The sequence below is a fragment of the Mus caroli genome, unplaced genomic scaffold (genome assembly GCF_978045245.1).
Source record: "Mus caroli unplaced genomic scaffold, Mus_caroli_1 scaffold_7, whole genome shotgun sequence".
Taxonomy (NCBI): Eukaryota; Metazoa; Chordata; class Mammalia; order Rodentia; family Muridae; genus Mus; species Mus caroli.
The window spans coordinates 28,430,760-28,547,500 of NW_028227262.1; the positions used below are offsets into that span (position 1 = coordinate 28,430,760).

Genomic DNA, 116,741 nt, shown 5'->3' on the forward strand with positions numbered 1-116,741 from the left:
AGTAACCACACAGGCCCTCCGCTCCACCCCAAGCTGGGGGTGGGGGTGGGGTCTGCCTAAAAACCAGCTGGGTGTGGCACACCTGTCATCTTTAGTTACACAGGAAGCTTAAGTCTAGCATGGGTTACAAGAAACACTGCCTGAAAGCAAACAGCAAAAGAAATGAAGGAGGCCGGGCGGTGGTGGCGCACGCCTTTAATCCCAGCACTTGGGAGGCAGAGGCAGGCGGATTTCTGAGTTCGAGGCCAGCCTGGTCTACAAAGTGAGTTCTAGGACAGCCAGAGCTATACAGAGAAACCCTGTCTCGAAAAACCAAAAAAAAAAAAAAAAAAAAAAAAAAGAAAAAGAAAAGAAATGAAGGATAGTCACCCCTTCTGAGCAAAGGTCTCAGGGACAGGTTTCACTAAGTCCCCCTCGTGGTATGTGTACTGACTGTGGGAGGCTTGTTCCTGTAACCCAGCCCTTATGCTGCACAGAGTGAGGAAGGCCGACTCCTGTATCCCTCATGATGTATTTGCCGTGGCAGGCCCATTCCTTCACACCAGAGCTTGTGGATATACGGTGGGAAGCTCATGCTTGTAACACATCGCTCATGGTGCATGTCCTGTGTGAGGCCCGTGCTTTAAACCAGCACTCTGAATGTCCTGATTGGAGTCTGAAACCAGCTTGCCAGCAGCCCTCGTGGTGCGTGTACTTGAGGGTTGGGGGAGGCATGCTTATAAACAAGCACCAACTGTGAAGATTCTGTTGGAGGCTGACATTTGTATACCAACAGTCAGTGTGCATGTATAGGCTCGAACCTACAACCTAGCATTCAAGGTGCAGATACATCCATGACTCATGCATGCAACACAGCATCCATGGTACATGCATTGTGGGAGATTTACACATGTATCCCATCCCCCATCGTGTGTGTACTTCGGGAGGCCTGTCAGCTCTTCAAGGACTCCCTTGCCTATGGGCCTATAGACCTTCCCTCTTGGTGTGTGTGTGGTGGTGGGAGGACGGAAAGAGAGCCCTCTTTCTGTATGAGGGTACTCTGACCTCCAGAGACCGAGAAAGTCAGTGGTGAGCCCTTGGATCTGAGGTCCTCTGGGCCTCTGCCTCATTCACCTGGGACCTACGTAGTCATCAAATAGGATTGCTGGAGGTCCTGGCAGCCATGGAGCCTGCATTGTGTGCTCCGAAAGCAGTGATAAAAATATTGATGACCACAGTTATGAAGACCAAGATGGTGGCAGCATTGTTGAGCTTATTTAAATGCCTCTGGTTCTCTACCTCATTCAGGTTCAGCATGGCTGTAGAGACAAGGAGATCGGGGTGAGTGGTGGTGGATGGTGGGTGGGTAAGGGTCAATCTAGCACGGCCAAAGCCTGGAGCTTCCCTCTCCCCACCCATGAATTTGGAGACAACCTGGCTTTGGAAACCTATCAGGAAGAAATGAAGTCACTGGACTGAAGTGTGTTCGAGTCTTCTAGCACATGAAACATCTACAGGATGATTCATAGAATGGACATTGGGATGCAAAAACATCGTCTACGAGGGAAGGTGTGCTTCCAATACAACGGACACAAGAAATTGTCACTAGCTAGTAGAGTCAGTCATTTATCAGCTGCTGAGAAGTGCCCACCCATGGGATATGAGGAGATAGGACTGGGGGTGCCCTTAGTGTAGGATCTGTTACTAGACGTAGAGGTTAGCAGGTGGCTGGGACCTTTCCTACCACCAGGGGGCGCCAAGGCAGAAAGCCTGACTCCAGGCTGGGCTCCTTACGGATGAACACAAGGAGGAGGCTAATGACCACTTGCAAGAACAGAGAGACAATGATGAGGGTGACGAGGGTGGTGTAGTACTGCGCGAATGGCCCTTGCTGCAGCACTGATTTCAGCCGCATGGCATTGGACATAAAGAGCGCCACTTCCAGTATGCTCTCTGCCAAACTCTTCTTGGTGGCATAAAAGTTCAGGTCGATACGCTGGTTCCCTCCGCGCATGGAGTGCCTGTGCTAGAAGAGAAGAGAATCTGTTAAAGGGGCTGGGAAGAAGACAGGGGTCTTAATACCCTCCCCAAAGGCGATGAAATGTCCTCTTGGGTGACAGTGACAGCCTCCCTGCTCAGCTAAAGACCTGAAACCAATGAAAGGTTGGGAGGATGCGGAGGTGAGTAGTGGGTGGACTGTTGGTTGAATGGATTGGTGGATGGAACCTCTGTGGATCGTGGACCGCTAAGCTCTGAGTTAACTAACGCAACGTGACGGAATCTGTTTCGCTATTGCCGTACACCTTCATGTTGTCAGATGAAGGCAGATAACAGAAGGAGATCTGAGACCTGGCTGAAATGGAAAACACACTTCCTCCAGAATGGCCAGCCCCACCTTAGCGAGTACCTGGGTCAGGAGTCCTAGAGCTTCCTTCCCACTCCCGCATATAAAGGACCATGGGCTATTAGAAAACACGTCTACACAGCCATGCATAGTAGTTGAAAGGTCTTAACTTGAAAACTTGTTTGGGAAGACTAGAGATGTATCTCGGTGTATAGTGCTTCCCAGCATGCCCTGGGCGATGGTTTCAATTCCTGCCATTGCTGAAACAAATTAATATTTTAAATTATTTTAAAATAATTTGGTTTGTTTTTGTTCTCCAGGGCAGAGTTTCTCTGTATAGCCTTGGCTATCCTAGATCTCTCTTTGTAGATGAGGCTGGCCTTGAACTCAGAGATTCACCTGCCTCACCCTAACCCTATGTGATGGGATTAAAGGCATGCACCCCCACTGCCCTGCTAAATAAAATTACTTTTTTTGAGATATAAAAGCAAGTTCTTGTTCTCACTAATTCTAATATCCCAGAGGGGGCGCTGCAAGACCTCTGTAGTCGCTCAAGAGTGCTTGGGGCAGATGGAACTAGAAGAGGCAGAAGCGGGGGCTGGTGAGATGGCTCAGTGGTTAAGAGCACCCGACTGCTCTTCCGAAGGTCCAGAGTTCTAATCCCAGCAACCACATGGTGGCTCACAACCATCCGTAATGAGATCTGGCGCCCTCTTCTGGAGTGTCTGAAGACAGCTACAGTGTACTTACATGTAATAAATAAATAAATCTTTAAAAAAAAAAAAAAGAAAAGAAAAAAGAAGAGGCAGAAGCAGGAAGACTCTACACGTGCTGTGGTCTCACAGCGCATGGTGGTGGCCACCTGTAACCCTAGAATAGGAAGGCAAAGAAGGCAGAGGTGAGAGAGGAGCAGGTATTTGAGGCCAGCCTGAGCTACACAAGACCCTGTCTCAAAGCAGAAGGGCCTGTGAGGTGGCTCAGTGAGTAAAAGTGCTTGCTGTAAAGTCTAACAGCCTAAAGTCAGTGGTGGGTGGGGTGGGTGGGCTGTGGATGGAGAGATCACTGAGTGGGTGGATGAAGAGATATAGGTAAACTGTGGGCGGGTAGGTCTATAGACTGGGATGGATGGATGAATGGATCACCTATCCATTGGTGGGTGGATGAGAGAAATAAGTTTCAGGGAGTTTGGGTGTCTCTTTTACTCAGCATGACTCTAGTAAGTTCTCCACATCCCTTCACATCTTCACAAGGCTCAGGTAGTTAATTATACCTAGGCCTTTTGAGACGGAGAGGCCTGTTTAATCAGAATCAGGGCTTTAAAGGAAGCCAGTTGTGGTTGTAACATCTGAAATCACAGTACTGGAAAAACAGAGCCAGGGCAATCACCACAAATATAAGGCCAGCCTGGGCTACATCAGGTCTCAGAATAGATGGGACTGGCTAGATGGTTCAACAGGCACTCATGCTTGCTGCCCAAACCTGAGGACCTGAGCTTGATGCGTGGAACTGGGGGTGAAAGGAAGAACCCACTTCTCAAAACTGTCGTGACACCCACACATGCGTCATCCCGACACCTACATGTGTGCCGTGCCATGTGTGATGGACACACGAGGGTGGTAAGTGAAAAATTTTAAATAGACACTAATAAGTATACCCAAGATAGCCTAACAGTCGTTTTGGAGTTTGAACGTGGTGGCTCATGTGTAGGCTCTCTTGAAATTATTTGTTTTGTTTTTTTTCTGCTTTGGTACATGCACACACACGCACATATATATATACATACACACATATATTTAAAGACAGGGTCTCATGTATAGTCCAGGCACAGTTCAAATTTGCCATCTTCTGGCCTCAGCCTCTGAGCTGAAGTGTGCACTCCAGCTTTAGGTAGGATAGGAATGCAGAGGAGATGGGGAAGTCAGGTGTAACCTTGGCTAGGGGATGAGACTGGAGATTCACAGGGACTCCTTATTAAATGTAGATGGAGCATGCCCACCAGGAAGAAGTGAGGCTGGGTGAGTTAGAAGAGACAGTCACCACTCACCCCTGTTCTCCACCCACTGGGATACAAGCTGCTCACATCGGGCCCTGGTCACCAGTTATTGTTCATGACCATCAAAATCAGACTGGAGGCTCTACTGTGGTCCTCTTGGTAGGATGCTTAGCATAGAGCCCTAGATTTGATCCCCCAGGACAACACAAGTGGCTGCTGGTGACACACACTTGTAATCCTAATAATCTACAGACAGGGTCTTGACTGTTGTGCCTTCTCAGCCAGTTAAAGAATTGAAAGGCAGGACAAAGCCTGAGCACAACGGGGAGCAGAGGAGAAGTCTCAGCCACCACAGACAGCAGCAGACAGAATCTGCAGTTGAAGAAAGTCATTTCTTTTTTTTTTTTTTAAATATATATTTATTTATTTATTATATGTAAGTACACTGTAGCTGTCTTCAGACACACCAGAAGAGGGAGTCAGATCTTGTTACGGATAGTTGTGAGCCACCATGTGGTTGCTGGGATTTGAACTCTGGACCTTTGGAAGAGCAGTCGGGTGCTCTTACCTGCTGAGCCATCTCACCAGCCCGAAAGTCATTTCTTGAAGGCAAAGAAACACACACAAAGCAGACACGGGAGAAAGAGATGTCCCACCCCCAAAAGCAAACTGGGGCTAAAAGGAAAAGAAAAAAAAATAAATCCAATCTCTTCTTGAGAGCTGCAGGTTTTAGATTCGCTAAAAAGTTTTCCTCCTCCAATTTAGGATTGGCCAGTTTAAAGAAGGAGGGCTTGAATTGCCGGGGACTGTTGAGTCGCCGGTGCCAATCTGGTCTGGAACTGGTTGGGCCAGTCCATCAGCAGGTGGCCTGTTGGAGGAGTTAGAGTCCCTGGTAGGCAGGCAGCCAGGAAGAAGGGCCATCCCAGGGACTCCTAGTCTCCCACTGGCCTTCTCCAGCGATAGAGAGAGACAGGAGGATCAGTCAAGCTTGGGGAGCTGCAAGAGTGAAGACCTGAGTTCAGACTGTTTGTTATGCTCGCCAGGCACTGGGGAGCAGAGATGGGTGGATTCTGGAGTCTGCAGCCAATCTCAGTCAGTCTGGGAACACCGGGTTTGGTGAGAGACGGTCTCAAAATGAAGAGTGATTGTGGAAAACACCCGGCTTTGAACTCTGACCTCCACAAGAATGCACTTTCCCCTAGCCACACAATTTCAATTAATCTATACAAGGTTCAAATGTGTTTTAATTGAACACATTTGGGTGGCCCTAGCTGAAAATAACATTTATCCTTTCCCTGAGCTATATGAGAACAGAGAGAGTGGCATTGTTTGAAGTCATCGCCTCGGGGTTAAAATAGCACCCTACACACAACTGTTAGAAAACAAGGTAAGGAAGGCCTTTCAGAAGCCCTGAGCTAGAACAGCGACCACCCCACCGCCTTGGATTGCTGGCTTCTTGGGATGAGGAGGGAAGCCTTTGTTTCTGCCTGACAGCATGCTCCTCTCTCCCTTCCTGTGCTGTGATCTCATGAGGAGATTAGCTTTGTAGGCCGCAGACAAAATTGTATCAATAACTAAAACCGCTAGAAGCTGACTGGGGAAGGATGGGGAAACTCCAAGGCTGTAAGGCTGTGCCCAGAGCTGTTTGAAAGCTAGAAATCCTTGACAAATGGAGGTCTTAATTGTAAACTACTTTACAAAATTCATGTTTATAGAACGATAAAGTCGAGTCCCCAGAACTAAAAAATGAAAATGAAAACACTGAACTCCAGAGGAGGAGATACGCTTCTGTTAAGAGCACTTGCTGCTCTTACCGAAGACACAGCCGACACAGGTGGCTCTCAGTCACCTCTAACTTCAGATCTAGGGGGATCTAGTACCCTCTTCCAGACTCCATGGGGAGGCCAATGGTTACATCGGACCCAAGGCTGTAGGCCAAGGCCCTGGCTCATTTGATTAAGGCCTGTTCTGAATCACTCTGAGAACACCAACAGATGGCTCACATATCAACATTTTCCAATGGGCTGCCCCCCCATCCCCACTTCCCAACCCCCCACCTTTGAGCTGTTTCCCATCCCCTCTCAAGCCCTTCCTTACCATCCTTCAGGACTTTGCCCCTCCTACCAAAAGCAGCTCACACCTGATTCAAGAGTTGATAGACTGGCTGTCTCTAAAAACTTTCAGGGGCAGAGCCTTAACTCAAACCTCTAGCCAGGTGTTTAACATTGGCTGTAGGTGGGGCTTGGGGGATTAAGGAGTCCTGAAAGAGCAGGAGATGCTGGGAAACGTCATTCCAAGTCTCTACAAAAAAGTGTTATAATCTCAACTTTAATCCCCCCTCTCTCATGCTTGCGTGTGCGTGTGCGTGCGTGCGTGCGTGTGTGTGTGTGTGTGTGTGTGTGTGTGTGTGTGTTACCAGGCCTTCACACATGCACACCATTCATTCTGCTACCGAGTCCCACCTCCAGCTTCTCTACCTTTTGTTGCTGTTGCTTTAAGAGCCTGTTTCGCAGAGGATGTGGGATAACTGTGGGTTTAGAAGGTGTAGACCTCTCAGAATTCAGGTCTCGCTTTCATTTTGCTTGAAGCTGTGCTACTCTCCCGAAGGCCAGTTCTCCTGTGTCCACAGGGTGGCATGCGAGGTTCAAAGAAGCTGCTTGGGAACTAGGTGTCAGAGTGATATTTCAGTCCCAAGGAAGTGCCCCACCACATGACAGGACAGAATTGTGGAACCTGAAGACCCGAGCCTGAATACACACAAGTGGATAGCCTAGAACCCACCAGACACAGCTGGCAAGGAACAGTTTAAGAAAGCCAGTGCTGGCTGAACCTGGTGGTATTGCCCATAATGTCAACATATGGGAGGCAGAGGCAGGAGGCTTTTGAGTTTAAGGCCATCCTGGGCCAAACAGAAAGATAGCAAACCAAAACAAAGGAACAGGAAGCTGGGTCTGAGGGGGATGAGGGAGGGATCCCCAGGTGGGAACAGCACAGACCTGCAGCCTGGGAGGAAGGTGTGCTCAGAGGGAGGGGCTGTGAGACTCTGGAGGAAATTGCTTTGATCTCTTTGGATCTTTGCAAGTGAGGAAAAAATTCGCTACGCCCTACAGTCTCTATCTCTCCAACCCCCGCCCCACCCCCGCGCCCCTCCCCCGACCTGCTGGGTCTGAGAATGGAATCTGCTGTCCTAAACCAGTGTTTCCCAGCCTTCCTAATGCTTTGGCCCTTTAATACAAGTTCCTCATGTTGTGATGACCCCCAACCATAAAATTATTTTCATTGCTACTTATAACTGCAATTTTTGTTATTGCTTTGAATCATAATGTAAATGTATGGTTTCCAATACAGGGGGTCTCGACCCACAGGTTGCTGCCCTAAATCCTGCATCCTTCTCCTTAGCCCACTAGAAACTCCATCAGGGATCTGGCTAAGCGAGGGTCATGGGGTTGCAACAGGGTGGTGCTTTGGAAGATCTGGCCCTTTAAGGCCGGAGCCCCGGCGGGTCAGAACAAAGGCCCGGGAATGTGGGCTGGATCAGGGAGCAGAGACATTCAGCATGAATCATTCTCGTTTCATGGAGTCAGAATCCCTGGCTCCTACTTGCCTTGGCCTCTCCCATGGGCCGAGGGACAGCATCCAGGGCCCGTCTGCAGAGCTTGGACCAGGAGGCTGGAAGTTCCAGCCCAGCTCAAACCCTGCTAAGGAGGCGGTTCATGATCTTGGGTTCCTGGCTTTGGGGTTCAGTTTTCCCCAGAGCATGGGTGCTCAGTTTCATATCTATACAACGTGAGGAAAAACCAGGCCTCTGGAGGAGATGGGCTGTGGGGAGGCGGAGTGAGCCTTCTTCCCTGGAAGTTAAGGCAGAATCCAAGATTGTGAGCTCTGTCTCACAATGGTCATCTCTCAGAATCTTTTTTTTTTTTTTTTTTTTTTTGGTTTTTCGAGACAGGGTTTCTCTGTGTAGCCCTGGCTGTCCTGGCACTCACTTTGTAGACCAGGCTGGCCTCGAACTCAGAAATCCGCCTGCCTCTGCCTCCCGAGTGCTGGGATTAAAGGCGTGCGCCACCACGCCCAGCTCATCTCTCAGAATCTTACTCAGGGCCTGCTCTCCTTCATTCTATACACTCACTTAGTAACAGAGGGACAGAGTCCGAGGCCAGGGTCCAGGAGACCCTGTTCAAGATGTAACAGCCCCTCCCACCCCCCCACCCCCGAGAATCCTGCCAGCCAGGGATGCCTGGGAACCTGAAGGCAGCTGTAGTAGGTGTGAGTCGAGGGGCAGGGGTTATGCTGAGGGAATCCTAGAGGTCCATTCTGGGACCCAGAGTACCTTCAGGACTAAAGTATGTGGGTTTTGTGATTGGGGTGGGTAGGTAGGGGGTGAGCACATCAAAGACCTAATTCCCCCCCCACTCCCCCCCCACCCCTGCTCTTGCCTCACCTCCCCCATTCCAGTTTGCAATCCCTTTAGCCCTCTTGCCAGGCCCCACCCAACCCCAAGCCTGGGGATCCTATCCCTTCAAGTCAGCTCCTTAATTCAGCCCTTCATCTTTGTTGTTGTGTATTTTTGCTTCTTTACTCAATTCAGGCAAACAGGAAGGGACTGGCTCTAACAGAAAAGTAAACACATTGTCACATTGTCTATTGACATTCTAGTTATCAGGGACCTTGATGTCCACCATCTCATCCTGCTTTTTCTTAGAAATGAGATTACATGGATGCTGTCTCATGGTGTGTGTGTGTGTGTGTGTGTGTGTGTGTGTGTGTGATGGAATTTGGATAAAATTGTTCTACCAAGAGGCTACAAAAGACCCAGAACCCAGCTGAAGGTAGAGACCTGGTCCCTTCTCTGATCCATCAAGCTGGTGTGTGAGCAGGCCAGCTCTCCCAACCCTGTCCCTGTCTGTGCAAGTACAGAGCTGAGTTCTTTTTAGCAGAGCCATCGAGGAAGGAGGAGGCTCCCTCCTCTGGGTGGAGAGTCTCAGGCTTGAGACTATCCGCTGAGAGGAATTAAGGCCAGGCAGCTGTGGGGCCAGGCCAGGCTAGAGACAGTGAATCACTTTGCTTCTTGCAGCCCCAGGCACTGGTGACCTTTGGATGATTCACTCCTGTCAGTTTTGAGAAAAGCCATGCAGGCAGTCCTTCTGTGTGTCAGCTCAAACCCAGGCAGGCTACACAGAGAGTAGGTCAAATGATGACCTTTCGGTAGGCCACCTAGAGATTCTAAGAGCACCTGGAAAGTTGGCCATGAGTCCCCGGCTTCCAGAGGCTGTTTTCCCACCCCAGGAAAGGGTGGGTCCAGCCTAGAGTGCTTGTTTAAATGTTAACCCCAGGAAAATTATTCTACTCATGGGTTTAAAATAGGTGTTGGGATGTTCTGCTGCCTTATCAGAGTCCAGCTTGGGAAGGTGATGGACCTGCCCCACTGTGTTGCACATACGCTGGAGCCCATGTAGGCTCAATATACTCTGTGGCTGTGTAGCTCCAACACCCTGGAACCATGTAGCTCATGGTTATGGAGGACATATCTGGCATCTGGCACAGAGTTAAATACAGGACATGAGTCAGCTTAGTCCTCGCTCAGCCCTGCAAAGATGAGAGCATCACCATGTAGTGGGCAGAATGCAAAGAGTCCAAGGAACTCACGGAAAACCACACAGTAGAGTGCCCTTCCCTCTGTACTGGAGTCAGCATCTTAACCCCTCCCCCACAATATTCCAGAAGCTAAAACATGCTTAGGGTCTAATGACAAGCATATGAACAATGCAGGATGGCACGTGTCTGTAATCCCAGCACTCAGGAGACTGAGATAGGAGGAAAGCAAGGACAACCTGAGAAAGAAACAAAACAAAGAACCCTAAAGATGAACTCCATGGTGGTAGTGAGATGAAGGGAACTAATCCTATAGTCTGGTCAGGGCACACTGCTCAATGGAAGTCTAGCCCTTAGTCCCAGGGAAGCTTGCTCCAGACTTGCCTGAGTCTTCCAGGCTTGTGTCTCCAACCCCTGCACTGCTATGGGCAAAGAAGACAGATGTTTGCCTTGGATTGAAAATGTTAAAACATTTAACAGAAGCATCTGGGAGAACTGGTCGACCTCGGCTACTTCTGCTGTGAGAAGGGAACGTCTGTCCTGTTTGCTGTGCGCAGCTGGGGCTTAAGCTCCCTTGTAGAATGTTTGTCTTGTAGTATTCCTGAGGCCTTGGGTTTGATCATCAGCATCCAAGTGGAGGGAGGAAGGATGGGAAGCAGGCCCTTGAGAAATCCTGAACATATGTAAGACCAACCCCCAACTCAGGATTATACGCCCATATGTGGCCCTACAGGCATTTTAAATAATCTCTTCTGACTCAGAGCCTGTCCCAGCCCAACTTTTGGTGTAGGCACCATTTAGCTTTTCCACTAGCCCCAGAGACTTGAAAAGCCTCGCCACTCCTTGGGCAGCCTCTGTCCACACCCAAGGCATGCCATACCACAACAATCTCTCAAGAAAAGGAAATATTCGCCCAAGCCTGATGACACTGTGTATCCAGGGCCCCTGCTCCTGCCCTTGGCCTGCAGACTTCTGCCTTCTGGGCTGCTCATCTCTCCAGCCTGTCTCTTACTCTTCTCCCCACCCTTCCCCATGGGGCGGGCTAACAGCTAACCGTTTTTGAAGGCTCTGCCTGTGCCTGGAGCAGGATGCTGAGAAGCAATGGTACACATTAGTCACCGTTCCCTAAACATACTCCACCCTTCTTGCCTGTTCTGGAGGCCTGTCTGCTCTATGCCCCTGGAGGAAGTGTCCTCTTTCTACTAGACCCCTTCCCTGGGTACAGGCTCTGTTCCCCTGTCTGTGTTGGCCTTTGGCCTTCTTTAGGCCTCTAGATGGCTCCCTCTTCTGCTGTCTTCCCTGCCCTTTTAGACACCGTCTCACTGCATAGCCCAGCTGGCCTTGAACTTAGGTTGTCCCACCATGCCCAACCACTGTCTCCACCCTTTAGATCCTCTCTTGCATATTCTTGGGTTGCACAGTCCCCGAGCTCAGTCCCTTGCTTGTGTTTGGTGCTAGGATGCTGGAGAAGAAACTTAAGTGTCTCAAATACACAGTGCTTTCCCACAAATTTATTAAAGAAAAGAGCTTTAGGGTGTGGCATCACTTCCGGGACAGGGGAGTGGCTTGGGACGTCTGTGGAAAACCTGCTCCACCCCCAAGGACTGTCTTTTTCTCTCCTGGACTGTAATCCTCACGTAGGGCTGACAGGCCCGGTGCTGTCACTGTCTTCAGGCCAAAACCCACAAAAGGGCAGACTCCTGCGGCTCTCTGTTTGGGGCAGGCCCCATGCCGCCACTGTGCCGCCCTTGGCCTTCCATGCCAAGAGCAGCGGTCTTGCCCTTAAAAATCTACAGCCTCTAATCCGCGGTAGGGCGGGGTGTCTTTTGCGTGTTATTCTGGTGATAATCCCTGACTGGCCCTGAAAGCTCCTCCAGCCTTGGATCCAGCCTCCCTGGGAGGCTCCAGCTCTTGCCCAAGGCCCCAGGACTGGGCCTGGACCGTACAACATTAAAGACGAGGGGCGTGGCCTGGGGGGGGGGGCTACGAGACTGCGGTTGTCCCGCAGGGGAGGCCAGGAAACAGCTCAGAGAGGCTCAGGTTAGCTCAGCCCCTCCCCGGCAGGAATCTGAGTCTTCCTTCGGAAACCCAAGTGAGAATTACAGGCGTCAATAAGGGTTGGTCCTCCACTAGAGGAGGCAGAATATGCAGGAAGGCTGCGAGGGAGGACCTGCGTGGGAGAGCGCGGCGGGGCCTGCTTACTCTTTGCGGGGAGCTCGCCCATCTCCCCAGCAAACAGAACTTGGCCAGTGGCCTTTAGGAAAGACTACTCAGAGTGCAGTTAACCATGGATTTACCACACACAAACTGCCCAAGGATCTATCTGTCCCCCCTCCCCCTCCCCGTGCTCACCCCAGACTAGAGCACTTTCTGGGTTAGAACTTTGCTTGGAGGTTTCCAGCCCCATTTGGCACTTAGCTCTAGAGTCCACTTTGGCTCTAGAGTTTCCCCCAAAGCAATATTGTCCAGGTCCAGCCAGCCCACCTCCGCTGCTCCGCTGCCGCGTGGATCCTACTTTTAAGAGCCAAGTAAAAGAGTTAACACGGAAAGAGCAACAGTCAAAGACAATGCTGCCTGCCGGGCACAGCTCTGAAAATGGAACTAGTTCCAAATTTTAAGTGAAGGAACCGAAGTTCCAAGAAATTGGCTGCCCAAAGCCGTCAGATCTGAAGGGCTGTGTGCCCATATGGAAGTCCTTAGGCCGGTGCTCTTTCTTGAATATGGTTCTCAACGCGTGTGGATTTGATGTGGAAGCAGAAGCAGCGGGGAGCACACGGTAATGAAGGTGCTGGGTCAGAGGCGTGGCTTGGTGACAGACCACTTCCCTTTCACTGGAACCCCAACAGGGGCGGGGGATGGGCAGGCAGGTTCTCTGGTTTCATGACTGAATCAGACACTCAGGAGAGATGGGCGGGCATGAGGCCACTGCCCTATCCATGGCTGCCCTGGAAGTCTCTTTCTGAGCGCCTCTGCTGGCCAGTTTCATATTGATTTTGCCTTTTAATTCATTTAATAGCACCTCCCCCCTCTGCTCCCCGGAAACCAAGGGTCAGAACAGTTCGGTGAAGTTGCTAGGATCACCCAGCTTTTAAGTATTAGAGTTCCTGGGATCTGGGACCTGGGTCGCTAAGCCACTACACCCAGCTTTCACAAGCCTCAAAAGGCCCACCCAGAATTATGGCTCGAACCTTCAAGCCCAGTACTTAGGAAGCTGGGGTAAAAGGATTGTTTAAGGCTAGCCTGGGCTACGCAGGATGTTCCAGGTCAACCTGGACTTCAAGAGTGAGAGACCTTGCCTCAAAAAAGAACCAAACAGACCCTCAAAGGACCAGTCTAAAGAATTTTAATGTAGTATTTCTAGGTTTTCCCACAGGAAAACCAATGAAACGAAGCCCAGATTTCATTTTATCCTGGCAGCCAGGATGGGTGGCAGCATCTCTCCCCTATATCCATTATAGGCACACCATTGCCTTGTCTCCGAGAGCCCGAGGCCCCTTTCCTCTAGGCCACACCAGAGCTGAGGCGTCATGGGTGCTGAAGGGTTCTGCCACCTCAGAACATCTGAGCCACGGGATTTCTCCAAGCTGTAATGGAGAACCTGAATCCAGAGAGAAGTCTAAATGTAGAATAAAAAATAAACAAAGAAAGAAGGAAGGAAAGCCGGGCGTGGTGGCGCACGCCTTTAATCCCAGCACTCGGGAGGCAGAGGCAGGCGGATTTCTGAGTTCGAGTACAGCCTGGTCTACAAAGTGAGCTCCAGGACAGCCAGAGCTATAAAGAGAAACCCTGTCTCGAAAAACCAAAAAAAAAAAAAAAAAGAAAAAAGAAAAAAGGAAGGAAAGAAAGAAGAGAGAGAGAGATGCCTTTGTCTCCAAACAAAGACAAGCAAACCCAGAAGTTAGTTCTGAAGTTGAAAGTCAACATTGCACACCACAACTAGAGTGAGTTTGGTGTCCCCACTAGAGCATACATTTCAAAAGGCAAGAATTCTTGTTTGGCATGTAATGCAATTAGAACAAGAAGTACTGACAGTTCCTGGCTGGAGTCCAGGTGAGAAGACCCCCAGCAGGCCATGGTATCTGTCAGCTGGATGGGAAAAGGGGAAGGTGATGAATTTTCCACCCCATCCAGCCCAGAGAGAGCCTGCCAAGATGCCTGCCTATTCAGTCCAGCTCCTCCTATCAGACGCAGACATCTAGGATGCAGTGAAGATCCCTGCCTGCAGTACAGTCCTGCCCTCCTAATCTCCTAAAACGGCAAGGGTTAGCAGGGAATAAATTGTCTAAAGTGGGGAAGCCAGGAGATAAAATGACCCTTCCTGCCACCCCAATGGCTGCTGTGGAGACTTGTAGACTTTGACTCCCTCAGTGCTGCAGCACCTCACCTGACAGGGCAAATGAACAAGTAAATGAACTCTGCATTCATTCAGAAAGGGCCTAACAGACGGAAGAGGAATTGTGTTCCAGACCCCCTTCAATGTAGCATCTTGCTTGCTGTACTGCAGTATCCTTGGTACTGGCCATAGATGAAATAGACTATAGAGGGAATAAACAAGAGAGGATGCAGGGAGCACAGAGTCCCCAGTGCTGGGGTGACGACAGTCCTGAGGGGCCACCTTTGACTGGCTTGCCAGCATGAGTCAGCAGGACTGTGCCCACACAGTCACTGAGCCCACCCTGCACTCGGCAGCTCCTCTGATGCAGACAAAGCTGAAGGAAACCGAGGGGGAGCGAGCAAGCCAGCAATGGCAGAGTTCTGTGTGGAGCCAGGGGGGTCTGACTGGAGCCTGCTCTCCCTGTCTCTGCTGGGTGACCTTGGAGCCCCCACGAAGCCTTGCTGCTTCTCTGCTTCTGATGTCTGGAAGGACCTTCATCTGAAAGATTTCCTTCTCACCAGAAACCAGTGTAGGCCTACTCTGGATTGAGCAAACCCCCAACAAAATAGCTAAAATAGCTTCTTAACTAAGGGTCAAGGGATTGCACTGGAAACAGCCCAGCATCAGGCCCTGGCAAACTGGCAGATTCTCTGTCTTTCTCCAGTCATGGGGACCAAGATAAAAACTTGTACGTAAACCGGGCATGGCGCAAGCCTTTAACCCCAGTACTTGGGAGGCAGAGGCAGGCGGATTTCTGAGTTCGAGGCCAGCCTGGTCTACAAAGTGAGTTCCAGGACAGCCAGGACTATACAGAGAAACCCTGTCTCAAAAAACAAACAAACAAACAAAAACAAAAAAACCTTGTTCTTAGGAGGAAGCAACCCCTCCCGCCCTCTGAACTGAGCTCCATCCCCAGCCCAGTCCTAGAGCTGCACTTTTTTTTTTTTTTTTGAGACTGTCTCATGTGGCCTTTCAGTAGCTGAGGATGACCTTGAACTCCTAATCCTCCTGCCTCCACCTTGCAAGTGCTGGGTGCACTCACCATGAGTGTTACATAGGTGGCCTTGAATTCTTTCTTCCTCCTCCTGGGGAACTGGAGTTATAGGCATGTACTTCCATGTCTGACCTGACCATGACCTCTTTAAAAAAAAAAAACAAAACTATGTGTGTGTGTGTGTGTGTGTGTGTATGTATATGAATTTGCATTCATGTATGTCTATGTACCAAGTTCATGCTTGGTGTCCTCAGAAGCCAGAAGGGGGCATCAGATCCCCTGGAACTAGAGTTACAGATGGTTATGAATCAACATGTGGATGCTAGGAAACGAACCTGAGTCCTCTGGAAGGGGCATGGAATGTGGGTCACAGGATTGAACTCAGATCAGCTGGCTCAAGTGGCAAGAGCTTTTACCTGCTGATCTGTCTTGTCCCTCTTCAAGACCCTTGCTGACTTGGTGCTATTGTGTTTATTTGTTTCTTTTTTCTTTGTTTCTTTCCTTCTCCTCCCCCCCACCCCCAAGACAGGGTTTCTCTGTGTAGCCCTGGCTGTCCTGGAACTTGCTCTGTAGACCAGGCTGGCCTTGAACACAGAGATTCTCCTGCCTCTGCCTCTCAGGTCATGCACCACCTCACCTGGTGCGTTATGTTCTTTCAAATTCTTCACATGCACCCACCCATTCATCTTTCATCAAAACCCTCTGAGGGGATCTTTGAGAGGTTAGCTTGCCCAAGGTCGCACAGCTGAGAGGCATAAGAGTCAAGACTTGAATCCAGGTCTGCCCTAGGTCAGAGTTCCAACCCCCTAACCTTTGTGCTATTCTGTCTGCCACTCACAGCTCTTGGTCTTTTGCCCTGGTCCTGGAAGACTGGAGCTCTGGGGAAGTCAGTCCTCTAGTGCCCAGAGCAGTGTCTGCCTACACTACGAGTAGACGGGTGGATGGGTGGGTGGGTGGGTGGGTGGATGGATGGGTGGGTGGGTGGATGGATGGGTGGGTGGGTGGATGGATGGGTGGGTGGGTGGATGGATGGGTGGGTGGGTGGATGGATGGATGGAGGGTCACCTGTGCATGCTCATCTCCCCTTCACTGACATTGTCCTGGCCACAAGCTTTTCTGAAGCCCAAGGCAGTGCCCCAGGGTAAGGAGTCAGATGTCAACCTTGCTTGCCCTCACCTTCTAAAAATACTAAGGAAGCATGAGCCCTGCTTGTCACCACACAGCTATCCAGTTGCTCCCAGTACGGTCCCTGTCTGCCACCTAGCACCTGCTCCCTCAAGCCTTCTGCTTGACAGCTGCCTCCATCATTGCACGGCTTTGCTGTAAGACCAAGGCCAGCTTTGCCCGAGAGAACTCAGGAGCACTGGGGCAAGCCCTGCTCCTAGGCTGGACTTGACACCAAGGCAAGTTTAGGCTTGCATGTGAGAGCCAGCCCTTCTTTGGCCAGGGTTCTGGTTTCATGTGTATGTACTGCTAGCTTATTTGGCGTTTGAACCTTAGCCCATTTAAAGGCAGTGAACATTCAGGACATGAGTTGGGACTCAGCACCACCCCACCCTTAGTTGCTGGGTGACTTGGGACCTCTATTAGTTACTTGCTAAAAAGGGGGGTACTACTATTACAAAGAGTGATGGTGTCATCCTATTTACAAACACATATTTATATACATATGTAAGTTTGATAGGATAAGAATTGAACTATAACAGTCTCATCTCTAGGTTGTACCTAGGATAAATTCTTTTTTAAAATTTTATTATTTTTTAAAAAATTTTTTTTAAAGATTTGTTTATTTTATGTATATGAGTACACCATTGCTCTCATCAGACACACCAGAAGAGGGCAACAGATCCCATTACAAATGGTTGTGAGCCACCATGTGGTTGTTGGAAACTGGACTCAGGACCTCTGGAAGAGCAGTCAGTGCTCCTAACCCCTGAGCCATCTCTCCAGCCCCTTTTGTTTTCTCTCTTTTTTTTTAAAGATTTGTTTATTTATTATATATAAGTACACTGTAGCTCTCTTCAGACACACCAGAAGAGGGCATCAGATCTCATTACGGATGGTTGTGAGCCACCATGTGGTTGCTGGAATTCAAACTCAGGACCTTCAGAAGAGCAGTCAGTGCTCTTAACCTCTAAGCCATCTTTCCAGCCCAATATTATTATTTCATGTGTATAAGTGTTTGCCTCAATGCACATCTATGCACCACATGTGTATCTGGTGCCTTCAGAGACCAGAAGGGGCACTGGATGCTCTGGAACTTAAGTTTCAGACCGCTGTGAGGCACCATGTGACCCCAGGGTCCTGTGAAAGAGTGGTTAAGAGTTCTTAACCACTGAGCTACCTCCCCAGCCCCCACTGACAGATTCCTTTATTCCTTTTCTTTCTTTGTTTGTTGGTTTGCTTATTGACTGGTATTGAGAATTGTACCTTGTGTGTACTGGACACATGCTTTTCCAAGCTCCCATATTGTATTACATGGTTACTGTTCTTGTTGACCAAATATCCGATAAGGAGCAACTTAAAGGAGGAGGGCTGTGTTCTGGCTAACAGTTTGAGGGCGTGGCCCATCATGGCAGGGAAAGCTTGGCATCGGGACAACGAGACAGCTGACTACATTGTGTTCACACTCAGAAAGGAGATGAATGCTGGTACCCGGCTTTCATCAGAGACCCAAGTCAGCTGTCAAGTAAGAGGCCCAAGGGAGCAGGTGCTAGGTGGCAGACAGGGACCATACTGGGAGCAACTGGATAGCTGTGTGGTGACAAGCAGGGCTCATGCTTCCTCTATATTTTTAGAAGGTGAGGGCAAGCAAGGTTGACATCTGCCTCCTTACCCTGGGGCACTACTCTGTGCTGCTGGACCTAAGGTGGCACTGCTGGCATTTGAGGTGGGCTGGACCTAAGGTGGTACTGCTGGCATTTGAGGTGGGCTGGACCTAAGGTGGCACTGCTGGCATTTGAGGTGGGCCTCTTCTACTCCGTTAAACCTTTCCAGGTAACACGGTCACAGCTGTGGTAGCGGGTTTCCATGACAATTGTTTGTTTGTTATGTATACAGCAGTCTACCTGCATATACTCTGCCTACAGGCCAGAAGAGATCTGATTATAGATGGTTATAAGCCACCATGTGGTTACTGGGAATTGAACTCAGGACCTCTGGAGGTGCACCCAGTGCTCTTAACCACTGAGCCATCTCTCCAGCTCCCATGACAATTCTATATCCAGTTAAGGTGACAGTTAAGACTATCATCATATATATTTTTTCCTTTTTCCTCAGAGTTATTATTTATTTATCTTTGGATGGGGCAATTACAAGTCAGCTCTCCGGAGGTGGTGACTTTCTTCTTCCTACCACGTGGGTTTCAGGTGACTAGGTGTGACTGTGTGTACCTTTCCTCACTGAGCCATCTTGCTAGCCTGATGATTTGTTTTGTTCTTAAGTGTTTTAAAAAAAAAAAAAAAGCCTTGGGGTCTGGAAAGATGGCTCAGAGGTCAAGAGCATTGGCTTCTCTACCAGAGAACCCTGGTTCGGTTCCCAGCAACCACATGGCAGCTCACAACTGTCTTTAACTCAAGTTCCATCGGATCTGACACCCTCACAAAGACATACATGGAAGCAAAACAAAAGGTGCCAGATCTGGGCCTGCTCCTATAGCTCCTGGGCGATCACTTATCTAGTTTCTTTGAGACCAGGAATAAAGCACACACATGAAATATTCTGCTTTAGGAGGCAGAGACAGGAGGATCGTGAGTTTGAGAATAGCCTGGGTTACAACGTGAAACCTTGTCCCCAAAAAGGGGAGGAGGGGGAGAAAGGGCACTAAACCAAGTGTGAGCTCTGTTTTGGGGCTGCCTGTCTGAGCAGGTCCAGAGAAGCCAAGTACAGGAGAGAAGGGTTAGGGGGTCTCTGACACAGAGGATCACGGCCCCTGGGGAAAATAGAGTCCACTTTGTTGTTCCTGAACTGGCCTAAAGTTGTTCTCTAAACAGTGAGGACCCCAGCTTAGCCTAGGTGTTCATTTTTGGGTGTGTGGAGATTCCCTCCTCTCAGTCCATGGTGCCAGCAAGGATCATTTCTCAAGAGCCAGGATTAGGGAGCAATAAAAGGCACAACAAATTCAGACACCTTCAGAGGTGGAAGGAGGAGGGGAAATCTCTCCTTTTCACCAGAAAGGACTAACCCCACTTCAAGGCATTCACTTTCAAACTGTGGGCACTTTCCCACAAACTGGATACAACTGCGGAGTAGGGCTGTGTCCAACCTTGTTATTCTATAAACAAGGAACCAGCTACACAGCAAGGAAACCTTCCACTGTCACGTAGCAGGTGTGCTGAAACCAGAGCTCAGGTTTCCATAGCATCCACCAAATATCCCACCCCCACCCCCAGGGCAGGCCTGTAAGGCTTGGCCAGAGACAGCCCTCTGAAGGAATCTTTCACCTCCATGACTGTGTTCTCAGTAAGGAGTCACTTTGGGCCTCTGTGGGACTCCATTCCTTGACTCTAGAGGTGTGGAGAGGCATTCAGATCTGCATGGAAGGGACCTAAATGTCCCACTTCTAAGCCCTTACTTACATTGCATGCAGATGGTAGAACTGCCTGCAAAGGAGGGGCCCATAGCAAAGGAAAACTGTTATCATAACCTGTCCCAGGGGCGGAGCCCCCCTGGGGACTCTGTGTCAGGGTACAATGGTAGTGGAATAAGTTCTGGCCTGGATCAAGAGCAAAACCAGAGTGGGTCAGGGGGCAGAGTTGGATAACCAGGTGAGGCTGCATGCCCTGACATCTGGATTTCTGTGTGTGTGTGTGTGTGTGTGTGTGTGTGTGTGTATGGTGGTGGGGGTGTCATGTGGCAGTGGCTGGTTGCAGACCCCTGGGAATGCAGACCCACCGAAGCCACCGCAAAGCCCCCAGAGACAGAACAATTCCAGTTAAATTAGCAACAGAAGGTGTACAGAGTGTCAAACGTGTGAACTACTCAGAAAAGGGTATTTGCACATGAGTAATCTTACGGACCCACAGTCACCTGGGAACTGGAGCCAGAATGCATTGAAGGATAAGCAAAGCCCGCGACCATTGTAAAATGAAGTCATGCGTAGGGCTATCTGGCCAGTCATATCTGGAACCAAAAGGAGAAGCCTCTATTTTGAGAACTGGTCTCTCATGGTTGCTTTCCGTCTCCTTATCCTTCTTCTTCCTCTCTGGGAGCAACCCAGCCAGCTCCCCAACCTTGGGCCTCTGTAGCTAAGGGCTTAACATGTCACAGGCATGGAATACATATTTGTAGGCTACAAATTGCTGCCCCCTTCCTACTGTTTGGGATGCTTTCAACGCCCTTTGGACTACCACCAAGTAGGTGCTTCCTTCCTCAAAAAAGGCCTCTCCCACAGGGAAGCTTCTGAAGACACGTGTCTTGTGCACTGGTCAGCCCCCCACACTGTAGCTTCCAGGCCAGTCAGTACATTGCTGCAGTGCCACCTGCCACTCGGTGGCAGGTAAAACCTTATGAGGCATGGGAGGGACAGCTCACCATTCTGGGTTTTGTTGGTTTGGTTGGTTTTGTTTCTTTCTGAGAGTTTCAATATGGAACCCAGTCTGGCCCCAAACTCTCCATCCCATGTCTCAACGTCCGACGCTTAGAGGCTTGAAAACTGCTCTGCCCACTCTTTAGACCTGAGACTGAGACTCTGAGGGACCAGTTCACTCAGAGAGCCTTAGAGATGCTTTTCCTATGCTTCCACATGATGCGTGTGTGGGCTGGCCTCTCAGGGACTGGGCCGGGGCTGGTGTGTGTGTGGGGTGTTGGTCCTAGCCTGTGAAAAGTCAAACTTACATATAAGATAGTAAAATAAGAAAGGAAGGGAAGCCCCCGTGGGCCAGGTGCTGATGGAGTACCCTTTAATCCCAGCACTCAGGAGTCAGAGGCAGGCAGATCTCTGTGAGTTCGAGGCCAGTTACACAGAGACACCACGTCCCAAAAAACAGACAAACAAATAAAAACAAAAAAACCCCAAAATGGCCATTGTCTTTATTAATAGTCCTTGCTCTCTTTTAGGTGTTGAGTCTCAAAAATCTCCCCCCAGCAGATTCTTAAAAGTACCAGTGCACTCTGGGAATATTTTTTTAAATCTTAGAATGAAGAAAACTTTGTAAGTGTGGCATAAAAACCATAAGCCTTAAATGATCTTGTTTGTTTCTTTGTTTGTTTTTGAAACAGGATCATACTTTGTAGCCCAGGCTGGCCAAAAGCTCAGTATGTAGCCCAGGTTGGCCTCAGCTCAGTAGTAGGATTATAAGATATACTGCCACACTTGCCTTCAACAGCAACAACAACAATTTTTTGTTGTTTCTTTTGAAAGGAGGCCTCACTATATCGCTTAGGAGGTTCTTGAATTCCTGGATTTGAATGACCCTCCTGGCTCAGCCTCTTAAGTAGCTTGGGCTACAGGAATAAGTGTCAGACCAATAAGTGTCACTGGAAAAAAATTAAAACTATTTGAACACAGTTGTTGCATGGCAAACACTGTGGAGACCATGAGCTCATTTTGTTCCACAATAATCCCATAAGGCTCCAAGAAGATAGCTCAGTAACAAGGGCTCATCTCATAAAGCACGAGGACTCAAGTTTGAATCCCTAGCCCCCACCTAAGAAAAACCCCAGCATGGTTTCATGTGCCTGAACACTAGCTCTGGGAGGTGGAGAGTGGGCAGAAACGGGCAGATTCCCAGAGTTCACCGGCCAGCCAGAGAGTGAGCTTCAGGTTTGTGGGGATACTCTATCCTAAGTCAATATGGTGGAAAGCCATGATGGAAGACATCTGGTGTTCTCTCCTAGCCTCTGTACCCACATATACACACACACAGACACACAGACAGACAGACACACACAGATACACACACACACACACATACACCCACACGAACTTCCATGAGGTATGTATTGCCTTCACTCTCAGTTTGTAGACAAAGGACCTAAAGTGGTAATTTCGCTGGCAAGTTATCAAGTAGTTAGCCCTCTGATCTGTTCGGGCTGTGCCTCATGAAGACGGGCTGGAGTGCTGCTCAGGGCCCTAGCACAGTTCTGCTTGCAGTATGCCATGGTTCTGTACCCAGCTGCAGTTCCCCACCCTAAAGTCTGAAGACAGTGACAAATGGGAGACAATACAGCACACAGGTTAAATGTGGGTGTGTGGCAGGCACAACTTGGCTGATTTCCCTGCTGTGTACTGAGGTCTTAAAGAGAGTCTAATAAAGAAAATCAGGAAAGGGCTGAGGTGATTGCTCACTGGTAAAGCACTTACTGCTCTTCCAGTGGTCCCAAGTTCCCTTCCCACCACCTATGTCCGGTAGCTTATATCACTTGTAATTCCAGCTCCGGGGAATCCACGGAGCTGGCCTCTGTCAGCATCCACACTCACCGGGACATACACACACACATACATAATTTAAAAGAATATATAAATAAATTGTTTTTTTAAAAAAAAACTAGAGACTACGAAGCAAAAAAAAAAGCATTATGGATGTCTCATGTAAGTGCTCATGTATGGGTCTGCGTGTGTTCTAGTCTGCATGTAACTGCTCATGTCTGCATGTGTTCTAGTCTGCTTGAAGAGAGTTCAAGAGATGCCAATCGTGTGGGTGAGTCTGGGGCTGAACAAGAATCCTTTGCAGGAATGTTCCAAAATTACCACATGCCTTTTATGGGCAGGCAATTTGACAATGATCTATTAAAATGTAAAAATTTGGGCCAGTGAGATGGCTTAGCCGGTAGGGGTGCTTGCTACCAAGCCCGATGACCTGAATTTAATTTCATGCGGTAGAAGAAGAGAGCCAACTCCTAAAAGTTGTCCTCTGACCTTCGTAGGTGCACCAGGGCACGTACTCCCCCCAATCCCCTGCAACACACACACACACACACACACACACACACACACGCACACACAAGCCTTAGCCTCATGAGTGCTGGACTTGTGGGTGTGAGTCACTACATCTGGTGAGGATCTGCTTTAAAAAAAGTATAGAGTTGGGAGTGGTGGTGCACGCCTTTAATCCCAGCACTCGGGAGACAGAGGCAGGCGGATTTCTGAGTTCGAGGCCAGATGGTCTACAAAGTGAGTTCCAGGACAGCCAGGGCTATACAGAGAAACCCTGTCTCAAAAAACAAAAAAAACAACAAAAAAAAACCAAAAAAACAAAAACAAAACAAAACAAAAAGTATAGAAAGACCCCCTAGGAATGGTGCGTAGATATGGGAAGATATCAAAAATATACTTAGTTGAAAGAGTCCTTAGAAGTATGATGCTATGCTCCTATACTGGTAATAGTAAGTGACACAGAGGCTGGAGAGATAGGTTGGCAGCTAAGAGTACTTGATGCTCTGAGTTTGAGGCCAGCCTGGTCTACAGCCTGAGTTCAGGACAGTCAGGACTACACAGAGAAACTGTGTCTTAAAACAAACAAACAAGCAAGCAACAACAAAAAGAGCAATGATAATCTTGGGAAGGACCCACACTTGGTTCCTGGCCATCCAAATATTTTCTGTAATATCTTGTTTGAATCCATGAGTGTGGAAGGAGCCTGCACATTAAGGAAAGTGAGGATGCATAGCCCATAACAGACAGACATGGAAGACTAAAGCAAGCTTGGTGGCAAGCCGTGAGAAGCACTCCATGTGAGAGACATGCACTGTATTTTATTCCAGAAGAACTGTATTTCCAGAGACACTATAGTTCCCCCAACATTGTGGAGTGAACCTAGAGTCTCTCACACACTGTTACTGTATCCCCATCCTCTTATTACACACACACATGCACACACACACACACACACACACACACACACACACACACCTTCTTATTTTAAGACAAGGTTGCACTAAGTCACTCAATCTGGCCTTGCACTTACCCTGTGCCCAGTGGGCCTTGAAATTGTGATCCTCCTGCCTCAGCCTCCTCAGTGGCTATTATCAGTCTATCTGATCACACTCTGGTTCTCTACAAGGAACTGCACAGAGGCAGCACTGACATCAGCCTGGAGAGTTAGAGCCATGTGGTAAGTATGGAGATGAGGCTGTCCATAGTGGGGTCCAGAAAGCAGGAATGGAAGACAGTGGGTCACTGGATGCCAGGGCTGCACAGAGGGAGGGTAGAGAGAACCTCTTCTGACTGGGAGACAACCTCGGTGTTTCAGGGTAGAATCCGGCCCCATCCTGCTCTGCAGCCCAAAAGGACGCCATTTGGGAACAACTTTCCAGGAGAGTGGCCTTCAGGTGAAGAAGGCACCTTTAGTAATCGGTGTGGACACACTTGCTAGGTGCTGATTCTGACAACCTGCTGGCCCTGTGCCAGGCCGTCAGGAAGTTCACCAGGGCCATAGTCCCTTCCGTCTAACACACATTCCTGAACAGAGCCCAGGACAAAGCCATTTAGCATAGAGACAGAAGAAAGACAGTGAGTGGGAAGGGATTTCATTTTATTTTAAATCTTTTTTTTTTTTAAAAGATTTATTGCCGGGCGGTGGTGGCGCACGCCTTTAATCCCAGCACTTGGGAGGCAGAGGCAGGCGGATTTCTGAGTTCGAGGCCAGCCTGGTCTACAAAGTGAGTTCCAGGACAGCCAGGGCTATACAGAGAAACCCTGTCTCGAAAAACCAAAAAAAAAAAAAAAATAATAATAATAAAAAAGATTTATTTATTTAATGTATATGAGTACACTGTAGCTGTACTGATGGTTGTGAGCCACCATGTGGTTGCTGGGAATTTGAACTCAGGACCTCTGCTCGCTCCAGCCCAAAGATTTATTTATTATTATATCTAAGTACACTGTAGCTGTCTTCAGACACACCAGAAGAGGGCGTCAGAACTCATTACAGAGGGTGGTGAGCCACCATGTGGTTGCTGGGACTTGAACTCAGGACCTTCGGAAGAGCAGTCAGTGCTCTTAACTGCTGAGCCATCTCTCCAGCCTGGGGATTTCATTTTATAAAGTGGATGATGGGCCCTATGGCCCTCTGCTCCAGTCTCTGGATCCAGAGCTACGATGCCCCCTCTCCACTGTCTTTGTGAACAATGAGGGCAGCTGTGGGTCCTGCGGGCTGTGGGGCCCTGCAGTCCTGTACCTGATGTCAGGGCTCCCTGTAGCATCTGCCTCCTGCCTGCTGACAGCCCCTTGATAGGGCAAAAATAGCCCTGTCACCCTCACTTTCCTGCGTCACACACATCAACAACTCGCCTTGGCATTGGGTCCATCCTTTTTCTTTGCCATAACAGCGAAGCCCCCACTGTCTGTGCCAAATACGGACTCATGTGTCACCTTGACCAGCAGATTAGGAGCAACTCTGACTGTAGAAGTTGTAACACTTAGGAGCTCAATAGAGCTAGTCATAAAACCAGAGGCCTTTTGGCTGAGCCCCGGGTATCTGGAGGGACAGTGTCTACTGTGGATAGACGTCACTGAGGGAATGAATGTCAGGGCGTCATGGGCCTGGCTTCTCTCCCTCAGCTCAGCTTATCTTAACCTGCAGCTGGCCTCGGGCTCTTTGGGAAGTAGCCTGAGAGGGGTTTCTGCTGGTCCCATTCTGGTAGGAAACCCTCTGAACAGAGTGAACTGGCAAGTGGTAGGTGGGGCCTGAGAAATAACTGGTCGGCTAAGAGCAAAGCACTCCCCTGTTCTCACCAGCTCTTCCTTTCCCCCTTGCCTACTCAGCCTTCCGGGACTCTTCAAACCTAAAGACTCAGAGCCTCTAGTACCAGCCAAAACACTGCCCCATTTACATTAGTGATGAACTTCGGTTAATCTGTAACAAATCAAAGATGTGGACTTTGAAATCAAAGCCGGGTCAAATTCAGCTTTACCACTTATCAGGCAAGTGAAGTTGTGTGAGCTTCGGTAGCCGTCAGGTTCTCTGTCACTGGGATGCTCTGACCATACAGATACTGTGTTGTCATGAAGCCACACTAGTGTCCTCGGTTATTGGGAGGAAGTGGCACCGGAGCTCAGGGGATTCACTGCTGATCTGCCTCTCCAGTCCTGAGGATGGAAGCCAGGGCTGTGGGATGTCAGGAAAACGCTCTACCCCTGAGCTACACAACCCCAGTCCTGTTTTGGATTTGAGACAGTTTTACTGAGTTACCCAGGCTAGCTTCAAACTTGAAATCCTTAGCCTCCCTAACGGAGGGGATTCCATGCTACATTGTCACGCCCAGTTACTCTGACTCACCTCAGGAATATCCAACAAAATGGTCCTGAACAACAGGACAACACTATCAGGCATTCTGGCTCCTGGGTCCAGATCCTTAGGGAGACAGTACTTTGCTGAAGCACAGCGATTCACTCCTGGATTCATGATCGATTATATCTGTCTGTTCTGTTTAAGATGGGATCAGTCGCACCGTGTCGGTGTCGTTTCGCTCAGGCTTGCCTCACACTCCTTGCTCCCTGACCCTGTCTCTCCGGCAGCTCAGATTAGAGGCCTGCAGCTAGGTTCTTGACTTGGAGCTCTTAAAGAAAAATTAATTTTGAGGCAGATGTGGAGGTGCACGTCTACAGTGCCAGCACTTGGGAGGCTGAGGCAGAAGGAGTATGAACTTGACATCAGCCTGCACTTTAAAACAAAACCCTTTCTCAATAAATAACTCAATAGATAAATAAGCTGGAGAGACAACTCGTTATGAAAGAGCAAGCCTGGCTTGTCTCGCTCCCTTCCGCTCTCACTGTGTGACACTTTTTCTTTTCCCTCCTGTCTTGTGTGCTTTCTTGCCACATGGTGCTACCTACCTACCATGAGTCCCTCAGCAGAAGCCAAGTCAATGCCGTGCCTTTACATATTTACAGATAGAGTTAAACTCCTTTCTCTCTTTCTTTCTTTCTTTCTTTCTTTCTTTCTTTCTTTCTTTCTTTCTTTCTTTCTTTCTTTCTTTCTTTCTTTCTTTCCTTCCTTCCTTCCTTCCTTCCTTCTTTCTTTCTTTCTTTCTTACTTTCTTTTTCTTTCTTCCTTCCTTCCTCCCTCCCTCCTTCCCTCCTTCCTTTCTTCCTTTCTCTCTGTCTCTCTCTCTTCCTTTCTTCCTTTCTTTCTCTCTCTCTCTCTTTCTTTCTTTCTTTCTTTCTTTCCTTTCTTTCTTTTTCAAGACAGGATTTCATGTAGCTCAGGTAGGCTTCAGACTCACTGAGTAGCCAGGCTGACTTTGAACCCTGATTCTGCTACCTCTACTGCCAAAGTTCTAGGATTAGAGGCATGTACCATCATTCTAGGCAACCACTCTTCTTTATCAAGTACCCAGCACAGGACATTTTGTGACAGCAACACAAGCCAGGCCACGATGTCATGCCTCTCCACTGTAAAATTACTTCCCTATATTTACACTCTACTTTGGGGGGAATAAATTCAGCCCACACTAAAGAAGAATAACTCCTAAAAATGTTCATGATGGCTTTCTCACATGAACATTTGCATCACGTCTCATGTAATCGTGCTCTATCCCGTTCACCCACACTACAGTTGGTGAATATGTCTCAATTCCTCCTAGCCTACCTTGCAATTTATGTGTTACACAAGTCAAGCCACTTGTCCTGTAGAGCCACTCATGGTGAGGTATTTAGCCTGCAAAATGACCTCCTGGTGTTCACACCCTATTCTGTCCCTTCCCACACTGGGTCTGGCTCATCTGCTCAACCAACAGGAATGCTGTATTTCTGGTGCTGTGCAGTTTTCAGGGCAGCGTCATAGAAGGCATTGTTCCCGTTTTGCTGTCTTTTGAATTCCTTGCCCTGGGAACCAGCTGCCACGTCATCAGTCTAGCATCCTATGGAAATGGCAAGAGACTGAACCTTGAACAGGAAGCAGCAATCCCTGGCCAACCTGCCAGCTTTCTGCATGGGCCTTCCTTTTCTCTTTTTGGAAACAGAGTTTAGCTTTGTTGGCCAAGCTGCCTCAAACTCCTGAGAAGCAATCCTCCTGCCTCAGGAGTGAGAGGGACTGCAGGTATGTAGCACTGCTTCAGGCTTGAGTGAGCAACCAGAAAAGTGGCCCCTATATGCGCAGTCAAGCCTTTTGAGGGTCTGGGCCTGGCTGACATCCTGAATACAATCCTGTGGGCTTCAAAGGCAGAACCACTCCTGAATCCCAACCCACAGAAGCTCACTGCTTCTCTGCTTGCTGTGTTGCCTGTGCCCACCGGCTAGATCTAGACTGGCATTCAGACTTAGGATTCATTTCGGGGAGGAGTTACTTTACCAGCACATAGGGCAGTGCCACACTGAACACACAATTCTCCAGTACAGGTATGTTCCTCTCAGCGTAGTGAAATGTCATGGTGTACTATCAGTCTATATCTTTGCTTCATCATGCTCCATCTCCTTTTGACATCCCCAGCTTTACCACATTGTGCTTAGGTATGGGTTTCAGCGCCTCCTTTCCCTTTCTTTGTGTGCATGGTATATGGATGTGTCCGTGTGGGGCTGCGTGGGTGCCGGCGGGTGCACATGCCTCTCTGAGGATGCACACGGAGAGCACAGGGTTGCATGTCTTCCTTAACTGCTTCGTGGAAAACAGGCCGCACTTCCTCAAAGGGATTCACATGGGTGACCACTCCTGGGTATCCACTCAAGGAAGGAAAACGTGTCCAGTGAGCCACTTGTTATCCCAGCAATCTGGGAGGCTGAGGCAGGAGGAGCACTCTGAGTTTGAGGAGAGCTTGACTTCATAATGATTTTGAAGAAGATTCTGGAATAGATTTTGTTTGTTTTGTTTTGTTTTATTTTATTTTATTTTGTTTTGTTTTGTTTTGTTTTGTTTTGAGACAGGGTTTCTCTGTATAGCCCTGGCTGTCCTGGAGCTCACTCTGTAGACCAGGCTGGCCTCGAACTCAGAAATCCACCTACCGCTGCCTCCCAAGTGCTGGGATTAAAGGCATGCGCCACCACGCCCGCCTGGAATAGATTTTTTTTTTAAAGAAAAAAAAAAATAAAACAATCCTTGTTCTTATAGACATAATCAAGGAGAAGAAGGATCCAGCAAGATGGCTCAGCGGGTAAAAGTTGAGCTCATTCCACCAAATCTGCTGACCTGAGTCTGCTTCCCAGAACCTTTCTGGGGAGAGAGATCAACCACTTTACCCTCTGCACGCACAATCATGTACCTCTGACGCCCACCAAACAAAATAAATACCTACATAAATAAACGTAACAGTTATTTTCCAATTTAAAAAAAGGGGGGTGGGGAGAAACAGGCTGGGATGTAGCTCCAATGGTACGTACTTGTCTAGCACACACTAGGTACTGGGTTCAACCCTCTGCCTTGCATCAGGTGAACATGGTGGCAACGCCTGTAATCCCAACACTTGGGTGGAAAAAAAAAAGGAAGGATGGTAAATTCAAGGTCATCCTCCACGCTGTAGCCCTTCCAGTTAGCCTTACACCTTAGAGAAAGAACCTAGACACTTCCTGGTGCCATGAGGAGTAAGACATGACATTCTCCCTGCTTCTCTTGAAATGCACTGCTCCTCAAGCTGCCAGCCATGGGGCTTCAAAACACTGTGCTAAGCGAGTAGCTGGACACAGAAGGCCGGAAGTACTGCCCAGAAGGGGAAAAGCTGCAGAGACAAGAGACAGGTTAGCAGATGCCTAGGACTAGAAGCAAGAAGAGCATGAGAGTAAGATTTCTTCTGCCCGCCCGCCCGCCCGCCTGCCCACCCGCCTGCCTGCCTGCTGCCTGCCTGCCTGCCTGCCTGCCTGCCTTCCTCCCTTCCTTTTTCTGCCTTTGGAAACAGCCTTACACTGTCGCCCAAACCTGCTTGAAACTCACTAAGTAGCCCAGGAGAGCCTCAACCTGTGGCAATCCTCCTGTCCCCAGGCGTCCGGTGAGGGCCCTTCCCTTATGCATGGTGGTCTGCTGATAGCCCAGTCTTGTGCCTGAGCCACAGCTGCAGTGAGTCTGTTGTGACCCTGTCCAGAAGATCCTGTTTTGGAACACTCTGCCCCAGCTTTTCACATTGGTTTTGTCCCCTTGTCCATGATTTTCTCTGAGGAGACACTTGGAGCAGCTGTGAGTCTCTGCCCAAACTGATGGCCAGTGGCGACATTGACCACAGAGACCATGAGCAAAAATAAATCCCTCCTGGTTTAAGTTATTGCCCACCCCCTTTTCAGGAAGAATAATTAATCCACACACTGCAAGGAAGCAACAGACTGGGGAGCAATTGTACCGCCTGCCCCTTAAGTTATTTCTGTCAGGTATTTCTGTCACTATGATGAGAAGTCTAACACAGTAATCTACATGTGATCTTAGCCAAAGGCTGAAAAGTGATTGAAAAGCTTTCATCACAAATCTTTTTTAAAAATTGCTCCGAATAAAGTGGCATGTGTAACACCAGCTGTGTGTATTTATGACTTTAATTTTTCTCTTTTAGGTAATCCCTCACTCTGTAGCTCAGGCTGGCCTGAGACTCACTTGGTAGGCCAGGCTGGCCTTGATATTGTGATCCTCTGGCTCCAGGCTCCCCAGTGCTGGGGTTACAGACAGATGGCAGGGCTAAGAATCTCAGTGCTCTGGAATAAATCAAAGCCCTGCCATAGATGAAGTAGGTTGCTTTCTAGGGTGTTCTAGGTTGTGGGCTCCTGGGTGATGTCCATGTTCTGGCATCTGTGTGACCTTAGGAGAGTCAGTTACCCTGCCTGTGCCTCCATGTCTTGTGTATAGAAGGAGAACAATTACAATGTCTTCCTATGAAAGCTGGAAGTGTGTGCAGGGCTTGTGGGAAGTACCGCTGTTATCCTCTGCCGTCTCATGGCTGAGCTGTTGGAGTATCTGTTATGTCTCCCATTACATACTCTCCCACTGAGAACACAGTGATGTAGAAGAACTCTAACCTGACCCTGACAGACTTACAGGTAATGAGGAGCCAGTGGGGGAAAGTAGACCAGAGAAACAGAGCATAAAGGCCAAGAGGGATCACATACATAAAGCAAGGAGATATTTTATACAATGGGTTCCTGACTTCAAGTGACTCAACTTTGATTTAATTTTTAAAAAGTCTTTCTTTTTTTAATAAAGATTTATTTATTCATTTTAATGTATATGAGTACACTGTTGCTGTCTTCAAACACATCAGAAGAGGGTGTCAGATATCATTACAGATGGTGGTGAGCCACCATGTGGTTGTTGGGATTTGAACTCAGGACCTCTGGAAGAGCAGTCAGTACCCTTAACCGCTGAGCCATCTCTCCAGCACCAAAAAGTGTTTCTTATTATTGTTTGTGAGCCTGGCATGTGTGTGTGGGCAGAGTTAAGATGACAGGTTTCAGGGACTGGTCTTCTCCTTCCAACCAGGGGATCAAGAGACAGCAAGTGTCTCCCACCCCTTCTCTGCTAAGCCATCTTGCGGGCCCCAGCTTACGATTTTTTTACTTCCCCTTAGAGCAAACAGTCATAAGTATTCAGTAGAAAACACCTGGCACTCATTACTCTGCTGTGCCACCTCTATACAATCCACAAATTCTGACAGTGCTGGGCCACAGCCAAGGGTAACCTGCAGAGCTGGGATGGGCAGGTGTTTGTTACTGAAGGCACACTTTTATGTCATGAAATTTCCCATTCAATGGCAGGCTTTGGGGCTGTATCTTCCTGGTAAGTAGAGGTTGAATCAGAACATAGGATGGAGTAAAGAGATTTTACTGGAAACTGGGCACAGTAGCACACATCTGTAATCCCAGCACTTGGGATCATGGTGGGGTCGAGGGCAGTCTACACTGCATAGTGCAACTCGGTCTTAAACAGCTATGGACGTGTAGATGGGGGTGGTTGAGATAATGCAGGGCAACTGAAGTTCTTTCCTCTTGCCATTGACCAAAATTCCATTAAAGCTAGGTCTCTTAGGGGTCAAAGAAAAGAAAGTATTTTGGAATTGATCATAGTGTTCGGGGATTTATAATAGAGTTTCTGTCTGTTACCGCTATATACTTCTCTCTTTTGATTTAATTTTGACTTTTGACAGAGCTGAGGATAGAACCTAGAGCCTCACAAAGATGATACTTCCCCTCTGAGCCACAGTCCAGCCCCTAACGAGTCAGGTAGACTCTTGCAGGCCATTGCATCTCTGAAGATGAAGCTAACAACACTAGGAGTGTGAATCAACATGGCGCCATGGGGTGTGTGTGTGTGTGTGTGTGTGTGTGTGTGTGGTATGGTGTGGGGAGGACCACTGGATTTGAGAGGTGAGGTCTGAAAGCGTAGTGGGGAAGCCCTCTATGTACTGCTGCTCTGCCCCTGTGAAGCGCCTTTCAGGATCCCAGCAGGATTTGTCTTTGGAACTGTTTTATTGGTGTGAGTGGGAGATGCCCTCCTGAGACAACTTAACTGTCCATGTATGAAAACAGTTCACAGGCATCTGCAGATAAGCTTCCTGTCAAGAGATGAGCTTGTTAATCAATGGGGAGATAAAGAGCTGCTCACGGGCAGAGTCCATGCTCCGCTGCAGTGTGCAAGCCTGTAGCTGTCATTCTCTCTGTGTGTAGATATGTACAGATAGGGCTTTGCCAATGACCTGTCTTTGGAGTGCTTATATTTCCCTACTTGACTGTAGCTCATGGATCCTCCTCGTGCACTTCCCTTGGGTCATGGGTGAGAGTGCCAGATCCTCTGTTTATTAGGGAGCAGTGTCTACAACTATTACCCCCATTCTCCCTTTCTCTAACTCTACCAAGGATTGACTGGGATAGTCAGTGGTGCCAGCCTGTATGTATATACAGACAGTATGAATGGTATGAACCTAGCCACTGGCCACTTCAAAGAAAGAGTTCACTAGTGACTCAGCCTAGACTGGTGAGGAGAAAGGGAGGGAGATGCTCACACCTCTCCAGAAATTTTAGTCCGTGGTCACGGATTCTATTGCTTGTGAGTCTGTGGGGAGGCAATGAGAGATAGCAGGCAGCCTGAGTACAGTGTAGCGGCCAAGAAGTAAAGAGAGAAAGATGTTAAAGACAAGACAGACAAGACAGTCCCTGAGGACACACTGTTCAATTGTGTCCTAAGTTTCTATTGTCTCCCAAATGCCTGTCAAACTAAGGGTTCATCAACAAAGGCGTCCACTGATGGGTCAGACCTGCTCGGTATGGCTGCAACAGGGAGTAAGCATTCACATTCAGGTCTGGGGGACACTTTTGGTCTACCCCATAACAGCACCCCGAATACACTCTACTACTGGGTCATCACCTCTAGTGATGGACACCACTGCCCTAACAGAAAGTTTAATCATCTATAGGTTCATAATTAAAAAAAATACTTTGGACAAGAATTTTTTTTTTTAAGATTTTATTATTTATTTATTACATGTAAGTACACTGTAGCTGTCTTCAGCCACACTAGAAGAGGACGTCAGGTCTCATTATGGATGGATGGTTGTGAGCCACCATGTGGTTGCTGGGAATTGAACTCAGGACCTTCGGAAGAGCAGTCAGTGCTCTTAACCACTGAGCCATCTCTCCAGCCCCGAATGTATTCTTTTTATAAGTAGAAAAATGTTAAAGTAGACAAGATGTAAATTTCAAAAGTATCTCTTCTTCAGTCAATTTGTTTTCAAAAGCCTTAACAAAAGCCATACTTCCCAAGCCAGATGTGATGGTTCAAAGCTGTGTACCCAGCACACAGGAAAGGAAGGCAGGAGGATTTTGAGTTTGAGGCCAGCCTGGGCTATACAAGTTCCAGGCCAGATTGCCCTTCCCACTTTAAGCAGTAGCGCCATTGTAGAAACCAATCCGAGGAAAAGAATCAGGGATGTGTGCAAAGGGACGCCTTTAAAAATGTTCATTATGACAAGTTTACTAGGGTTTTGTTTTGTTTTGAGGGGTCTCCCATAGCTCAAGCTAGCTCCAGCTGACTTTGTGTCTAAGGCTATCCCTGACCTCCTTGTCCTCCTGCCTCCATCTCCCAAGTGTTCAATGTACCAGGTACAGCTCATATGACGTTTTATAATAGTGAAAACTGGGTACATCTAGTAGTAGGAATTGAGTAAATAAATTAGATTACAGTCATGATGGGCTATTGTTATTGGTTATTTGTGTCATAGATTAGATATAGATATGATATAGATCTAGACATAGATATAGATAATATAGTATGAGACCTTATGTAAATTCCAGATATCATCCAAATAATTTCAAATTGTCCCAGATGTGGGACTCTAATGCAGTATATGTGGAGTAAAGGTTAAATATAAAAATGTTAGCTATTGTTATTTCTGAGGAGTCAGATTATAGGTTATTTTGATTTTATGGTTTGTTTTTTTTTTCTAAAACTTTCAAAGATCCTATGATGAACATATATTACTTTGTAGTCATGTTGTAAAATAAATATATTAGGCTTTTTTTTTTTTAATCACTTAACAAGAGAGGAAGAGAGGATAATAGGGCTGGAGTGTTGTGTCTGGCCAGGAGGGGAGGCTACACTGGAGAGATGGCTCAAGTGGTTAAGAGCACTGACTGCTCTTCCAGAGGTCCTAAGTTCAATTTCCAGCAACCACATGGTGGCTCACAACCATCTGTAATGGGATCTGATGTCCTCCTCTGGTGTGTCTGAAGACAGCTGCAGTGTACTCACTTACACTTTTCCTAGGATTGGTTTCTACAATGGCGCTACTGCTTAAAGTGGGAAGGGCAATCTGGCCTGGAACTTGTATAGCCCAGGCTGGCCTCAAACTCAAAATCCTCCTGCCTTCCTTTCCTGTATGCTGGGTACACAGCTTTGAACCATCACATCTGGCTTGGGAAGTATGGCTTTTGTTAAGGCTTTTGAAAACAAATTGACTGAAGAAGAGATACTTTTGAAATTTACGAATAAATAAATCTTAAAACAAAAAGAGATGATAATAACACAACTAAGTAGATATTTGTGGGGCATCCCAGTTCTAGGAATGGTGGTCTCCTAACCAGGCGGCATTGGCCCTATATCAAGCTCTGCTGGACTTTATATGACCTCTGAGCCTTGCAGGGTCTAGTAGATGGGGCTGAGTAGCTCCACCCAGACATAAATCCTAAGAGGAGCTCACAGCCTGATTACAGACAGCTTCATTGAGATCTGAGCCCTGACCTCAGCAGAGTTAGACGAACTAGACCCTGTGAGGTCCACGAAGGTATGAAGAGTGAGGGCCCTGCATCCAGCATGCTGGATGGAGTCTCATTTCCCTGATCTTACTAGCATCAGGGTTTGCATTACTGTGACTGGAGCATGCTCCGGTGCCAACGCTTATATACCTCAGGCATCATTCCCACCTCCTCACCCACCTGCCTACGCTGGCTAGTGTCTGAGTCTTGGGGAATGTGCCAGAAGCAAGTTGGCATCTAGATTTACATTAATGTCTCCTCCAGCCTCCTGAGCAGCTGGGGCGCCTTGGCTGCTGTCACTCAGGTCTGAATTCCTGAAAGCAAAACGTGGGAGGTCTTTAGAGATGGGTCCTTCTAAGAGACTTGTAGTGAAGTGCTCAAGGCTGTATGCAAGAGAAGGTGATCGGGGTTGTAAGATAGATGGGGTGGAGATATGATTTGAAATTAGATTAATACCCAGACAAATAATGGAACCAAAGGCTTCTTACCTTTTTCTGTACTCATTATGGATGTTCTAATATTTATGTAATTTTGTTTTTGAGAAAGGTTCTCCTAGCCCAGGTTGACCTTGAATTTACTATGTAGCTCAGGCTGGCCTTAAGCCTTCCATTATCCTCCATCCATCTCCCAAAAGCTAGGATTTATAGGAGTGCCCAGCCCTAATACTTTTTTATTTAAAGATTTATTTATTTGTTTTATGTATATGAGAACACTGTAGCTGGACAGATGGTTGTGAGCCTTCTTGTGGTTGCTCCATCCCTGCTCGCTTCAGCCCAAAGATTTATTTATTATTATATGTAAGTACACTGTAGCTGTCTTCAGACACACCGGAGAGGGCATCAGATCTCATTATGAATGTTTGTGAGCCACTATGTGGTTGCTAGAATTTGAACTCAGGACCTCTGGAAGAGCAGTCAGTGCTCTTAACTGCGGAGCCATCTCTCCAGCCCCCTAATACTTAAGTCATAAAAATAATCTTGAGTTCTCAAGGAGAATAAAACGTCTCCAAGTCCTCTGATAGTTAAAACAGCCCTCCTCTTCTAGAGGGAGAGCTCTGTCTTTTGGGAGATGGTCACACAAAGCCAAATGCTTGTTCCTAGCTTCCAGCATTGCAACTGGCTTTCCACTGCATTGTTGGAGGGTAGTGACCAGCATATTAAAAACAATATTGATGAATGAGCTAGGTTTGCACCCTCACTTTTATTGTGCTGCCTATATTATTTGCTACCAATAGAAGTTGTTCCTTTTTTGTTTTGTTTTGTTTTCAGCTTTCTTTTGTTCTTTTTTTTTAAGTAACTTTTAGGAAGAAAAGAAACTATTTCCTTTTAAAAGTTATTATCATTTTATTATTTTTTATTTATGTATATGGGTGTTTTACCTGCTTGTGTATCATATGTGTGCCTGGAGACCATGAATACAAGAAGAGGGCACTGGGTCCTCCCGAGCAAGAGTTACAAGGGGTTGTGAGCTACCATGTGGCTGCTGGGAGTCAAACCCAGGTCCTCTGGAAGAGCAGTCAGTGCTCTTAACCACTAATCCTTACTAATCCGTCATTCCAATCTCAGAAATAATTTATTTATTAATGTTTTAGTTTATTTAGTTTTTAAATTTGTGTGCATGCTTATACACGTACGCACACCCAAATGCATGCATTCTGGTGCCACTGGGGGCCAGTGAGAGCATTGGATTCCCCAGAAATGGAATTCTAGCTGGTTGTGAGCAGGGTGACCCAGGGGCTGAAAACAAACCTTCTCCAGCTCTCTGCAGGAGAAGCAAGCACTCATGGCGTCTGCACCCCCACCCCCACCACCCCCATGGGAAAGAAATCACCGCCATGGGAAGGAGAGTGCAGAGACAAAACCAGCTCTTTCATCTGTCTGACTTGATAACTATCAGTGATGTTATTGACATCCCCTAAGGAAGCCAGTGACAACTCTTCAAATGAAGGACCTTCAGTTAAGAATACACATGTCACTCGGATGCATCCTGCTAATGTGTTAACTGAGAAGTGTCATAGACATGCCAAAGGCTTCGAAGGACAGTGACACCTGGGACCTGCATCTTGGCACAGGACTAGCTCCAGAGACTCCGTTGTCATGGCTTTATTGAGATACAACTCACAAACCATGATTCATGCTTTAAAGCATACAATTTGATGACTTTTCATATGGTCACAGAGTTGTACAAACATTGCCACAATCAACTGTCTGAGTATTTCCTATCCATGGCGTACCACTTGTTCACTCGTTCATATTCTCTCTGTCTCTATCTCTGTTTCTCGGTCTCTGTCTTTCTCTGTCTCTCTCTCACAAACACACTCAGGTTTTTCTTCTTTTTCTTTTGGTTTTTGGTTATTGGTCTTTTTTCTTTTTAGATTTATTTATTTCATGTATGTGAGTACACTGTCACTGTCTTCAGACACACCAGAAGAAGGCATCAGATCCCATTACAGATGGTTGTGAGCCACCATGTGGTTACTGGGAATTTAACTCAGGTTCTCTGAAAGAGCAGTCGATGCTCTTAACCTCTGAGCCATCTCTCCAGCCCCTGGTTATTGGTCTTCTGAGACAAGGTTTCTCTGTATAATATCCCTGGCTGTCTTAGAACTCACTTTGTAGACCAGACTAGCCTTGAACTCACAGAGATCCGCTTGCCTCCCAAATGCTGAGATTAAAGGCATGTTCTACCACATACCTAGCTACATTCAGCTTTTTTGAGACAGGATTTCAATACGTAGAGTAAGTAGGCTGGCCTTAAACTCACTGTGTAGTCCCAGGCTAGCTCCCAAATCTACCTCTTACCTCTACTTTCCAACTGCTGGGATGTCAGGCATGTGCTAGCATGCTCCGCTAAGATCCAGTAGAATCCACACTAGTTTAGACTCAGCATTCCCATGCCACAGTGTAAGATGTAGACAAACCCTGCACACTACGACTGTGTCGCACTGGCCCTGGTCAGGCTTGGTGATACACATCTGGAATCTCAAAACTTAGAAGGTAGAGGCAGGAGGATAAGGAATTCAAGATCATCCTCAGCTACCCGAAATGTTCACACTGACTTGGGCTACGTGACACTCTGTCTTAAGCAATCAAGGGGAGGATGCTGGTCTTTGGTCTTTTTTTTTTTCCTGGTGGTTTGAGAAGGGACGTGGGATGTGAGACAGGAGCAGGTGTGTGGTAGTGGACAGAGTTGGAGGTACCTGGCCTAAAGTCTACAATCTAAGCAGTGCCCTCTCTCCTCTACTATCATTCTAGAAATTGGGTTTCTGGGGTTTCCTTCCTACTCCAGTATGGATCCAGACAGGTATCTGGCCAGAAAGACTAGCTAGAACTGGATCTGGTAGCACAAGGCCATAATTCCAGCTACTGGGGATGGGAGTAGGGCAGGAAGATCTCAAGTTCAAGGCCAACCTGAGCTCCACAGTGAGACAGTGTCTTAAAAGAAAACCAAATCTTCACAAAAAAGGAAAACAGAGATAAAGATGAGGGGGAGTTAGATACAAAGTTTAAGAAAATGAAAGACTCCACTCACAAGGCTGAAGAGCCCAACAACAGGAATTCCAGATAAGATGAACTGAAAAAGAAAGGGCAAGATAATTCAGACTTTTAAACATGATTTAGATTTTTTTTCCCCCTAGAGCAGAGGACACACATTTTTTTTTTCTTTTTGGTTTTTTGAGACAGGGTTTCTCTGTGTAGTCGTGGCTGTCCTGGAACTCACTCACCCAGGCTGGCCTTGAATTCAGAAATCTGCCTGCCTCTGCCTCCCGAGTGCTGGGACTAAAGGCGTGTGCCACCACGCCCGGCTGAGGACACACATTTTTAAGTATAAAGTCCTGGCCAACTCTGCATTACTGTGAGTTAGAAAAGATGTGCCTACCCCAAGGTGCGTTATGATGACCTTTTAGAACTGGAGGTGAGAAGAATCTAAAAGCTTTCAGACTTGAGACACACAGACCAGTGGGTCTCAGCCTTCCCAGTGCTGCCACCCTTTAATACAATTCTTCATGTTGTGGTGACCCCCAAGCATAAAATCATTTTGTGGCTACTCCACAGCTGTCATTTTACTACTGTTACGAATCACAATGCAAATAGTTGATATGCAGGCTGTCTGCTATGTGACCCTGCAACCCACCGGCTGAGAACCAGCGCAAAGGACAGAAGCCTGGCATTGGTGTAACCCCAGCCGCATTAGAAGCTGAGGGTAAGGGTGACGTCATTTACCCCAGCACGCAAACACTGCATTGCCTTTGCTTGTTGCCATAGGGAATTACTAAAGGGCATCACAGAACCAGTGCAAACCAAGAGAGGGCAAGACATGCAACCTACAAGACTCTGGATGGAATCACCTTGTCACTGAGGAGATCCTAGGGAAAAGAGAAAAGGAGGTGAGGAGAGGTGGGGCATCCCAGGGGCGGGGCATTCCAGGGGTGGGGCCAGGATAACTAGGCCTTGAGTTAAGTACATGGAACACTGACCAAGAGGATCCTGTGGGTCTAGTGAGATTGTTCAACATGTAAAGGCACTTGCCCTTTAGTCTGATGGCCTGAGTTCAATCCCTGGGACCCCATTCCCAAGAGTTGTCCTCTCACCTACACACACACACAGACACACAGACACACAGACACACTTTTTTTTTCTTTTTCTTTTTCTTTTTTTTTTTTTTTGGTTTTTCGAGACAGGGTTTCTCTGTGTAGCCCTGGCTGTCCTGGAACTCACTTTGTAGACCAGGCTGGCCTCGAACTCAGAAATCCGCCTGCCTCTGCCTCCCGAGTGCTGGGATTAAAGGCGTGTGCCACCACGCCCGGTCTCTTTTCTTTTTAAGAAAGGTCTGTGGCATGAGAACCCCTGGTTTCAAATCTTTATGAAGCCCAGTTACACTCTCACCCTTTGGCTTTATGACACCCTATCTTTCTACAACAAATCCTCCTGACTTCACAGTTCCCCCAGTGGATTTTAACCAAGATTTCTCCAGAAACCTTTTTTATTCAGGCAACTTGAAGCAGCATTACCAGAGCATTTATTACAAATGCTCTTGGCCTCCCCCTAGACCCAGCCAACCAGAATATTGTCCCCTTGTCCCCTTTTTGTTTCAGGGCTTGGGCTGAAACTCAGCCTTGCACACACTGGATGGGCACACGGCCACTGAGCCTCACATGTGAGCTGAAGAACCTGACTTTGTTTTTAGATTTGTTTACTCTATTTTAGGAGCGTGGGTACTTTGCCTGCATGTGTATCTGTGCACCATATTTGTGCCTGAAGTTCCCGGAGGTCAGAGGAGGGCATTAGATCCCCAGGAACTGAGTATTGATTGTGAGTCACTTACGTAGCTGCTGGGAACCAAACCTGGGTCCTCTGAAAGAGTGTAAGGTTCTCTTAACCGCAGAGCCAACTCTCCAACCCCTAGTACCTGCATTATAGGAGGAACTAGGGTCCCATGTCATCTGTATATCTATTAAAGTCTGAGAAGCAGTGTGCTACACCTGCTTTTCAAGGTAGCATGCTGGGCATACTAGAGATAGCTGACCCTAAATACGCACCAGGCATCCTGGTGCATACCTATAATCCCAGCTTTAGGGAGGTAAAGGTAGGGGAATGTAAAGTTCACAGTTATCTCACTTAACCACCCCTACCCGACCCCCCACCTAGCCCATCCTGGGGCTACAGGAGAGCCTGAACCATAGGAATCAATAGCAGCCCTGTACCACATTACTAAAGCAAGCACAGGACTAGAAGGGCAGAAAACACATTGTATCAGCTGAGGCTTCAGCGCTATGCAGGAACCCAGCAGGTTACTCAGGTCAGGTGTTGCTGGCTCGCAACCATTAAATAAAATCACCTCTTAAGTGTGGCAGTTGGCTGTGAATAAATGACCAATGACTGTCAACATCCTGCTGACACAGGCTGGGTACTGGGTTAAGGCTCTCTTCTTGGCAGAGAGAGCCTTCTGCCCCTGTGCTCAGGAAGTTGGCAGGAGGAGACAGACTGAGTTAGCCGCTGCTAATCGCTTTTTCAGACAGAAACCTGTGGCCTACAGGACTAGGTGAAAGGAGACGGGGGCAGAAAGGAGGCTGGGGGCCCCTGTGGGGGTGGGATAGGAAATCACATTCCCATTCTTGGCAGGAGCTGGCTGCCTCCCACCACTTTTCCTGGTTGAGGTCCTTTGGCAGTCAGCCACAGCCTTTGTGCTGTGGGTGCCACCCCCATTTCAACATGAGCACATTAGAATGGAAGGCGGGGTTGTAACGATGGCACAGGCAAGAGGAAATGGACTTGTGGAGAGCCGAAGCCCCAGCTGAGCCCTCCATGTGCTGTGACTAAGAAAATAAGAGGAGGAAGAAGAGAAGGAAGAGGAGGAGGGAGAAGAGGAAGAGGAGGAGGAGGTGGAAGAAGAAGAAGAAGAAGACCCCAGCACTCTCAAATTATACATGTGAGAGTCCTTTAAAGTATCATTGGAATCTTACATTATTCATCAGTAACAAACTCTACCATTGAATGTCTGTCCTCATGAAGGCTCAGTGTCAACGCTGGAGCCACCAGCGTAGCAACAGTCAAACACAAACTTCAAAGTGTACTGAACACTTAAGACTGCACTAGGTCCGCCCTGCAATCCCAGCTAATAATGAAGCCGAAGCAGTAGGATTAAAAGGTCTCGTCTCAAAACGGAAATTATAAAGAGGGCCAAGGGTATGACTCCATATTGGAGTATCTGCCTATCATATGTGAAATCCTAAATTCAGCCCCTAGTAACACACACACACACACACACACACACACATACACATACACATACACACACGGGGGGGGGGGGGCGGGGTGTGAAACGGAGAGGGAACAATCACTATCTGATTTTGTTAGATCAATTTTTATTTTCTGTGCATTGCTGTTTTGCCTGAATGTATGTCTGTATGAGGGTGCCTGATCCTGGAGTTATGAGTTACCATGTGGCATGTGGGTGCTAGGAATTAATCCTGGGTCATCTGGAAGAATAGTCAGTGATCTTAACTACTGAGCCATCTCTCAAGCACTGCATATAGATAGATAGATAGATAGATAGATAGATAGATAGATAGATAGATAGATAGAAGGATAGATAGAGAATTTATTTTATATATGTGAGTATACTGTAACTGTCTTCATATCTTCAGGCACACCAGAAGAGGACATCAGATCCCATTACAGAGAGTTGTGGGCCACCATGTGGTTGCTGGGATTTGAACTCAGGACCTCTGGAAGAGCAGTCAATGCTCTTAAAACACTGAACCATCTCTCCAACCCCTAAAGTATATCATCTAATCCATTTAAATTTCAGAACAACTTCTTGGGGGCAAATGCATTTTCCCATTTCACAGGGAAAGCTGAAGTGTCTGAAAGGAGAGACGGTCATGTGTTAATTAGTGTCTGTCAGTTTTCATCACCATGACAGATACTGCAAGATGACTCGAAAGGAAGAAAGATTACGTTGAGCTCATGGCTTCTGAGGTGTCAGCCCCCCATGGCTTGGTCTTGTCACATTGGACACATCACTGTGAGGTACAGGTGTTACAAGGTTGCTCACTTTATGGAGACCTGGGAGCAAAATGAGAGCAAGGGGTCAGGATCCCACTGTCCTTTTCGATGTCACAGATTCCTCCTAAATGTTCTGCTATGATGGACTGATGACTAAGCCTTTGATACACGTTCTTTGGGGGACGGTTATGACCCAAAGCACAACCCCTGTGGAACTGGGATTCAAATCCAGATAGTCTGGGCCCAGAGTGTTAACCAAGCTGCTCAATTCACAACACAGGGGCAGTGTGGTGTGCAAGATGCCAACAGTCGTTCCCACTAGTAAATCCCACTCCGGTCTTAATTAGCAGCTTGGTTTCAGCTAAGTAACTCAGAGGCCGTACGGAATGGGGGCAAGAACAGAGGCGTCATCCAGACCTGGTAGCAAGGCCTGTAATACCAGCTACTTGGGAAACTGAGACAGGAGAGTCACACTTCCAAGGCCTGCCTGGGCAGTTTAGTGAGACAACAGTCTCAAAATAAAAAGTGAAAAAAGGTCCTGGGTATATATTACAGCAGGAGAGTGCCCGCCTAGCATAGTCAGGGTCCCGGGTATATGCTGCAGCAGGAGAGTGTCCACATAGCATGTCACATAGCAAGGGGACCAGGTGGCCCAGGGACTTTGTGTTGTCTTGCAGCTAAGAATGGAACCCAGAGCCTTGCATGGGTTCAGCTTGTGTTCTGCCACGGAGCCCCCTCCAGCCCCTCAATCCTTCCTTTCTGCTTTTGCTTTTTCTTCTCCCTGCAGTAATGGGGATTGGACCCCGTGTCTTGCTAAGAAGGCTCCTTACCAGTGAGCGACACCCCAGCCTCTTATTTTGTTTTAAATAATTGATCTGAACAACACTTACCAAAGAGGTACCATTTGTGCAAAGAAAGCCCTAGATCATGAACCAGAGGCCACAGAGATGCACACGAGCTGCTTCTGCTTTTGTAAGTCCTCTTTCATTGAGTGTGGCATCCACCCTTCCTTCCCTTCCCCTCCCTTCCCCCTTCCTTCTCCCTTCCTCCTCCCTCTTCCTGTCCTTCCCCCTCCCTCCTTCCCTTTCTTCCTCCTCTCCCCTTCCTTCTCTTTCCTTCCCTTCCTCCCCCCTTGCCTTCCCTTTTATTTTCTTTATAAGTTGAGCCCAGGCTAGCCTGAAACTCACAACAATCCTCCTGCCTCAGTCTCCCAAGCACTAGGATTCTCAAGCATGTGCCCTCACACTCTGATTCCCTTAAACTCCCCCCCCCTTTTTTTTAAATGAAGAAAATGGTGGATGAGCATGAAGGTTATGGCACCAGCATTAGTCAGCGTATGAGCCCCGGTTGACTCCTAGTGCAGGACTCTTTCTGTCCCCATCTCTATCCCTTCATCCTAATATCACTGTGGCTTTCGGCTACGATCCACTTTGACTTCTTTCCGTCTTTAGCCGCTGACACTCCTCATCCTGTGTGTCTATTTTCCCTGTCTGACAAGGGTGGGCAAATGTTTAGAGCTGAACTCCCCAAAACACAGGATCAGCTCCATCAGGTGAATGCAGCTGGGCCCGTTGGAAGCTCTGCTCTTTTGCCTAAAGCCCCACCTGGCACATAAGCCAAGCCAGCTACCATAGGCATCATGACTCATTCCCTATCTGCTGACTCGGAACTAAAGCTTTTGCCCCACCATGTAATTACTGGAGAAGAGGAAGTCCTTGACTGGAGATAAAGTGACTCTTTTTGCTCGTAGGAAGGGGTCAGAGCACACAATGTCCTATTTTCTGGTTATTATTAACCAAAAACAATATCTATCTATCTATCTATCTATCTATCTATCTATCTATCTATCTATCTATCTATCTATCTATCTACGCCATCTAAGCCATGGTCTTACTATACAATCCGGGCTGGCCTGAAACTTGCAATCCTCCTGCCTAGACCTCCCGAATGCTGAGATTACAGGCTTGTACTACCACTTTTCTGCAGCATAGCCTTCTGTTGGGTGCTCCTTTGACCTCTATGGGCCACCACTGCATACAGCAGGCACTGTGCTAAGAACACAGCTCAGTGGGAAAGCACCTGCTAGGCAACCCAGCTTTGCTGGTGGATTAGCTGCCTGAACATCTGTGCTCAGCACAGCTGCCGGCAGGGTTGCTAGGATACACACGTGAGTGTGGATGTGGGGGAAATGACACACGTACTTCTGTTTAGCAGAACTGGGCCATGACCAGAGGAACCACAGCACAGACAATCTGTTCTTTAAAGAGCTCTGTGCTATCAAGTTTACTTCTGTAGTCTGGCCCAAGAACTTCCTTTTATTTTCCCCTAAACTCTAAATTAGATAGGGGAAGAGGCACCTATCCTTTGTTTACCCCCACTTCTTTTTTAAGACAGGGTGCTATGCATAGCCCTGTTTGTTTTGAACTCACTCAGTAGACCAGGCTGGCCTTGAACTCACCGGAGAGCTACCTGCCTCTGCCTCCATAGTGCTGGGGTCACAAGTGGATGGCACCACATCAGAGGCCTTTCTTAAGATGCCTTCTACATGGGCTGGAGAGATGGCTCAGCAGGTAAGAGCACTGACTGCTCTTCCGAAGGTCCTGAGTTCAAATCTCAGCAACCACATGGTGGCTGACAACCACCTGTAATGAGATCTGATGCCCTCTCCTGGTGCATCTGAAGTCAGCTATAGTGTATTTATGTATAATAATAATAAATCTTAAAAAATAAAATGAAATCACTTAGCTTAAGTAACTCTGACCACACTTTCTGAAGTATTTCTCTGTCCATATTCTTCCTGTATCCCAAATAGCTCCCCGCAATTATCGAACAATAACTGGCTTCTGTTTCCAAGAGATGCTAAGTAGGCCCTGTGGAACCATAGAATTAGGGGTAAAGTGACTTGCCCAAAGGCATGCAGTTCAAATGGCAGACCCTAGACTCTCTCCTCTCTTCCTGCCCCTGCCGGTCTGTTTAGGGCCATAATCTAAGACACCAAGGAATCTTCCCCCTGCTCATGAGCCAACTCCTTGTAACACACATGTCAAACCTGTCATTCCTGTGTCACCTGTGAAGAACACAAACTTACTCTGTTTTTGGAATTTATTATCTAGTCCTAGTTTATACATTAAAAAAATAAATAGCTTTTTTTTTCCCCTACACAAAAAGTGATGTCTGTGCCTTTATCACATGGCAGGCATTGTGTGTGGCATTCTTTCGGGTGCAGTTAAACCACAAGATGTTTTTTTCCAGGGCAGGAATGTGAGAACCTCTGGGAAGAGCAGAGCTAAGGAGGAGCCCAGGCTGGCCTGGCTGGAGAGCGGGCATCTCCCACAGCACATTCTTGTCTCCTAAGATCTATCCTGACCATCCCTGCCTTCCTCTGCTGCCCTCTCCACGGGCACCTGGTCAGCAGGGTTTGATCTGAACTGCCAGTGTTGGGGCTGAGACCCAAATGGCTATGGTGGGCAGAGAGGTGATGTGTGTGTGTGTGGGGGCACCCATGGGAGGCCCAGCAGGTGGCCCCTTCCTCCCATTGACTCCTGTTAGGTCTCTCCTCTGTTCCCAATTCCCTCTTGCCTATGGCCACATCACCATCTTCCATTCTCAGAAACGCTGTGGTGCCTGCACTAAATATCCTTCTAATCCTCAACAGAGACGTTCCTGTCATGTCGCTCCCCCTGTGTCTCCCCCACCCCACCTGCCACTTTGTCCACAGATGTCATCTGGTTAGTTTATTTGTTTTTTGGTTTTATATATATATATATATATATATATATATATATATATATATATATATATATATATATATATTACAGAGAACGAAATAAAGGGCTCTCAGCTCAGGCCTCAGCTGGCCCGGTTTTGAGCTGTGTTTGTATCTGGAGCTGTCTGTCTAGCTCAGGTTCCCAGAGGCCCGAGGGCAGGACTGTGTCTCCACACGCTGGGTGGCAGGTAGCATGCACTGTCAGCTCTCCACAAAAAACAAACAGCTGTCATGCAAGACAGGGAAGCTGCGAGGCTTAGGGAGGCTCCTGGGAGACTGAAACCTGCTGGCTCCGGACCTTGAGCTCTGCAGACATCCATCGCTTGCAGAGGTCATGTGGGGATGTCTTGGTGAAGAACCTGGGGCGAGCGGTTGGAGGGAATGGATGAAGGCAGGGCTTGGGGGAAGACCACTTCTGACGTCATCACGAATCTGAAAATAACCAAAGTGTTCATTCCTCCCTCCACAATGGGAGCTTCAGGCCCCACTAAGGAGGTGAATCAGAGCCTCTGGGTTGTTAGATCGAGGTGGGGGCGGGCGAAGGATATAAACAGGAGCAGGTGACACACACCAAGAGGAGACAGAGTTTTTAAAAAGTATTCAGGCCTAGGGAAGAATTTTCATTATTTTCTCTCCTTAGTCTGTTTAGCTTTCAAAGCTCAGTTCACCTGCCCAGCCTTCCTCAGGCCCCAGAGGCTAAATTCACCCACTTTCTAGTTCTCTCTTTCTCTTTTTTTTAATTTATCATTATACATAAGTACACTAAGTTGTCTTCAGACACACCAGAAGAGGGCGTCAGATCTCATTATGGGTGGTTGTGAGACACCATGTGGTTGCTGGGATTTGAACTCAAGACCTTTGGAAGAATAGTCAATGCTCTTACCCACTGAGCCATCTCACCAACCCTCACTTTCTAGTTCTTGACTCATTCCACTGGGAAGAGAATTCTAGGCCAGCCTAGGCTTATATGAGACCCTGTGGAAAAAGAAAAAGAGAAAGGGAGAAAGTGAGCCAACTTGGTGGAGGTCTTCGGAAGCTTAAGGATTATTTCGAGGACATTGAAGGCTGGAAATCGGGACCATCTTGTCATTCCCACAATGCTGGAAGACCTCGGAGCAGAAACTCTTACAGTAGCAGCCAGGCCTTCAGGGTTCACTGTGGCAAGCTGCACAAGCAGCCAGGCCACCTCTACTTCCCAAATCCCTTGTGGCTTATGCTTCCTGGTTTCTTGTGTCCTGTAGATGAACTGTGGACTTTGCCGATGAGTCAATGTGGCTATCCAAGGGCTTGGTGCGGGAAGAACAGAAGTCTGCATCCTTTGGTGGTACGAAGACTTGACCACTGAGATGGATCAGAGAGTGAAGATCTAACTGCCTGAGTTCAGTCTCAGGATGGAAGAAAAGAACAGACCTCCACAGTCACGCTCTGGGACATGTGCCACCCCAAAACAGTGAATAGAAAACGATCATAAACATAATAATAGTGATAGGATATTGTTTTAAGCTCATTTTTACTTTTAGGATTTATTTACTCAGTGTAGATATGGGCACGAATGTGTCAGGGTGGATGTGTGAGGGGCAAAAAGACAACTTCAGTTCTCTCATTCCATCACATGGGTCCTGGGAACTGAACTCAGGTTGTTAGGCTTGGTGGCAAGCTCCTTTACCCTGTGAGCTATTTCACTGGCCTTAGTGTTGTTTTGTTCTTAAGATTTATTTTATGAGATTTCGTTATGTGTACGAGTATTTGCCTATAGGTATACACTCATAAGTGTGTGCGAGGGTTCTCTGAAGCCAGAGGAGGGTGGCAGGTCCTCTGGATCTTGAGTTATAGGCAGTTTTGAGCCCCTGACATAAATACTAGGAACAAAGCTCAGGTCCACTGGAAGAGCAGGAAGTTTTTGTTTTTGTTTGTTTGTTTGTTTGTTTGTTTTTAAACTTTATCTGTATTTATTTTATGCTGAATTTATTCCCGGGCCATGAGTTTTTGTTTCTTCAGTTTCTTCTGGGATATCTTTTTCTTCTGTGCGACCTCCTCCTCTGGCTTTGGAACGATTTGTTCCTTCTCAGTGAGGATCATCTCAATGTGGCAGGGGGAGCTCATGTATGGGTTAATCCGGCCATGAGCTCTGTAGGTTCGTTGGCGCATCTTAGGTGCCTTGTTCACCTGGATGTGTTCAATGACTAGAGAATCTACGTCTAAACCCTTAAGTTCAGCGTTACTCTCAGCATTTTTAAGCATGTGCAGCAAAAATTCAGCACTCTTTTTTGGCCACCGACCCTGTGTCCAGCCCCACTGTTTGGCCTGGGCGCACCTACCGACTCCACCATTATACCACCGGAATGGCACACACTGCTTCTTTAAAGTGACATCCTTCAGATACTTGGTGGCTTTGCGGATATGCATACCCTTGATGGCCTGGGCGTTTTCCCGGGTGTTCTTAAAGTGAACACGAAGGTTTGACCCTCTTGATTTGCATGATTTTGTGGGGTTTTCTGGGTCAAGAGAGTAGCGAACCATCTTGGCAGATGACCTCTGGCCGCTTACAGGAAGAGCTGTTTTTGTTTTTTGGTTTTTGGTTGTTTTTAGTTTTTCGAGACAGGGTTTCTCTGTATAGCCCTGGCTGTCCTGGAACTCACTTTGTAGACCAGGCTGGCCTCGAACTCAGAAATCTGCCTGCCTCTGTGAGCAGGAAGTATTCTTGACAACTGAGCTGTTGCTCCAGCCTCTGTTTCGTTTTGTCCTTTTAGAGAAGTCTTAGGAGAGCAGGGTGTGTGTGGGGTGGTGGTGCACACCTTTAATCCCAGCACTCAGGAGGCAGAGGCAGGGCAGATATCTGAGTTTGAGGCCAGCCTGGTCTACAGAGTGAGTTCTAGGATAAGGCTACACAGAGAAATTCTCTCTCTCTCTCTCTCTCTCTCTCTCTCTCTCTCTCTCTCTCTCTCCTATTACAGGGACTGGAGAGATGGCTCAGCAGTTAAGAGCCCTTGGTGTTCTTGCAGTGGACCTAGGTTTGGTTCCCAGCACCCATGTGGCAGCTCACAACCAGGAGATTCAATGCCTCCTTCTGGTCTCTGTGGGCACCAGACATGCACATGTGAGCAAAGCACCCATACACATAAAAATTTTTTAAAAATTGAAAAGTATTATAGGTCATACACCATCATCTGGAATCTACATCTATGGTGTCTGCAAACAGGAGAGGGGCCAAGATGTCAAGAATGTGGATTTAGGCATGGTACAGATGAGTTGCTAACTCATAGATTAGGCACAAGACAACTGGGAGGGGAGAGGGGTCAGGTGCCATGCGCCTTTCTTGTGCCTTTAAGATGTATCCACAATGGGATACCCTTTTGCACTGCCTTTGAAGTGAAGTAATTGTGGTGCGGAATGCCTAGGAAGGCAGAGAAGGGGTGAGAAGTCCCTAGGTGCTGTGGCACTTGCAAAATCCAAACTGCTCCATTTCATTAGAAGAACTATTCTCTTCCCAAGCCCCCTAACCTCAGCAAGGTTGCTGTAATGATGCCTAGCTTGAACTAAGACTATATCAAAAGGAAAACATTAGTTTAAAAAAGAAAAAAAAAAAAAAAGACTGCTTTAGTTTGCATCTTAAATGTCCTGTAGAGGCCTGTCTTTAAAGATTTGGTCCTAGCCGGGCGTGGTGGCACATGCCTTTTATCCCAGCACTCGGCAGGCGGATTTCTGAGTTCGAGGCCAGCCTGGTCTACAAAGTGAGTTCCAGGACAGCCAGGGCTATACAGAGAAACCCTGTCTCGAAAAACCAAAAAAAAAAAAAAGATTTGGTCCTTAGTCTAAGGCACTATTGGGAGGTAGTGCAGCTTTAAATAGGCCATTAGGCCATTAGGTCATACTCTTGAGGATGTTAGGGCCCCACCCCTTTGCCCTTCTATGGTTGCTTCCTGCCTGCCATGGGACAAGCAGACTTCTCCTTCACATTCTCCTGCCATACTGCTCTGAGTTGCCACAAGGCCAAAGCAGCAAGGCCAAGCAGCCTTTGAAACCATTTGCCCAGAGACTGGAGAGATGGCTCCGCGGTTGGAACCACCAACTGCTCTTGCAGACGACTTGAGTTCAGTTCCCAGCCCCCCACACTGGGTGACTCACGACGGCCTGTGACTCTAACCTCAGGGGACCCAATGTTCTCTTCTTGTCTCTGCCAGCACCTGCGTTCATAGGCACACACTCCCTTGAAGACACACACATCTCATTTAAAAATTAAAATAAAATAAGTCATAAAAAAACATGAGCCGAGCCGGGTGTGGTGGCACACGCCTTTAATCCCAGCACTCGGGAGGCAGAGGCAGGCGGATTTCTGAGTTCGAGGCCAGCCTGGTCTACAAAGTGAGTTCCAGGACAGCCAGGGCTATACAGAGAAACCCTGTCTTGAAAAACCAAAAAAAAAAAAAACAAAAAAAAACAAAAAAAAACAAAAACATGAGCCAAAATAATATTTTCTTTCTTATTTTAAAGGATTTGTTTATTTTTAATTTATGAGTATGAATGTTTTGTCTGCATGTATCTACGTGCACTGCAGGCATGTCTGGTGGCTGCAAAGGCCAGAAGAGGTTACTAGATGCCCTGGAACTAGAGTTACAGATGATTGAGAGCCACCATGTGGATGCTAGGAACTGAACCTGGGTCCTCTGTAAAAAACAGAAAGCGCTCTTAATGGCTGAGCCAACTCTCTAGGCCCCATCCTTTCTTTCTTACAAGCTGATTAACTTGGCTATTTTATCACAGTGACAGAAAACTGATGAACGTAATTCCGTAGCGTCCCCAGCACGTTGTCCCTGATGGAGACTTGCTAGGTCTCTTTCCTCATAGCTGAAGCATCAGTGTGCTGAGAACTTCCTTCTGTTATCTGCCTACCTGTCTGTACCGTTCCAAAGCTGCTTCATTTGTCTTTACAGAAGCAAGTGAGCAGTGTGTCCTGGCCAGAGCACAGCTTGTTCTTTTCTTACCTAGGTTTATAACGGGGGGGGGGGGTGGTGGTGGTGGTTGGGTGGGGGTTGGGGGAGGAGGAGAGCTGGAGATCCTGGGATCCTGGAGATAAAAACCCATTGGGCTCGATGCTGATGCTTTTTTTTTTTTTTTTCATCATTTGCTGGGCACTCGTGGACAATTGTGCACTGAAGAGTCACCCAGCCTCAAGCTCAACAGGGCTCACGGGGTGTCCTTGTGGGCAGCTTCTGCTCTGCCTCAGCAGGTTTTCTGTCCCCTCTGCTCTTTCCTCAGGAGGTCCTGATTTCCTCACCTTAGCCTTCCTCATTTAGTCAGCGACATTGAGCAAGTAGCACTGGGCGGTGGGGTCATGACCCTGCTTCCCAGGAAAGGGCACCCCCCCCCCCAAGATCAATCTACAGTTACTTGGTTTCTGAAGGTCTCGGTGGCTCCAAAGGTCCTGTCACTCTGGTTCACGTCCATATACAGCTCCCATGTGAAGGGTGTGCTGGGCTCTGGCCAGGAGTGTAGGCTCTGAGGTCAGCTCCCTAAAAAGTGACCACCAGACCAGCCTTAGGCCAGCCTGCGACGTGACCTTGAGGCCCTGTGAAATGGAGTCCAGCAGGGCTCTTTATCTCACGGAGAGGTGGAGATTGAATGTAATGATTTGTTTTAAGTGTTGGCTTGGTTAAGTGTGGGCAAAGTGAGAGCTGTCACCCTGGGCCTGTCATCGCCCTGTGGATCCAGGGTAGGGAGCCTTCCTTGGATGCTTCTCGTGCCTCCAGCAGAGCCTCGGAGCAGCAGCACTCTCAGCAGGGCCTGGAGACAGTATGTGAAGTCACAGAGACAGGGCCGGACCTCACTGACTGACCTCTGAGGGCAGAAGCAGGCTGTGGGACAAAGGTCTTGTAGCTTTACTTTTCTCCCTTCAGTTCTGCGTGATGAGGGAGTCTACCTCAGGCACCACTTCAGTCTTTTCCAGAAGAATCTCATTCTCCTCTGGCAAGGAACCTCTGCAGCAGGATGTGACAGTATGGCTGTGACCTGCGGCTGCGGCCTGCGGCCCACTCCTGCGCTCTCCCAAGGTGAACCACATTTGTATCCTTCCGGTCCCCAAGTTAGGGTCTGGGGCTTTGTGAAGGAAGCTGAGAACCTTAGTGCCTGTAGCCTAAGCTTGCATCCCTGACAACTCTCCCTGTTCCCCCAAAACGCTCAGAAATGGGCTGGGCTGAAGTGCAGTGGTTGGTTATCAGAAGGAAGAATCAGCCATCTGGAATCTCCCCCTCCTCTCCTCACAGCCCCTCTTCCCCAGACTGTGTTTGTGGGGAGGAATGTAATGTTGCCTTGCAAAGGACCTCTAAACTCTTGGTTCCAAACCTCTAAAGCGGAAGTTCTCAACCCCACAGGGGTCACACATCAGATAGCCTGCATGTCAGATATTTACACTACAATTCATTACTGTAGTAAAATTATAGTTATGAAGTAGCAATTTGTTCTGTCAGTAGGCTTGTCTGGTCCTACAAGAAATCCTGGGTGGATAACGCTAGAGGTCAATCCTGACCCACACTGGGGTTGGGAGTACTGAGAAGGAGGCCTGTTGTTCTGGAACCACAGAGAAGCTTGGGTTATGGTATGCTAGAGCAAGAAGAGAGTTGATGCAGAGTACCGCAGATTCTGAGAGGTAACGTGATATCAGTCCGCAGTGTGGGCTGCCGTACAGCACTGTGCCCCAGGGGCTGCCCAGTCACAGTGGCAAAGTCTGGAGCTCCTGAGAGATTGCGCTGTGAGACTGGGAGCTCAACCGTCTCTCACACCAGACTTTCTGTCTCGCTTTGCAAAGAAAGAGTGGCTCTTGGCCTCCAGGGAAGTAAAAGGTAAACACACGTGGTTTCCAGGAAGCCTTGAGTGGAGAGCTACTGCACACAGCTTCCATGGCTTGCCTTTTGCCCACTGCAGGGACCCAGGAGGCTTTAAAAGGCAGAGCTGCCAAAGCCTTAAATAGCCTCTCTGCTCCACAAGTGCCTGCGCAGGTGCAAACGCACTGGTCTGCGCCACACACCCTGACAAGACAGCAAGCCAGATCCCAGCCTCTCACAGGCCAGGAGCCTCTTGGGAGACTGGATAGGCAGAGTGACCCAAAGCAACAGTCCAGGAGATAGGAGGTTTGTCTACAGACCCTGGATCCCTGGACTGAACTCAGTGAACATTTATTAGGTGATGAGTCTGTGCTCAGTCTACATGTGGGGAGAGGACAGAATACATTTAATACCACACACACACACACACACACACACACACACACACACACGCCACTTTCAAAGAGCTTGCTGGGGGTTTAAGGTTCACACTAATCACAGAGAGGAAAGTCAGGAGCTGTGTTAAAGGCCAGAGAGAACAAGTTACAAAACAAACAAACAAACAAACAAACAAAATCCCAAAACTCAGGCTGGCCCCAAACCATTCTGAAGGGCCCAGCTGAGAGCTTAGTAGTTGGGGGTGGGGAGGGAGGGAGGCCCACTTCTTGTGGCCAAGAGTTTATTGGGCTACACCCCTCTGCCTCAGTCAGAAGGAAATTTTCTTTCTTTTCTTTTTTCTTTTTTTTTTTCCTTTTCCTTCCCTTTCTTTTTGAAACTGGTCTCTTTATGTAACCCTGGCTTTCCTAGATTTAGCTGTGTAGACCAGGCTGGCCTTGACTCACAGAGAGCCACCTGACTCTTCCTCCATACTGGGATTAAAGGTGTGCACTAGCACCCAGCCAGGAGGGGACTTTTAAGGACTGCTTCACCCTACAGAGTTGAGTGTACCACACGTCCTCCTAGCCCTGGGAAATATAGCAAAGATGCGCTTGCACCAGGTAGAGTCTCCTGTGAGACAGCTGAGGTCAGTATGATTCTTGGGCAAAATCATTTCGTGATTAAGAAAAGCAGTGCCAGGGCTGGTGATATGGCTCAGAGGTAAGAGCACCCGACTGCTCTTCCGAAGGTCCTGAGTTCAAATCCCAGCAACCACATGGTGGCTTACAACCATCCGTAACGAGATCTGACGCCCTCTTCTGGTGTGTCTGAAGATAGCTACAGTGTACTTACATATAATAAATAAATACATCTTAAAAAAAGAAAAGAAAAGAAAAGAAAAGAAAAGAAAAGAAAAGAAAAGAAAAGAAAAGGAAAGCAGTGCCAGCTAGGCGGTGGGGGCGCACGCCTTTAATCTCAGCACTCAGGAGGCAGAGGCAGGCAGATTTCTGAGTTCGAGGCCAGCCTGGTCTACAGAGTGAGTTCCAAGACAGCCAGGGCTAGACAGAGAAACCCTGTCTCGGAAAAAAAAAAAAAAAAAAGAAAAAGAAAAAAGAAAAAAAAAAGCAAAGCTGTGCCATTTCAGGGTCTGGAGATCCTATCCAGACTCCTTTAATAACCGTGTGACTTTGTCATTAGCCTATGCTTCAACGCCCACATCCATAAAGAGAAGGTAACAGTAATCCTTAACTCGAAGGCTTAGAGGAAGGACTGCGTGGGGTAGGTCTAGCTCCCAGCTTGGCATTCTCTTCTGTAACAGTGACGTCATTGCTTTGTGCTGCTCTTCGTTGCCAAGGCCTGGTGTGGTGTGTGGTTGGTTCTCTTGTCCGACTGACCGTTGATCAAATCAGGCAAGCCTCAATGAGTCCTTTCTTCCCCCAGGTGCCCTACAGACACCTTTCGACTCAGCGATGGGGGTAGGGTGAGAAAGGACCCCGGACGTCCTTTATGTAGCTGTTCTCAAAGTTGATCAGAGGTAGGGAGATGGTCAGGAAGCTGGGCGTCACTGCTTTTCTAAGTTTCCTAAGCTAGAACACAGCTTTCTTATCAGGGGAGAAAAGCTGGGGATAGCAGCTGGAATCTCAGAACTGAGGGGTAGGCAGGAAGACAGAGATTCAAGGTCATCTCTGGCTACATACCAACTTTGAGGCCAGCCAAGACTATAAGACTCTCAGAAAAACAAGAAAGTAGTGCCTAAGAAACAAATAGTGAAGATCTTAAATGAGAGCAGTGATTCTTAGTTGATCAGAAGAGGAAAGGATCCTCCATTAGAGATGACTATGGGGGTTGGGGGAAGTCCTCTGAATTTAAATGTACACCAAAAACTGCCTACAGACAAATAAATAGCACTTGTCACACAATAGACGCTGTGTTCTTTCAGACACTCAGGGATGCTGTCATGCTTCGCGTTGTAGATGAATGCACAGGAACTCTTCGCTGGCACGCATTTCTCATGGGTGGATTCTTAGAAGGCAGTCACAATTACTTGCAGGAATGTCGGACTGAGTTCGAAATTTAAAGAGGCACTCCAGAGTTTGGCACCCTCTGTGTCACAGGAAGGGCACATTCCACCTTTTCTGCACCCTAACGCCAGCCTCTTAAGAGAACATTCCTCCCCGTCAGCTCCCTCCTCCTCTTGATAAACAGCAGTCACTAGCCTAGACTCCCTGTGGCCCTGAGAGCAAAATGGAAGGAGGAAGGGTAGGGTAAGCATAGTGTTGTCTGAGCAGAAAAGGGCAGTCCTATCGGCAGGTTTGGGGTGGCTGGGCACGTCACTGTCCTGGTCATAGTTTCCTATCACACATGTTTATATAGGAAATAGGGGGAGCAGAAATGTCCACACAGCCCCACCTTCAGCCTCTGGAAAAAAAATGTTTTTTTGTTTTGTTTAACTTTTCAGGAAGTCACAGCCTCTTTCAAACCTCAGTAAAGAGTCTGGACCCTCATACCAATTCCTAGGACATAGCCGTACTTAAAAGACCATTGGTGGTTCTCACTCAGGTTCAGGAGCCACCCTCTCCTACAAGCCACGTAGCCTCTACGGGCATATTTGAACCCTGAGATAGAAATATTTGCATTTGAGGAAAAGCCTTGACTTAGATTTCCACAGATAACTTTATGAGCTCCAAACATCCCACGGAACCTAGGAGTGTCTCCCTTTCTAAATGGCCACGGTTGGAACCTCGGATTTTAGAACACACCTTAGCAGGCTGCATGCACTTATGCTCTACTATAAGGTAGAGCCTTATAGGGTAAACTAAGTTTCAAGAGGCCAATGGAGCCAAGAGAGAAGCACAGAGTCTATTGCAAAGTCAAGAATCCTTTCTGTCTTGCAGTTTTGTATCTGTGGCCTGCAGACTTTCAAGCCCTTGAAATGGAAGCTACTTCCACCTTGGGGCAAGACCCTCAGGCTCCCTCTCCTCTGCCCACACCTGTTGCCAACACTTCTTTTACCTCAGATCCCATGTGGAGACACCTTTTCCTAGGCCATCCTCCTTCTGAGCTTGTAAAAGTCCAGAGGTTGTCTGCTGACTTGGACCCAAGCTTAGTGGACCCAAGAACATCTACTGTTATACCTAGCTTGTATACAGCAGGTGTCCCAGGGTGAGTGAGACAGCAACAGGTCTGAAAAGATCAGAGGAAAGCCAACAGGTCCACCCAGGACAGGCAATCCAGGCCAGTGGGCAATTTGTCCCAGGCAAAGGAGGCAAATTCCCCAAATACCAGGATGTTGAGCAATAGTCAAAGAATGAAACTCATTGCTATTCCAGCCCTTCCTCTCCCCCACCCTGTACTCTGTGTCCCATCCTTTTCCTCTGCAGAAGCTACTGTGCAAATGACTCATTGTGCCCTGTAAGAGTCCCCTGCTGGCTCCAAGTCTACCTCAGCTTCCATACACTGGAACCCATGGCTGCTAAGATGTCTTCACAGCCGTGTCAGCTCATGAAGGCTTCCATATGTTCAAGTCGCTCTGCTTAAGAATTTCATTTTGTTATTTTGGTTTTGTCCTTTGCCTCACAGAGCTGGGGAATGAGCTTAGTGTGTTTTCCGTGCTAGGAAAGTGTGTGCTGCCCCTGAATCATACCCCCGGCCCTCCATTTTCTCCACGTGGGTTCATTATTTCTGTTTTGCTATAGTTCTCACTACAAGGACTCTACTACTTAGCTAACCCAGCCCTTCAATTTTTAAAATTAATATATCTAACAAACCATTATAGAGCTGTAATTAGGTTAGGATAAAATGAAACGGGGAAAATTAAAATGTACTAAATTCGAGTTTATAGGCAAATATACAGATGAGGTTTGATTCTGTTTTTTTTTTTTTTTTTTTTGGTTTTTTCGAGACAGGGTTTCTCTGTGTAGCCCTGGCTGTCCTGGCACTCACTTTGTAGACCAGGCTGGCCTCGAACTCAGAAATCCGCCTGCCTCTGCCTCCCGAGTGCTGGGATTAAAGGCGTGCGCTACCACGCCCGGCTTTGATTCTGTTTTTTAAGGAGATTTCTGTCTACCAAAGACAAAAGATATATTAAACTATGGCGCATGGTAGAAATTACATACATATTTGTTTGTCCTGTTACTAGCTTAGTAACTCCACCATGCAGCAAGTAGCATTCTAGCTGGATGTTAGATGATAGGTAAAAGTTGGAGAGGAAACAAGGAAAAGACCTTCCAGGTAGAAAGAATGCCTGCAAAGAGCCGGAGAACAAGAGAAATAGAATCACATTCAGGAGAGCAAATAATTTCAGTTGGCAAGAACCTGAGAGACAGGTTCTTTAATCCCAGCACTCAGGATGCTAAGGCAGGCAGATCTCTGAGTTTGAGGCCAGCCTGGTCTATAGAGTTAGTTCTAGGACAGCCAGGGATACACAGAGAAACCCTGTCTGGGGAAGAAGAAGAAGAAGAAGAAGAAGAAGAAGAAGAAGAAGAAGAAGAAGAAGAAGAAGAAGAAGAAGAAGAAGAAGAAGAAGAAGAAGAAGAAGAAGGAGGGGGAGGGGGAGGGGGAGGGGGAGGGGGAGGGGAGGGGGGAGGGGGAGAGAAGAAAGAAAGAAAGAAAGAAAGAAAGAAAGAAAGAAAGAAAGAAAGAAAGAAAGAAAGAAAGAAAGAAAAGGAAACCAAGAGAAGGGACTGGAGTGATGGCTCAGTAAGTAAGAGCACTATCAGGTCTTCCAGAGAACTCAGATTTGAGACCTAGCAGCTACACGACAGTTCACAACTGTCTGTAACTCTAATCCCAGGAGATAACACACATTCTTCTGGCCTCTGCAAGGTACCAGGTATGCATATGTACATAGACATACATGCAGGCAGAATATCCATCTACCTCCACACATACACATATACATACATACATACATACATACATACACATAAGAACATGGAGAAAGAGAAAGACAGAGGGTGAAACAACAGGGTAGGGACAGCTAGCAGGTGGCTTTGAATGGCAGACTTAAGAGTAATCTGGGGGGGGGGCTGGTGAGATGGCTCAGTGGGTAAGAGCACCCGACTGCTCTTCCGAAGGTCCAGAGTTCAAATCCCAGCAACCACATGGTGGCTCACAACCATCCATAACGAGATCTGGCGCCCTCTTCTGGAGTGTCTGAAGACAGCTACAGTGTACTTACATATAATAAATAAATAAATCTTTAAAAAAAAAGAGTAATCTGGGGATCTGGAGAGATGGCTCAATCAGTACCATGTTTGCTATGCCAGCATGAGGACCCGAGTTTTACTCCCAGCACTGACATAAAAAGTCAGGTGCATCCTTTGTTCGTATAATACCAGCTCCAGGGAGACACAGACAGGAGGGCCCTTGGGGCCTTTCTACCCAGGCCAAACTGGAGAGCTCCAGCTTCAGTGAGAGACCCTGTCTCCAACACCAAAGTGGAAGTCTGGAGAGATAGTTAAGGATTAAAAACACTTACTGCGCCAGGCGGTGGTGGCACACACCTTTAAACCCAGCATTTGGGAGGCAGAGGCAAGCGGATTTCTGAGTTCAAGGCCAGCCTGATCTACAGAGTGAGTTCCAGGACAGCCTGGGCTACACAGAGAAACCCTGTCTTGAAAAAAACCAAAATAAAATAAAATTCAAATTAAAAAATAAATTATTAAAAACAAGCAAACAAACCAAGGTAGAGGGAGACTGAGGAAGACATCTAGTGTTGACCAGACATCTATGGTTGACCTATGGCCTCCATATGTATATGCATAGATTCATATATCTAAATACGTTCAAACATATACACATATATACAGCAGAAAGAGGAGGGGGACACAAGTAGGTCTGACTCTTTTAGGGAATCACTTAAAGGCCCATGGTGTGTATGCTTCTGTTTGAGACAGGATGTTTCTGTGTAACCAAGACTGGCCTTGAACTCAGGAGCCCCTTCTCTGTGTCCTGGAATTGCAGACACGTAGCAACAAGCCTGGCTTATCACAGACCTCCGAGTCAAGGACATACATGATTACATGCTGATCATAATGGCTTGATTTTAGAAAGACTAGATCATTCTAGGAAGCCGAGATTGGGATGAAAATAGAAAAGCAACAAGGCTTGGGTGTTGGCTGTCAGAAGGGACAGGCAGGTCAGAGCAGAGCAGGACCTTTTCCAGGAGGCTTCATCTAGCCAACTAAACTAAAAGGGGCCTTGACCTATGTCCTCAATGGTCCTCATGACTGATTCTCCAGAGAGCAGAGCAGCATGGCTATGAGAAACAGATTTTTGAGATCAGACCAACCAAGGATTAAAGGGCAGACAAGCACTGATGCAAACTCATCACCCAGGACCTATCATATGTGAAATGGGACCATCATATTTTTATTTTTTGGTAAGGATTTAAATGATATAAAATATGCTCAAACACTAGACAGAGGCCAGGAATGGGGAAGTGACTAAAACAGTTGGCAAGATAATCATGACTTCATGATTCGTGTTGTAGATCCGTGTAGGTAAAACTAGCACAGGGTGATATGGCTCCATAGCAGCATGGTTGCCTGGCATGTTTGAAGCCCTGAGTTCCATCTCCGACCCTGAAAACAACCTCCACTGCAACTGTTTCCCTTATTAGACTGCTGATGGAGTGCATAAAGCCCTTCTCAGTTTCACTAGTACCAGCGGGTACACTCAGTACCAACTAGGCAACGATAAACAGGAACGAAAGGGATGGCAGGGTAGGTGAGTAGCGAAGATTTCACTAAGCTCAGGCACATCCGTCTGTCCCCAAGAAGAAGGCATGACGTTTTCTTGCTCCATGTGCTCCTACTCCCCAGGACAGTCACTCAAAGTTGGCAGACATGACAAGAAATACCAACGTATGGATGAGTCTGTCCCAAAACAAGACATGAAGTCCAGCTCCAGAAAACGTTTGGTGCTCACTGTTCCAGTAGGTATTAATCCAAACTCACCAAGACCTGGTCCTAACTGCAGCTGTCTTTGCTTAAAGCCTTCCTGATATCTACCCAGCTGCCTTCAGGGCAGCCTTGGTCTCCATCAGTAGTTCTCAACATCCCTAACGGCATGACCCTTTAATTAATTAAACCGCTCATGTTGAGGTGACCCTCAAGGATAAAATTATTTTTGTCACCACTTCATAACTGGAATTTTGCTACTGTTATGAATCATAATGTAAATATTTGTGTTTTTTGATGGTCTTAGGTGACCTATGGGAAAGGGTCACTCAACCCCCAAAGGGGTCAAGACCCATAGATTGGGATCCAGATCAAGAACTGGGTTTGAGGGGCTGGAGAGATGGCTCAACAGTTAAGAGCCACCGGGCGATGGTGGTGCACACCTTTAGTCCCAGCACTTGGGAGAGGCAGAGGCAGGCAGATTTCTGAGTTCAAGTCCAGCCTGGTCTACAAAGTGAGTTCCAGGACAGCCAGGGCTATACAGAGAAACCCTGTCTCAAAACAAAAACAAAAAACAAAACAACAACAACAACAACAACAACAACAACAGTTAAGAGCCCTGACTGCTCTTCCAGAGGTCCTGAGTTCAATTGCCAGCAACCACATGGTGGCTCACAACCATCTGTAATGGGACCAGATACCTTATTCTGAAAAGAACGACAATATACTCACATAAATAAATAAACATTAAAAAAAAAACTAGATTTGTAAGGAGGAAGTGGAGGCTAACAGTTACTACACAACAAAAGTTTAGTCTCCAAGTCTCGTCTCCTTTCCTTTCCCAAACCCCGCATCCCCTTAGGATCAATGCTGGAGACTGAGCCCAAGGCTTTGACAACCCCAGGCTTTCTTTCTTCAGTTCTTTGCCTGTAAGCTCCAGGCAACTCCATTTCCCTGCTCCAGGGCCTTCTGGTCAGGGCATCCATGGATATGAACTGAGTTTCCCGGGTCCCAAAGCCACCTGCCTACGAAGGCAGTGACACTGGGCTGCATGGCTCTTAAGAAAGGATCGTGTCTGTCTAGACATAGGTTTCCTTCTAGTTAGATGAGAGGGGAACCCAGGAGAAATGCAGCCCTGCTGTGGTGGAGGGTGAGCAGTTGTCAGGCTGCTGGCCCAGCTCCGGCTTTCTCACGAGCTGACCCTGGGAACCTTAAGCTCAACCTTTCTGTGCTTTAGTTTCCTAATTTCTCAATTGGGAATAATAATACTATTTATCATATAAGTACTATTTGATAGAATAGTTTGTGGCAAGGGCTTCGTATAACACAGCCCATACATAGCAAGCACCTGATAACTATTACTATTGAGCTAAAAAGTAATGTAAAACTGACAATCAGACCGTTCACACTTTTCTCCCTTCCTGCCTTTCTTTCTTTCTTTCTTTTTTTTTTTTTTTACTTTTTTCAAGACAGGGTTTCTCTGTGTAGCCCTGCCTGTCCTAGAACTCACTGGGTAGGCCAGGCTGGCCTTGAACTCAGACATCCTCCTGCTTCTGAGTGCTGGCTTTAAGGCATGTGTTACTACTGCCTGGCTCTTTTTTATTTTTCTATTAGCTTTTATCATGTTGTATCTGTCAGTTATATAACACTTCATTTATATTATGAAAATATTTCATCTGTAAATATAAATAGAGCTTAATAATTCAATAAACATAGACTCTAAATGCAGCAGTACTTCTCTGTGAATGGTATGCTTTTGTCTTAACTAATTTATAGTGTCCATGTTCACAAAACTGTTTAGTTTTGAAAAGCGACAGCCAGCCATTAGCAGGGTCAGAGGCCACTGGGGTGGAGCCTCTCCTTTAGAATCACCTTTGGACCCCGCCTTCCATTTCTCTGAATGACACCCAAGACTTGAAAACTACTCCAATCTGAGCTTTATCTCTGGTTCTGAGTGGAAACATAGCACTCCAGTCTTCCCTTAACAGCTACATTAAGCTGCTTTTCTCCCGCCCCATTTCTCTCTCTTTCTCTCTTTCTTTCTTTCTTTCTTTCTTTCTTTCTTTCTTTCTTTCTTTCTTTCTTTCTTTCTTTCTTTCTTTCTTTCTTTCTTTCTTCCTCTCTTCCTTTCTTCCTCTCTTCCTTCCTTTCTTTCTTCTCTCTCTCCCATCTTCCTGTCTCTCTTTTGTTTATCTCTATAGGAGAGAATGAGGGTATCGATATAGATATAGGATCTCATTCTGTAGCCCAGGCTGACCTTGAACTAGAAGCAATCCTCCTGTCTCAGAGCCCCAAGTGCTGAGATTAAAGGCATCCGCCATAATGCCCAACTCTGCTTTTGCATTTGTAAATCTCCCAGCATTCCCCTTGTGTCTCACAGTTAAGTGGGTGTTCATTTTCCCTTTTTGAGATTATAAATAATTCCATCTCTGGTTTCCAAATAAAGGGAATAGACAACCAGGAGACTTTGGACCTGGGGCAGTTATGAGCTGTGCAGTCAGGGAAAGCTTCAGGAAGAAGTGAGGTTGAGATGGGCTCTGTTAGATCTGGGTAGGAGGATTCAGATTACAAAAGCCTAGAATAAGTTGCAAGTAAGTTCAAGAATAAGTTACAAGTTCACAGGTGTAGCACGTGTACATAGATGGTGGCACCCATAAGTCAGAGCCTGGGCCATAAGTCAGAGTCAGGAGGACAGGGATAGAGGTGGAACCATAATTCCTGGGACCAACTGTGGGCCCAGAGATGGGAACCCTTGAGGTGCCAGCCTCAGTCAGCAGGATCAACCCATACCATCTTTCTTCTTGGCTCCTCTTTCACACCCAGTGTCTGCAGTGAGGCCTCCAGTAAGAGGACTGGCGAGGCAGACAAGGAGCTAGGACAGCATGTTCAAGGCTGTGATCCCTCTGCGGCCCTGCAAGTCACTAGGCTGAGCTGAGAAACTGCTGAGGGGGGAGGGTAGTGGGGGGGAGTAGGTTTACAATCCTCTGACAGGCCTCTAAGCCGTAGCTTTACTTTAACAAAGGTGTTGGGGGCTAGGTCCCTGGTGCAGCAAAGCACACTCAAGAGGAAAATGGGGTGTAGAATTTTTTCCTCTTTGGAAAAAAAAAAACAAAAAAACAACTTTTTTTGCTGGGCAGGAGGATGTATGCCTGTATTTCTATCATTCCTGAAGTTGATGCAGGAAGATCAATAGTTCAAGGCTAGCTCCCACTCCATAGCAAGTTTGAGGCTAGCCTTGGTTACATGAGATGCTGTCTCAATATTTTATTGGGTTGGCAAGATGGCTCAGCAGGCAAAGCTCCTACTGTAAGAGCCTAACAACGAGTTTAATCCTGGGAACAAATATAAAAGTAGAAAGAGAGCCTAGTGTGCACACACCCTTATTCCAACACTTAAGAGGCAGAGCCAAGTGGATCTCTGTGAGTTCAAGTACCATTACTAACTAAATAGTGAGTATATAACCCAAGGCTAGCCAGGGCTACATAGTGAGACACTGCCTCAGAAAAAAAGCAGGAGAAAACCAATATCACAAAATTATCCTATGATCTCCACATGTGTGTCAGAGCATGTAAGCATGCGCGCGCGCACACACACAAACACACACACACACACACAAATAGTAAACAACTTATGCTGTTTTGTCTTTGTCGTTAGGGATAGAACCCAGGGCAAATGCTCTGTGTGAGAAGTCTTCTCTCTCTCTCTCTCTCTCTCTCTCTCTCTCTCTCTCTCTCTCTCTCTCTCTCTCTCTGCTGTTTTGGTTTGGTTTGGTTTGGTTTTTCTCGAGACAGGTTTCTCTGTATAGCCCTGGCTGTCCTGGAACTCACTTTGTAGACCAGGCTGGCCTCGAACTCAGAAATCTGCCTGCTTTTGCCTCCCAAGTGCTAGGATTAAAGGCGTGCGCCACCACTGTCCGGCCATTGTCTCCTCTCTCAAACGGTGAGAAGCAGGTCTTCCTTTCCCTCTGTGTCTTCTCAGAGCAGCGTTTCCAGTGAACGCAAAGCACACAGCAGACTTCTCACTGTATCTGCTGAAAAGAACCAGTGGAGTAGCTGACAGCATCTCACCTTCCAGGCAGGCAGGGGAGGACCATACACTCATGCAGTGCTCATCCAGTGAGGACTGGTTTACCGCATCCTGCATGCTCATGTCAGACCACTAGATCCCTGAAGCAATCCTACCTACGGGGCAGGGCTGTGGCCATTCCCAATGTTACATGGGAGAAAACTGAGACTAAGGGTTGAGGAACTTGCAGAGATCACACTATAAGCCATAAGCAGGTCACACTATTAGTCACCTGAGACTTGAACAAGGGAGGGTTGCTTCTCAGACAGCAGCAAAAGGGTCGGATGGAAGGAGAGCAGAGACACAGCCTGGAATCCCATCTTCCAGGACCCCAAGACTGATGACTTTAGGTTGGGACCAAGACTGAAGACGCTAAACACCTGAAAGACAGTTGCTGAGAAAGGGGTCCTCAGCTATAATTAATGATAGGCAGAGTGGGTCACCGTGTGCTCGGTGCTGGAGAGCTGCTTCTAAGTAGTACTGGAAGCATGAAGCCTTCCTGTGATCAACCTCCCTCCTTCCCTCCACCCCCGCAGGGCTGGGCTGGCCTTGTAGGCTCGGGCTCCCTGGAGAGGCTCTGGCTCAGCCTCACAATGCTGCACTGGGAGCCTGGTCCACTTGCCCAAGTGTATAGGGAAGGAGGAAGGGACAGGTATTCTGCCCAAGACAGAAGAAAGAGCTTCTGGGATACATGTGGAAGTCTAAAGTGTCTTTGAAACATTTGAAAATCCAAGCCAGGTATGACAGCACACACTTGAGAGACCTGATAGGAGGATCATGAGTTCAAAGCCGTCCTAGACTGCAAAGTCAACCTGTCTTAAGAGCAAGCAAACAAAAATAGATTACCTTTCATACTGTCTGAGGTAGGAGTCAAGGCCTTGGGTTCTGGAAGGGAAGGGGAGGAGCAATGATTGCAGACTGGAAGGGCTGTGGGGGCGGCCTTGCCACAGACTTGTCTCAACCTCTGGAGCAGGGCCTACTGGCTCCTGTTCTATTTCTAAACCAGCAATTTGGAGATGACAGTGTGTATGTGAGTAGCAGAACAGGATGCTCCCTGGACAAAAGTTTAGAGAAAAAGCAACCAAAACAACAATAAGAAAAAAACCAAACAAACAAAGCACAAGACTGTCCATATACCTCTGCAGGCATTTAGGAAGCTACTCGCCTGAAATGAGAAGGTTAAAAATGTGTGTGTGTGTGTGTGTGTGTGTATGTGTATGTGTATGTATGTATGTATGTGCATATGTGTGGATGTATGTTTGTATGTATGTGTGTGGATGTGTGAGTGTACTGTGTATGTATGTGTATATATATGTATATGTATATATGTGTGTGTATATGTGTATATGTGTGAGTTTGTGTATATGTGTGTGTATGTAAGTATGTATGTGTGTGTGCTGTGTATATATGTGTGTATGTGTGTTTGTGTGTGTATATGTGTATATATGTGTCCATATGTGTATATGTATGTGTCCATATGTGTGTATGTATGTGTGATGTATATGTATGTGTGGATGTGTGTGCATATCTGTGTGTGGTGTGTATATATGTGTGTATGCATGCTTGTGTGTGTAAGTGTATGTGAGTGGATGTGTGTATATATGTGTGATTGTGTATGTAAGTGTGTATGTATGTGAGTGTATTGTGTATATATGTATATATATGTGTGGATATGTGTTTGAATGTGTGTAAGTATATGTGTGTGCATGTGTGTATGTGTATATGTGTGTACCTGTGAGTGTATGTGTGTATGTGTGTGTATATGCGTGTGTATATATGTGTGTATATGTGAGAGTATGTGTATATGTGTGTATGTTTGTGTATGTGTGTGTATCTGTGAGTGTAGGTGTGTGTATGTGTATATCTGTGAGTGTATGTGTGTGTATGTGTAGGTGTTGTATGTGTATAGGCATGTATATGTGTATGTATGTACATGTGTATGTGTGTATATGTGTGTGCCTGTTTCAACCATTATTATCATTTTAATCATTCTGATTCACAACTCCCTTTTTTGTCTTTAGTCTCAGTCATTGGTGGAAAAAGAAGGCAAAAGTGACAACAAAATTAAAAAAAAAGAATGGAATGAAAAGTGAAGCACAAACATTTTCCAGAAATGTTATCTGACACTCTTGAAAGACTGAAGTGAAGTATGGACAGGGTGGGGCTCCCTTTTCGGGCTGGGTTCATGGCACGGCCTTGAAAATAAGAGATTTTTATTTTTCACTGCTTCATAGCTATTCCAGAAAGGCACACAGCTGAGAATATAACCAGATCCCAAGTAAGCACAAGATATGCGGCAAGGATGCTCGAGTTTTAGGAAGGCCGGCTGAAATAGCAGTCTGTGGGTGGACTATTAGCAGGCTGCAACATTAATCATCAATTAAAGGGACAGGAGGGAATGAAGACAGGTTTCGGGCTCAGGATCTGGAAAGCGATTCAGCAGAGACGCACTGCCCTGTGCTCAGAGATCAGTGACCTGTCCAGCTGGAGGTGTCTACAGCACAGCCAGAAAACAAACCAAAACAACCCCAGAGACGGGGCTCAACCAGAGAGGACAGGAGGACAAACCTTTCTTCTTTCTTCCTGGTTGAAAACCAACACCATTTGATGAGATCCAGTGTTGAGCGCCCAGGCTGGGAAGGGAGGGTGAAAGGGAGCCAGGCCCTGACCACAGTGGAAGCGGGCACCTGTACTCTGCATCCTGGAATGCTCGTTGTGGTTGGTGCAGCACCCCAGCTTCTGATTCAAGCCCACAAGTGACTTCCTGCCTCTTCTCTCTTTCCTGTGACCCCAAACTATTAACTGATGAGGGCTGGCATTCCTGTCTGGGACCCAGCGGCTGAAGCCATTGGTGTGACTCACAGGTAATTGCAATGACTGTGGGGAAGGCTGAGGAGAGCTGAGCAGCAGGCCCTTGCACAGACCTTGCCTGGTGTGGGGGAGGGGCGTAAGTGGGGAAGAGACTCCAGGTGGCCTGGAATGTCACTCAATGCTCAGGCACTGTCACCAGCAGAGGTAAATTCCAGCTGATCTACCAAGAGCTTTAGAAAACTTGACCTTTGTGACAGTAAAGAAACTAAAATTATAGTCTGGCCTGTAGCTCAGAAGCAAGGCATGCTGGGGAAAAATGCCAAACCCAAACCCAGCTTGGAAATGTCATGCCATTAGCACAAAAGGTTAGTGGGTCACTAGGAAGTTGGGTAGGATCTTAGGAATTTTAAATCCATTTTATTCCTTGACAGTAATAGACACTAATCAGAACCTACACTGGTCTCACATTGGTCATAAGGTAATGGATCGGGGGGGGGGGGGGGGGCTGGAGATACGGCTCAGAGGTCAAGAGCACTGACTGCTCTCCCAGAGGTCCTGAGTTTAATTCCCAGCAACCACATAATGGCTCACAACCATTCTAATGGAGTCAGATGATCTCTTCGGGTGTGTCTGAAGACAGCTACAGTGTACGCATAACATTAAAAAAAAAAAATCTGGAATTTTCCTTTCCAGAGAAATCCCTTGAGACCCATCTTCCCGTGTCACAATTAATCCTGTGTTGCATGCTGGACCATGCTCTGTAGAACAGTGCCCCATTAAACAAAACTGGTCATGACTGGGCAGAGTGGTTACGCGTCTGTAATCTTAGCACTTGGGAGGTAAAGTCAGAGGATCAGGGTTCAAAGGCAGCCTCAGCTACATAGCGATTTTAGGGCCAGGTAAGCTACATGAGAGTTACCTTAAAATAAACAAATCATCAATCAATCAATCAATCAATTAGGACATTTTAAGAGTTTGCTGCTATCTGCTAAGTGTGCACGCATTCTTTTTTTTTTTTTTTCCTTTTTTCTTTTTTTTTGAAACAGGGTTTCTCTGTATAGCCCTGGCTGTCCTGGAACTCACTCTGTAGACCGGGCTGGCCTCGAAATCCGCCTGCCTCTGCCTCCCAAGTACTGGGATTAAAGGCGTGCGCCACCATGCCCAGCTGTGTGCATTCTTTTGACTATTTCTGAATCCTGTTTAGTTAGACCACACCTGTCAGCCTGTCCGCTAGTGCACCCCCACACCCTCATGGGGTCAGACCGACCACTCTGTTCTCAGAGAGCTTGCTCATTCTGGCCTTTGCTTTAATGCCTTGTATGCATCCCCTTCTCCTCTGAACTGAGATTCCATCTCCAAGTAATCACTAACTCTTTCCTTGACACGTATCCTCTCTAAGTAAACAGAAAGTCACCTTGAATTGTGTGGTATGATGCTTCGCATACATTGTGCTCAATAAAGAGTTAGCTTACTGCAATTCTTCTTTTACAAGTCAAAACCTAAACACACAATTACTCCCGTTCTTGTCCTATGGATTTCAACACAGCATGACACAGGACCTCTGAGTTCGGAAGGAAAAGGATTGATTGGACGCATATATATGAATATAAATGAAATTATATATATATGATGTGTTGCCTGCATATCTGCCTATGTCCCAAGTTCATACCTGTTCATGGAAGCCAGAAGAGGGTATTTGACTCCCTGGAACTGGAGTTACAGATGTTTGTTTGTAAGCCACCGTGTGGGTGCTGGGAATCAAACCTGGGTCCTCTGGAAGAGCAGCCAATGCTCTTAACTGCTGAGCTACCTCTCCCGCTCCTGATGAATTCATTTTGACAAGAATGCTAAGAGGGGAACAGTCTTTCCAATAAACAGCGCTAGAAAAAAGAAATAGCTATCCCTTTACATAAAGAATAGAAATAAAGAATAAAAATGAACCTAGATGTCATGTACAAAAGGAAGCACACACTAGAGCAAGGGGCAGGCATGCTAGAACACAGTCGTAATCCCAGCACCCAGGAAGGCGGAGGCAGGAAGATTGCCATGAGTTCAAGGACAGCCTGAGCTGCATAATGAGTGCCAGATTAGCCAGGGTCCCCAAGGCAACCCCTCAAGGACAAATGGTATAAAGACCTACATTTGTGAACTATAGAATTCTAAGAAGAAAATATAATGGGATGCTATAGACACAGACTAGCTGGTGGAGTGCTTGTCTAACGTAAATCCTAGGTTTGAGCCCAAGCACCGTAGAAGCAGAAGGTGGTGTCATATGCAGGTGGTCCCAATAATCCCTGGGCTCAGAAGGTAGAGGGAAACGTTCAAGGTGAAGGGACAGAGACAGAGACAAAGAGACAAAGACAGAGGAAAGAAAGGAGGAGGAATGGAAAAGAAAGGGAAGAAAGCACATGGGAACCCCTCCATGCTGTTGTCTTTGGCAGTGGTTTTTTTTCTAGACTATGATGGCAAATATAATAACAAAAGGAAAGATAAATTAAATTTCATCAACATTGAAATTTTGGCTGGGCAGTTGTGGCACACACCTTTAATCCCAGTGCTGGAGAGGAAGGCAGAGGCAGATGGCAGATGGATCTGAGTTCAAGGCCACCCTGTTCTTCAGAGTTAAGTTCCAGGGCAGCCAGAGGTACATAGACAGCTATCATGTTTCAAAATAAACAAACAAACAAAGAAAATTTAAATTTTTGTGTATCACATTACTGTTAAGAGAGTGAATAGACAACTCATAATTAGAAGGAAGTATCTCTAATCAGATATCAGATATTAGAATATATAAAAAACTTTTGGATTGGCATGTGTCTGAAATTGTAGCACCCAAGAAGAGTCGAATAGAAGACTCAGTGGGAAGCAGAACTAGGTAGAAAGGACACCAGATATGAAGGACAAAGCTAAGGAACTACTACATTTGAACAGCAAGAAAGAAACAAAATAGCCAGCCCTAGTAGTGCAGGCTGATAATCCCAGCTACTTGGGAGGCTCAGGCAGGAAGGTAACAAGTTCAAGGCCAGCCTGGGCAATTTAATAAGATTCTGTCTCAAATTTTAAAGTGAGATGAGGGCTGGGGATACAGCTCAATGATAAGGCACTTACCTTGCTGGTCAAGAAGTGGATTCAATTCCCAGTTCCATAAAAACAAACAAACAAAACAAAAAGAAAATCTGTACAGAACCAAAACATCCAAGAACTCTAGGCTACAATCAAGAACCCAAACTTAAGATGCACAGGGTAGGAAGAGCAGCTGAGATTAAAACTAAAGGCATAAAGATTCTATTTAAGGGAACCACAATAGACTATTTCCCAATGTAGTGAAAGAAATGGACACAAGGAATATTTTGAACCCTAAATAGATATGACCACAGAAGCATCTCTCCATGACACGATACAGCTAAATGTCAGAAACACACAGCCTGGTTTAGCAGGTGAAGCTATCGCCAAATCTGACAACTCTTGGGACCCATATACTGAATGGAGCAAGTCAGTTCCTACAAATTGTCTTCTGATTTCTGCACATGTACTGTATACACGCACAGACACACACACACATCACTAAATAAATAAAATAGAATTAAAAAGTAACTCAGACATAAAGCATATATTACTGGTGGCTCCCAGCAGTGATCCCAGAATTCGGGATGCTGAGGAAGAGGACCCTCATGAGTTTGAGGCTAGTCCAGTGAGTTTGCCACCAGCTTAGGTCATAGAATGAAACTCCACCTCAAAACAAAACAAAAACAAGCAAAACAAAAACGAATACATAGCACCCTGTACACACCACCCTGTTTTAAAAAAACCAAAACAAAAACAAAAATCAGATACAAACAACCCAAACCAAGACATTAGAAACGCCATTAAAAACTATAAGGAAAAAAGGAAGTCAACTCATCTACAAAGGAAAGCACGCTATAATAACACCAGATTGCTCTCTGACCAGCAGCTCTAACAGCCAAGCATGGAGCACTGTATCTCAAACCCTGAAAGTAAATAACTGCCAATTGGGATTGCTATATAGAGTAATACAGAGAAATGAGGGCATTTCAAGACAAGCCCAGACAGAGGCGGCGTGACCACCTCGCCTGCACCACAGCAGACACTTGAAAGGAAACCACACAAACGAGGAAGACGGTCTTGATTCTGAGAGCACAGGAAGAAAAACTTTCCACGAGGGGCGTCATACGATCGATCAAAGAAGTACAAAAGAGGGCTCCATCATGCCCAGGAAGGTACCCCAGAAAACTCCGGATAGTAGTAGGGGAAAATTAAGAACAAACAAGAACCCAGCCAACCAGAAAAACCAACAAGATCACAGGAATTAGCAAATGTCTCTCAATAAAACTGCAATTGTAAATATCCTTAAATCATGGGTAAAAAGATGCAGGCTAGCATCTAAAAAGAAGACCCCAGAAACACACCTCACTCACAAAGATCCACAAACTGAGCATACAGGGTGCAAGTCAGCTTTTTATCAAGTAAGCAGAAGTAAAAAAACAAGTCAGAATAGTTAGTCTAATAGTTAATAAAGTAGACTTCAAAATTAATCACAAAAATTTTAAGGCCACTATATATTAATGAAGGGGATTATACCAAATGTAAATAATATGTACCAAATACTGCGGCCTCCAATTTAAAAACAAAAAACACTAGTAAGTATAAAAACCCACACAGATATTCATGCAGTGAATTCAAGGTGAAATTCACCAAGGTGAAAGACTTCAGGGCTCCCATCCCTTCTTCAGATGGGGCATGCAAACTAGAAAGCAAGACCAAAAATATTCAGTGATAAAAACACCATGGTGCTGGCAAGATGTCTCAGCAGTTTAAATGTGTTTCTGACTAACCAGACAATGGGAGTTTGACCCCTAGGACCCACTTGGTGGGAGGAGAAAATGACTTCTGAGAGTTGTCCTCTGACCTCCATACATGCACTGTGGTCTATGAGTGTCCCCCTCAATAAATAAAAGTGTAATCATTTAAAAACAAAACAAAACAAAAAACTATACCACAAATCAAATGGGCTTGGGCAAGTATCTATAGAATGTTTCGTTAGCGCACACAAAACATACTTTTTTTTTTTTTCTCTTGGATTTTCAAGATAGAGTTTCTCTGTAACCCTGGCTGTCTTGGAACTCACTCTACAGATCAGGCTGGCTTCAAAATCAGAAATCTGCCTATCTCTGCCTCCTGAGTGCTGGCATTAAAGGTATTCACCATCACTACCTGGCCAAAACATACATTTTGCGGCAGTACATGGAACCGTCTCTAAAACAGATCACATTGTAGGCCACAAATCAAGTCTTAACAAATGCAAAGGAACTGAAATAATTCCTTAGGCTAGTGAGATTGGTCAGCAGGCAAAAGCCCTCACTAGGAAGCTTGTCAGTCTGAGTCCCAGCCCGGAAACTCACAGGGTAGGACAGAACTGACTTCTGATCTTCATACACACACACACACACACACACACACACACACACACACACACACACAGAGGCATTAAATAAAATTTAAAAATAATTTCATGTGTCATGTGTCACGCCACAGCAAAATAAAACTAGCAAACAATTACAAAAGAAACAGAAATAGAGAAACACTTGCAGACTGAATAATAGCTCTTGAATGGTATTTGAGTCACTGAGGAAATCAGTGAGGAAATAGAAAAATTCTTAGAATCAAATGACATGAAAGCACAGCTCACCAGAACCTCCTAGACATGGCTAAGTCAGTGCACAGAGGAAGGCTTCTTTCTGACTATAAGTACTTAAGGGGGGGGGGGGGCGGGCGCTGGGTGGTGGCGGCACCTTTGATCACAGCACTCAGGAGGGCAGGGGCAGGTAGTTCTCTGAGTCAGTCTGGTCTACAGAGTTCCAGGACAGCCAGAGTTATTTAGAGAAACCCTGTTGCAGCGGGGTGGGGGTGGAATCCCTATCTATTCTTGGCATAAATAGAAGCATTGCTAGCTAGAGGCTAGCCTGGGTATACAAAAAGACCCTGTCTCAAACAAACAAACAAACAAACATCAGAAGACTGGAAATAAATAATTAAGTGGTATACTTCAAGCCAGACCCCAAAGCAGAAGGAGAAAGTGAGAATAAAAATTGGGGCAGAAATTCACAAAAGTGGAAGGTAAAAGGATGATTGAGTCCACCCAACAAAGCTCTGGTGCTTTGAAGAAAAAGATTGGCAATCCCTCACCAATCTAATGGAAAGAGAGAGGAGACCCAAATTATTTAAATCACATATGAGCAAAGGACTGTTACAAGAGAGCCCAGCGAAATCCAGACCATAAGGAATATTTGAGAACTTATGTTTGAATAAAACAGAAAAACCTAGAGAAAATGGGTTCATTCCTAGGTGCAAGTACCAAAATTCAAAGAAAAGGGCATAAACAATCCAAACAGTTCCGTGACAGAGCAGTGACACTGAGGGGGGGGGGGGGGGGACGGACCAAATGACAGAGTTAAACCAAACCTTTAAAGAAAACCCAACATCAATGCTCCTTAAACTGTTTTGTAAAATCGGAAAGGAAGACCAGCAGGGTGTGGTGACACACCTGTGATCCCAGCATGGGTCAGAGGCTGAGGCTGGAGGACTGCTGAGAGTTTGAAGTGAGAATACATAGTGAGTCCTAGGCAAGCCTGGGCTGCATAGCAAGACACAGTCTTCAACCAAACCAAGCAACACCAGGAAGATGGCTCAGCAGCTAAAGGAGCTTGCCACTAAACTTGACAACCGGAGTTCAGTTGCAAGGATAAAAGGTGAGAACCAAGTCTAGCCTGTTGTCCTCTGACCTGCATACATGTGTCATAGCATGCCACACCCACATGCCAAAAACACATATACATACAAATAAATGAATGTAGTTTTCAAAATAACAACAACAACAACAACAACAATAATAATAAGGAATGGAAGGAATACTACTAAACCTATCTATAGACCTAGCATTTACCCTGATACCTGAGCTGGATATGGACATAACAAAAGAAGAAAATTATACACTGTTTTCTCTGATGAAGATAGACACAAAAATGCTCAGTAAAATACTTGAAACACAAATAAAAGAACACAATAAGATGGTCATAGACTGTGATGAAGCTGGATTCATTCCAGGAATGCAAATATAGTTCTCACGTACTACACAGAATGATGAGAAAGAAGAAAGAAAGGAAAGAAGGAGAGAAGAGAGAGAAAGAAAGAAAGAAGGAGGCTCATGTGTTTGAATACTTGGTCCCAAGGTAGTAGATTTACTTGGGAAGGATTAGAAGGTGCAGCCTTGTTGAAGGAGGTATGTCAGTGGAGGTGAGCTTTGAGCAGCCAAAAGACTTGCACCATTTCGCAGGCTTGCTTGACCTCCCTCCTTCCCTCCCTCCCACTTTCCCCCTCTTCCTGTCTCCCTCTCTTTCTCTCTCCCTTTCTCCCTCTCTCTGCCTCCAATTTACAGATCAAGATGTAAGCTCCCCTCTATTCCTGCTGCCACGCCTTTGCTCTGCCGTCATGGTCTCTAACCCCCTGAAACCATAGCCTCAAATTAAATGAATTCTTTTATAAGTTACCATGTTTTATCATGGCAACAGGAAAGTAACTGAGACAAACAAGGGAAGGAATAAAAAGGGTACAACAGGAAAAAAATCAAAATATCTTTATTTATACACGACAGGATGCTATACTTAAAGGGCCCTGAAGACTCTACCTGAAAATGCTGAGATCTGAGAAACATCTTCAACAAACCAGCAGGACACAAACCCAGCAGCTTCTCTCTACACCAACAACAAACTTGCTGAGAAAGAAACTGGGAAGGGGCAATCTCATTTCTAGAACTCTAGGCTTTCAGAGATCTAGGCATAATCCAAACCAAGGAGGTGAAAAGATGTCTATAAGGAAAACTTCAAGACACTGAGCTGAGCATTGATAGTGGTATGCTTTAATCCCAGCATTCAGGAGACAAGCAAGGAAGGCTGCTATAAATTTGGTACCAGTCTGGTCTATATAGGGTTCCAAGCCAATCCGGGATACATAAAAAGACCCTATTTTTAAATAAGAATGGAAGAAGACCCTAGAAGATAGAAGGACTTCCTGTGCTTGTGGGTTAGAATAATTAATAATGTGAAAATCCCAAAAATGATTTGCATGATTAAGGCACTCTTCATCAAAATCTCAAAGGCATTATTATTCTCAGTGATAGAAATGACAATTTTAAAATCCAAATGGAAGCACCAAAGACTCCTTCCCCCAAAGCTAAGGCAATCCTTAGCCGAAATGCCGGAAGTATTATAACACTTGCTCTGAAACTATTACAGAGTCAGAGTAACAAAACAGCAAGATAATGACTCAAAACTAGACCTATAGAGCAATGGGATAGAGTAGAGGACCCAGAAGCCTACCCATGAAGCCACAGCCACACAATCTTTGACAAGGGTGTAAAAAAACATACTGAAGAGACAGAGAGAAGCAACGTTCTACAACGATGGTGGCAAAACATGATCCCCATATGCAGGTGAACGAACTAGCTTTCTCTCTCTCTCCCTGCACAAAATTACCATCACTAATTTATACCTTCAAAGCAATAAAACCGGTGACTGTAATTCGCAGCTTAATTGAGTCTGAGTTAAGTTATGAGAGAGAGGAATCAGACAGATCCAAATGATTCCTCTAAACGACTAACCTTCAGCATTGTCCATGTCAAGTGGGATGAGGAAGACAGGTAGGTTTCAGATTAACTGAGATGAGACGTCAGAGCCAGAATACGCAAACGCATTGAGTATATAGCCCTCCTGAGTACTGAGATTATAGGATGTGCCCCCACCTCCAGTTCTAGGTGTGCTGGGGACAGAATTCATACATGCTAGGTAAGTACCCTAGCACTGAGCTACATCCCCAGCCTTGCCTCATTTCTCTCTTAACCTTAAAAGAAAAAAGAATCTCAGTGGGGTGGTAGTGGTGCACACCTTAATCCTAGACCTTGTGAGGCAGAGGCAGGTAAATCTCTGAGTTCAAGGCCAGCCTGGTCTACAGAGCAAATTCCAGGATAGCCAGGGCTGCATAGTGAGACCCTGTCTCAGAAAACTATAAAAAGAGCTTTCCCCAATCTGTAGGCTGCTGTTTTGTCTTATTGACAGTGTCCTTTGCCTTACAGAAGCTTTTCAGTTTCACAAAGTTCTGTTCAGGAAATTGTCTCCTATACCAATGTGTTCAAGGCTATTTCCCACTTCCTCTTCTATGAGATTTAATGTATCCAGTTTTATGTTGAGGTCTTTGATTCACTGGGACTTGAGTTTTGTGCAGGGTGATAAATATGGATCTATTTTGTATTCTTCGACATGCAGATATTCAGTTAGACCAGCACCATTTGCTGAAGATGCTTTCTTTTTTCCATTATATGGTTTTGGCTTCTTTGTCAAAAATTAAGTGTCCATAGATGTATGAGTTTATTTCTGGGTCTTCATTTTAATTCCATTGATCAATCTGTCTGTTTCTGTACCAATAGCATGAAGTTTTTATTATTATTGCTCTGTAGAACAACTTGAGATCAGGGATGGTGATTCCTCCAGAAGTTCTTTTATTGTTCAGGATTGTTTTGTATATCCTGGGAGCTCTCAGAGACTGAGCCCCAACCAAATAACACACAAGGGCTGGAGTGAGGCCCCCCAGCACATATGTAGCAGACATGCAGCTCAGTTTCTATGTGGGACCCCCAACAACTGGAGCAGTGGTTCTCCCTAAAGCTGTAGCCTGACTTTAGTATCTGTTCCTCAAGAGGGCTACCTTATCTGGCCTCAGTGAAAGAGTATGCGCCTACTCTGGCGGAGACTTGATATGGCATGGAGGGGAGATATGGGGGTTGGGCATGCTCTCAAAGGAGAAGGGGAGGGGAAGGGGAGGAGGTTCCCCATGAGGGGGGACTGGGAGCAGGGCAGTGTTTGGGATGTCAATATATATGTATAAACACACACACACACACATACACACACAGATACTTATGTATGTATGTATGTATGTATGTATGTATGTATGTATAAAGAATGTATAAACTTAGTAAAATCCAATTCTGCACTAGTGGAAGGGCAAATATAGTATCAACTTCTCTGATGGGTCACCAATATACTTTTTATTTATGTATTTATATATGTATGTATGTATGTATGTATGTATGTATTTAATATATGTGAGTACATTGTTGCTGTCTTCAGACACACCAGAAGAGGGACTGGATTTCATACAGATGGTTGTGAGCTACCATATGGTTGCTGGGAATGGAACGCAGGACCTCTGAAAGAGAAGCCAGTGTTCTTTTTTTTTTTTTTTTTTTTTTTTTAGTTTTTCGAGACAGGGTTTCTCTGTATAGCCCTGGCTGTCCTGGAACTCACTTTGTAGACCAGGCTGGCCTCAAACTCAGAAATTCACCTGCCTCTGCCTCCTGAGTGCTGGGATTAAAGGCGTGCGCCACCACGCCCGGCTTCAGTGTTCTTAACCACTGAGCCATCTCCCCAACCCTATCAATATATTTTTTAAATGCCTTGATTTTATAACTTTTTTTATTCTATTAATATAAAAAAAGGTTCTTTATGAAGTTGCACCCTCATGAAAACATTGTAGTTGGAGAGACCTAAATATATTTATGTCCCCATGCCATGGCTGCTCCAAAATAAACCATGTATTTTCTTCTTCTTCTTTTTTTAAGATTTATTTATTATTATAAATAAAGACACTGTAACTGTCTTCAGACACATCAGAAGGCATCAGATCTCATTACGGGTGGTTGTGAGGCACCATGTGGTTGCTGGGATTTGAACTCAGGATTTTTGGAAGAGCAGTCAGTGCTCTTACCCGCTGAGCCATCTCACCAGTCTGTCTTTTATTCTTTTAAAAAAAAAAAATAAAGAGAAAAAAAAATCTTAGAGACATGCCAAACACTCTTTTTTTTTTTTTTTAAAGACCCAAGCACCATAGTAGGTACTTAATAGAGTTTGTTCTGTGATTCGTTATTAGCTACACCATCACTACATAGAGAAAAGGCCTGTCTGTGATAGTGTAAGTGATCAAAGTCGGTATCCAAGTTTTCTCCTAACTAAGGCATTAAGACACTGTCAGCTAGGACCTCAAAGGAAGGATGGCAAGTGTGGGTTTTGACTGTAGAGCTTTCTGTGGGCTGTGTAGAGCATGCCCCTAGGTTAGGGCCATGGAGAATCATGCTCACACCCTAAAGAATCAGGCCAAAGCAGGCCCTGACTAACCATGTTTTCATGGGCTCTGTGCCTCAGAAATCCTGAACCAGTGGTAACTCAAGGACAGCAGTCTAAGCTTCTGCCTCAGGGTGGAAGGAAAAACTATCTACTGCCCTCTTAGGAAGGCAGAGGCTACTTGCGCGCTAAGCAAGCTGCAGGAGACTACCCAGGCAGGCTGCATTCCACCTCTGGCTGAGACACCCTGTGTGGCTGTGTTTTGGCTTGTTATGGCAGCATACACTGGTCCTTCTTGTTTTGAGCAATTTCTCAGTGAGCCTGGAAGTTCTAGGGGTAGGCTGTCCTCCAGCACGGGCTCCTGGGTCCCAGAATTCAACTCCAGTACATGCTCAGTGCTTTCTTGCTATTAAATTGAATCTTTCACTGGCCACAAGTGTCACACTAGCATGGAAACTTAGTTTTAGGTTATCTTTGGTTTGGTTTTGTTTGAGGCAGAGCCTCTTTTTTTATAGCCCTAGCTAGCCTGGAATTTACTATATAGTGCAAGCTAGTCTCAAAATCACAACGCCTCTGCATTGGCCTTATGAATAATAGTATTCCAAGCTGTGAGCCATCACAGGTATTTGTTAGTTTTAAATTCAGGTTAGTATATCACTACATAGCTTCTTGTGTTGGTCCTTGGTCATTTCATGTGTCTCTGTAAAGTGAAGCTGTTGGGAGCCATATTCTATGAGGTTTCGCCGTCTTTGTTCCCTCTCATATGGAGTATATGGTAAACGTTAAACAGGCAGGCATGAGTGGGGACATATAAACAGTCCAGGACAGGGCCAGTGAGATGCTTGAGTGTGTAAACACACTTGCCGCTAAGTCTGACAACCTGAGTAGGATCGCTGGGACACACCCAGTAGAAGGAAAGAACTTACTTCCGAAAATTGTTCCTTGACCTTATCACACATGCCCCCAGGCACATGCGCAAGTGCACACATACACGCGCCTATAATCAATACATGTAATTTTAAATACTTAAAGAGCAGTTTGATGCATATTCATAGCATGTAATTCTCTGCACCGGGTAAAAGTACGTAATTGTGTACCAGCTCAGGATACACAAGACCTTAGGTTAAACCATCATCGCTAAAACGACCATTAGCTTCATCTATATAGTCTAGCATGGACATTTCTAACTCATAGTATTGGGTTTCTAAAAAAAAAGAAACAAAAAGTAGGGGCTGGAGGTTAGGATGTAGCTCAGTTGCTAGAATTTTTGCCAATCACAGATGAAGCCCTGGGTTCAGTCCTCTGGTACCACATAAAACCAGGTGTGGCGATACCAGAAGGAAGCAGATATCACGAATTCACAATCTTCCTCAACTACATAGCAAGACTGAAGCCAGACTGGGCTACATGAGATCCTGACTTTAAAAGGAAAAGGAAAAGGAGGAGGAGGAGGAAGAGGAAGAGGAGGAGGGGGGAGGAAGAGGAGGAAGAAGAGGAGGAGGAGGAAGAAGAGGAGGAGGACCACACACACAATTAGGCACCACACAAACCCTTTTACAAAGAAGGAAACGGACAAAACAGAAAGGCTGATCTTATATCAGTTTTCTCTTTCTTCATAGACACAGTCACAGTCATTTGTTACAAGCTAGTGTAGACTTCAGTAGGTTTTTTTCCCTTTTCAAAAGGAGAATAATACATCCTAGGCAGTTAGCACAGGACTTGCCAAGGCAACTGCCACACCTTCATAGCATTTACCCCGGCAGATGTTGCTCCTGGTGCCTTCCCTTTACAACAATCTTCTAAGAAAATGAGGCACAGACAGGGTAAGTAGTTTTCCCCTAGAGCAGACATCCCAGCAAAAAAAGTGATGGGTCCAGGATTCAAACCCAGGCAGTTCAGCTCCAGAGTCTTCGCCTTTAACCACACTTCTGAAGGTGGTTAGTGACTCTGACCCTTCCCAATCCCCTCCCTCCTTCTACATGGTGTATGCGCCTCCAGGAGAGTACTCAGGACACTATGTGAGAATTTTCTGGAAAGATGCACAGACATACATGCACTCATACACATCCTTACACAGACACACATTCACAGAAGCATACACAAACACACACACAGCCACACTCTCACACACACAGCCACACATACATACATACATACATACACACACACACACAGAGCCACCCAGGTACCTGTAAGGAGCTACTGATGCATTCTGGAAACTATGTGTGGTTTGTAACTGACAGAACATGACCATTTATCCAGACTGTAGTCATAAGATATACATGGATCCCCAAACCAGTGACTCCTGAAGGAAGGTTCAACCTCAGCTCTAAGTCACTAAGAACCACTGCTTAAGACAAGAGTGGCAGTGGCTTGGAGGAGAGAGAGGCACATTAAGCTAACTGAGAGCATGAGGTACGGTTTTCAGGACCCTGATTTTCCCTTGGCAAAACCCCGAAGGATCAAGTTTGCAGCTGTCAGAAAGCAAAGTAGGAAACTGCCGTCTGAGATCCAGGAAAGCCGGGTGGAGATGACTCCAGCTCAGCACTGTTTTGGATTAAATTAGCAGCCCTCCAACTGCCAGATCTATTGTCACAGTGAAACACGTTTCCAGTCCACCAGCGGAACGTTTGCTCTCTGGCAGCCAAAAGCACTTGGAACAGGCAATGATGATCTCATAAAGCAGGAAATCTGAGCAGTTAGTCAGATGATTAACGTGTTTTTGAGCTGGAGGAGCAGAGTGTCATTTAATGAAAATATCATTGTGGACGCAGGAGTTTCCAAGCTGGGCGACAGCTTAGAAACTCATCACATCTGAAGTCCTTGCTCTGTTAATATGGAAACCAGCTCTTGGTCTGTGTGTTTGGGGGTTGGTTTTGTGTTGTTTTGTTTTGTTTGAGACAGGATCTCTATGCATCCCTGCCCTGGAACTTGCTCTATAGACCAGGCTGACCTGGAAGTCTCAGGGATCCGCTTGTCTGTCCCCAGGGTGTGGCTGGGGTTATAGGAGTGTGTACCCATCATGCCCAGATTAACTGACTTTTTTTTTTTTTTTTGGAAAAAAAAAAGGAGATATCAGGGTTTCCGGCTCAAGAAAAGTGTAATTTTTCCACTCTATCCTCCCTCCTTGCAAAACCCTGCAGCCTTGGGTCTCCAATATGATCCTTAGCTCCTCCTGGGTGCCTGGTAACTCCCTTTTCTTTTTAGCTCTTTCTTTCTTCCTGTTTTAAAGACTTGCTCACTTTGAGGGGTTTGCCTGCTTGTGTTTGTGTATCATGTGCATGCCCGGTGCCTAGAAGTAGCCATGAGATCCCCTAGAAGTAGAGTTACAGATGATGAAGAGCCACCATGTGGGTGCTGGGAATCGAACCCAGGTACTCTGCAAAAGTAACAAGTGCTTTTAACTGCTGAGCCATCTCTCAGTCCCTTGGTGGTTTCTTTCTAAGGGGTGTGTTCTGTTTAGTGTTGGGAACAGGGCCTGGGTTCTAACATGTACATAAACCTGGCTCTATTACTCAGCTATACCCTCAGCCAGTTTTATTGTGCCCACCCCCTTTGGTGTGACTTTCAATTCTAGAGTCAAGCAACATTTCAGTGCATAAAATTCCCCTTTTAGTTGTCTTGTTTGTGTGAGCACACTCTTCTCCCCCATGGTTCCCACACTCAAGAGTGCTTTCAGCTCTAATCTCTGAGGAAAGGGACAGCCAGTTAGAAAATAGGGTTAGACCTTCCTCAATCTATATACTCACCTTAGAGATAGCTCCTACAGGTGGTTGGTAGACCTTTCTCTTGTCTAGTCATGCTTTATGAGATTAAATTATTTGACAATCTGCCTGTACTGACTTTCAAATAATAAAAACCAGCCATTAGCTGGGATCTCAGCAAAAAACCCAAACAAACAAATTTTGCCTTGCACATATGCCAAGCTTTCTGGACCTTCAAACTGCGACCAATGACCAACGTCCTCAGGTTGTATGGGTCTATAGCAAGGTTCTGGTTGCAGAGGCTCTCAACTATAGCTTAGTCTTGTGCTCTCTATACCAGGCAGAGAGGATGGGAAAAGAAGTTCCAAATCTGGGGCTGGTGAGATGGCTCAGTGGGTAAGAGCACCCAACTGCTCTTCCGAAGGTCCAGAGTTCAAATCCCAGCAACCACATGGTGGCTCACAACCATCCGTAACAAGATCTGGCGCCCTCTTCTGGAGTGTCTGTAGACAGCTACAGTGTACTTACATATAATAAATAAATAAATCTTAAAAAAAAAGAAGTTCCAAATCTGGATGCTTCTCTTGGAAGTCAGGTCAAAATTCCACACACATCTTTGACTCTGCTCTTGGTAAATTCTAGTGTAATTCTTAAGCACTGTCCTAGTATGGCTAAGGTCGAAAATGTCCTAACTATCATACTTCAAAATGGTCCTGCCGGGCAGTGGTGGCGCACACCTTTAATCCCAGCACTTGGGAGGCAGAGGCAGGCGAATTTCTGAGTTCGAGGCCAGCCTGGTCTACAGAGAGAGTTCCAGGACAGCCGGGGTTGTACAGAGAAACCTCGTCTCGGAAAACAAGAAAGAAAGAAAGAAAGAAAGAAAGAAAGAAAGAAAGAAAGAAAGAAAGAAAGAAAGAAAGAAAGAAAGAAAGAAAAAGAAAGAAAGGAAGGAAGGAAGAAAGAAAGAAAGAAAGAAAGAAAGAAAGAAAGAAAGAAAGAAAAAGAAAGGAAGGAAGGAAGGAAGAAAGAAAGAAAGAAAGAAAGAAAGAAAGAAAGAAAGGAAAAGAAAATGAAAGAAAAAAAAAATGGTCCTGCATAGGCCTCACCCAGAGATCTGACAGCATCTGTTATCCCTTGCTAGCTTGTATTGTACTCTCTATATAAGTTCACATGACCGTGAGCAAAGGAACTTTCTCTCGTCTTTTAAATTTTCTTATCTATAAATTGGATTTTCTCTGACCAGAAGTAAAACAAAACAAAACAAAATAAAATATCCCACCCACAAAACACCGGGCCTTCAAAAGCGGTAGCTGTCACTCTGAGGTGACTGCAGTAAGCAGTAGCTGTAACAGAAGGGAAGCCTTGGGGGGGAAACTCAGCAGGAAACCATGAACTCCTCTTCTGCGAAAAAGGGAACTGAAACAACCCCGCTGAGCCCTGCAGCAGGGCTGAGCTCCGGAGTTTGCTGTGCAGGGGCTGGCTCCGGAGGAGAGGAGGAGCCAGTCGCCTCGAGCCCTGGCCTGGAGGGCTGGGGAGTGCTCCCTCCGGCGGCTGCAGTCAGCTGACCGTGCGCACGCTCCCATTCCCTCCTCCCCCCCCATCCCCCGCTGTCCCCAGCCCGCCCCCCTCCCCCCGCCTCGTTCTCCTCCCTCCCCCGTCTCGTCCCCCTCCTCCACCTCCCCACCTGGTTGTGTGACTTGTAGGGGGACACTAGAAATGCTGGTAGTTGCTAAAGTTCCAGCCTTCACACCCAGATCTGCTTGATGTATGGCCCCCAGAACTAGATAAAGGCAGAATGAGCTCTGCTCAGGGTCTGTATTCACAAACGTCCTCCACTAAGCTTCACAAGAGCCCTCTGGAGTGTGTACAGTCGGTCTAGGCCTGCAGGACCGAGGCTCTGTCGTGACTGGGTTGTGGACACCTCAGTGACAGGGCCCTTACCTAGCAGGCATCCGGATGACAAGGCATGAGTTTTTCTGACTAACTCAGCTTCATACCAGGATGGCAAAAAGCCCCCATTCGAAAACCCCCACAGGCGTCATTGTGTGCTTGGAGGCCATCAACGAGGGCACATCAGAGCTCCCTGAAAAAAGCTAAAGGACTTTCCAGAAGGGGTGGGAGGCGGCCTTGGAATATGACGTACACACTTAGTCCCCCATAGGTTAGTATTACATTGAGCCACCTCTTTCCACAAGATCCTTTTTGTTGTTTGGTTGGGGTTTTTTGTTTTTGTTTTGTTTTTTGTTGTTGTCTTTGCTTCTGAGGCTGAAGGTGAACACAGACAGGGTCCTGTAAATAAGTGTTCTACCCCTGAGTGACACCCAAAGCCCACAAGCTATTTAATGTCATTAACCAAAAGAGGAGATTCCCCTGCCATGTCTCTTCTGGAGCCCCTTCCTCTCAGATAACAGGAACAGTCCGGTGTCAGAGACCATTTTGCCACTCTGGGGTTGGATTTTGAATTACCAGCTCATTCCTGAGGCTTTATAATACTTGCTCTGGGTCCCAAAGGCCCCCAGAGCATCTCTAGTTCCACCTTTGTACCCACATTTACTCATTTTTCTATTGGTAGCCCTCTGTGGTGGAAGGATGCCACCAGAGTGAGGGGCTGGGTTCAGATAGGAACCTCCGCACTAAATGTCTCCCCTGACCAAACCAGGGCAGGACAGCAAGACCCCATTTCAAAAACAAAACTTCCAAGCCGGGTGGTGGTGGCGCACGCCTTTAATCCCAGCACTCGGGAGGCAGAGGCAGGTGGAGTTCGAGGCCAGCCTGGTCTACAGAGTGAGTTCCAGGACAGCCAGGGCTGTACAGAGAAACCCTGTCTCAGAAAAAAACAAAAACAACAAAAAAAACCCTTCCTTTCTTGAGTATTCCTCACATAAAAGGCAGTTTTTTTGTTTTTTGTTTTTTGTTTTAAGAAGACAAACACGGCTCCAGCAGCTGGGTGAGAGTTGGTTAAAGGCAGACTGGTGGAGACCAAGCTCTCCTGGACAGCTACTTAATACCCTACGAAAGGTAACCTTAATCCTCTATGGATCCCTTTATAGATGAGGCTCCTGAAAGGTTACTCTTGCAAGTGCTCAGGGGTACAACAAAAGCCAAGGGCCATGAGGTGACAGTGGATGGGATCTAGTTGTAGAGAGAGAGAACTTTCTAGATTAGGGGCGACAGTATTTATAGGAGCTTAGCATGCAGGGGAGGTGGGCAAGGGTTACTTGCAGGCCATTTCGCCTGCTAGGTAAATGTGCATAACAAGTCTTGAGCTGTGAGCTTCCCCAAGTCTACTTGAAACCTGAAAGAGAAACGTTGCTGCCTACATGGTACCGTAGGGCTGTGCACACATTAGGCAAACACTCTGTCACTGAGCTACATCCCCAGGCCAGAACTGAACACTGCAATTAATTCCTGAATTCAAATACTGCATTTTTCAATGTGTGGTGCATGCCTGTAACCCCAGTTTTGGGATGCTGTGGCAGGAGGATTGCTGAGTTTGAAGCCAGGCTGATGAGAAATTTTATCCAAAAAAAAAAAAAAGCTAATTAATCTTGGTGTATGTTGTTTGTATTTATTTGCAATTTAAAAAAATAATACTGTTTAGAAAATTAGGAAAAAACAAAGCAAAAATTCTTTTAAAGGGTTTATATACAAATTTTTATTTACTGAATAATATGGGTGTATTTTAATACATTTGATTTAAAACAAAACAAAAACAAACCAAGTAGAGCAAACAGAGCAGCCATGGCTCTGGGGTTAGGATGCACCCCTGAGGGCATGGGGAGCTACCAGCAGCATCAGAAAACTGTTCTCTGTTACTGCCTTCCACACAGAAGGGAATCTTTCCTCAGAGCCAAGATTAGCATAACATGCTAGCATTATACTATCCTATTATTCTTTGATTTCTCCATCACCGACCTGACTCGGCTTTCTAAATCTACTTAAGAGCTGGGAGTGTGGGTTTTTGCCAAATCTACCCCTGCTCACTTTGAGACAGAGTCCCACTCTGCAGCCCAGGCTGACCCTAGACTTGTAGCAATCCTCCTGCCTTAGCCTCCCAAATGCTGAGATCACCTGGCCTGAGCCAAGCTCAGCTTTGCTAAACCCTTTCTTACTAAGTCCAATAAAGTTGTCGTCTAGGGAAGGACTGGAGCCCACGTGATCCAGAGAGACATTCAAACTGCCTCATGGTGACTTTGCACAAATGACCTATCTTTTCTGAAGTTAAAAAAAAAAAAAAATTAAAGACATAACATGTCCCTCACAGAATTAAGGGAGGTAAACTGTGGAGCCCCTGCCACAGACTATGTATTTAGAAATAAGCTGCCGGGCGTGGTGGCGCACGCCTTTAGTCCCAGCACTTGGGAGGCAGAGGCAGGCGGATTTCTGAGTTCGAGGCCAGCCTGGTCTACAAAGTGAGTTCCAGGACAGCCAGGGCTACACAGAGAAACCCTGTCTCGAAAAACCAAAAAAAAAAAAAAAAAAAGAAATAAGCTGTAAGCCGTTGTCAGATACACACAGCTCCTCTTGTCCCTCATCGAGTTGTCTGTCTGTAGAACAGAGCAGAGGGTAGGGTGAATACTTTTCATCAGTTTTCTGAAGTAAAAATTGTCCCCACTTCACAGATGAGGAAACTAAGGCTCAAAGATCAGATAAATGCTCAGTGAGCCACGGATAGACAACTCCTAAAAGATCTAGAACTGTCTCTCTCTCTCTCTCTCTCTCTCTCTCTCTCCTACTGCTTCTGTCCCTTTGGGTCCACACCATCAGTCATGGCCTGAAAGGGACCTGGTAACCAGTGGCACCTTGGAGCCCTCTCCTCTGGTCCTCTGACCTTTCCTCCCACCCCTCCCAACATCCCTACTCCACCCCCACCCCCTATTACAGCCTCTGCATTTTCCTTGTTAAAGAGCTTGCCGGGAGACTCCGAGGGAGGGAACGCCTGTCTGGGATGCCTTCCAGAGAGCCTCCCTTCTAAGGGCGCAGATAAGTAGGTCACATCAGGATGCTGGGGGTGGGAGGGTAGGCTGCGACTGACGGGGAGGAGGCAAAAATACTTCAGGTCACATGGAAAATGGGAGACAAAGTAACCGGGTTTCTTCCTCCTTCCTGCTTTCTCAGTCTCCCAGGGGCACGTAGGCCACGGCCTACAGGAAAGTGTTTCCTGTCCTGGTGACCTGGGAGGTCACCAGCAAGGCTGAGCTCAAGTGTACTGGGCTGAAAGCTTGTGTCCACTTTGCTCTCCTACCCCACCCAGTCCCGCACATCTCCCTTCAGTCACCCTCACACGATCCAGCTCCATCTTTCCTCCATGATGGAGAAGAGAAAGCCCAGGATTGTAGAACTATCCCACCTTGCCGACCTAGGAGGCTCTGGCCCGATCGATCACCTGGAGCAGCACCCTGTCCTGTCCTGTCCAGATCTGGGTCCCGCGGGGTTACCAAAACTATGAGGCAGTGCAGTCAAGTCACTGCCTTTGCAACCCTTTTCTCACCAGCTCTCCTGCCAGCGGTCTACAGCCAGAGCAGTGAAAGATCCCACAGCTGGGCAGAAGGTTGTGGGGACCCCAGGCAGAGGAGTCTATTCAGGGCAGCAAGACCGCTGCCCCCTCATATCCTGCCTGCCTCTGTACAACTCTCCTAACTCCCCCGTTCCCTATAGTAGGTCCTGTACCCTAGCTGAAGTGCTGGCATCCCACTTGTAAGAAAATGCAGCTGTGGAGGGCAGCTGTGTGCCGACCAGGACCGAAAACTGACAGTGACCACGCAACAGTGTCCTAAGTTCACATTTATGGCTTAAGGCAAGGGACAAGAACAAAAGGACAAAAACCTGACCTTCTATCTGAGGAAACACGTCTGCTTCCCTGGCGTCCAACTCTACAGGGGACCAGTGTCTTCTCTCCTGTGTCTAGCCTAGGGGCTTCCCCTGTCCAGCCTTGGCTGCATTTGTGAGGGGTGCTGTGCCCTCCTACCTGGCCTACTTCCTGATATCGCTCTCCTGACCACTCAGGGATACGAAGAATTCTCCAGAGAATCCCACTCAGGGATGCTCTGGAGAAGAGAGGAGCGTCCCCCATCCCTTGGGTGTCTGTTCCCACATGCCCCGTGGGTGGGGAGGTCCACTCCTGCTTTCAGTCGCTCTCACTCTTGCAGAGCAACTGAGAGACAGCGCTGGGTGTCAAGAGAGAGACATCCATCTACACCTGGGTCTTTCATTATACTTAATCTTCCCAGTGGGGCCGACTTGTCAAACACACCTCATTCCCAGGCTGGAGGAATCCCAGCTATCTCTCATCAGAGTGGGTGTAAATCCCCACAGGTATGCGGCAGGCAGGTAAATTCGGTGCCAGGATGGGGGAGCCTGGTGCTAAAACAAAAAACGTTCAGACTTGTAAGATGTATGTCTTTTGTGTTCTCCAACTCCCTGGCATCTGCTGCTGCGCAGGTTGTGGACTGGACCACTCTCTGTCTGTTGCTAAGTGGGGTTGCTTCATCCAGGGCCAGAGCAGGCTCACTTCAGCTGAGGAGAGAGGCCAATCTTCCCCCCCACAGTCAATTAGTCATGCTCTTAAGCAGAGAGCTTCTGAAACCTCACTGTGCCTCAGAGTCACCAGAGGCTTGTTAAAACAGTGTCACCACTTTGTCACTGGGTTCTGAGACTTCCACTAATACTTGAAGTTCTGTCTTCAAGTCCCTGTACATGGTTTCTTCCGTGTGTGTGTGTGTGTGTGTGTGTGTGTGTGTGTGTGTGTGTGTGTGTATGCTAAATATTTATCTTCTTACTTAAAGGGCACACTTTCTATGGTGTCTTTATCCATTCAGATCACAAGCACAAACCCCATTACACTTTTGTGTATTGTTTCCTTTTGAAAGACGGTCTCAAGTATGCTGACTGGCCTCAGACCTGCTCTATGGCAAGGCTGGTCTTTAACGCCTGACCCTCCTGCTTGCCAAGTGCTGGGATGTCAGGTGTGTACCACCTCAGCTGCCTTAATTTTGGTCTTGCTGACTGAGAGAGAGTCTTGCTATTTTATATTCCAGGCTGGTCTTGAACTCTTCATTCTCCTATAAGTAAAACATGGATCCCTTGGACATAATCATGACAACACTGTAGTAGCTGATGTGGTAACCAAGATGGTGCTTATTAACTCATGGTTGGGTAGGATGAGCAGAAGAGAGACGCTGAACAAAGCGATGACTGACATTCCAGGTAGCACAGTGGAGGTTTCATTATGCTTCTCAGAAAGGGGCACAATTAAAACCCTATGGATTGTTAACTTCTGAAATATTCCATTTAATATTTTCAGTTCATGATTGATCTTGGGTCTTAGAAGCCTTGGGAAAGCAAAAATCTCCATTAGGAGGTTCAAAGCCTAGAACACATTCCTAGGGTCTCTGGGTCCACATCTCCTCCTCCTCCTCCTGTTTGTTTGTTTGTTTGAGACAGGGTCTTACTTCATAGTCCTGGCTGGCCCTGAATTTAGCAGAGATATGCCTACCTCTGCCTCCTAAGTGTTGGTATTAAAAGAGTGTAGCACTATGTCTGGCACCTGGTTTGACATTCCTAACAATCTTTACATGAAAGGTTAATGCTGTCCAGAGACCAGGTGTATTAAAAGAAAACTTAGGTTTGAGTCTCAGCCTGCCACTTTGCAGCTCCTAGCACTTGTAACTAGAGCTTGCTGATCTTCAGTTCCTTAGCCATGCGGTAGAATCACCTGAGAGGAGGAAACCTAAATTGAGAAAATGCCTCCATAAGATCAAGCAAGCCTATATCTTCATTAGTAATTGATGTAGGAGGACCTAACTTACTGTGGATGGTGCCATCCCTGGGCTGGTGATCCTGGGTTCTGTAAGAAAGCAGGCTGAGCAAGTCATGAGGAGCAAGCAAGTAAGCAGCACCCCTCCATGGCCCCTGCCTCAGCTCCTGCCTCCAGGTTCCAGCCTTGTTTGAGTTCTTGCCCTGTCTTTGATGATGAACTTTAATATGGAAGTATAAGTGAAATGAACCCTTCCTTCTCCAAATTGCTTTTGGTCATAGTGTTTCATCGTAGCAATAGAAACCATAATTAAGACAGAGCATTAGACTGCATGTGGATTTGAAAGAGCTTTTCATTATCCATGGCAAATAGAGTATCCAGACTGCCATGTGGCTCAGATATAGAACATATATTTCACATACACAAAGCCCTGCGTTCAACCCAAGCACCACAAAAAAAAAAAAAAAAAGAGTAAACAAGTCACCAAGACACTGTTTATCAAGTTGGTTTGTTTCCTACACTCAGATACCCTGCCCAGTGCTGTGGCTGATTGGAGACAGATCATATGTGAGACCTCTAAAGCCCAGTTAAGCTTCCTGCCTCTTAGTCAGGTGTGATGGTAACAAGCCTATGATACTCAGAGGCTTAGTTGGTAGGATGGCATGTTTGAAACCCTCTGATATAGACAGCAAGACTCTGTATCAAAACACCAAAGAGAAAGCAGGAAACTATAGTCCTGGAAGGAATGTACAAGGTTCAGGTAGAGGTCCTGGAAGGAATGTACAAGGTTCAGGTAGAGGTCCTGGAAGGAATGTAGAAAGAATAAAAACAACTTATGTCCTTCCCAACCTAACCCACTCCTCTTGTCCAGATTCCCACATGACACCCAGAGTAGCACTTAGCCAGGACACCAAATTGGGTCTTCTTTTTTTTTTTTTTTAATTTATTTTATTTATATGAGTACACTATTGCTGTCTTCAGACACAGCAGAAGAGAGCACCAGTTCCAATTACAGATGGTTGTGAGCCACCATGTGGTTGCTGGGAGTTGAACTCAGGACCTCTAGAAGAATAGTCAGTGCTCTTAACCACTGAGCCATCTCTCCAGTACCAAATTGGGTCTTCAAAGATTGTTTCCAACCAGGGTTTTTTGTTTGTCTGTTTGTTTCAATTATAGCCAGGTAATGGTGGTGAAAGCCTTTGGCCCCAGCACCCAGGAGGCAGAAGCAGGCAGATCACTGAGATCAAGGCCAGCCTGGTCTACAGAGGGAGTTCCAGGACAGCCAGAACAGAGAAGGCATTTTCTGAAAAACAAAACAAAATAACAACAACAAAAGAAAATTGTGTGCATGCTTGCATGTGAATGTGTGTGCTCATGAGGGTGGGTGCCCAAGGAAACATAGGATCCTCCATAGTCAGGTTTCCAGGTGTTTGTGAGCTGTCCCATGTGGGTGCTGGGTGCCAGAACCTGGGTCTGCCGAAAAATCTGTACATGCTCTCAGGTGCTGAGTCATTCCTCCTGCTCCTCAACCAACTTTATAATAATATTTCCATGCACTTCTCCTCACTCATGCACAGCCCACAGCTCTCCACAGAGTGCTGGCACTCACTCGTCCATGGTGTGTTCCTTGTTTTCCTTCCTCTAGCTCTGGCTCACAGTTCTGACCACAGAACACCCTGACTCTATTCAAAGTTATGTTCATTCTTCAAAGCTCACACAACAAAAGCCGCCTTTTGTAACAATCCACCTCGAATGTTTCTATGTCAGAAGAAATCTAATCTTGTTTGCCTAGCTGTTTATGTTGGGTCTTTGAGGATAATCATGATTTATCCATTCATCTATTGGTCATCCCCACAAGTGACTTTTCTTTAGGTGATAGTAAAACGCTGTATTGCTGTATTAGAAGTACCAAGTATAAGTTTGAACTAAAATCAAGGTGCCAACTACTCATGGCTTATTCCTCCAGTACGATGTGGCCCCTCTGTAGGTGTGATGTAGAAGAAACTCAGTGGTTTGCTGACTTGTGTTGCATACTAAATAAAGTCTATTCATTGAGCCTACTCGTGTGTGTGTGTGTGTGTGTGTGTGTGTGTGTGTGTGTGTGTGTGTAAAACAAGAGTTGTCTGCTACAGAGTTTGGCTCAGTTAGTAAAATGTTTGCCACACAAGCCAGAGGATCTGACTCCAGTCCCTAGAGCCCTGGTAAGAAAGGCTGAGTGCAACAGTGCATGATTGTAATCCCAGTAATAGAGAGGCAGGGACAGAAGAAACCCTAAGATTTGCTAGAGAGCCAGTCTAGACAAAGAGGTATGCTCTGGGCTCAGTGAAGATCCAAAAATAAGGTAGAAGGTCTCAGAGGAGGTTCATCAATTAAAAGCACTTGCCGCTCTTTAAGGGACCTGAATTTAGTCCCCAGCACCCCTGTGAGGCACCTCCAGCTCCAGAGGATCTGACACCTCTGGCCTCTGTGGGCATTTGCACACTCATGTACAAGCCCACAAACATATACACAGACATAGTTACACACATAATTTAAAATAAAAATGTAAAAGTATAATAGAGAGAAACTGAGGAAGATATCCAGTATCATCCTCTGACCTCCGTGTATATGTACACTAAAAGAAACACACATACATACACACGTATACATACACAAACATACACACATACACACAAAAGTGGTGCTATGTACAACTGTTAAAAAGTGGAACCACCATTGGAAAGGAGATGGCATCTTATCCACAAAATTAGTCAACTGATTATTTTCTTTTTTGGTTTTTCAAGACAGGGTTTCTCTGTATAGCTGGAACTCACTTTGTAGACCAGGCTGGCCTCGAACTCAGAAATCTGCCTACCTCTGCCTCCCAAGTGCTGGGATTAAAGGCGTGCACCACCACACCCGGCAACTGATTATTTTCTATGGTAATCAGAGACAGAATAAATATGTTTGTATGTACATTTATGTATATTTACTATGACCCATATTTATGGATCTACTTTTAACCCTTTTAAAACTAAATCCTTTTATTTTCTGTTCTAAGTATAATCATTTATTGGTAGAAAATTTGCAAATGAAATAAAAAGAAAAAAAGGAAAAGAAAAGATAAGAAGAGAAGAGAAGAGAAGAGAAGAGAAGAGAAGAGAAGAGAAGAGAAGAGAAAAGAGAGAAGTGAGTCACCCGTAAACCCACAGTCTAGAAACGGCCGGTGAGCACCTTGGCCAATGCTGACATGCATATTTGTTATTCATGATTTCTGAAGGCATTGAAGACTAAATGTTTATCCAGTTCTATGTCCTTTTTTTTCTTAATGTACAATTAGCTCTTTGGTATTTGTGGTGGGTAGTCTTGGTTGTTAACTTGACATATGTAGAAGAGAAAGCATCAACTGAGGGTTGCCTCCATCAGTTGGCCTGTGGGCATGCATGCCTGTGAGGCCTCTCCTCCTCCTCTTCCTCTCCCCCTCCCCCCTCCTCTTCTTCCTCCTCCTTCTTCTTTTAGAATTATTTATTTATTTTATGTGTGTGAGTACACTGTCAGTCTCTCCAGACACAACAAAAGAAGGCATCAGATCCCATTACAGATGGTTGTGAGCCACCATGTGGGTACTGGGATTTGAACTCAGGACCTCCAGAAGAAAAGTCAGTGCTCTTAACCACTGAGCCATCTCTCTCGCCACCCCCCACCCCCCAATTGGGGCCTCTTCTTGACTGTTGATTGATGTGGGAGGACTCAGTCCACTATGGTCTTGGGTCAGATAAGAAAGATAACTGAATGGGAGTCTGGAAGCAAGCCAGGAAGTCTAGTTCTTCTGTGGTTTCTGCTTCTGGGATTATTTCTTTCTTGAGTCCTTGCTTTGGCCTTCGTCAACCACGGACTGTAGGCAATAAGCTAAAACCAAGCCTTCCCTCCCCAAGGTCCTTCTGTTCATGGTGTTTATCACAGCAACAGAAACCAAACTAGAACAGTCTTCGTTTAAATATTCTTCAAATTAAAAAAAAATATATCTACTCATAGCTGCAACAGTCTGCATTTAACTATTTATTTACCCCTAAAAATCTCAATCAACATCCTTGAATATCTGAGTAATTATTATATTCTTAGACTGAACCTAGAACCTCCCGCCCTCTCTCTTGTTTTTCTTTGTTTGTTGTTTTTTTCTTGAGGCAGGATATCTCTGTGTAGCCCTGGCTGTCCTGGAACTTGCTCTTATAGACCAGGCTGGCCTTGAACTCTGGTCTGCCTCCCCCTGCCTCCCAAGTGCTGGGATCAAAGGCGTGCACCACCACCACCATCCAGCATGTTACAGTCTCTTCATGCATATTCCCAACTTGGTTCTGGAGCTCCCACTTGAAAAGAGAGAGACTCTAGTTTTTGGTTCTGCATATAAGAAGTTTGAAAGACACCACTCTGATGGGACAAGCAACAGTTATACAGCTGAAGAGTCTACATCTCTTCTTGGCTCTGGAAGAGAGGTGGGCAAACAGGGAAAGCAAACCCCTCAAGCTGGAGGGGCAGGCAGATGGACATAGGGTATCATGGCCAAGCAGAGCAGACTCTGGGATAGTGTAGGGTGGGGTAGGGCAGGGTGGGAGCTGACTGCCGGAGGTGAAGCACTGGAGGCAGAGGGATATGTCTCAGAGTCACAATGCCAGGAGCCCACTGAAGGTGAGGAAAATACTTTGTGCATTTTACCTCTAGGAGTCCCAGTAAGCGCTCAGAGTAAATGCTGTAAGAAAACCCCCAGCCTGCAAGGATAATGGGAACAAAACCATCTTGAAATAACAGAGGATTTACTTCTTTAAATGTGGTCTGTTCTCAAGTGACGTTATTAACCACAGCCTAAGCTTATTATCACAGCCTAGCTGACTCAAGGAAAGAAAGTACCCACTGTAGTGCACGTTGGCCATTTTGTCCCACATAAGAAGTCAGGGATGGGAGGGTTGGCAAGCATTTCTAAAGATCACAGAAGCTCAGGAAGGCCCATCATCGAGGACCATCAACCCCCCTAAAGCCTACCATTCCTTACCACAACAATAACTGTCTATTTACAACATTCTTTTTGCCCGATACATCATATCTATGTATCAAGAGTTTATAAAGGCACGGTTTAAAGAGATTGAACAAGATGCCAGAATCAGACATGACAGGGGTGTTAAACTTATTCGACCAAGAATTTATCTAAGATGTGCTAAGGACTCTCAAGCAGACAGAGAACAAGCAAAGACTGAGTGATAGTAAAGCGGAGAGAAAGAAATCCAAGAAGGGGCTGGGGCGAGGCTCAGTGATAAAGTGCCTAGCAGGTTCAAGGCCTCCGGTTTTATTCCCAGCACCAAAAAGGAAATGAAAGATGTAAGCTTAGAATATCGGGAGATAATGTCTCATTACACGTGAAAAAAATAACACCAATCTATCAAGATTGTATATAATAAAAATTTACGGCATGCACACACACACACTTTAAAAAAAGATGAGGGGACAACAAGAATCAAGAAGAAACAGTAAAGATGCCAAGCCCAGGAATGGAAAGACAGACGGTCATTGCCAGGCTTGTGTGTGGGTGACATGTCTAAGGAAAACGTTTCTGAGCTCTAGGATGTGTCTATAGAAACGCTCCAAACTGAAAACAAAGAACAGAAACGGCCAGCGAGAAAAGCCAAAGACCGCGTGGCAGCTGCAGCCAATGTGGATGTGCATCTGGGGAAGAAGGAAGGGACAGAAGACACAGTCAAGTCAATGCTGACTGAATAATCCCTCAAGCAGACCTCCGATGCTATCGAATCATAGACCCAAGAAGCAGAGAACTCTAGGCAGGAGAAAGAAAGGTTTCAGAAAATTAAAGATGAAGAGTCCCAAAAGACAGTACAGTGAAATATTTAAGGTACTCAGAAGGGCAGAGGTGGCTCAGTGGGTAAAGGCTCTTGGCACCAAGGCTAATGACCTGAGTTTGATCCCTGAGACCCACAAAATGGAAGAGAAGTGACTCCTGAAAGCTGCCCTCTGCTCCCCACGTTTGCACTACTGCACTATGGCACACAGGCGACCCTGTTGAAATGAAAGCGTAAGACCATCAAGACGGCTCAGTAGGTAAAGGCACTTACCTGCCTCAAAAGCTAGACCACCAGAATTCAATTCCTGCGCCCCAGGTAAAGGCAAAGGAGAAAACCAATTCCACAGAGCTGTCCCGAGTCCTGCACAATCACACCATGGTACGCACGCTCCTGTACACACGTCATGCATGCACACACATACAATAGTAATAATAAATAAACTGAAAGTAGTGAAGGTTTCAGAAATAACCAGCAGACTACAACACATTAGTATAAACGAGCTTGACACCAACACTGAAGCAGAGAGTGAATGATTACAATACGAATAAAGTTTCAAATGGCTGAGAAACATAAGGTATGGTGTCATACTCTTATTTACTGAATGACAGATGAAAAAATTAGAAGTGTAGAGGAATAAACTATACAAGAAAACAAATAAGCTAATCGCATTATCAAAATATGTGTGTCCCACGAAACAAGTTAACTATCAATAATGACCTCAACCTGTTGAAAGAATTAAGATAGAATTAGGGTGAAAACTAGGCAGCCATGGAACCTGGGCTAGCACGCTCCTGTGTACCGTAGGAGGCCATGCTGCTGCGTGAAAAGCTTGCCTGGTTGAGAGAGTGCCACCAAGATCAAGTGACCCAGAAAACAAAGCATAAGGAGGGAACATTAATGAAGCCGGTTTCCAAGAGAACCAAGAAACAGCCCACAGGGAGAAAGGGTCAACAGACACAAGAAGTCTAAGTTCAGTGAAGAAAGCAGACACCTGGACATGGATCTAGAGGACCGCCACAGAGAAGTGAGTAAGAGGTTAAAAATAAAAGAGGGAAAATGAAGTCATTTTTCTAGAGACTTGAGGAAGCTCAGAGTCAAGGCCTGAAACGGAAGGCTCTCGAGCAACCAACCATCAATGTCAGCTGCTTAAGACAGAGGTCTTCTCCCACAGACCAGCAGCTAAAGATGATACGGGATGGCTCTGAAGAGATGGCTCCATGGCTAAGAGCGCTTGCTGCCTTTGCAGAACTAAGGTTCAGTTCCCAGCATCCACATGGCAGCTCACAGCCATCTGTAACTCCAGTTACAGGGGACCTGATACCCTCTTCTAAACCCTGGACTTCAGACATGGCATGCATATGGCATACGTACATGTAGGCAAAGCATTCATACACATAAAATAAAAAAAAAACCTTAAAAAAAAGATTATACAGGATGACCTGAATTTTAAGTCCACCAAGCGTGAATATCTAAACTGTAAGTAGGAATTCGACTTCAGTCAGTGTCTATAATCCAGTGTACAGGAAACAGAATTTTTGGAAAGCGAGATGAACGAGGGGGAACATTCTCCAAATATGCAAATGACAGTAGAGCCGAGATGTGTGATTTGTTAGAACAGAATAAAAGGCATATGCCAACAAAGAAACAGCATAGCAGCCTGCAGAAATGCCTTCGAGAACACAGTGGCTGTGCTGGAGGTGCAAGTCAGCTAGTAGAGTGCTTGCCTAGCATGCACAAAGCCCCAGGTTCCCCCGCACCACAGAAAACTGGGCTTGGTGGTGCTCACCTGTAGTTCTGCCCCTCAAGAAGTAGAGGGGGAGGGGTAGAAGGTCAAGGTCATCCTCAGCTCCATAGGGAACTCTAGACTAGCTTAAGATACGTGAGACCTTGCCTAAAAAAAAAAAAAAAAAAAAAAAAAAAACAAAAACAAAAAACCAAGGGCTGGAGAGATAGATGGCTCAGCTGTTAAGAGCACTGACTGCTCTTGCAGAGGTCCTGAGTTCAATTCCCAGCAACCACATAGTGGCTCACAACCATCTGTAACGGGATCTGATGTCCTCTTCTGGTGTGTCTGAAGACAGCGACAGTGTACTCACATACATGAAATAAACAAATTAAAAAAAACAAAAACAAACAAAAAAAACAAGCTGGGTGGTGGTGGCACACACCTTTAATCCCAGCACTTAGAAGGCAGAGGCAGGCAGATTTCTGAGTTCAAGGCCAGCCTGGTCTACAAAGTAAGTTCTAGGACAGCCAGGGCTACACAGAGAAACCCTGTCTCGAAAAAACACCCCCCCCCAAAAAAAAAAAAGAAAGAAAGAGAGAGAGAGAGAGAGAGAGAGAGAGAGACTGACCAACCTACGGAGCACAGTGGAGAAGTTAAAGGGAATATGTATCACTGGAAGCAAGAAAGCACTGCACAGTCTCAGCCTCACAGCAACACCATGAACGGGATAATATCTCGATGAAAGAATTCATAGCAGCTACAAGTCAAGACGATGATTACCCCCCCGTCAGTTACTAAAAAGGCAAGGAAGCAGGTTACAGAGCAATAAACCGTCCTGGGTGTTCCACACAGTGTCAGCAGAAACCAAACTTGAATCAGCTGGTAAGTGTGCGTAGAAATATCTTCTTATTGCTGACCTCGAGACAGTTTACCTCCTGAAGACTACGCGGGATTTTACTTCTGAATGCCATCATTTCTCTGATCTCTTTGAAGAGTGAGTACAGAAGTTTAATAAAGAGTTTAATATAAAAAGGGGTGGAGTCGAGAGGTGCGACTTACTGAGGGCTAGCATAGGCTCGCTTGGCCAGCATAGGCAAGGCCCAAGACAAAGATGCTGTCTCAGAGCTCAGATACACAAAACTGAGGGAGGTTGTTACAGTAGACTTGACTTTCAAAAGTTATTTAGAAAAAGAAAAGAAAAAAAAAGAAAAAAAATACATGGAATAAACAATGTAAAGAAGAAAAAAAAAAGAAGAAGAAAAAAAAAAAAAAGAAAAGAAAGGAAAAGAAGCCAAAAGCTCACATCTATTGAAAGAAAGTAGAGGGCTGGAGGGCTCAGATCTACAGTACTTGTGAGATCCTTGGTTTGATTTCAGCATGATGGGAAGAAAAATAAATATATCAACAAGTGCAACAACTCCAAAGAAATAAAAGAAGGTAAAAAGAAAACTTCATTTTTATTATCTTTCAAAAAACCTGGGGTGTGGGGAAGGCATGAGACAGAGTTTCTCTGTGTAGTCCTGACTGTCCTGGAACTCTGTAGACCAGGCTGGCCTCAAACTCAGAGACCCACCTACCTCTGACTCCCGAATGCTGGGATTAAAGGTGTGGGCCGTCACTGCCCGACCTCATTTTTAGAAATCATTTTTAATAGCAATAGCCTAAATGCATCAGTTAAAAAACAAAGAGAGAGGCTAAGGACGCAGCTTAGTCAGGAAGACACTTCCTGTGTGTAAAGATGGAGACTTGGGTTTAATTTCCAGAATCCACTGTAAAAGCTGAAGGCAGTGGCACAGGGACAGTCCAGCACTGGAGAGAAAACAATCACATATCTTTCTGACCAAACACCCCAGCCAATGTGTGAGCCCCAGACCAGCGAGAGACCTTATTTCAAAAAGCAAGGCAGATGGCCTGAGAAATGACCCCTACTTCATTGTCCTGAGTAGGCCTATGCCACTGGGCCCAGTGCGGAGAACCCTTCATATACATCAAACTACGTGAAGCAAAACTCACAGAAATGCAAAGGGAAGTGGATGATGCTCATATTATAGGGGATCCTGGAGAGTCCTCTTTCAGAAATGGGCATATTCAGCAGGGAGCTTGAGATAGGCCGGGGGCGGGGGAGTTAAGCCAACCAGCAGCAGCAGCTGGGTAGGACCTACATCTACAGATGTCTACTTCATTACAACAGCAGGATCACATTCTCTGCTCAAGGTCCCGTGGAGAACTCTGGTCACATTCTGAGCTATAACGCACATCTTTATAATTATTTGAAGATAGAAATCATGGTCTTTAGTCTCAGCACTGGGGAGGCAAAGGCAGGTGGATCTTCATGAGTTTGAGGCCAACCTGGTCTATAGAGTGAGTTCCAGGACCGACATGTCTATGTAGAGAGACCTTATCATAAAACAAAAACAAACAAAATCAAAAAACAAAAACAGAAATCATGTGATGCCCGTTACTAGACAAAAGTGAAAACAGACCGGAAATCAGTTACAGAACTTCCAGGAAAGTCCACAAATCGGAGATTAACCAGCACACTTTGGGGAATGTATTCAAAATGAAGACATTCTAAGAGATTTAAAGTACTTTGAACTAAATAAAATAAGACAAAATTTATCACAGTTTGTGGGACGGAACAAAGTCAGTGTTCAGAGGGAAAAATTAGAGGGCTAAACGTGGATACTAGAAAAGAAGAAACATCTAGAACCAGTAATCTACACTTCTAAATTAAGAAAGAAGACAAAGAACAGGGGATCCGCAATAACAAACTCCCTTAAGCCTAGGCTGTGGGAAGCTAAGACAGGAAGAGAGGAAGCTCAAGGTAATCTTGTGCACCGTACGACCCTGTGGAACACAAGCAAGCACACACACATGCACACGCACATACACGCATGCACACACACACACATACACGCATGCACACACACATACACGCATGTACACACACACATACACGCATGCACACACACATACACGCATGTACACACACACATACACGCACATACACGCATGTACACACGTGCACACACACACTCATGCACACATGCATGCACACACACATTCACACACTCATGCACGAATGTGTACATGCACTAAAACAAAACATTCACAAACCAGGAAGATCAGGAGTTCAAGCCTTAGATGCACAGGGAGACTGATGATAGTCTGAGCTATATAAAACCTGTCTTAACAAAACAAAGCAAAAAGAGCAAACAATAAACTCCCCAATTAAATAGAAAATAAGAGCAATTAAATGAATGTAAGCTGAAAAAAGAATAATTAAAAAGTACAGAGTAGAAGTCAACATCTCTGTCTCTCTCTCGTGTGTGTGTGTGTGTGTGTGATCAGAGGGCTCCCTTGGATTTGGATTTTCACCTTTCGCCTTATTTGGAGCTGGATCTCAGTTGTCTGGCACTGCACCTGGGGCTAGCTGACCCATGGACGTCTAGGGATGAGTCTGTCTCTGTCTCTCATCCCACCATAGAAGCACTAGGAGAGCAGATTCTACCATGCCTGGCTTTCGGTGGAGTCTAGGGATTTGAACTCAGGTCCTCACGACTGCACGGCAAGCTCTTTACCCATGAAGACATTCCTGCTGCTCAGTTTTCCCCTCTCCCTGGTGCTAACCATTGAACGTAGGGCCTCACACGTGCTAGATGAAAGCATGACCACTGAGACAGGTTTACAGCCTTTGCTCTGTTTTTCAGGCAGGGTGTGTCTTTTGCCCCAGACTGACCTCAGTTATTTGCTACTATGTCCAGCTGATTGAAATCAAACTTGACACAGGAAGATGGATTCATTGTTGTAAACATGTCAGGTCTTCTCAGTTTGATCTACGGATTCACAACAATCCCAGACAAAATAAAAAATCTCTAGCTATCAGCAATATGGCTACAGTGTATATGTAGAGGCAAACACCTAGGTCTAGACCAGCTAATTATACAATGTTGGAAGAAAACAAGAGGGAGACTTATATCAAGGAAACTCAAGAGTCACTATAAATCTATAGAGAGGGAGACAATATGCTATTGGCAAAAGAACAGATCAGTGGGGCAGTGGAGCCCACAAATAAATACACACAAATACAGTCAATTGTGTTTGGAAAGAGGAAGGAAGCCAGTGTGTGTGTGTGTGTGTGTGTGTGTGTGTGTGTTGTGGAGAGGGAGATACAGAGAGCAATGGGAGTTAATATGATCAAAACCTATTGTATACATGTAGTAATCTCACAGTGAAACTCAGTGTTTTATACAATTAGTGTATGCTGAGGAAAATATCTAAAGGTAAATGAACTGTTAGTTATGATGGTCCATGTCTATCCTCCCAGAACATAGGAAGCCTATGCAGAAGGACTGCCAACGTTTAAGGCCAGCCTAGGCGATATAGAGAGGAAATGGCTGGGATGGGGGTCATTTGGGGAGGGGATGGGAAAGAATAGAATAAAGGACAAGGAAAGAAAAAGAAAAGCAAAGGAATAAACCAGCAAATCCAGGCACTGGACTGTTACCCAGTCCTGAAAAGAGCTATGCTAGAGCTTCAAGATGGCTCAGCGGGGAAAGTACTTGCCTCTCAAGCACAAAGACCAGAGTTCAATCCCCAGAACTCACTTCAACAACAACAAAACCTTATCATGGTGACGTGTGCTTAGAGTCCCAGCATTGAGGAGATGGACAGAGCCATGTCCCACTGGCTAGCCAATCAGAGACCCTGTTCCAAACAAAAAGTGAGCAGCACCAGAGGAATGATATCACAGATTGTCCTCAGCCCTCTCTGTGCACTCACATACGTGTGCACATGCAACCACTACATGTATGAACTCCTCCAGATACATACACAAACAAATAAGCTGTCAAGACATGGAGAAATCTTAGGTTGCTAAGTGAGGGAAGCCAAACTGAAAAGTCTAATTTGTTTAATCTCAATGATATGATGGTACTAGAAGAGGTAAAACTGGAAGAGACCTGATTGGTGATTCTCAGGGCCTGGGAAGGGTAAATGGGTTGGTGGGGAAGTAACTGTGGTACTGTAGGGGTGGAAACGGGTGGATTTGTGCTGACTCACAGTGGACACTTTGATGGATGGACGGTAGGTTCTAGTTGGGGAACGTACTTTGCATGTGTAAGGACAGGGTTTTTTTTCGGGAGTTCCCTGTTCCTTTAAGTGTACTATGAACTTAAACCTGCTCTAAATGCATTCCAAAAGTAGAGAGGATGCAGCAGAGAGACAGAGTATGTGCTGAGCCTGTGGGAGGCCCTGAGTATCCACAATGGCAAACTCACATCTTCCACAAGAGCAGGAAGCTAACCAATCTCTCCAGCTCAGGTCAAGCATATACTAGTTTGGGGGCTTGTGTTTAGTCTAAAGATCATGTTTTGGTATCAAACATTCTTGATCTTAAAAGTCCTTTCCTGAGGGCTAGAAAGATGGCTCCGTGGTTCAGGGCACTGTTGCTCTTGCATTGAGGATCTGGGGTCAATTCCCATCAGTTCCCAGCAACCATGTGGTGCTTCATGACCATCCATAATCCCAGTTCCTAAAAACCCAGCACTGTCCTCTGATGTCCACAGGCACCAGGCATGCATGTGGCGCAGATACAGATACAGGCAAAATACTTATAAACCCAAAGATAAATCTAAAAAGGATTTTTTAGAAAGTCCTTTTCTACCGTTTACTTGTCTGACTCTTGGAAAAGTTAACATGCAACTTACAGCTGATGCTACTCTGCCTGATTGGCTCTCTGCCCTTGCTAGAACCTTCCATTTTTTCTAGTGCCTTCCAAGCCTGTAGCATCAAGGGCAGGACACCTGACTGTCTCTTCCTAGTATGTGGTTGCCTACCTCATGTTGCTGTTGCCTGAATGAGACACTGTCTGTCCCACATAAGAGAGCCTTATAGACTCAGGTCTCAGAAAAGTTTAGGTTTTTCCAACCTATGAAAATATAGAGTTGGCCACTTGCCTCTTTTGCTCTCTCTAAACCCCAGCTTTGTATTTTCTTGTCTCTGAGGGGACAGCCAGCCAGGCAGCTCTCATGTAGCAGTCACTGTGCCAGGGTTTGGGGGGAAAGCACTGCCCAGAATATGAAATCATTTTCTGATAACACAGATCTTATTAACTCTTTGACTAGAGGAAGCAGAGGCTGAGAGGAATTGAAACAATCCACTTTTCACATGTCTAACGACATGTGAGGAACCAGCCAGGGGTAACAAAATGGGACTAAAGAGCAAAGGCCAGTGTGTTCAGAGAAGGGGGTGAGGAAGAGAGAGAGTAGAGGTCGGGATGGCTATCAACACCGCCTTCACAACCGCTCCCAGGATCCCCCCACCCCTTTTGGCTTCCCACAGAACTTACTTGAAGGTGAATGGTTTCTCGGTCTGACTCCATCTTGCTGCCCTGGGGCCACTTGCCACCCTCCGAGTGTCAGCAGTTTGCGTGGATTTTTCAGCTGGGCAGTCTGGGCTTATGGCTCTTCTGAGGTGGGAGACAGCGTTGCTGCAAGACAGACCAGCTATTCATCCGTGCATGTGGGATGCTTGGCTAGGCCTCAGCCCCTGGGGGGAGGCGCACATGTGTACGAGTGTCTGCCCTGCATGTGGCATATTGAGAGGTGGCCTTTTGAGTTGTCCCTCTAGTCCCAGCCAGGCCATCTGAGGTGACTGGCGCCTGCCTGCTTTGAGGCAGTTAGGTTTGCTACTGAAAACATAATTCTGCATGTTTAGCAAGGAAATTGGAGGACAGCTCTAATGGGGTTTTCACACAGCACACTAGTTGCTCAGAGTAGGGTGTCAGGTCACCAATCATGGGATGGGTCAGCGCAATCCCAAGACATGAGGTTCCAAGGTTTCTCCCTTCCTCTCCCTTGTTCTGTTTGTGCCCTCCGTTCCTAAGAGAAGGAGAAAGGAGTGAGTAGTTTACCAGGTAGGATGCAAAGCTACAAGGTCAGTAATACAAATTGATACCTTCGCCTTCTCTGAGCAAGACAGAGCTTTGAGAGCGCAGGGGGACGCTGCACCTTCAAATCCTCTTGACCAGGCCAGGCAGCATTCCCCTCACTTATAAAAGAGAGCTACAACAGTCAGACTTTTTTTTTGGAAACTGATTATTTTTTCTGTTTACCTTAGAACCTAAAACACTTTTGTCTTGTTCCTAGACCTGTTTTAGATCCAAACTGCTGTGGTGGGAGTCTGTGAGTGTGGTAGACGATGGCTGCCAGGGAGAATTTCCATTCAGGGTAATGGGAGGTGGGAATGGGCAGGGCAGAGCTGGGTATTCTTACCAGTCTCTCATGGGAAAAGGAGAGGGGGCGGGGTTAGATGTTGCCTGAGAATTATGTGAAGTGAACAAGATTACCCATCACACCCTACCTCCCACAGCTATATATGTGTCAGTCAGCTTTCTGTCACCGTGACAACATTCTTGGGACAATCAGTCCACCTTTGGTTCATGGGTTCAGAGATTTCAGTTCTTGGTTGGCAGGCCCTGCTCTTTGGAGTCGGTAGCAGCAGGCCTAAATCATGTAAGAATGTGTTATAAAGGAAGTCTGTTCACCTCCTGGCAGCAGGGAGTAAATGGAAAAAGGGAGAGGGAAGGAAGGGTTCTAATACTCCTTCAAGAGCCGGCCCTCCAATAACCTAGCTTCCTCCCGCTGGCTCCCACCCCCACTGCTTCTCATTAGCATGGTGATGACCTTCAACATAAGGGCTGTGGGAGCGGTTCACTATTCTGTCTGATAGGCACTGTCCTCAGTGCTTAGCATACACTGCTCTTCGTAATCATTCTGGAAGTTCATTTCCATTCTCACCACTGTTTTATAGCAGAAGAAACAGAAGCACAGGAGGCGAAGCAGGAGCTCAGGGTTGACCGAAGATTCGAACCCCAGAAATCTGGATCTCCATAAGGCACACATTTAGTTTAAAGAGGAGACACTCCCACACTCCGGAGGCCTGCTCTCCCTTCCTCTGCCTTTCTTCTTTCCCTCTTAATTGAGGATGACAAAGGGAAGCCCAGCTCTTTTGTCTTTGTCTCATCATCTTCTGTGGAATTCTAGGATAATAACTCAAAGGGAGAGATAGAGAAACTTGAAAATCCTCTTTAGCGATAAAACCCATCAAAATATTGTCTTGGAACAGTGAAGTGGTTGGGTCAGAGGATCCAGGCTTCTACAATTAAGCATGACAATGCATGTTAGGCCCCTGATAGACAGCCACACGGTGGAGGACAGAAGCAGTTCCTCCAAGCTGTGGCAAGCAAGTGGGGGTGGGAGGCTGGGAGTAGTAAGAAAAATAAAAGTTTTAATTATAGAATAAATAATATTTAAGAAATTAGTCTTACTAGAACTTCTCTTTTTAATTCTGCAGATGGCTATTCTTGTTTATTATAGAATTTTAAAAGCTAGAACTTTTTGTTTGGGGGATCAGAAACAAAATATTAACCATTTCCTCCTCCCTTGCCTTCCTGTTTTGGCAATTTCCATTATCTTTTAACTTCATAAATGCATCTGGCTGGGGAGAGGGGAAACCAGAAGAAAATACAAAAGAGAAAAGCACCTGAATAAATTTCCAAAGAAATTTCCTTTGTAAGGAGCTCATTGGCTGTAAGAGGAAACAGCTGTGATTGGTTAGGAACCTGCTCAGGTCGTCAGGTTTGCCCTGTATCTGAACCGTACCCGAGCGCATAGGCATCACGTGGAAGGAAACAAGAAGCAGGATTTGGAAAGTGTTTTATCTCTCGGTCACATGGTGACCCTGCGCCAAGGGTCATCCTACTTCTTCTGTAGGAGGCCAGAGAGTAAATATTTTTTTGGCCTTTGTAGAGCACATGGCTTTTGTCACACCCACTCAGCCCTGCTTTTATTGTATAAAAGCAGCCATACACTGTGTGTGAGTGAGTGAAGGACGGTGGTAGCATTCCAATAAAACTTTATTAACAAAAACAGGTGCTCAGAGATTCTAAAACCAAGACCAGGTGTGGCCCGACAAGTTGTAGTCTGCTGAACCCTGTACCAAAACCTTAAGTAGAAACATCTTTCAAGTCTGATTTTTATGGTGTGACTACTGCTGAACTCTCATGAGCTGACACTGTGTTAAACTCTCTGGGGACATTCACATTGTAAAGGACGGTCCTGAAACTTGTGAATGGGACTTCTGACATTTGGCTGTAGGGACATTTGCCCCAGGTGGGAAAAGTTTCATCTTTTTTTTTTTTTTTTTTTTTTTTTTACTGTTAGGGTGATTTTTGTAGGGTGAAGTCAAGAAAGATTTTTAGGGAAACTCTGTTGGGGAAGGTTTTTGTTTGAACACACTTGAATTTACCCTCATACCAACTCAAAGCAGTCATGGGGGTGGGAGTATTAAATATGGCTGTAAAGAGGCAGAATTACAGAAGACAATAAGAATATCCCTTTGCATGGCATGCTAAGTACACACCGATAGTCCCAGCCAGACTGAGGCTGAGGTAGGAAGGTAACTTTTGAACTCAGGATATTTTAATCTTACAAAATGTTAAAAAAACAAAACAAAACAAAACAAAAAAGGGTTCTGCAAGTCATGGTGGTGCACGCCGCCTCCACGCTCTCGGCGCCTCCACGCTCTCGGCGCCTCCACGCTCTCGGCGCCTCCACGCTCTCGGCGCCTCCACGCTCTCGGCGCCTCCACGCTCTCGGCGCCTCCACGCTCTCGGCGCCTCCACGCTCTCGGCGCCTCCACGCTCTCGGCGCCTCCACGCTCTCGGCGCCTCCACGCTCTCGGCGCCTCCACGCTCTCGGCGCCTCCACGCTCTCGGCGCCTCCACGCTCTCGGCCCTCCGGAAGGCAGAAGCAGGTGGCTGGGTGTGAGTTTGAGATCAGCCTGGTCTACAGAGTGAATTCCAGGACACAGTGCTACACAGAGAAGCCCTGTATCCAAAAAACAAAACAAAACAAAACCCAAAAACAAAATCAGTGTCTTTAAAAATCATTTTTAAAATGTGACATGTAAGAATTGTAAGGCAGGCTGGGCATGGAGGCTCCAGCTTGTAGATAGTAGCTTAAGAGGGTGAAACAAGAGGAACACGCTCAAGTCCAGCCTGTTATAAAAAGAGACCCTCTTTCAACAAAATATAAAAAATATTCTTAAATTACTGTGGACTGGGGATGTAGTTCAATAGTAGAACGTTTGCCTAGTAGGTGAGAGACTCCAGTTCCTAGGACCACAAAAAGAAAAATGATAAATATTTATAATATTTATAATTATAACATGCGCTGCTCCAATGCAAGCACACACTGTATAATGTTCGCGTTAAGGCAAACGTATCTATTTCCTCAGACAGTTATCATTTCTGTGTAGTGAAAACATTCTAAGTGCTCCATGTTCTTTAAAAGGCATGTACATTTTTCTCACTGTATATCAAGTGGAATGTAAGATCCTTTAACTGAATAGTGGGGAGCCCCGGGGTCAAGTCAGGTGACTCTGCTGAGTCACTGTGTTTTTTAGACAAGTCACTTATCCCTTCAGGTATTATATTCTTCTTCATGTGTGTGAAAACTGAAGTTGTAAAAATAATGATTCCAAAGATTGGTGCACCTCTCAACTCTTATTCCTAATGAATGTTTATATTAAACACTTCCTAAGTAACAGTGTATGCACTCAACTCCAGGTCTGAGTTTAGCGTAAAAAGTTAAGCTTAGAGGGGCTGGCGAGATGGCTCAGCAGGTGAGAGCACTGACTGCTCTTCCAAAGGTCCTGAGTTCAAATCTCAGCATCCACATGGTGGCTCAAAACCACCTGTAATGAGATCTGATACCCCTTTCAAGTGTGCTACAGTATACTTATGTATAATAATAAATAAATCTTTGGGCCGGAGCAAGCAGGGACTAAACGAGCAGAGTTGACCAGAGCAAGCAGAGGTCCTAAAAATTCAATTTCTAACAAACACATGAAGGCTTACAACCATCTGTACAGCTACAATGTACTCACATACATAAAATAAATAAATAAATCTTTTTTTTAAAAAAGTTAAGGGTTAGATATATGTGCATGAGGGCTGAAGAGATGGCTCAGCCATTAAAGGCTAGGCTCACAACCAAAAATATAAGAAATATGTGCATGAACCAGGCATGGTGGCATATGCTTTTTTCCCAGAATTCAGGAGGCAGAGGCAGGTGGAGCTCTGTGTTAGAGGCCAACCTGGTCTACAGAGCAAGTTCCAGGGCAGCCAGGGCTATACAGAGAAACCCTGTCTCAAAAAAAATTTTTTTAAGAAGGAGGAGGAGGAGGAGGAAGAGAAGAAGACAGAGGAGGAGGAGGAGGAGAAGGAGGAGGAAGAAGAGGAGGAAGAAAGGGAGAAAGAAAGGAAGGAAGGAAGAGAGAAAGGAAGGAAGATGTATGTAAGAGATTGAAATAGAAAAAAGAAAATTTAAATAGAAAAATTCATTAGCTTTACTTTCACCAATCAAATTGTCTCTAATAGACTATCTATGTATTAGAGAAATCTTAGGGAAAATGACCTCTGTCTGGCACCTCTGCTAGTGGAGACATATGTCTAACAGATGTGAGAATAAAAGTGAACTTTGGAACATGCTTACAGACTCATTTCCAAATTCACTACTAGGAAATCTGGGTCCAGAATGGATAGTAAAAGAAAGATCTGGTGGCCTAGAGTAGGAGCTGATGGTTCAGGGACTGTTGCGAGGCCCAGAGAGCTCAAACAGATGAACAAGAATTGAATTCAGTAACCTTTGTGTGTCTAATAAAACTTTTCATAGTGAACAAAGTAACAGGATGTCTCCATTTTCACAGTTCAGTAGAACAACTACTAGCCATATGTAGATACTAAGCAAATGAAATGTGGTTGGTATGGGTCAGTATTTGTATTTTAATCTATTTTAATAATAAAAAAGCCAGATATGGGAGCACACATCTTTAATCTCATTACTCAGGAGGTAAAGGCTGGTGGATGGGTCTCTGTGACATAGTTCTAGACTAGCCAGGGCTACATAGCAAGACCTTGTCTCAATGAATAAGTGGATTAATAAATTCATGAATGGGGCTGGAAGGATACTTTAGTGGTTAAGAGAACATACTGCTTTTTTTTTGGGGGGGGGAGGGTCGTCCAATTTCAGTTCCAAACACCCACATTGAGAGATTCACAACCACCTGTAAGTCCATCCAGCTGTGGAAATCCAATACCCACTTCTGGTCTCCAAGAGCACCCAAGAGCACATAGAACAAACACACACAAACACATAATTGCAATAAATAAATAGATTTACATTTAGTCAGCTGTGTATGAGTATGTGTGCATTGATTACCATCAAACTGGACTCCTGAATACTAGACAATTGCTTTATTACTGAGTCACATGGCAAACCCTAAAGAGTTACATTTGTTTATTGTTTATTGTTTATTATTTATCTTTGCCTGTTCATTATTTATTTATTTAATTTTGAGGCAGAGTTTCCCTGGGTAGCCCAGGTTGTCCTTGAACTTGCAATGCTGTTGCCTCAGCCTCCTGCGTGCTAGAATAGTCATGCAACACCACATCTATTTAAATAGTTTTGCTTATTTATTCAATCATTCACTGCGTATGTGTGTGGTTTTTTGTTTGTTTGTTTGTTTTTGTTTATTTGTGGTTTTTCTTTGTTTGTTTGTTTGGTTTTTTGTTTTTTGTTTTTTGTTTTTGTTTTTGTTTTTGTTTTTTTTGAGACAGGGTTTCCCTGTATAGCCCTGGCTGTTCTGGAACTCACTTTGTAGACCAGGCTGGCCTTGAACTCAGAAATCCACCTGCCTCTGCCTCCCAAGTGCTGGGATTGGTGTCGGCCACCACTGCCTGGCTTGTGCGTGTGTTTTAAGACAAGGTCTTGTTATATAGCCCAGGCTAGTCTTGAGCACAAAATGATCCTCCTGTCTCAGCTTTCCAGGTGTTGGGATTACAGTGTGACCCACCGGGTCTGGTTTAAATAGTTATATTTATATAGCTAGTAGCTAATATAATGGCCAGTGAAGTTCTTCTGTCTAAAATCTGATTTGACATTAATAGCAACTCAGGCCCACAGCTCTCTGGAGTGCCCTATGAGACCCTGGGACATTCTTCATTGCTACAAAATTTCCCTTCTTTCAAATTCAGAGCAGGGGATTTTAGCTGTGGCTCACTCTAGAGTTGATGGTGACAGAGCCTTCCTGAGACTGATGTGGAATACTTCTCACCTTTCACCTCTGTGACAGAGTTAAGAAGTGGCCCACGCCTTTAGTCCCAGCATTTACATTCCGGAGGCAGAGGCAGGCCAATATCTGTGAGTTCAAGGCCAGCCTGACCTACATAGTGAATTCCAAGACAGCCAGGGCTATGTAGAGAGACCCTGTCTTACAAAAGCGGGGTGATGGGGTTCTGGTGCTCTTCTGGCATTCAGGGGAGAACACTCTCATCTCTGCAAATGAAGGGAGTCTGTGGGTTTCAATGACTGTAAGCCAGGGGCAAACCCTTTAGTAACTGGGCTCTTGGGTGAAAGTTAATACAAGAACCAAGAGAAGCTGCTAGAATCCCCTACAATTGCTCCCCCTCATCTTTTCAAGCCATCCTCTAAGGCACCTCTTGGGAACTAGTAGAGTTCTTGGCCATGGCAGCGTTTGTCTCTCCCAGGGAGGTCTTTGATTGTGTTAAACTGGGAATCACACATTCTGTGGAGTTTTCAAGCGACATGGATATATGTGAAGATGAGGGTTTAAAAACCGCAATCCAGTTGCAGGAGGGACACTGTCCCACTGTGGGTCCTATTGACTTCTCAGAGAGGGGACAACTTAATGTCACAGTTCCACTGTTTCCCAAAGGGCACTGATGCTCAGGTTTGGGTGTGGGAGGGTGAAAGCCAGAAGGTAGTGGTGTAGGTGAGACCTTTAAACACATGCATGCCTGGTGCCTGTGGACATCAGAGGACAGTGCTGGGTTTTTAGGAACTGGGATTATGGATGGTCATGAAGCACCACGTGGTTGCTGGGAACTGATGGGAATTGAACCCAGATCCTCAATGCAAGAGCAACAGTGTTCTGAACCACGGAGCCATCTTTCTAGCCCTCAGGAAAGGACTTTTAAGATCAAGAATTCTGAGCAGAGAATAGAAACCAGAGATTGGAGACCAGACAAAAAACAAAACTCCTCAAAGAGTCCTTGTCTAACCTTCTGGCAATCAATAGTAGTTTATTGGTGATGTTAGAATTGCTTATTTATAAGCGTAGTTTCCTGGTTGCACTATGAATCATTTGCATGTATTGTCTGTACATGCGAGTAATCATGCCTGTAACAACTCCTCTTCTAATAGTCCCTGAGGACTTGGGGGTACTTGGTTTCCTTTGGCCTTCACGATAACCCAGTTATTAATGATATAGTTCACAGTTGAGGAGTCTAAATGCAGACAGAGCTGCCCAAGATCCTCACTGATGAGAGCAGAGTTCACCTGAGATCTCTTCCCTCCACATGCTCCACCATGCTCCACTGTAACCTCCACGTCTCAGCTCCAGCACACACACTGGGGCAGGCACACGCACGCAGTCGATACAGCTATGGTGGTGTTTAACAGGCTATTGATAGTAATAACTCACAGTCACCCAAGGAAGCAAGTCTACTTTTAACTCCTGGTCCTTCAGCCTGCTGGTGTGATTGTGGGTGTGGAGGGGAGGGGAGAAGGGGGAGGGTTTCTCTGTTGGCTATTTGTATTTGGCAGTACTGTGGATACACCTAAGGCTTTGTACCTGTTGGTCTAAAGATTTTGTTTTCTAGAGCAGAAAGTTCAGAGTTCTCATAATATCCCTCCTTCTGGTCTTCCACACTCCTCTACTTCCGTGCCCTTCATAGCGTGGTTCTGGAAACCTGGCTTAGGTGCATGTCAGAATGTAAAACAGACACACAGATGGGTACAGAGAAGCTGGGATGGGGTGGGCTATGCTTGCTTAGTGGAGTGCACACACTACCCAACACTGGGAAATTCATCTCTTTTACTGTGTACAGCACAGGAAGACGGGAGTTTCAGAGAGACTGTAGTCATCTCGGAGGGCAGAAGCTGCCAGTTGTTAATGTTTGTACATGCTGATCAAATCGTTAGTAGGCTCATGTACTTGGACCAGAGTTTGCTGTGTCTCTGAGCCTCACCAGGGGAAAGCTTTGCCGTACCCACGGGTCTGAGGTTGGGGGCCTTTACATGGCAGTGCCCATTCAGGCTTTCCTCTGCTCCCTACACTCAGCTATCAGAATCCCGCACCAGCCAGGGTTGTTCGTCTGTTTTCACTGGAGTCATTACCACCTCTCAGTCTATAGCAGGCATGAGGGGTTCCTCTTGGGATTGTACTTGCCCTGGGGTTTTGTTATTACTTTATATGGGTTTGGGTTTTCCTGCTAGAGACTGAGCCCGGAGCCTTGCATACACTCATATGTTAACATGTGCTCTAGCACCAATTGATACCCCAGACTCCTTCCTGTGGCTCTGATTAGCTGAGGATCAAACCCAGGACCTTGAGCAGGCTTTCAGGGAGCCGCCCTCCAGGCCTTAGGTGTGGTTTTTACCTTCCTTACTTTCCCTGGGTTCCTCAAATCCCTGCTGCACTGTGAACTGCAGAACCTACCAACTGCAAAGCAGCCACAAGGTTCCTTGTCCCCTCACACTCTGCCTTTGGACACGTTTCCAGGGGGTAGCTGAAGAAAATAAAGGGGCAGAGAATTTTTTTTTAATTTGTGAACAGCTCCAGGACAAAGATTTTGTGCCTCATGTTCCTCTGACAACCAGTTCCTCCCCCACCCCCACCACAGTTCTCAAATTTACAGTGGCACTGTGACATTGATGTCACTAGCGCACATGGAACAGTAAGAACTTACTGGAGGGCCCATGAGAACAGGGTTTTGGTTTTGGAAGCTCCCCTAGCAGTGAGCCTCAGCTGAAGAGTATCTGATCCCCGGCTTTGAAGGAACACTCCCTTCCTCACAGAACAGTCAGAGTTCCCAGACAAAATTGATGCTCAGAAGATTCCTGTTATAAAAACTACTGGTAACTAACGCAGACCAGGGTGATCAGGGTAGGAAATGGAAGTGTGGTTTCCTGGACTTCGTCACAAAGCCACTGATAGTCACGTGATCTTCCGTGAGTCATTTCCTATCTGGTACCTTGGTTTCATTCATCTGCAAAATGTAGAGAGAATTTTGTAAATGTTCATCTAGTCACTTTTTTTTTTCCTGATCAGAAAAGTAATATATGGCCATTATTTAAGCAACAACAACAAAACAGAATATAGCCAGCTGGTGGTGACCCACTCCTTTAATCCCACTACTCAGGAGGCAGAGGCAGGTGGGTCTCTATGAGTTCAAGGCCAACCTGGTCTACAGAGTGAGTTCTAGGACAGCCAGGCTAAGGTGGGTCTCTATGAGTTCAAGGCCAACCTGGTCTACAGAGTGAGTTCTAGGACAGCCAGGCTACACAGAGAAAAACGAAAAAGGGGGGGGGGGGAGGAACCACACCTTCAGCCATGTGCAGTGCCTCCCAGACACACAACACAGACAAACAACTCGTGAGGCTGGCTCTTCATACCTGCTACTCAAAGCAGTAAGAGTAATGAGTGAAAGGCGTGTCTTTTAAGTCTATTACCTGGAGACAAATGTAACTCTTCCTCAACTCCCCCGCCTTACAGTCACAACTGGAGGTTGGAATTGAGGAAACTTAATTCTGAGTTCATTTCAGAAGCTCTCGATGGGGTTGACACTCACACCCTGGTCATTCTGACTGCAAGTTCGTACTTTTCACAGTGGAGTGCACTCACTACCCAACACTAGGAAATTCATTTCTTTTTCTGTGTACAGCACAGGAAGACGGGAGTTTCAGAGCCACTATAGTCATCTTGGAAGGCGGAAGCTGCCAGTTGTTACGTTTATAACACAGTCCTCACCACCGGCCTCTTGATTTTTGTTTTGGTTTTTGTGTGTATGCAGCCTAGGCTGGCCTCAAACTCCATCTGTCCTGGAGAATGGCCTTGATGCTGAGAGTAAGGCGTCACCGCCAAGCTCTGCTTTCTTCCTGGCTCACACAACTCACGGAGACATTTCTTATACAACAATCTTCTCCATTTCATATCGTGTGTGTCCTCTGCTTCTTCCCTATGTCATTGAATACAAGAGGAAAATGGCGGCTGCGTATACAACAGGGTGGTCATAAGGTGAAAACACACTGAAACGAATTCCTGTGTGAGATTATAGTAAACAGAATGCACAAATAAACCAAGGCAGGAGTGGATGGCTATGCACATCTGGTAAGGGCTCAGCTGGCATCTGTAACCACAATCTGTATCCTGCTGGATTCCAAGCCATGTAGAACCCGGCTGAGCCAACACCTCACTCCATCACACCCCTCCTCACTCTTGGGATGATGCATCTCTCTACCTCCGTACTTGGCCACTTCCTCCGCCATCCTGCAAAAGCCTGCAGTTCCCCAGCCCTTTGAACTTGACTTTGAAAGGCACACAGTGGAGAAAGACACTTCTGCTTGTCTGTGCTCTGTTTCCTCTCCCACCTGAGCCAAGTGTTTGCCTTCTTGTCTCTGAGTCCCTATCATCTCACTGGCTTAGATTTAGTTTGGGGTTTCAATATGATTTTGGATTATTAATATAGCATTGCATAAGCCCTATATAGAATATAAGGAAAACAGAGGAAGGAACATACCACAAATAACTTTGCGATCCTAACACATCCCACACTTTCTCTAATTTTCTAAAATCATCTTTATACCTTCATATATGTCTGTGCACTATGTGTATGTGTCTGGTGCCCTTGGAGGCCAAAAGAGGTCATCAGATACCCTGAGTTACAGATGGTTATGAGCTACCATGTAGGTGCTGGGGGCTGAACCCAGGTCCTCTGGGAGAGCAACAAGTGATCTTTACTGTTTTCTCTGCAGCTCCTTCTGTTGTTGTTTAAAGAAAACTTTGAGTCTATTCACTCCTATAATTACTGCGTTTTTTTACATTCATTTATTTATAATGTTTGTGTGTGTGTGGTGGTGGTATGAACATGTGTTGTGTCTCTCATCAGGAAAACTCTATCCCATAACAATTGTGCAAATGGACCTGTGGGGGTGTTGGAGGACAACCTTGCTAGTTGTTTTTTTTTTCCCCCCTGCACCATGTAGGACCTGGGCATGGAATACAGGTTGTCAGGCTTGGCAGCAAGTGTTTTGACTCATAGTCCCACACTGCCCTATTTTTTTCACTTAGGATGCCTTTTAAGCTAATGACCCTTTGTAAGCAGTACTGCCAATTCATGGGTACAGGTACCATCAACTCTCAGTCTTGGTGTATTAGATGGTGAACTCACAAAGATCAGACTGTCTGCACCAACACTCCTGGCACTTGAAAAGAGGCTCTCCAGTTATTTTAGTCTACATTAGAGACTTAATCTAGCTAGGGTCAGGAGAATGACAAATTCAAGGCCATCCTGGGTTGCATGGTGAGTCCTTGTCTCAAATCAACACAACAAAAACTTCAAACTAGCCAGGCGGTGGTGGCACACGCCTTTGGTCCCAGCACTCAGGAGGCAGAGGCAGGCGGATTTCTGAGTTTGAGGCCAGCCTGGTTTACAAAGTGAGTTCCAGGACAGCCAGGGCTATACAGAGAAACCCTGTCTCGGAAAACCAAAAAGAAAAAGAAAAAACAAAACAAAACAAACAAACAAAAAAAACCCTTCAAACTAATCTAGTATACAGTCACTACACCTTGCTAGAGTTACCTTGAATCTAATCCAGGTTCGGTGTATGTAACAGTCTTGTGAAAATTTCCCATATTTGTTGTGTAATTACTGTCTGGGACATTGCCCGTTACATTGTACAGCAGCCCCTAAAATGAGAGCCTTTGTGTGAAAGAAAAGAAGATTTAATTTGGAAAAAAATCTTTCTGTGGTTGTTGTTCTGGGTAACTGACAGG

General features: G+C 46.1%; 1 protein-coding gene across 1 annotated transcript; it reads right to left on the reverse strand.

The window, feature by feature from the left end:
- Positions 1-1,131: 1,131 nt before the first annotated feature.
- On the reverse strand, positions 1,132-104,217 carry Ninj2 (ninjurin 2). Its single transcript, XM_021165805.2, has 3 exons — positions 104,170-104,217; positions 1,774-2,005; positions 1,132-1,298 (listed from the first exon to the last, which is right to left on the reverse strand). Exons 1-3 carry the CDS (start codon positions 104,200-104,202, stop codon positions 1,132-1,134), a joined length of 432 nt encoding a protein of 143 aa, XP_021021464.2. The 5' UTR covers positions 104,203-104,217.
- Between the last annotated feature and the right edge of the window lie 12,524 nt (positions 104,218-116,741).

Bases quoted from the DNA above. Each gene is read 5' to 3' on its own strand.
- Ninj2 (XM_021165805.2), bottom strand. From the start codon at position 104,202: ATGGAGTCAGACCGAGAAACCATTCACCTTCAA. The intron at 2,006-104,169 runs GTAAGTTCTGTG...CTTCTCTTCTAG, and splicing joins GAGAAACCATTCACCTTCAA to CACAGGCACTCCATGCGCGG. The intron at 1,299-1,773 runs GTAAGGAGCCCA...TTGTCTCTACAG, and splicing joins CCTCCTCCTTGTGTTCATCC to CCATGCTGAACCTGAATGAG.